Source organism: Hemiscyllium ocellatum, chromosome 3 (assembly GCF_020745735.1).
Source record: "Hemiscyllium ocellatum isolate sHemOce1 chromosome 3, sHemOce1.pat.X.cur, whole genome shotgun sequence".
NCBI lineage: Eukaryota > Metazoa > Chordata > Chondrichthyes > Orectolobiformes > Hemiscylliidae > Hemiscyllium > Hemiscyllium ocellatum.
The window spans coordinates 105,456,609-105,562,446 of record NC_083403.1 but is presented as its reverse complement, the minus strand read 5'-3'; the positions used below and the strand labels follow the sequence as shown (position 1 = coordinate 105,562,446).

Below are 105,838 nucleotides of genomic sequence, written 5' to 3'. Positions count from 1 at the left end.
AACAATAGAACCCAAAGAGAAAGAAGAGCAGTTGGACAAAGGAGTAGATAACAATCTGGCTAGGAGGGTAAATAGCTATTAATGGAGTTTGTTACTGGCTAACAATGTTAAAAATCACACAACACCAGGTTATAGTCCAACAAATTTAATTGGAAGCACTAGCTTTCAGAGCACCGCTTCTTCATAATCATGTTCAACATATTATCTGGCTGACACCAATTGTTACAGTTAACCTGAGAATGTAACTTTTGAAAAAATGTTTGGTGATTTACATATGAAAGAAGTGAAACTATTATGGTATTCTAACAGATGAAAGACTCAACAAAAAAATCAAGGTACTTTTCAATGTATAATTTCAGTTACATCACACCGTAAACTTTTGCTATAAATTCTGTGTCTTACAATTGTGTCCTCCACAACCACCTGATGAAGGAGCGGTGCTCCGAAAGCTAGTGCTTCCAATTAAACCTGTTGGACTATAACCTGGTGTTGTGTGATTTTTAACTTTGAACACCCCAGTCCAACACCAGCATCTCCAAATCATGGCTAACCAATGGGTTTTGTGTAATAACATATTATGTGATAGCAAGGGGAGGTTGGAGTAGGGACATGGGAGAGTTCAAGCCCCAAAGTTGCTGAACTCAATATTGAGTCTGGAAGGCTGCACGATGCCCAGCGGAAAATGAGGTGCTGTTATTCCAGCTCACGCTGAGCTTCGCTGAAGCACTGCAGCAAGCCTGAGACAGCCGCGCTGTTTTTGACTTGCTGCAGGAAAAAGGGGTATTGGCAAGGAAATTCAAGAAAACTGGAAAAGAGAACAAAAAATCCTCACAGTTGTAACTGCAAATAAATTTGTATGTGTTGATTTGATCTATTTTTAGAGCTGTATGGTAGGAACTAATGTACTATAGTGTATTTTCAGAGACCTTGATGCCCTGATCATATTTCCTGCCAGAAATACTCAAAATGAATCTCTACTTGTGGTTCACGGATATTGGGTGCAGCCATACACATATATCTGTAAAAAATTCTGTAAGTGCTTAACACTTGCGAAAATAGGAGATAGGATCTAAAACTTAGTTTGTTATATTGTGACAAATTGATGGATATTTTTGTTCTTTACTGCGTGGTGCCTAATAAGAATCGTGAAACTATTAAAATATGTTCAATTATCAAACGTGTTTGGTTTTTATTCCCTGCCTGTGAAAGAAAGCTCTTATACAGCACAAAATCTCAAAGCTTCGTGCTGTTGCAAAGTCCTTTACAGCAAAGGTGTCAGAAGTCAAACAACACTAGTGCTGGTGACTTCATCTGACAAAGGGACAACACTCTTAAAAACTTGTGATTTTAAATAAACCTGTTGGACAATAATCTGATGTCGTCTAACTTCTGACCTTGTCCACCCCAAACCAACACCAGCACCTTCACATTACAACAAATGAAGCATGTAAAATGCATATATGTCATAATATACAAAACGTGGCAGGACGTAACCACAACCAGTGAAGAGTTAACAACCTGATCATGTTTTTCCGGACGGTTGAGAGATGACTATCGAACACAATAGTAATAACATTAGCATAGGGGTTTGGATCCTTTATATATTACAAAAAAACATTCAAAAACACTGAGAATAGTGACAGCACACCATTAATGATGCATTTGAATGTCAATCTTTTGTGTTCAGACTACTGGAGTCGGGCTTGAACCGGCAACTTCTGACTTACTAGCAAGTTTCACTGTAAATTGGAGCTTCTATCTTTAACTTTCAGGCTCAAACCCAGCAACTTCCTAATTGGGGAGATAGTCTCTATTCACTCGCGTGTACTTCCACCCAAAACCAGACGTCATCACGCTTGACAAAAACATTAGACGTAAGGAGACCATTCCGCAACAGTTCAACTACAACTCCCAGAATGCACTGTGCATAGCACGTCTGCGCAGTAGAGACGATAGGTCGGCCCCACCCCCCTCCCGTGCACCATTCGGGGCGGGGGCCAACGGCAAAGAGGTGGAGGCGACGGATTGGCCGTTAACCGGCAGGTGGACCTGTTAGAAGCAACGCTTTCGTGACAATCAATGCGGAACGTGACTGTGCTGGCGGCGGCCTGCTTTTGTGTCCTCGCCATCATTATCCCTTTCGGATTGCAGCCTGGCCGCGATCCCGGTAGCCTGTTCCAGTTTCGAGGTACTGTAATGGTAAATTTAACCGTCAAATAACCGCCACGCTTGCTCGCGGCTCTGAGGCTTTTGACGTCACGGTAGAATGTACTGCGCGTGCGTGTTACCGTCGTGACGTCGAGCCAGCGGACGCTGTGCCCCATGTGGTACTGCGCCTGCGCATCTGCCTGACAACTTTTGACAAAGTAGAACAGCCGTCTGTAACTTTCAAAGCATGTGTTTATTAGCATTACGTTGTTACAAAGTCAGAGAGTCATAAAGTATGGATACAGAGCCTTTGGTCCAAACAGTCCATACTGATTGTAGGGCAGCATGGTGGCTCAGTAGTTAGCACTGCTGTCTCATTGTGCCAGGGACCTGGGTTTGATTCCAGTTGGGGTGACTGTGTGGGGTATGCGCTTTTCCCCATGTCTGCGTGGGTTTCCTCCGGGTGCTCTGGCTTCCTCCCACAGTCCAAAGATATGTAGGTCAGGTTCATGGCTTGGAAAGGGTGGACGCTAGGAAATTGTTTCCGTTAGGCGAGGAGACTAGGACCCATGGACACAGCCTTAGAATTAGAGGGGGTAAATTCAGAACAGAAATGCGGAGACATTTCTTCAGCCAGAGAGTGGTGGACCTGTGGAATTCATTGCCGCAGAGTGCAGTGGAGGCCAGGGATGCTAAATGTCTTCAAGACAGAGATTGATAAATTCTGGATGTCACAAGGAATTAATGCAGGTAATTGACGTTGAAATGCCCATCAGCCATGGCTGAATGGCAGAATGGACTCGATGGGCCGAATGGCCTTAATTCCACACCTAGGTCTTATGGTCTTATTAGTTAGGGGTAAATGTAGGGTAATGGGTATTGGTGGGAACTGGTTCAATGCTGTAGGGATTCTACTATTTTATAATCCTGAACTAAACTAGTTCCACCTACCTGTCCTTGGCCCATATCCCTCCAACCATTTCCTATTCATGTACTTATCCAAAAGTCTTCTCAACATTGTAACTGTACCCACATCTCCCACTTTCTCTGGAAGTTCATTCCAAACACAAATCATTATGTGTGAAAAAGAAATTGCCCCATATGTCTTTTTAAATCTTTCTCCTCTTACCTTAAAAATATGCACCCTCATCTTCCTGTGCTCCAGTGAATAAAGTCCAAGCCTATCCAGCCTCTCTCTCTCTCCAGTTTATAATATCCTCCCTATAATAGGACAACCAGAACTGGACACAGTACTCCAGAAGTAGCCTCACCAATGTCCTGTACAACTTGAACATTGATGCCCCGTATCCTATCCTCAAAGATCTGTGCAATGAAGGCAAGTATGCTAAATTTTTTAACCACTTTGTCTACGTGTGATGCAAGTTGCAAAGAATTATGTACCTGAAACCCTGGGTCTCTGTTCTATAACACTACCCAAAGACCTATTTTTGATTGTATGAGCCATACTCTTGTTTGTTTTACCAAAATGCAATACCTTACATTTATACAATTAAGCTCCATCTGCCACTTCTCAGCCTATTGACCAAATTGATCAAGATATCCTTGTAATCTTAAATAACCACCTTCACTGTTAACTATACCACCAATGTTTGTGTCATCAGCAAAGTCACTAATCATGCTTCCTGTATTCTCATCCAAATTGTTTATATCAATGACAAACAAAAGTGGACCCAGCACCATTCCCTGTGGAACACTGCTGGTCACAGGCCTCTAGTCCAAATAACAACCCTCCACCATCACTCTCTGTCTCCTGCTGTTAAGCCACCCTCAACAACTTCTCCTTTGAATTCTCCGATTTCTATCAGACCAGAGGGGTAGCCATGGGCACCTGCATGGGACCCAGCTATGCCTGCCTCTTCATAGGATAATGGAACAGTCTGTATTCCATAGTTACACTGGCAGCATCCCCCATCTTTTCCTCTCCTACATCGGTGACTGTATCGGCACCCTCTCATGCTCCCACGAGGAGGTTGAATGGTTCATCAACTTCACCAGCACCTTCCACCCTGACTTCAAATTCACATGGGCCATATCTGACATCTCCCTCCCCTTCCTGACCTCTCTGTGTTCATCTCCGGTGACTGACTCAACATCGATTTCAAACCCACCAACTCTCACAACTACTTTGGCTACATCTCCTCCCACTTAACCCTCCTGTAAAAACGTGATCCCTTACTCCCAATTCCTCTGCTTCCACTGTACCTGCTTCCAGGAAGAGCAATTCCACTCCAAGACATCCCAGATATCCTCCTATTTCAGGGACCGCAATTTATCGTCCCAGGTGGTCAACAATGCTCTCCAGCATATCTCCTCCACTTCCTGCATCTCTGCCCTTGAACCCCTCCCCTCCAACTGCAACAATAATAGAACCCCCTCTAGTCCTCACCTTTCACCCCACTAATCTCTGGAAACAGTGCATTATTCTCGACCATTTCTGCCACCTACAGAGAGACCCCACCACTAAGGATATAGTTCCCTCCCCAACACTATCTGCATTCTGCTGAGGTCATTCCCTCTGCGACTCCCTTTGTTAGGTCCATGCCCCCTACCAACCCACCCTATACACCCAGCACCTTCCCTTGCTGCCGCAAGAAGTGTAAAACCTGTGCCCACACCTCCCCCCTCATCTCCATCTAAGGTCCCAAAGGATCTTTTCATATCTGGCAGAGATTTTCCTGCACATCCATCCACCTCTTCTACTGCATCTGTTGCTCTCAATGTGGTCTCCTCTACATCAGTGAGACAGGACGCCAACTCATGGTGTGTTTCAGAGAACATCTCTGGGGGGCATGCACCAAGCAATCTACCACCCTGTGGCTGACCACTTCAACGCCACCTCCCACTTCCCCAAGGACACGCAAGTCCTGGGCCTCCTCCACTACCAAATCAAAGCCATCTGTCAACTGGAGGAAGAACTGAAGGACATCAACATTGACCACTATTTTCCAAATATCTCCTCCACCCACTTCATCCCAGATCCAACTCTCCAAATTGGCACTGCCCTCTTGACATGCCCTATCTGTTCATCTTACCACCCTCCCCACTGACCTATCATAATTGCTCCCCACATGCATCCACCTATCGCCTTTCCCAACCCCACCCCCACCCCCTATGAAGTTGTTTCTCCAATCAGCAGCCTTAAAATTGACTGACTGCTTTCAGTGAACAGCCAAATCAAACCTTCCCCCTCCACATTCCTGATGCAGGCTTATACTTGAAACATCAACTGTCCTACTCCTCAGATGCTGCCTGACCTGCTGTGCTTTTCCAGCACCACTGTTTCCAACTTATTGAGCCAATTTTGTATCCAACTGGCAAACTCTCCCTGAATCCCAATTGAACTCCTGTGGAATTTTTTCAAAGAGTTTAACAAAGTCCAAGTAAACAATATCTACTGCTCTGCCCTCATCAACCTTTTTAGTTACTTCCTCAAATATTTTCCTACAATTTTCTACCAAATGGATAATCGCCCATTGATTCACATTGTACTGTATCCTCCATCCCCTTTGTTCACTCTGTGATAATGCTGTTCCTTTAAGAAGGTAAGGTTGTCCTTGGTGCTTTTTAAGGTGATTGTAAAAATACAGACTTCAAAATGTCTGGGGTAGATCTACTTAAATGCTTTTAAGTTTAAAAAAAAACACTTGTACAATGAAAGGGGAGTGGCCAGTTCTCCCAGCTCAGCTTTTCTGTGGTTTGGTTTGGTTTTAGCAGTCTGGCTGTTCAGATTTTACCTTTTGTGCCAAGGGGGATTTGAAACGGTATCATTAAGTTGGGATAATCTGTTGGGTTTTCAGGTAGGTTAAGTTATTTGGTATTCTGGTTTTTTTGTATTTTATTTGGTAATCTTCTAAATGGGCGGCAAGTGGGCATAGTGGTTAGCACTGCTGCCTCACAGCGCCAGAGACCCGGGTTCAATTCCCGCCTCAGGCAACTGACTGTGTGGAGTTTGCACATTCTTCCCGTGTCTGTGTGGGTTTCCTTCGGGTGCTCCAGTTTCCTCCCACAGTCCAAAGATGTGCAGGTTAGGTAATTGGCCATGCTAAATTGCCCGTAGTGTTAGGTAAGGGGCAAATGTAGGGGTATGGGTGGGTTTCGCTTCAGCGGGTCGGTGTGGACTTGTTGGACCGAAGATCCTGTTTCCACACTGTAAGTAATCTAATCTAATCTAAATAAATCCTATTTTGGTTAAAACTTAGTGGTTTGACCAAGTGCATCTCTCCTGGGATATCCACCTGCTTAAAACAACTAGCAAAGTTAGGGTCTGGGCTACTTTCTTGAAGTATTTTGAGGGGATCTGGCCTGGTCCATAACAACTCACTCTGTGTGTGTCTCTGGGTCTAAATTGTATATGTGTGTTTCTGTTTTAATGTCTATGTGAGTGTGTCTCTATGTTTGGTATGTATATCTCTGGTGTCTGACTGTATATAGAACATAGAACAATACAGTGCCCTCGATGTTGCGCCGACCTGAGAACTATTCTCAGTTCGCCGCCCTACATTATCTCAAAATCATACATGCCTTTAATCTGTTTGCTAAAGACTACTCGTGTCCTCTCTTTGCTGTTCTTAACTCTCTTTAAATCCTTCCTAGCTGATCTGTAACTCTCTATCATCGCTTCATCTGAACCATCTTGCCACATAAGCCTCCTCCTCCTTCATGACAAGAGATGCAATTTCTGTAGTAAACCATGGTTCCCTTACCTTATCACTTCCTCCCTGCCCAACAGAGACAAACCTATCAAGGACACGCAATATCTGTTCCTTAAACCAGCTCCACATTTCCGTTGTCTGCATCCCCTGCATTTTGCTACCCCATTCTATGCATCCTGATTCTTGCCTAATCACATAATTGCCATTGCCCCTTCGATAACTCTTGACCTATGGCATGTACGTATCCCTTTCCATTGCTAGACTAAACGTAACTGAATTATGGTCACTTTCTCCAAAGTGCTCACCTACAACTAAATCAAACACCTGGCCTGGTTCATTACCAAGCACCAGGTTGAGTGTGGCCTCCCCTCTTGTCGGCCCTTCGATATGCTGTGTCAGGAAACCCTCCTGTACACATTGGACAAAAACTGATCCATCCGACGTACTAGAGTTATAGCATTTCCAGTCAATGTTGGGGAAGTTAAAGTCCCCTGTAATGACCACCCTGTTCCTTTCACTCCTACCCAGAATGATTTTGCTAATCCTTTCTTCCACCTCCCTGGAACTCTGCAGAGGTCTATTAAAAAACTCCAAGCAGTATGACCTCTCCTTTCTTGTTTCTTACCTCAGTAGTCGAGTCCTCATCAAAAGTTCTCTCAGCCACTGTTATACTATCCTTGACTAACAAGGCCACGCCTCCCCCTCTTTTACCACCTTGCCTGTTCTTAATGAAAGATCTAAACCCTGGAACCTGCAACATCCATTCCTCATCCTGCTCCATCCATGTCTCCAAAATGGCCACAACATCAAAGTCCCAGGTTTACACCTCCATCTCTGTCCGTCTGTTTGTGTTTAACCCCTTCTCCCTACAAATGTGAATTGCATCACTACATTATATTCTATCTGACAATGCTGTAAATATAATTCACACAATACAATAGATAATATGATTGGATATAGCGAACTCTGTTACAATCAGTACCTTCATGTTGGAGGGTTACAATATCCAGTTAGAAAACTGTCCTCCCTCTGGGACAAAACCTCACTGGGTCTGGAAGGATGGAGTGGGGATTTTAATGTGTCACTGAGTTAGTTTTAGAATTCTCTGCTGCACATGGACATTTCCCCACATTCCATTCCATCTGCCGATTACTTGCCCACTCAGTGAATCTGTCCATATCTGTTTACAGTCTTCTTAGTCACCTCTATAGCTTTCTCTCCCACCCAATGTGGGTCTTGTCAGTGAACCTGGAGACATTACATAGAAACATAGAAGATAGGAGTAGGCCATTCAGCCCCTCAAGCCTGTTCCCCCATTCAATATGATCAAGACCGACAATCGAGTTCAGTTCCCTAATTTCCCCCCCCCCCCCCAAAAACATCCTTGGTCCCTTTAGAGAGAAAAGCAATATCTAGATATTGTAGGGCAGAGAGAGAGAGAGAGAGAGAGATTGTGTATAAGAGAGGAACATTGAGATTGTTCATGATAAAGACTCATCTCCTCCTGACCCTGAGAGGCTCCTGTGTCACACACCAGATTGAAATCAGATTCTTGGGAGCAGGCATGTGAGGCTAGGACCACTGTTCGTGTGGATATGAAGAACCAGGAATCCATTGACAATTTGTTCACTTTTTTTCTCAGTAGACAATATTTTAAGTAGCTACAAACTACTTAAATGAAAACATTTGAATTGAAATTTAGATAGAAAGTGCTCATATGTTTTCATGTGAATTGATTGAAGGCAGATAATGTTGACTGCAATGTCGTTGTCACTAGTTAAGCTGGATATTTTTACTTAGAATCTCCACAGTATGAAAAGAGGCTGTTTGACCCATTGTATTGGCACCGATCCTCCTCAAAATATCCCACCCATATAAAGTCCCCTACTCAATCCCTGTAACCCTGCATTTACCACAGCTAACCCACCTAGCTGCACATCTCTGGACACTATGGGGCAATTTAGCGTGGTTAATCCACCTAACCTGTACATCTTTGGACTGTGCGTGGAAACCGGAGCACTGAGAGGAAACTCACACAGACACGTGGGAGAATGTGTAAACTCCACAAAAACAACCACCCAAGGTTGGAATCAAACCTGGATCCCTAACACTGTGAGGTAGCAGTGCTAACCACATTGGAAAAGCTGCAACAAGTGGGATTTGGGGGTCTTCGTGCATGAACCACAAAATACTGGCACGCAAACTAATTGAGTAACAGTGAAAACAGATGGACTCAACTTTTATTTCAAAGGGAATAGAGTATAAAAATAGAGGACAAATGCAGAGAGTACTGCAAAAACTCAGCAGATTTGGCAGCATCTATGGAGAGAGAAACAGAGTTAATATTTCAAGTCCAATAATTTTTCTTTTTCAGTTCTGAAGCAGTCATACGAGGACTTGAAACATTGACCGTATTTCTCACTCAACAGCTGTTGCCCAGACCTGATGAGTTTCTCCAGCATTCTCTGTTTGCTTCACATTTGCAGCACCTGCAGTATTTTGCTTTTGTAAAAGTGAGGAAGTCTAGGTAGACTGTATCTGGAATACTGGAGGCAGTTTTAGTTCTGTCATCTAAGGAAAGATGCACTGGCATTGGAAGTAGTCCGGAGAATGTTCACTATGTTGATTCTGGGCATGGAGGGATTTTTCTAATAAGGGACATTTAGGTTGGACTTGTGATTATTGAAGTTTAGAATAGTGAGTGGTGACCTTATTGAAATATGAAATGTACATGTAGGCATATATGCCTAGAGGATATTTCTTTTCCCTTGTGAGAAAGTCTCTGTGGGAGGGGTCGGCCATTTAAGGCAGAGATGAGAAGGAATTTCTTCTTTGAGGGTAGTGAATCTGTGACATTCTTTACAGCAGAGGCATGTTGAGGCTGGGTCAATAAGTATGTTCATGGCCAGGGTAGAAGAACTTTTAATCAGTAAGGGAATTGAGGATTTGAGGGTAAGGCAGAAAAAGGGAATTGAGGATTATTAGGTAAGGCATGATCTTGTTGACTAGCAGAAAGGACTGAATCAGCCAAAGGCCTATTTCTGCTTCTACATCTTATTGAGAGTCATATAGCACGAAAACGGACCCTTCTGTCCAACCATGCTGACCGTAGTCCCAAACTAAACTAGTCCCACCTGCCTGTGCTTGGCCCATATCCCTCCAAACATTTCTTACTCATGTCTTTATCCAAATGTCTTTAAATGCTATAACTGTACCTGCATCTACCACTTCCTCTGGAAGTTCATTCCACACATGAAGCATAGAGTCATAGAGATGTACAGCATGGAAACAGATCCTTCGGTCCAACCTGTCCATGCTGACCAGATATCCCAACCCAATCTAGTCCCACCTGCCAGCACCCAGCCCATATCCCTCCAAACCCTTCCTATTCCTATACCCATCCAAGTGCCTCTTAAATAATGCCACCACTTCCTCTGGCAGTATCACCCTCTATATGAAAACGTTGCCCCTTATGTCTCTTTTATTTTTTTCCCCTCTCACCCTAAACTATGCCCTCTAGTTCTGGACTCCCTGACTCCAGGTAAAATACTTTGTCTATTTACCCTATCCATGCCCCTCATAATTTTATAAACATCTATAAGGTCATCCCTCAGCCTCCGACGCTCCAGGGAAAACAGCCCCAGCCTGGTCAAATCCTCCAACCCTGGCAACATCGTTGTAAATCTTTTCTGAACCCTTTCAAGCTTCACAACATTTTTCCGATAGGAAGGAGACCAGAATTGCACGCAATATTCCAACAGTGGCCTAACCAATGACCTGTACAGCCACAACATGACCTCCCAACTTCTGTACTCAATACTCTGACCAATAAAGGAAAACATACTAAATGTTTTCTCACTATCATATCTACCTGCGACTCCACTTTCAAGGAGCTATGAACCTGCACTCCAAGTTCTTTGTTCAGCAACACTCCCTAGGACCTTACCATTAAGTGTATAAGTCCTGCTAAGATTTACGTTCCCAAAATTTAGCACCTCGCATTTATCTGAATTAAACTCAATTTGCCACTTCTCAGCCCATTGGCCCATCTGATCAAGATTCTTTTGTAATGTGAGGTAACCCTCTTCGCTGTCCACCTCACGTCCAATCTTGGTGTCATCTGCAAACTAACTAACCGTATCTCTTATGCTCACATCCAAATCATTTATATAAATGACAAAAGGACCCAGTACTGATCCTTGTGGCACTCCACTGGTCACAGGCCTTCAGTCTGAAAAACAACCCTCCACCGCCATCCTCTGTCTTCTACCTTTGAGTCAGTTCTGTATCCAAATGGCTAGTTCTCTCTGTATTCCGTGAGATCTAACCTTGCTTATCAGTCTCCCATGGGGAACCTTGTCGGACGCCTTACTGAAGTCCATATAGATCACATCTATCGCTCTGCCCTCATCAATCCTCTTTGTTACTTCTTCAAAAAACTCAATCAAGTTTGTGAGACATGATTTCCCATGCACAAAGCCATGTTGACTATCCCTAATCAGTCCTTGCCTTTCCAAATACATGTATATCCTGTCCCTCGGGATTCCCTCCAACAACTTGCCCACCACCGACGTCAGGCTCACTGGTCTGTAGTCCCTGGCTTGTCCTTACCACCCTTTTTAAACAGTGGCATCACGTTAGCCGACCTCCAGTCTCTGGCACCTCACCTGTCACCATCGATGACAGATATATCTCAGCAAGAGGCCCAGCAATCACTTCTCTAGCTTCCCACAGAGTTCTTGGGTACACCTGATCAGGTCCTGGGGATTTATCTACCTTTATGTGTTTAAAGACAACCGGCTTTTCCTTCTCTGTAATCTGGACATTTTGCAAGATGTCACCATCTATTTCCCTACAGTCTACCTTCCATATGCTTTTCCACAGTAAACACTGATGCAAAATACTCATTTAGTATCTCCCCCATTTTCTGTGCCTCCACACAAAGGTCACTTTGCTGATCTTTGAGTGGCCCTATTCTCTCCCTAGCTACCCTTTTGTCCTTAATGTATTTGTAAAAACCCTTTGGATTCTCCTTAATTCTATTTGCCAAAGCTATCTCATGACCCCTTTTTGCCCGCTTGATTTCCCTCTTAAGTATACTTCTACTGCCTTGTACTCTTCTCAGGATTCACTTGCTCTATCCTGTCTATACCTTCCTTCTTTTTCTTAACCAAGCCCTCAATTTCTTTAGTCATCCAGCATTCCCTAAACCTACCAGCCTTTCCTTTCACCCTAACAGGAGTATACTTTCTCATTATCTCAATAAAATGACGAAAGTTTGCAGAGGAAGAGAAACTCATAGACAGGTCTGCGTATGCTTGATTAATTAAGCAATGTGTACATCAAGATGGGAAACCTTGATCAAGCCAGGCTGAATGGTCAAATGCTTTGACTAGTATATCATAACGAGACTAGTCTAAAGTATGTGGTCATTGGGTCACCTCACTCAGCTAACATGTCCAGTATCAAAATGGCTGTTTCTTTTAAAATCATCTTAGATTCCCAAAATGCAACTTAAATTCAGAACATTCCCGGATCTCGAGCTCCAGGGAACAACACACACATTCAATCCAGGACGAGCCAGTGTTTACTCACATCAGACTAAAAAGAGTTAATCTTTCCACCAGCTTCCATCCTGTCTCTCTGTCTGTGTGTCTCTCTCTCTGTGTCCCTTGAACCCTTCAATCAGTGAATGTAATATACAGAAGAATGTTTTCTCTCTCTCACTCACACGTGAACATCTTCCAACTTTCAGCCTTTGTGTTCCCCAGACTGTAAGGGTAATGAGACATTTAATTCCCGGAACAGTCAAGATGGGGGAGCTGAGTTTCATAAATTAAAACCTGCTCAGTGTGGTATACATGAAAATGTATCAGGATTGTTCTATTACATGCATATTCCACTCACCTGATTAAATTACAAGTTCTTTTCCTATTGCCTATAAGTTTTGTTAAGTGTCTTTGACATAACCAGAATTTTTAGTTATCCGATATCCCGCTGTGAAAAGGAATAAGTACTATTACCTTATTACACTGATCCATTGACACTAAGAACAGATATCCTTAATTCTTCTAAACAAATGCTGCCACCACCACCACCACCACTACCATGGTCATGCACTTTCCCGCATCTTCTGTAACAGATGTGTGCAGTTTTGGTCACCATACTATAGGAAGGATGTGGAGTCACTGGAACGGGTGCAGAGGAGGTTTACCAGGATGTTGCCTGGTATGGTAGGAAGATCGTATGAGGAAAGGCTGAGGCATTTGGGGCTGTTTTCATTGGAGAAAAGAAGGTTTAGGGGTGACTTGATAGAGGTGTACAAGATGATTAGGGGTTTAGATAGGGTTGACCATGAGAACCTTTTTCCACGTATGGAGTCGGCTATTACAAGGGGGCATAGCTTTAAATTAAGGGGTGGTAGGTATAGGACAGATGTTAGGGGTAGATTCTTTACTCAGCGAGTCGTGAGTTCATGGAATGCCCTGCCAGTAGCAGTGGTGGACTCTCCCTCTTTATGGGCATTTAAACGGGCATTGGATAGACATATGGAGGATAGTGGGCTAGTGTAGGTTAGGTGGGCTTGGATCGGCGCAACATCGAGGGCCAAAGGGCCTGTACTGCACTGTATTTTTCTATGTTCCATCTAAAATTACAAGCTTTCTCAATATACATCACAGTGCATTCTAAAAATACTCAGGCCAAATCCACTATAGTCTCTCATTCATCAATTAATCTTTGTTTGTCAAGCATGTTGAACTTTATAGAATTTTAAAAATCGTCTGGAATTCAATAGATAATCTGTTCAGTGGAGCAAAATAAAATCTTTCAATGCCTGCCACAAGTCCAAAGGTTGATAGGTTAGTAACATAACGCTCAGGTCTTTCACACGGTCAGGAGATATTAACATATTACAACATATTTTTATCATATTGAAGTACAGTTAACATACAAGACCAGTTTATGGTGGTGTTTATACTCCACATAAGACTCCTCCCATCCCTCTATCTGGATCCGTCAGCGCATTCTTTTATTCCTTATCTGCTTGTCTAGCTTCCATCCATCCATACAACATGTCTAAACTATTCCAGTGGTAGGAAGTTCCACAACAGACTTCTCTGGATAAGGCTGTCTCTTGAACTCCCCAACAAGTGTGCCTCCCTTTTACATAAGGGACATATTTTACCTTTCTTGTGCTCATCCTTGAATGTATTCTAAGTATTTGAAGCTTGGATGTTTTATTAAATGTCACCCTTTTTGTCCCTTCTTGCAAACAAAGACCTTTACTGGCTCTGTGAAAGGTCTTTGCCATGTGCTTTCTCATCCCCCAAGTACTCTCCAGGGAGTTGCCCAGGTAATGGAACAACAAGGAACAATAGCTTTCTTAAAAATAACAGTTTCTTTAGACTTATTCCTGGCCACACATCATCTTAATATCCTCTTATATTGTTCCCACCTCTCTATCAGTAACCAGCCAGAACATTGAACCAGAATATTGGGGAAAATTGTCCCTTTCTGTGATTGGTGTAATAAAATATTTTATGTCCACCTGAGAATACAGACAATGCCTTGGTTTGATAATTCATTTGAAAAACAGTCCTTGCAATGCCGCAGCATTCTCTCATTCTGACACTGCGTGTCAGGCTGTCAGGATTATGGGACTCCATAATACCACACATATATTTACTTGGACTTTAGTAACGTTTTTGACAAGGATCCACAAAGTAGACTAATTAGTAACACTAGATCACATGGGATTCAGGGTGAGCTTGCAAATTGGATAGAAAATTGGCTTAATGGCAGAAGAGTGGTAGTGGAAGATTTGTGCACCTTGTGTCTTTCACTGTGTCCCACACCTGCACACACACAACATGGGTGCTGGGGGAAGAATAAGCACTACCGCAGTTAGGCGGTCGTGTGGGGGTTAAATAAAAAAAATTTTAAAAAAAGAACAGAACTGTCAAACATCCTGTCACTCTAAAAAATAAAAAGAGTGGTAGTGGAAAAAAAAATAGAAATTGCTGGAAAGTTTCTAGAATCCTACCGCACAAAAACAGACTCTTCAGTCCAACCAGTCCATGTCGAACATAATCCCAAACCATACTAGTCCCACCTGCCTGCTCCTGGTTTATATCCCTTCAAACCTTTTCTATTCAAGTGAACTTAACTAAGTGAATAAATGCGGATTGTTATAACATTTACAAAGCATTTGAACAGGTGCATGAAGAGGAGAGGTTTAAAGGGATATGGGCCAAACTCTGCTAAATGAGACTAGTTGAGTTTGGAAATGTGCTCAGCGTGGATGAATTGCACTGAAGAGTATGTTTCAATGCTCCATGACTCTATAAATCTTTAATTTCATTTTATACACATTCAGATTGTAATGCATCAAACAAAGCCAGATAATTTAGAGAAATCTAGAGATGGAATAGTTTAGAATTTTACTTTCTTCATCTTTCTGTCTCTCTTTGTATAATCATTAAGGAATGATGAAGAGTTGAACAACCTCATTGCCTTGCTCAAGTTGTGCTCTGTATTAAAGTTCAAGGGATGTTTCAGAAGTGGAGTGATTTATTTTAGAAAAGGCAGGAAGAGTAAGAGAGTATGAAGCCAGTTAGTTTCATGACTGACATCTTTCAAGTGACTAAGGAGTGCTGGAAGCTATCAGTACATAAATCTTTGTAAACTGTTTAGGAAGCTAGATAATAACATAAGAGAGGAAAGAATAGAAGGATGCATTCTTGAGATGAAGAAGTGGAAGAGGAGACTTGTGCAGAATGTGGAGTATAAGCACCAGCCCTTGAATTGGTTGGGTCAAATGATCTGTTTCATTGGACATTCATAGCTCCTAAAAATAAATAGCTTTACTTTCTTAGAACGGCAGCACATTTGTGAAATAGCAAACTGGCCAAGAGCCATTGTCTTTGGTTGTTTGCTTTGAATTTTCAATCTTGGCCACACTGCCATGTGGGAAATAAGCAGAAATGGAAACCCAGACTAAATTTCAGTATGATACCCTGAACCAATTGTTGGTTTCAGAACAACTTTTGCTAACACCTGAGAGACAACTCCATTTAGCTCAGGATAGCAGACAAAATAAATCTGTAGAGGTAGAAGGGAAGAAAATACTGTACAAGAGGGCTGGTAAACTCCTTTAGAGTCATAGAGATGTACAGCACAAAAACAGCCACTTCTGTCCAATTCATCCATGCCGACTAGATATCCTAACCTAATTTAGTCCCATTTGCCAGCACTTGCCCCTTGTCCCTCTGAACCCTTCCTAGTCACATACCCATCCAGATGTCTTTTAAATGTTATAATTGTACCAGCCCCCACCACTTCCTCTAGCAGCTCATTCCATACATGCACCACCCTGTGCGTGAAAACTATATCTCCTATGTTCACATCGTTATCATATGTATAAATTTAATTCGAAAAATTGAAGCACCTTTTCCCAACATAAATTACTTGTAACTCAGTCTTCAGAGAAGATGAGAAATCGTTCAGCATTTGTTTTAAAGTAGATAAATTGCCCAAAAATATTGAAGATTACCCATGGATTTACAAAAAGGTTTCGTATTGCAAACCTGTGTATTTGTTAACTCTTCTTTTGGATCATACATAAGGAGGCTAATTGTCCAATTGTTTTTGTGCCTGTTGTTTGGACGAGTTTCCCAATATGTCTCAATATCTTTTCCCTATTGTCCTGAGCTTTTATCACTCTCAAGTATTCATCAAATTTCCTTTAGAAAGTTACTTTTGAATCAGCTTCTGCCAACATTTCAGCGCATTCCAGATCATTCTTTTTTGTTTTGTGACTTTTATGCCCACATGTAATAGTTTGTTGACAGATTGGTGAGAGGACGGTAAGGTCAAGAATCATCTCCAAGCTCAGGTTTCTTTAGAGCTCGATTGCACTTTACATTTACTGTGTTTAATCATATTTAGTATTATTGTTACCATTATGAAAGACTATTCTCTACATGTTCTCTCTCCATTAATCTCTCACACTTTTCTCTAATTAATTCTGCCTACACTATGTCAGTTTTGCCCGTAAGGAGGATCTCTGTGGCATCATCGCAATTTTGCTTCAGGGTCCTAAAGACCTTTCACACCAATCACAGCAAGTCACTTGTCTAAGACGAATGAGTCCCATTTCCCCTTACTTTGATCCCTTTGCAAATTGACTTAAGTCTGTGTCCTTGGTTACTGGCTGTACTGCCATTGGAAACAGTTCTTCCTCACCTATTCCATCAAAACTACATAAGGTTTATTTAATCTTTCCTTACTCTTCTCCACTGTAATAAGAATAGCTCCCTCAGTTTTACCTAGGCATCCAGGGCAGTGAAAAGTTTGGATATTTATGCAAATGTTGTTGAAGTTCTGATCCTAATGGAAGAGAATCTCATTTTGGGGGTTCTACTTCAGATATAACTGTGATATGATTAGCCTCTAACTTTGTTGCTTGAAGAATATACTGATACACTTTGGTGAAGAATCACCTGCGTTTGCTGTGTTGTGGAGAGATTCTCTAATTAGACAATAAAATTGACTTTGTTTGCTGTTTGTTTGCTGTAAGCCCCCCTCTACCTCTGCCAACACAGTAGCTGGCAGAATAATGTCACTGGACACTCCATAGGTCCCAGGGCAAATCCTGCTACTTTGTGTGAGCCTTTGCTAACAGCCATAAAATGGATGCTTGGGAATGCAGCACACCCAGTTCACACAAGCATCATATAAAGGGCGATGAAAATTGTTTTGTCTTCTCAGTGTGTTTTATTCATATTTCTCTTCATGCATCCATTAAGTTTTTAGTCACTTATTCAAATATGACTTGGAGTAATATTTTGTTTGATTACATCTTTTGAACATGTTAAATCAGTGCAGTATGTGAACATGGGATCTTTGACCTTTCACTGTAGTTCAGTACATTCAGTTTTGCCCAGATGTAGCATCTGCTTTAAGATGGCTAAATTGTCCGAAAGTATTGTGAATTTTACAAGATTAACAAGATAATTGGTAATGCAAAGTTGTGGTGTTTTATTATCGTTATAATGAATTATACAGCTCCAGAAGGAGGCCATCTGCTCCGTTGTGGTTGTGTGAGGTCTCTGAATAAGTTATTCAATTAGATTCATTCTCTTGCCCTTACCCAATAGCCCTGAACAACATAAAGCATGATGTTGAGTAGTTCAGTGTGCCATATAACTTATAAAGAGGAATCCATAGAGTGCCTACAGTGTGGAAACAGGCCATTTGGCCCATCAACTTCCCCCCCCCCCCCCCCCCACCACCCACCAAACAGCATCCCACCCAGACCCCCCTATCCTTATAACCCTACATTCTCCATGGCTAATCCACCAAGCTTGCACATCCCTGAACACTATAGGTAATTTAGGAGGTCCAATCCACTCTAACTTACACATCTTTGGACTGTGGGAGGAAACTGGAGCACCCAGCAGAAACCCAGGCAGGCAGGGGAGGATGTCCACGCAGCCAGTTGCTGAAGGATGAAATTGAACTTGGGTCCCTAGCACTGTGAGGCAGCAGGGAAACTACCGAGCCACTGTACCTCCTACAATAACCTACAATGTGCATTAACATTTGTGACAGCTGCCACCAAAGCTCAATGTATAGCACTGTCCTGCCATAGGTACTGAGAGACTGGAAATAGGGGAATTCCTTTGCCTGTACATTTGAGTTGGAACTAAAATTTGTAAGTACAAAGGTTGCAGGGAAAAGACAGGAGAATGTGGTTGAGAAACACAGCCATGACTTAATGGGCTGAATGGCCTAATTCTGCTTCTGTATCTTACAATCTCATTTTAGGGGTGGTGAGGCACCTCATGGTGCTACATAATGTATTAAAAAAATCTGTCAGAGTTTTGTAATGTTAAGTTTGAATTGTTACATAATGTACCTTTTATAAATTTAATGAATATATTTTGCAGGAAGAAAATTATGACGTTCTCTTGATTTAAGGCCAACACAGAGAATATATATTCAAGATCATTTCAGAAATTCAAGGCTGTAATCAAGGCCGACTTTCCAGTGCAGTACTCGGGAAACTACTTTCAGATTAGACATTAAATTGAGTCTTCCTTCGCCCTCTCGGGGGGATGCAAAAATATTACCTAAAAAAACAACAAAATAACTCTCAAAAGTATTTCATTGGTTGTGAAACACTTTGGTTCTCCTATTGTCCTGAAAGGCACTATGTAAATTCAAGTTCTTTCTATTTCTTCTCTTGATGTTGACTTTACTTTGCCAGAGTGGACAACAGATCAGTTCGATATTGTGATCGGTATACTGTCAGCTCGCCACCACCATGGGTTACGTAATGCACTCCGAAATACCTGGCTGGGGCATTTACAGCATTTGAACCAGCGGTGAGTCACAAATTATTAAAGCATTGAAGTTATTTTTCTGTTTTTTTTTTGAACAATGTTTAGATTAGAAAATAACTGAGAAGAGTGTGCAGTTATATGAAAAATAGCTATTTGGTGTAAAAAAAAATATTCAGGGCTTCTGGAGAAGGAAGTAGAAGAAAGGTTGCAATGTTTAGAGATTCTAAAATCTTACAGCACAGCAGAAGCCTGTTCCCAACAATCCCACCCCCACACTGACTCTTTAAGAAAACCATCTCTTTTCTCTTTCCCCATGGCCAGGCAAGTTTTCCTTTTTTAAATATCGATGTCCAAAATTAGCAAATGAGTGTAAGTAACTGAGAAACAAAAACTTTCAAATAAAGCATTGTTTTTCTTTATTTGACAGACGTCAAAGAAGGTGATGAAGGTATCCAGTGATTTTTAAAAAGTTTTATAGTAGATGGAAGAATGGTAAATGCTTTGACCTAGCATGCACAACCTATGCTATGTAGGATCTCCAGGATGCTTTCTGTATCTTCTATAATCTTTTGTGTAGGAAATGTTGTCAGTGGCAACAGCTTTCAAGTTTGATTAGCAGCTGGTATTGCTGGGACTGTGAAATTAGTAGGTGGCATGTTTATAAATGTGGTTAATGTGTAAGCTTATGCAGGAAGAGAGGGAGTGAGTGAGTGAGTGACCACAAGACAGTCAGGAAGAAATAGGAAGGTGCTGCAGTAGTCTGTTGAATGCACTTCACTCTCCAGCCAGTATTCAATTCTAAATAGTGATGAAAACAATTGTTCATCTGGTTAGTGTAGCCAGAAACAAGTCCATGGAACACGATTATCTCAGCTGTGCAGAAGACAACAGATTACAAGAGTAATTGTGGTAGAAAATTCAATAGTACGAGGAATAATTTTTAAAATAATTTAACTTGTATTTCTAAACAACCAGTTCACCTCTGGCGCGGGTGGGACTTGAAACCTGGGCCTTCCAATCAGAGGTAGGGCCTTTACCACTGCACACGAGTGGGCTAGACTGAGCCTTCCATGCTCAGCCTGGCTCTCAGCTATAATACTCACACAATATCTGTCATAAGCAGACTTCATCTTAATCCCTGTATCATTTGTCATCCAGGGAACATTGAATCTGTTCACTCTAACTTTCCCTTGGGTGGGAATATTTCTTGTCTCAACACTCTTCTTTAAAGACAGCCCATTGTTTGGCTGCAGTTCTGCCTGAAAGTCTTTGATTCCTATTTATTGGGGTCAGACCCACTCTTACCTGACTGAAGTTGGCTTTCCCCCCAGTTAATGTGGGGCGGCATGGTGGCTCAGTGGTTAGCACTGCTGTCTCACAGTGCCAGGGACCCGGGTTTGGTTCCCACCTTGGGCGACTATCTGTGTGGAGTTTGCACATTCTCCCCGTGTCTGTGTGGGATTCCTCCGGGTGCTCCGGTTTCCTCCCACAATCCAAAGATGTGCAGGTCAGGTGAATTGGCCATGCCCAATTGCTCATAGTATTAGGTGCATTAGTCAGGGGTAAATATAGGGCAGGGTAGGGGAATGGGCTTGAGTGGGTTACTCTTCAGAGGGTTGGCGTGGACTTGTTTGTCTGAAGGGCCTGTTTCCATACTATAGGGAATCTACTCTAATCTAAAATTGGAGATGCCAGTGTTGGACTGGGGTGTACAAAGTTAAAAATCACACAACACTATGTTATAGTCCAACAGGTTTATTTGGAAGCACTAGCTTTGAGTGCAGCTCCTTCATCAGTTGGTTGTCCAGGAGTAGCGCTCTGAAAGCTAATGCTTCCAAATAAACCTGTTGGACTATATCCTGGTGTTGTGTGATTTTTAGCTTAATCTAGAATCCTTAATCTAGATTGTTACTTGACCTATTCCAGAGCCAGTCTAAACTTTATGGTACAATGACAACTGTTCTCTAAATCCGCCCCTATTGACACTTAATCCACGGTATATCTCATTTCACATAATCAGGTTTAGAAATGCCTCCTTTCTCATTCCACTGGAAACATACTGATGCAGAAAATTTCCAAATAATACAGGGATTAAAATGAAGAAGAAAAAGTCTGCTTATGACGGATGTTTTGTGAGCTGAGAGTCAGGCTGAGTGTGGAAAGCTCAGTCCTAGGTACTCCACTTGAGGAAGGATGTGAAAGCATTAGACAGAAGAGGTTCAGGGACAGAGGACTTCAATTACTCAATAAATTGAAAGAGTTGGGACCATTTTGTTTGGAGAAGAGAAGATTGAAAAATGATTTAATAGAAATATTAAAATCTTGAGCTGTCTAGACAGCAGATAAGGGAAACTGTTCCCACTGGTGGAAGGATCGAGAACAAGAGGTTGCAGTTTAAAGGTAATTTGCAAAATAAGCAATGGCAACATGAGGAATACCATTTCCATGTAGCCAGTGGTTAGGATCTGGAATGCACTGCTTCAGTGTCATTCAAGAGGGAATTAGATTATCAGAAAAGGCAGAAAATGCAGGGCCTTGGGGAGTGACACAAGGTGAACTGTTCCTTCAGTGAGCCAATACAGAGATGATAGACTAAATGGCCTCCTTTTGCACTGTAACCGTTCTGTGAAGAGTATAAAGTACATAACACGTGCTTAAGTGGTACGTTCATTACGTATACAGGTTGTCAACAGAACAACAGCAGAACTATTACCACTGTTCTTGTCCACAAATACAGGAACATTGGTAAGATCTGAAACATTTTATTCATTCATGGGATGTGAGCATTTCTGACTGGGCTAAGGTTTATTGCCCATCTGTAATTGTTCTTGAGAAGGCGATGATTGTTGTCCTCTTGAGCTGCTGCAGTTCCTTGGTGTGGAGGGAAGTTGTTGAATATGATGTTGATTCTAGCGTATATCTTTAGTAGATGGTGTGCAGACCTCTCATTGTCTTACGCTTTAATGGTGATCATTAAGGCAGGTTGAGGGAGTGGGGAATGTCGGGTTGCCTTGACTGAGTCCAAACATGGCCCAATTGGATAAATCAGGGATTTTTGTTCTTCCTTTCTTCCTGGATGCATTAGATTAGATTAGACTTACAGTGTGGAAACAGGCCCTTCGGCCCAACAAGTCCACACCGACCCGCCGAAGCGCAACCCACCCATACCCCTACATTTACCCCTTTACCTAACACTATGGGCAATTTAGCATGGCCAATTCACCTGACCCGCACATCTTTGTGACTGTGGGAGGAAACCGGAGCACCCGGAGGAAACCCACGCAGACACGGGGAGAACATGCAAACTCCACACAGTCAGTCGCCTGAGTCGGGAATTGAACCCGGGTCTACAGGCGCTGTGAGGCAGCAGTGCTAACCACTGTGCCACCGTGCCGCACTGAAAATATGTTCTCTCCATTCACTGGGTCTATATCCCTTCCCAATGCCAGGGTCTCTCTTCTCCACCCTCCACCTAGCTTCACTGGGTCTGTACAGGGTTTGTCTCCCCTCCTCTCTGTCAGCCTTGGTCTATTCCACTCTTCCCTTCCATATCATGGGACATAGTCCAAGGAATTATCCCTAATGTTTTGGTCAGTATTTATCCCTCAATCAACATCATTAAACTCGATTATCTGGTTATTGTCACCTTTCTGTTTATGGGCACTTTTCTGCACACAATTTGGCTGATGCATTAATTACAATGTCTACTCCAAAGGTACTTCATTGGTTATAAACCAAATGAGATCATGAAATGCACTGTAGATTTTTTTTTGTGTCTCTGGCAGTGTCTTTGCAAAGTTTATAATTGGGACTTATGGCTGCGACATTCCTGATGAGGACAGAGAGGATCCCTACTCCTGTCAATTACTCAACTTTACAAACCCAGGTCAGACTTGCTGGAAATTATTAAAATGCTATACTCTTGTATTTGAGAAGGGAGGACATAATGTACACAAACATACTGGAAATCTGAACATATGCACGTGGAATCTTGTGGCTGGAGCAGGTGGGAATTCAACAACCTCCTACCATTACCTTATATGGTCAAAGGTCCAGGTGCCATATTTAAAGGGCACTAAGACAGTCATTCACTCCTCACTAGACTGGAATGGCACTTAGGCTTCAGGAAGGGACAGCTGCAGTAAAACTTTCAAGCTCCTATTTTCTCGCAGTCACCTCCCCCTCTATCTCCAGACACCCTGCTGTTTTCCCTCCCAGGTTGGTCTGCACCCACCGTTCCCACCATAACAGAGTTTAAGCAAGTACAGGAGTCAGGCCAAGTAGGGATCTACCCCCTAGATTGTCATGGAGGCTCACTACAAACTGAGAAACATGGCAACATAGAAAATAGAAGCAGGAGTAGATCATTCGGCCGTTCAAGCCTGCTGCACTATTCAGTATGATAATATCTGATCGTCCAACGCAATACCCTGTCCCGGCTTTCTCCCCATACCATTTGATCCCTTTAGCAGTAAGAACTATATCTAACTCCTCCTTGACAATATTCAATGTTTTGGCCTCAACCGTTTTCTGTAGCAGAGTTCCACAGGCTCGCCGCTCTATGGCTGAAGAAATTCCTCCTCACCTGAGTCCTAAATGGCCTACCCCATATTCTTAGATCGGGTTCAGGAATTAATTTATTTCTCGCAATGAAATGTTATAATCTGCAGATCCCTGAAGGGATGGTAGAAGCAGTTTCAATAGTAGAAAAAGTCAATTTGTAATGTTAAAGGGAAAATATAAGATGAATGGGAGTAATTTAGTAGTTATGTCAGTGAGCTGGTGCAGTGTCCCAAGTGGCCTACTGTGCTGACTCTGTGACAAGCAGCATGTTTTAGCTTCATTATAAACTAACCTTAGCTAATAATTTAATGTAGATCATTAGCTTTTCCATGTGGTCAGTATTCCAATACAGAGAAACAATTATGAGTTAAGGGTGTGAATTTGTTACTGACCTATGCATGAGTCTTAATGTATCACTGTGTTTTGTCAGCCATGAATTAGTAAACAGCATTTGTACTGCTGAGTCAGAACATTGTGGTTCAAGTCTTAGTTGTGATGAGCACACAATCTCAGTAGACACTCGTCATGGAGGGAGCGCTGCACTGTTGGAGATGCTGTCCTCCAGATGAGATGTTAAACTGAGGCCTTATCCATCCTTTCACTCAGATGTGAAAATTTCTCCTTTGAAGATAAGTAATCTTCCCAATGTTTTCCCTCAGCTGGTATTTATCTCCCATCCAGTATCACTAAGGCTGATGATCCTTCGTTAATACTATATAGCTTGCTAAGTGAGAGTGATGTGACTCCTATATTGCAACAGTGACATCACTGCAAATGTACTTATTGGCTGTAAAGTATAATACAATGGAATGTCTAGAGGCTGTGAGAGATGCTATAGAAATGTAAATCTTCCTTTTCTTTCTTTTTGCAGTTATAGGCCAGGAAATTGAAGCTGTCAGTCTGTTCGGAACTCCTGCTTCAACACTGCTGGGAAGCAAGATTTCAAAGATTGACTTCCGCGTTCTCCATCCCATTATTATTACAAGAGTTGGGGTATTCCATGATCAGGGAGGAGCAGGTTTTCATCAGAATCTCACTGTCCGACTCTACCAAACCACGCTGGAGGTAAATCTCCCCACTTAGTCATGACATCCTATCAATCCCTGAGTTGAGCTTCCAACCTCCTAACCTTGTCCACCACCTAGGCTGCCTTTGTCTTCATTCTTAATTTCACGTTTCTCAGTTCTTGCCTCAGCACATCTATTGCTCAAAGTCTTATCAATTCATTAGTTACTTCTGTACTCTTGGCAACCCGACCATCCTGCACCCATCATAAACTTCAACACGTACATAACTCACACCAAATTTAATTTCTTCGTCATCATTGTGTTTGCTGAGTTAAGTTGGCTCCACAACTAGCAATGCCTCAAATATGAAATTCTCAATTTTCAAATAACTTTAAAAGCCTTACGTTATTGTTCACCTTGTAATCTGCACAGGCCCTATAATTTTCCCTGTTTCTGTAACTTCCTCTCGACCCTACAACCCTTCCTCCCTCTGTAGCCTCCTCCAAGTCCCTACAATGTTCCCCCTCTCTCTGTAACAGCTTCCACCATTGTGGTGCTCATTTTAGACTTGGGCTAAAATCAGAATGCGTCTCAAATATTAGATTAATTTTTTTTAAAGTCACTTTTATCTCATGGGTATTGCAGTCATTGATAACTTATCACTGCCCCTGGAGAAAGTTGTGATGGTTAAGGTAACCAAGTGATTAGCTGGCACATTACACGGGAAACGGATTGAACCAGCCAGCACTGTAACAGTTTGTTGGAACTCTAGCCTGTTATTCACAGAGTGGAAGTTGTTGCTGTATTATTGTGTGAATATTTTACCAGGAGGTGATTGCCAGTGCCCGCTTCAGTCCACTCAGCTCGGGAGTACAAGTGAACCAACTGTGGTATAAACCAGTGGAAAGATTCCTTTTACCTAAGGTACAAGCAAAGGTTTAATAGTTTTGTTCCTTTTCATTTGTTGATCGTGCTGAGTAACCTTTTAGAAAATCCAATCTGTATTGTGTGCTGCATCCTTTGTGATATTTCTTCTCCCCAGTCTATTCAGGTCTTGCGATGAAGTATTCTGCTTAGATGTCTGCAGAGCTACTGTTAACCGGCCCATTAAGCAATCTTGATGATAGCAATCTTGGGAGAAAGTGAGGACTGCACATGCTGGAGATCAGAGTCAAAAGTGTGGTGCTGGAAAAGCAGTCAGTCAGGCAGCATCCGAGCAGCAGGAGAGTCAACATTTCAAGCATAAGCTCTTCATCAGGAATGTGAGCTTATGCTAGAAATGCCGATTCTCCTGCTCCTCGGATGCTGTCTGACCGGCTGTGCTTTTCCAGCACCACACGTTTTGACTCTGATAGCAATTTTGGGTGACCCCCAATGTTTTCCTCCTCTTTCCCAAAGGAAAGTACCAGGTTCCTAGTTTGCTTCGCTCTGGTCCTCACACTTCACATCCAGAGGATTCGCATTCTGAGCCCATTTTATTAGCTGGTATTTGTCTTCTTTTGGGGATATCAATATGGCTGCATCAGCCATTCTAAGATATTGCTCACTACCCAGTGAGTTAAAAATATAATGTATATCAGCCTAATAGATTAAGGTTTATTTTGTTTTGTTACAAAGTCCAACTTAATTTATCCATTTTCTTCAATTATCCTCCGATTGCTTAACTTCCCTTTGCTTTTCAAGATTTTTAAACCTGTCATCATTTCCCTCAGTCTAGCTCCATGTCCATCTCTCCAGAAGATAATGTTTTGATCACTTCAGTCTGAAGTCCACCTTGCTCGCAGTGCCAAAACTAACCTAGCCAGAATCTCAAATGATGTTCCTTGTGGCAACGGCCACTGTATGTTAAACTTCAATCCCTCCATTAATGTTTCTTCAGTGTACATTGTGATATTTATTATACTTTCACCCTATTAAACTCTATCTCAAATATGACGTCTCCATAATTCACTTTGCAAAGATAGTTCCAGAACTATTTATTGGTTTAAATTGTATTGAATGCAATGATGAGTTTGAAGCCATGTGCCTAGAGTGTGAACTTCAATGGCAGTGTCCAGTGACACTATCACCAACCTTCACTTTCTCCCTCACACCGCTTCTACCTTCTACCCTTCTACCTTCTGTATGTGACTCTCTTCCTGATTCTCCAGATTGTCCATCAGCTATAAGACATGAGTCAAGAGTGTGATGGAATATCCTCCACTTGGCTGGATAAGTGCATCTTGAGAAACTCTACACCATCCAGGGTATATGATTGACATTCCACCCATCACATTTAAATATTCACTCCTTTCCCAAGACATGTGCAAAGGCAGCAGTACGTACTTTGTATAAGATACAAAACGCCCTTCACAGCACCTTTCAAACCCATGACTTCTACCACCTAGAAGGACAAGGATGGAAGATACATAGGAACACCACAACCTGCAAGTTTCCCTCCAAGCCAGTCACCATCCAGTCTTCAAACTATATTGCTGTTTCTGGACTATCGTCCGATTATCATCCTGGAACTCCCTTTTTAATGACATTGTGGACATAGCAAATGGACTACAGTGTTTAAGAAGGTAGTTACCCGTCCTTTACGAGGGCAGTTGGGAATGGGCAATTAACAATGATCCTCACATCTCATGAGTAAATTAACAAAAATGTATAAAATCTCAAATCATGAGATTTAAAACACCTGTTTTGACAGGGCTTTGAAGGCACCATTGCTTGGGAGAGCCAAGACTCTCAGTACCTCATTACCACAAACCTCACTGATGTCGTCCTTGACAGTGGAGGAGGTGTTCTTAGATTCTCTGCAGTAAGTCAATCTTCGTGTTACAGTAACGTAACTAGTCAGGACTACTATAGAAAAGTGATTAGGAGTAGAAGACATTGGGGAATGACTACTATTGGAGGTACAGTGCTGAGGATGTGTTGTGCAGTTGTGGGGATAGTGCTGAGGGAGCACTGCAAGAGGCAATATTGTGGGAATGTTGCACAGCTTTTTCAATTAAATGTGCAAGAATGTGACTGATTAGTGTTAAAGGCATGTTAACTGTGGTAAAAATATTATGCTGGGTATTGATTTTAAGTATGTGTGTTTATGTACATTATTTGTGTATATTTTCCCCTTCTAATTTTCCTCCTAATTTTCCACCGGTGGTTGTTGTATAGGCTCAGCTTCAGGCAGAGAAGCAGGTGATTCAGGATGGTTTTGGACAGAATGTGGCCGCTGTGGCTGGGGGTTTTACCTACACCATTCATGGTAAGTCAGTGAAAGACCAAGCTGCAACCCTGTAAACTGTTTAATCCCTTAAGTTTAAAAAAGATGTTGCTGAAACAGTCATGTAGGGAAATAACTAGAAAAGATATTGGCCTTAAAGATTCAATAGTCTGAGCACCTAAGAGGTAACATAAAAGCTCTTTAGTGTGACATAAGAAGTTAGGAAAATTATCATGATGCTGTCAAAATCTGACAGATGCATTGATATCCCAAATAGAAGGAAAACTTGCTATCTTACCTGGTCTGGGTCTATATGTGTGTCCAATCCTTCATTAATTTGGTTGATTCTTAATACTGTTTCAAGTGAGCTCAGAATTGCCTCAAACTGATGGCAACTAGGAATGGGCAGTACCCATATACGCTTGTGGAGAACAATTTTTTAAAAGTACTTTCTGCATAATTTACTGCCTTACTATATTATTGTCATTAAGTAACTTTAGCACGAATAGCATAGGATCAACATGGTTTTATAAAAATGACCACCTGTTCGGCAAAATTGTTAGAGCTTTTGAGAATGAAACTAGTAAGGTAGATAAAGGTGAACCAGTAGATGTAATATACTTGAATTTCCAAATGACATTTGATAAGGTGTCACAGGTAAAGTTAATACACAAGGTAAGGTCTTATGGAGATGAGGGGCTATATTAGCACAGGTATAGGATTGCTTAATAGTAAGGAAACAAAGAGTAGGGATTCGCAGGTAATTTTCAGACTGTGCCTAGTGGAATGCCGCAAGCCTTAGTTGTTTACCATCTTTACTGCTGTCTCTTCATCTGTCATTGATATTGTATCTAAGTTTGCTAGTGACACACGGCTAGGTGACAAGGGCACAAAGAGGCTGGAAATAGTCATAGACAGCTTAAGTAAGTGGACAGTAAGGTGGCAAATAGAGTGTAACATGGAGGAAGGGTGAAGTTATTCAGAAGGCAAAGCAGAATATCCTTTTGAAAGATGTGAAATGTGGAAATATTAATGTTCAGAGACTTTGGTGTACTCACGCAAGGACCATAAATTTAGCCTGCAAGTACAGTAAGCAATTAGTAAAGCAAATGGCATATTGGCTTTATTGCAAGTGGATTGAAGTAAAAGAATAAAGAAGTCTTGCTACAATTGTACAGGACTTAAGGAGACAACACCTGGAATATTTTGTGCAATTCTGGTCTCTATATTCCATTGAAGACAGAAGAGTGAAAGTTCGTTATATTGGTCCATGAAATGAGAGGATTATTCTACAATAAGCCGAGTAAATTGGCATTTATTCTTTGGAGCTTGGAAGAATCAGACATGATTCCATTGAAACATTGACAATGGGTTGTTTTACCTGATTGGGGAATCTAGAGGCTGGGGGACACAGTTTTAGGATAAGACATTGATAATTTCAGACAGGGATGAAAAAAAAATTCTTCGAGTTTTTTTTGGAATTCTCTACCAATCATTAAATATATTTAAGGCTGGGATATGCAGATTTGTGGCCTCGTGGAATCCAAGGATTTGGGGAAACAGGTGAAAAAATGGAGTTGAAACCCAAGAGGTCATTGATGATTGGATTGAATAGTGGCGCAGTCTCAATGGATCATATAGTATGCTTCTGTTTCTGTGTTGACTCTTTGCAGTTTTCTGACACAATAAGCACCCTATTACCCCCATGATAACTTGCCTGAAATTTAATGATGAGGATTCCTACAAGACCAGATTCAATTTGTCATTTTACTCATCTTTTTCAGATGGTGCTACACTCTTGGAAAGCCTCACCACTAGGCCCAAGCGGTTTGAAATCCACAAAAATAAGCTCAGGGAAGAAGATGCTGCCTTACAAAAAGAAAGCCAAACCTATCAAGATATTGTTTTTGTAGATGTAATAGACACATACAGAAATGTGCCACACAAGTTGCTTCAGTTTTATCAGTGGTAAGGGATATTCTTCATTTTCTTCACACTTCTGGTTCAGAAGATTGCACTCTCACCTCTGCATCTAAAAAAATGGCTTCAAATCCCATTCTGAAAGTTGAGCACAAAATTCAGCTTTACACTCCCAATGCCAGTACTGAGGGAGTGCAAGCTATTGGAAGTGCCAACATTTTGATGTGAGTTCAAACTGAGGTTTGGTGCCCTCTCTCAGACAGACAAATAACATCACACGGCACTTTATAGAATAAAAGCAGAGAATTTCTCTCCAGAAATGGGATCAATATTTACCCCTCAAACAACACCTACAAATAATATCTGATCAAATATTGAATGGCTGTTTGTGAATGCCCTGTATGCCAACTGTCTCCAGTGCTTCCAGTATTCTAGCAGAACCTACACCAAAGGAAGCATTTAATTTTTTTTAAGAGTTTTGGGGCGTCTTAATGTCATGACAGGCAGCATAGACATTCAAGTCTTTTCCTTTTAATTATATTACTGTGATGGTGCTTTTCTTTGGGTAACTTAAGCACTTGAAACTTAGGAGTTTTCCTTGAATGTACACACCGACACACGCACACACACTCTCTCTCTCTCTCTCTCTCTGTCTCTCTCTCTTACTGAAAGCTTGTTTGATAATATCATGAATTCTGAACCTGCTTTTACCTCACAAACAGGTCTGTGAAGACAACGAGTTTCAAGCTGCTACTAAAAACGGATGATGATTGTTATGTCGATGTGGAGGCAGTACTGGACAGAGCCGGAGAGAGACTGGGAGCTACGAATGTGTGGTGGGGAAAGTCAGTATCTGTGTATTCGTGACAGCTTTATAAGTCATTCAGTCATTCCGAGGTAGCGATTTGCAGGGCTATGTGGCACTCGTGTTGGAATCATTCACATCATTCTTTTGAACACAATAATGATAGCTGAGTGGTCTTTTGCACTACATACATTTGTTCCATAATTTGACTCTGTATAGCTGTTATTGAAGATCTGGCTGCCTGCTTGTTAAAGTCACTGCATTTTCTATTTGTTTGCCTGAATTACTGGATAACTTGCCTAATGAGTCACATTTTTTCTTACCAGATATTCCTGGGAATTAATTTGCATAAGTCTGTGTCATATTTATTTATCTCAGACGTTTTCTTAAATGTGATCTATCCTTTGTTCAATTCTCCCCAGCTTGTCAATAAATTATTTTTTAGCTGTGGATTAACCTCACATCTTTCATGTGCTGTTACTGCTTTCTTTTATTTGTCTTGCTATCCCTTCCTAGCTAAATGGTTTCATGTTCAAAGAAAGCTTGACAGATCTCAATATCAAATGCCCAGTGACCTCCACCACTCGATTTCAGTGGAATGTGTTTCCTGAGAATTTGATAAGTACCAAGTGGAAAACCAGTTGAAGCTGATGTGATATGTTACTCACCTTAACACAAAAGACGTGGAGCTTTGGAGTAATATGACCAAGGAAGTTAATTTCTGAATTAGAACATGAAATGCTGGAAGCACTCAGCAAGTGAGCCAACAGCTGGAGGGAAAGAAAAATAGATTTAATGCTTCAGGTCAGTTACTTTATCAGAACTGGAAGATATTACAAATGTAATAACTTTTAACCAAATACAGAGCAGAGAAGGGGGATGGTGGGGAAGAACAAAACGGGAGGACTGTGATATGGTGTAAGGCAGGAGGAATTAAAAGGCCAAAATGCTGGATGCAAGAGAAAAGTAGTTGATAATTACAGAGGTATCTGAGGGAAATGTTACAGAATGTCCAAGTGGAAGTGGACAAATAAGTTTTAATGTAATTAAATTTTACAGCAAGGCTGAAAGGCTTATATAAAAGTACCTAGCCTGTTGTTTCTCAAGTTTGTGTTAAACTTAGAAATTGTTAATCAGCAAAATCTTCCCAATTGCGAGGGTAGCTCATTGGACTGAAGCATTAACTGTTTTTCTCTCTATGGTTGTATTTTTCCAGCATTTTCTGTTTCCACTACAGATTTATAGCATCTGCAGTATTTTACAGATTTTTAAAAAAAATTTGTTCAGAAAGACCCGGCATTCATTTATTTTCACAAATGATTTCCTTAGTTTCAGGCAGAATTGGGCAGTGGATGGAAGTGGGAAGTGGATGGAGCTGGAATACCCAAGTCTGGTCTATCCGGATTTTGCCTGTGGTTCTGGTTACGTCGTCTCTCACAACTTAATTCAATGGCTGGCAGAGAACGCCAAGACACTAAAAGTCTATCAGGTGTTGGGCACTTTGTGGGTTTTAACTGGCTTGTGTATAACGTGGTTGAAAAGTATTTACTGGTTACTTGAATCCATTTTACTAATAGAGCCATTTTTTGTCTTAGCAATTCCTAAGGTCCGTATTGTTCCTCTTTTGGTTGCATAATATAATAAAAATTGTTAATTAATCGTAGCAATGAATCTCTATCAGGTGCTTTACAACTGACTCAGGCAGGAGAGCACTAGTTAAAAGCTATGGGAACCAGAGGTTCAGAGTCATATGGTCTTTTCAAACATGTCACATAAGAAATATGAGCTAAAGTGGACTATATTACCCCTTGGATCCCAATATGCAATAAAATAATGGCTGATCTTCTCCATAAACTCCATTTTCCAAAGGGTGTGAAACTAATTGTGTGTTGCTAACTACAGCTATGGACAGGGTAGATGGTAGAGTCTCTAATGCTTTTAGCAACAAATGACTGAACAGGAATATCTTCTGCTCTTGCCACCTGTCAGTAGTGTATTGGAAGGATTTGCAGAAGGATATTTAACCTAATTTGGCCACAACATAAACACATGTTCCTTGGCTATCATGCCATGGGTGGGGTCTCAAACCTGGAGATTATGGCCTCAGAAGTAGGGATGCTACTTGCTGTATTATTAAAACCTCCTTCCAGACCACATCTGACTGTCATAGTCAGTAAGAAAATGAAAGGTGCTAAAATGGTAAAGAACTTTGAATTGAGAGATTAAAGTCTGAAATGTTTTAGTAGTACAAGTAAAAACCTTGCTATAACTGCATTTCTTGCATGGTATATGGGAACGAGCAACATCCCTTGTATCTTACCTTTTCAGACCAATAATCTAAGGAACATGTTCTCTATGGACAGTTTTACTTCTAGTTAAGATCTAACTCAGGCTGTTGCATTTGTGGCATCTCAGGATATGGGCAAGGCCAACATATTACTGCCTATCTCTAGTTGCCCTTGAGAAGTAAGTAGTGATCCTTTTTGATCTGGGGAGGAATTACTGTCACGGTGCTTTTAGGTGAGAGTGCTTTTGCCACAATGTTTATGGAGGAAAAGGGATATATTTTCGAGTCAGAATGGGTGAGACTTAGAGGCAATGGTGTCATACGCAGCATCTGCCCTTGTCCTGGGAATGTCTCAAAGATTGTTTTGAAAGATCATCTTCACTGTTCATGTTTGTTGAAGCAGTCCCAAACCTTTTAGGAGTGAAATTGCGAAATGAGAAAACTTGTGCAATTCATATTGTAATCAATTACATGCAGAAAATATTGGATATGTGAAGGACTTTCTGATCTGTATTGTAACTGCAGGGTGAAGATGTCAGCATGGGTATTTGGATGGCTGCAGTTGGACCTCAGCGACATCAGGTGAATATTCAACATTTCTACTGTTGTTTAGTGTGAGTCTAGAGTTTTACAATGTGTAAAGTGATCAGTCCCTTTCCCAAAAAAGAACAAAATTAGGCATTTGAGGCAGATTTTCACAGTACCTGTACATGTTACTTTACAATATTGTAATGTACAACACAACATCATGCCAGAGTCCAATTGGTCTATACCAGTGTTAGTGCTTCTTCCACCCTGTCTTTATCTCAACCAGCTTTCTTCATGTGCTCAAGTATCCCCTTAAATCCATCAATTCTATTTGCCATAGTATTGCAATAGTAATAAGTTCCTTATTTCAGAGGGATTAGGATATGGAAGTGTCACTGAATTCCTGACTGGATTTATTAGTGACACGCTTATTTATGGCCCATCCTTTTAGATCTCCACGCAAGTGTAACTTTCACGTTCATAAAAGCCTTTAACAACTGCTGTAACTTTTCTATTCTTGGCTTTGAATCTATTGTAGCTTGTACTAAAACGTCCACTTATTCTTCCATCCTCCTGCTGACAAGGATCCTCGCTGGCTGTGTGAAAAGAAATGTCTGCACGGTGCTCTATCATCCCCACAGTACTCTCCAAAGGAGTTGCTTGAGTTGTGGAAGAACAAGGAAGAGTGTGGAAACCCCTGTCACTGTCAAAAGTGAGATTGTCAGTGAATTCTCAGCAAGACACAGCAAATGTCAAAGATCTTTTTGGCTCGGGTAACCTGGACTGTGAGTCAGAACACCATGCTTTGTTTCATCTGCGGTTCGTCTTTCATCAAAAGATGAGGTATCAGTCTTGACAAACCCGATAACAGTTGGATTGAAATGACTGTGTTCATAAAGGAACAACCTATCTTGTCTTCTAATTCCACTGGCCCTATGGACTTTTAACTGCTACTGAGCTTGCCCCCATTTTCATTTTGGTTCTGAGCTGGTACTGTTCCACCTGTGTCATTGGCTAGACACAGCCTTTATGGGTGTTGCAATTTAAGAAGTTGACAGAAGAAAAAATAGAAAAACCTTCATATTTTTGTAAGTGAGGAAAAAAGTGTTCCAAATCATTTTCTATTCTCCATATTCCACCATATTAATTAGATTCAAGAAAAGAAATAAACAATATGAGCAGGAAATAAATAATGATTCAGGAAGAAAGGAGTGGAAAATGTTTTAAGCAATCAATGTAGTAAAGTACAAAACACTGAATTTAGTGGGTATACACCTTAATTGGCAGTATTCCCCAGAGGCCTTATTTTTTGTATTGTGGTTACCAATGACTTAATGAAGAGAGTATTATATATTCAAACAAACATGCTGATAACACTAAATTAGGTGATAGAGGTGGGTAACATTGATGCACTCAGTTTGTAACTTTAAGACTGCAACTAGGAAAAACCGGCCAAATGGGAGCTCATGGTGGGCAAGTGATGAAAAAAGCAAATGGATGGTCAAGGTTTGGAACGTGCTGCAAAGAAGCTTTGAATTTCTACAGTGCAGCTTGTGGATTTTACCAATGCTGCTACTATGGTGAAGGGAGTGAATACTGGTGATGGATGAGGTGGCAATCAAATTGCTCCTTAGTACTGGATTGTGTCAATTTTCTTCGGTTTTTGGAGCTGCAATGATACTGGTAAGTAGGGAATATGCCATCATACTCCTGATATGTGCCTTTTAGGTGCTGGGCAGGTAATGGGGAGTCAAGATATGAATTAGTCACCACAAAATTTCTAGCTTTTGACCTCTTGTAACTGGTCCAGTTCAATCTTTCTTTGGTCAAACTTGATTGAATTTTCAGAGGACGTAACCAAATAGATTGATTGGGGGCAGATCGGTAGACATTGTCTACATCAACTTTAGTAAAGGCTTTGACAAGGTTCCACATGATGGATTAATTAGTAAAGTTAGATCACATGGGATTAATGGAAAACTTGCCAATTAGATGTAAATTTGGCTTGATGGTGGGAGACAGAGGGGGTTGTTTTTCAGTCTGAAGGCCTGAGACAGGACTGTTCTGCAGGGGTCAGTGCTGTGTCCAGTTTTGTTTGTCATTTTATATAAATGATTTGGATGAGAATTTAGGAGGCATGGTTAGTAAGTTTGTAGGTGACATGGTATAATCAACTGTGAAGGTGATTATCCAAGATTAGAAAGGGATCTTGATCAGTTGGGATAATAGGCTAAAAAGTGGCAGATGGAGTTTAAATTTATCTAAATGAACAAGGGCAGGATTTGTATAGTTAATGGGTAGTGTTGTAGAACTGAGACTTAGGGGTTCAGATAAATAGTTCTTTGAAGTTTTCATCACAGGTAGACAGGGTGGTTAAGAAGGTGTACGTAACATGTTTGCTTTCATGCTCAGACCATTGAGTAGAGGAGTTGGGATATCATGTTGTGGTGATACAGGATGTTAATGAGGCCACTTATGGAGTACAGTCCTGGTTGCTCTGCTGCAGGAAGGATATTAAATTGGAGAGGATTCAGAAAAGATTTGAGAATGTTGTTTGAGTTATAAGGAGAGACTGAGACCTTTTTTTTACTGGAATGTAGGATGTTGAGGGGTTACTTTGTAGAGGTTTATAAAATTGTGAGGGGCATAGATAAGGTGAATAGCAAAGGTGTTTCCCCTTAGGGTGGACGAGTTCAAAGCTAGAAGTCATACTTTTAAGATGAGAGGAGAAAGATTTAAAAGGGACATGATTTCTTTTTAAACACAGTGATTTGTGTGTGGAATGAACTGCCTGAGGATGTGTAAATGCAGGGACAGTTACAACATTTAAAAGACATTTGGATTGGTTTTATGAATAGGAAAGGTTTAGAGGGATATGGGTCATACAGTCAAGTGGGACAAGTTTCGTTTGGGAAACGTGGTCAGCGTGGATGAATTGGAGCGAAGGGTCTGTTTCTGTGCTGGATGACTGAGTTAGGATATTCAACTCAAAAAGCGAGCCAGGCTTCCTCAGGGTAGGTCTAGGCACCACGTTGAGAGGCAACTGAGATTAGGACAGCTAACCCCTGCTGCTAGGGTGAAGGGACTCAGGATATTTACATGGTACATGGAATGGTTCAGAAGTGATCTTATTGAAAGACTTATTATCTTCTCAGGAAATAGTAAAGTTCAATATTAGCACAAACCGATGAGAAAAACTTTAAGCTAAGACAAAAAGTGCCTACAAGTTTACCAGCTTCATACTGTGAGGGTGGTAATTTACAATAGCCTATCCAGCAATGAGGGGAAGAGCAGGATGCTGGTGGCAGAAGCTATTGTAAACAAAGTTTGTTGGGAAGTGTGCCCTTTGCAGATCAGTGAGTAGCAATTAGACTGGATATCAGTTTGCTTCAGTACAAATTCTTGGTTGGGTCTTACACTCAGGGCCAGTTTATTGGAAATGAAACAACCCAACATGAGATGGAACTTGTTGGCCCTGACAGTAGTTTATACTGTTGCACTGCTGGTGGATCCTGATTAAACAGAAAGCTGTGCTTCTGGTTGCATTCATACCACGTCACTAGTAGCTCCTTCTCTAAGGAGTCAGCTCCTTTCTTTGCCTTTGATAACGTGATGATATCTAACCAGACCAGATATAGATAACTTTCCTTCGAGGTGAAGGTCATTCACATTGCTACAGGTGTCATACAAAATGCAATAGAACTGTTTCACAATTATGCATATTGCCATTGTCCTATATAAGTTGGGCATTTAGTAAAATTTAGTCTTCAGTATGATGTAACCATATTGCAGTTTCAGAATGGTAACACTAAATAAAGGAATAAAAACATGCCTCCAGCAAAAACCTTTTATTATATTTGCATAGGTTCTTCATACAAATATGTATCAATGTCAAATGTAATTCGAACTCTTGGAATCCACAACTTTCTACATAAAACATCTTTAAATGTGTAGGAGACTATACTTCCCAGAGAGAAAGCTTTGAAGGAGAGTAATATTCTACACGTTCTGAGATGCTTTGAACCCTAGAGGTGATATACCTAAACTGGAGGAATCTGTGAAGAGACCTACCTTGGAGTTCAGGCAGCACATGATTAGTTTATAGGGTCTAAGGCTACAGGCAAACTACAAAAAGCAACAGGGGTAGGAAGATCAGTTTTTAACTGTTATTTTTACTGTTCCAAGTTTGGATTCCCCCCAAGATGCAAATATTTTCTTGGTTTTATTTTTCACTCTCTCAAATGTCTGTCTCTCACCATCACACAAGGAAATTGAGAAGCATAGGAGAGACCAGACTCCAGTGACACATTTAATGCTGAAATAGTCTAGTGCTAGGAAGTATTCTTAATAGCTCATGCAAAACTCTCACATTACCACAGCCCTCAGAAGTGAATTGTCCTAAAGTCTGTATTCAAGGACAAAGTCTAGAATTGGATTGTGTGGTCACATTATAGGTATAGGATGTACAGATGTTAACAAAAATTAATATCAGTCGACTTAATTAACTTTCAAAATGACGTAGGGATGTATACGATGTAAAAGTTTCAATTTATGGTCATTCCCACCATAAAATGTAAGTTATTCCTAACAGCTTCTGCAATTGCTCAAACTTTCTGACAGAGTGCTATTTTACACTGGATTTATAAATATATCTCTTCTCCAATAACACTTAGAACATTATTCTCCTTTTAAAGCTTTATCACTCCTTCAACAATTCTCTCTGCTCCATGCAATATAGCTGGGAGGACAAGATGCTTTTCAGCATGAGTCCACTCTGCAGTCACCACCAAGACAGTTCCACTTTAACCCAGTGTGATTTCATAATGTAGGGGCAAGGAGGGATTTTGAATTTGGGAGTGCATTCGGCCAAGAATTATCTAAACTAATCTGCAGAAGGTATCTGGAGTTGAAATGCTTGTTAAGCTATGAATCAGAGTCCAATCCATTAACATTAAGGCCAAATGCCAGAACCATCAAAAGACACAACACTGAACCTTTCAAATCATTTCAAGTTATTTGTGGTTCAGAACCATTACTGTAAAAACATGTTTGAGAATGAGGTTAAGGTTAACCACTGAAAATCTGCATTAGGACAATCAGTAAATATTTGGTGTAATCGTTAAATAAAACATGTTAATTTTCAAACTGTTATAAACTGCATCTTCCAGATTATTTATCCCGTAAAGATAAATTGAGCTTTGTATTTTTTCTTTACCAAAAACAATTAAATATAAAGTTGAGAGTTTTGATGCAGGTGCAAATTATAATGTGGACATTGTAAAATCTACATCACATTCTGTAGCTTCAAGGCTGGCATTAAATAAAACTGCTGTCCACTGACCGACAACTAGCCAGCATTGTTTTAAATGCAGATGTAAAGAAGTACTGCTTTTAAAGTTGCACGTATCGGATCACATTCATCTTGAATAGTGCTGGGATCCTGTTAAAAGATACCTTCGCTCAAGGCTCTGCGTTATGGTTCCTTTCCTTTATATATAATCAGCTAGCCACTGCAGCTACCATCGCACTAATATACAGTCTCCGCTTTCTATTGAGTAATATGAAAGAGGCTTTAGGTCGTTATCCATATCTATTTCCACATCCATCTAAGAAAAAAAAATTAAAAATCAGTCCTAGAATTACTAAGAGGATAGAATACCACATACTTGTGTAAAAGTCAATTCGTGAGACCAAATTTTAATTTGAAAAGTATAACATTGACTTTTAATACTTTCGAGGAATTAAAATCCAGCTTCTGCCATTGTCTCACTACCTCTTTATGACAGTACTTCAGCCAAACATTCTCAGGTCAAAGATGTACTCACCAATCCACCCTCAAAAGGAGCTAAACAGACATGAGGAGCTGAACAGCCAGCTTTGAATGAATAGCTTTGGCCAAGGGCAGGTTGGACTTCAATTAGCAAGTGGTGACTAGTAGAATTGCATTTTTCAGGGAGTGACTTTTCCACGAGTTCTTCAATGACTAAGGAAAATCAGTATACCGTATATACGCAAAAGAATTTTGTACCATCACTGAGTTCTCATCAGAAACTCAGTTCATTTCTTCAACAATAATCTTAAACGTTTTATTGCTATATCATTGCAAATATCCATAATGTTTAAAACTGAATTATAAAAAATACTTTCTAACACTATTGCAAAGTGTTGCTTCAGTCTTGCTACTGCCTAAATGAGCCATACTCAAACAATCATATTCCTGGTTCAGAATCTGGCTGCTACTTCTACATGCTGATACATAGGTAGAGATTCACTCACCTTTCCCTTAACAAACAGCTCTCCATGTCTTCATCTACAAACAATATAATCTAGTGGATAAGCCTGTGACATTAACTAAGTAGCAGTTTGCATAGTTTAGATTTTACAGACTGGAAATTGACAAGCACAAGTTTAACGTTAAACTGAGTGGTAGGACGGGTGGGAGTGATGCTGCTAATACTATTGACTGACTTTGCTCTGTCTCCCAAGTTGGCTTTTACTCCTGAGTCACAAGTTTATGTATCCTCTTGAACTCCTGCTCACTTCCAAATATAAACTTCAGGAATTGCAAAATGCTGAAAAGGAATAAAACCACCCTACTTGTGACACTGAGTGAAGACATGGACTGACCCTTTCCTAACCGAGTCTGTTTGAAATCAACTGTTTTGGTAAATCCTCAAAGATCAATTCCTGCTCCTGAATGGCTCAGCAAATCAAAGAGTGATGTCATTCTTTGAACAACCAATTTTTGTTGTTCATCTTATTCCATTAAGAGTTTAATTTTGATTTTCATTCTAAATCTGATTATGACTAAAATAACTGAGTGAAATATGCTGACACTTTAAGATGGAACATCTCACCTTTGAGCTGATGTATGTCAATTTTAGTTCTGCACCCGGAATTTTGAGCAATCGATGAAGCAGCCCCCTTACTTTCTGAATAGTCATGGAGTCTACGTTAGCCGGTAAAACACAAATTTCAGTTTATTAGCAAGTAGTCCCAATACTTAGAGTTAATAACAACATAGTCTTAAACAGGCTTACAATGCTGTAAAAGTTCTAAAGTGCTTCACAAAATGACAATCTGATAAATTCTGGTTTAAGAAATATTAGGGCAGAACTTGATCAAAGAGGTGAATTTTAGGTATGTATTAAGGGAGAAAAACAGAGATGTTGAAGGAGTAAACTCCAGAGCTTAAAATCTTAAACAGCTAGAGGCACAAACACCACTGATGGAACAATTAGAATTGTGAATGGAGAAGAGGTCGAATTTGAAGCAACTCAAATATCATTGGAGATGATAGGACTGGAGGAAGTTAGAGTGAGAGAGAGGGTTGTAGGGACTGGAGGAAGTTACAGAGAGAGGGAGGGTTATAGGTACCAGAGAGAGTTAGAGATGGAGGGTTTAAGGTCTGTCAGAGGTAAGAGAGGGAGGGAAGGCTGTAGGAGCTACAGGAGATTAGAGAAGGAGGAATGTAGGATCTCAAGGTGGTTAGAATGAGGGACGGTTGTAGGAGCTGAGAAGGTTACAGAGGAGGTTAGAGAGAGAGGGAAGGTTGTAGAAAGTTGCAGAGAAGTCTAATCTAAAAAAAAAGTCTAATCTAATCTAAAGAGTAAAAAGATGGTTTATGGTAAGGAGGTGAAATTAGTTTGCTTTTATTTTGTAGATTAGAAATTTCTTTCTTACCTGGCAGTTTCTTCTCCAAAAGTTTTTGGTCTGGGTTGTCTGGGCACCTAATGGTCAAAACTGTTGAGGTAAATTAGTAGACAATTTTGTCAAATCTGTCTTAGCACTCGCTTCATCTGTTTCCTCTCTGGGCTATGCTGAGCATGAGAAAGAAACAAGTTGCTACAATGCTTTCACTTAAGTAAGGTGCAACCCTTTCTTTCCAAAACAAAATAATCCTACAGATGTTCTGGATGTTTGTTAGTAGTGGACTCTCTCATGTCACTGTCCATTCCTCCAGTCTACATCATGGTAAAAGTGTTTGTTGCCACAGCAACTCAAGACCCCCTGAATGAACTAGAACACTGCACCACCACCATCCCAAGGACATTAGTTTTATATGTCCTTTCTGTTTTTCTGCACTAACCATAACAAAGTTCTTTATAATTTTGAAGACCTTTATTCAGTCACCCTTCAACCTTGTCCTCTTGGGAAAAATGCCCCAGAAGTTGAAGACTTTCCTGAAAGTTACAATCTCTCAGTTATGGTATTAGCTTTACCGGCAGTCCCTTGGTTGTGAGAGGGTTTTGTTCTGGAATCTGTTTGCATGTAAACAAAATGTATGTTGGGTCTTTAAAATTAAACCCCTGAATTGTGTCACATTTTTAAGTATGAGCGTTTGTTAAGTCACAAATTCATAAACTGGGGAACTCCTGATTTTTTTAGGAAATTCTGCAGTGTGTCTGTAATATGGAAACCAGAACTCTACATAGTACTCAAAGTGTCTTTTAATTTTTAGTTCAATACAAGGTTAACACAACTTCTCAAATCTTTGTTCTGTTCCTGAAGAAATGAACCATTGTGTCCCTTTTAACTGCCTTATAAACCTGTATCACGATTTTAATAACTTGTGCATCTATATTCCAGACATCTCCATCTTCTATCCCATTCAGAACTTTATTTTCTCAAGGAGTACACAGCTGCCTTATTAGCTTCCAAAGTCAGTTTCACAAAAGGAATCAATTGTTTAATGCCAAAGAAGCTTTCTGAAACAGCTTAAATCTCACTGCTGATGAATGTGCTCTCACCTAATAGCTGATCCTTTAGGGCAAACAACTTTTGTTGCTCCATTTCGAAAACTTCAGGAGGTCCAAACTCTGTCCAGGAAGAAGAAACAAGAAAATACTGTATGCTGATGCTCACTTCAACATGAAACAGTAATGATCTGCCCAATGTTTGACAACTGTTTAACATTTATTTGCTCTCTTCATGCTGAAACCAAAGTTTGGGTTAATTTGGCTGAGTCTGTTTTATTCCCTGGATGTTCAGTGAAGTGGGACCACTGTGAAATGGAGTGAGTATTGATGCCATCTTGTCAGCCATTCAGCTGGAGACTGGGTGTGACAAAGCAACATGACTTGCAGGACAAACTTTGTAAATAGATAGTTCGCTGGGTAAATGACTAAACCACCTCAATTACAATTTCAAGATCAGTCCCAGTGACTGATAGCAATGTGGGCTCTCAGTTTGATTGATACATGAATCACCCAATAAAATATTTATATATTCTTCCTGTAATTTTAAAATAACAGATGACAACAGCCCATGCTCATCCAGTTCGAATGACGCAAACTTCAGTAATCAGGTTTTAGATTTAAGTAACATAGGTTTTAGAGCTATTCAAGAGGGATACATTATTAGATGCTAAAATTTTGCCTAGATTCTCCCATTTTAGTTCTTCTTCATATTCCATTACTATTCTCAAATGATCAGAATTAAGCACACAACTCTATGGGTAGTGTCATTCACTCAGACTTAATCTAGAACATTTTAAAATGCATTAGCATCGCCTTGGCCACTGGAAAACGTTGTGCACATTTTCTTTATTCATTTTGGAGAATATATTTCTGGAACTCACCATCTATCTCAAGATGAGCAATAAAGGTGGTGGTGTAGGTGCTAATGCTAAGCAATCAACCAGGGAGTTCTAGATTTTTGACTGAGTGACGATGATGATACTACAATCTGTTCCCAAATCGGGAAGATGGGTGGCATGGTGGCACAGTGGTTAGCACAGCGACAGAGACCCGGGTTCAATTCCCGACTCAGGCGACTGACTGTGTGGAGTTTGCACATTCTCCCCGTGTCGCATGGGTTTCCTCCGGCTGCTCTGGTTTCCTCCCACAGTCCAAAGATGTGCAGGTTAGGTGAATTGGCCATGCTAAATTGCCCATAATGTTAGGTAAACGGGTAAATATAGGGGGTATGGGTGGGTTGCGCTTCGGCGGGTCGGTGTGGACTTGTTGGGCCAAAGGGCCTGTTTCCACACTGTAAGTAATCTAATCATGGGTGATTCGGAGACGAATCTCAAAGGATGGTGTTCTCATCTGCCTCCTTTCAGAATTTTCTAACACAAGAAGGAAGATTCAAACAAAAGAATGCTACCCTGAAAAGGACAGCCTTCACTTCAAACAACACAATATCACAATCATAGAGTCAAGAGTTGTACAACATGGAAACAGATCCTTCGGTCCAAGCTGTCCATGCCAAACGGATATCCTCAATTAATCTAGTCCAATTTGCCAGCATTTGGCGCAAATCCCTCTAAAGCCTTATTAGTCATATAACCCTCCAGATGCCTTTTAAATGTTGCAATCGTACCAGCCTCCACCACTTCCTCTGGCACCTCATTCCATACACGCGCCATCCTCTGCATGAAAAAGTTGCCCCTTAGGTCCCTTTTATACATTTCCCCTCTCACCTTGCCCTCTGGTCTTGGATTCCACCACCTTGTCTATTCACCCTATCCATGCCCCTAATGAGTCTATAAACCTCGATAAGGTCACCCCTCAGCCTCCGACTCTCCAGGGAAAACACCCCCAGCCTATAAAATTCTCTCTATAGTTGAAATCCTCCAATCCCGGAAACATCGTAGTAAAGTTTTTCTGAACCCTTTTCAAGTTTCACAGCATTCTTCCAATAGGATGGAAATCAGAATTGCACACAATGCATCAAAAGTGACTGAACCAATACTCTGTACAGCCAATTCTTATATTCAATGTACTGACCACGAAAAGCAAGCGTACCAAACACCACCTTCACTATCCTATCTACCAGATACTCCAATTATGAAACTGCACTCTTTGTTCAGCAACACTCCCCAGGAACTTCCCATTAAGTGTACCAGTCCTGCCCTGACTTGCCTTTCCAAAATGCAGCATCTCACATTTATCTAAATTAAACTCCATCTGCCATTAATTGGCCCATCTGATTAAGATCCCGTTGTAGTCTGAGGTAACCTTCTTCGCTGTCCACTACACCTCCAATTTTGGTGCCATCTGCAAACTTACTAACCATACCTCCTATGTTCACATCCAAATCATTTATATAAATGACAAAAAGCAGTGGACCCAGCACCGATCCTTCTGGCACACTGCTAGTCACAGGCAACCTTCCATTACCACCCTTTGGTCTTCAACCTTTGGGTCAGTTCTATATCTAAATAGCCATCATTCTAACCCTACTAACCATTCTGCCATGAGGAACCTTGTTTAATACCTTATTGAAGTCCATAAAGATCACATCTAACATTCTGTCCTCATCAATCTTCTTCATTACTTTTTTTAAAAAAACTCAATCATGTTAGTGAGACACTATTTCCTATACAGAAAGCCATGTTGACTATCCCTAATCAGTCCTTGCCTTTCCAAATACATATAAATCTTGTTCCTCAGGATTCCCTCCAACAACTCCCCCACCATCGATGTCAGGCTCACTGGTCTATAGTTCCCTGGCTTGTCCTTACCACCTTTCTTAAATAGTGGCACCATGTTAGCCAACTTCCAGTCTTCTGAGACCTCACCTGTGACTATCGATGTGCAGCACCACCTCCTCTGTAATATGGACATTTTTCAAGATGTTGCTATTTATTTCCCCATGTTCTAGATCTTCCATATTCTTCTCGACAGCAAACAGGATGCAAAATACTCGCTTAGTATCTCACCCATCTCCTGCACTTCCGCATGTAGGTGGCCTTGCTGATCTTTGAGGGGTCCTATTCTCTCCGTAGTTACCCTTTTGTCCTTAATGTATTTATAAAATCCCTGTGGATTCTCCTTAACGCTATTTGCCAAAGCTATCTCTTGTCCCCTTTTGCCCTCCTGAATTCCCTCATGTATACTCCTACTGCCCTTATACTTTTCTAGGGATTCTCTCAATCCCTGCTGTCTGTACCTGATATATATTTCCTTCTTATTCTTGACCAAAACCTCAATTTCTCTTGTCATCAAGCATTCCCTACACCCACCAGCCTTGCCGTTCATGCTAACAGGAATATACTGACTCTGGACTCTCATCATCTCACTTTGGAAGGCTTCCATTTTCTAGCTGTCCCCTGATCTGTGACGATCTGCCCCCAATCAACTTTTGAAAGTTCTGGTCTAATACTATCAAAATTGGCCTTTCTCCAATTTAGAACTTTAACTTTTCGATCCAGTCTATCCTTGTTCATCACTATTTTAAAACTAATAGAATTATGGCCACTGGCCCCAAAGTGCTCCCCCACTGACACCTCAGTTTAATTTCCTTGTCTTTTTGCCCTGCCTTATTTCCTAAGAGTAGGTCAAGTTTTGCAACTTCTCTAGTAGGTAAATCCACATATGAATCAGAAAATTTTCTTGTACACTCTTAAGTTCCTCTCCATCCAAGCTCTTAAAATTCTATGGCAGTCTCAGTTTATGTTAAAATCCCTTCCCACAATCACCCTATTATTCTCAGTAACTGAGATCTCCTTTCCAATTTGTTTCTCAATTTCCCACTGACTAATTGGGGGTCTATAGTACAATCCCAATAAGGTGATCATCCCTTTCTTATTTCTCAGTTCCACCCAAATAACTTCCCTGGATGTATCCCCAGGAATACCCTCCCTCAGTACAGCACAAATTGTATCCTTCATCAAAGCCTCCACTCCCTCTCTCGCTCCCCTTTCCATCCTTCCTATAGCATTTATACCCTGGAACATTAAGCAGCCAGTACTGTCCATCCCTGAGCCATGTCTCTGTAATTGCTACGATATCCCAGTCCCATGCTCTCAACCATGCCTCGAGTTCATTTGCCTTATCTGTTGGCATTTTGCATTGAAACAAATTCTAGTCATATTCCTACACTCATTAACTTGTGGTACCGAGAGTAATCCAGATATTATTATCTTTGACCTACTTTTTAAATTCCTGCCTAACTTCCTACATTCTCTCCTCAGAATCTTATCTTAAATTGTTTGGTCTCTCTCGCCTTTGAGAACATTCTGCAGTCTCACTGTTGGCTGCAGAAATGTCTGTCTGTGTTTCTGACTAGAGATACTCCTATCATAATCGATTGCTTGGAACTTGGCGTACCCCTCATTACATCAGAGCCAGGCTTGGTACCAGACACCTAGCTGTTGGTGCTACATTCCCCTGAGAGTCCATCACCCTCTAAATTTTTCAAAACAGCATACTTGTTTGAGATGGGAATAGCCACAGGAGACTCTCCTGCAGATAAACCAAACCTATCATCAGGTAGATGGGTTATCTCCCTCACTGCAAATGCCATCCATCACAGCCCTAGCTCCTGTAAGTTCCTCACTGCTTCTCCCATGTCTACAAGTACTTGAAAATCAAACAGCAGAGGCAGTAGCTGTGAAGGTTCACTGCTGGGTCGGAGAGCAGTGTAGGTTTCTTACTCGGTTGATTCACCTTCCATCATGTGGTCGCTACCTTTGTCTCCCATTCTTCTTTTTTACAGTGCCATTGTTTTGTTCTTTTTTCCTCCAAAGTTCCAAAACAATGCAACAGCTTATAAAACAGTAATCACTGCTCCTAGAATTCGAGGAAATCAGCTCCAACACTGAAAATACTTCAAAAAAGGAGCAACTCCTACTGTCACAATTTTTTCCTGTCTTCTATCTTGGATTACCCATCCTTATGAAAATGGGTAATTGAGGAATGTCTGGATAACTCACATAACAGTTGGAGATTGGGGAAAATCTGGACCTCAAACTATAGAGGGAGAGTGAATTTAATAAAACATAGAAGATAGAACAATACAGCACAGAACAGGCCCTTCGGCCCACGATGTTGTGCTGAACATCTATCCTAGATTAAGCACCCATCCATGTACCTATCCAATTGCCGCTTAAAGGTCGCCAATGATTCTGACTTTACCACTCCCACGGGCAGCGCATTTCATGCCCCCACCACTCTCTGGGTAAAGAACCCACCCCTGACATCTCCCCTATACCTTCCACCCTTCACCTTAAATTTATATCCCCTTGTAACACTCTGTTGTACCCAGGGAAAAAGTTTCTGACTGTCTACTCTATCTATTCCTCTGATCATCTTATAAACCTCTATCAAGTCACCCCTCATCCTTCGCCGTTCCAACGAGAAAAGGCCGAGAACTCTCAACCTATCCTCGTACGACCTATTCTCCATTCCAGGCAACATCCTGGTAAATCTCCTCTGCACCCTCTCCAAAGCTTCCACATCTTTCCTAAAGTGAGGCGACCAGAACTGCACACAGTACTCCAAATGTGGCCTAACCAAAGTCCTGTACAGCTGCAACATCACTTCACGACTCTTGAATTCAATCCCTCTGCTAATGAACGCTAATACACCATAGGCCTTCTTACAAGCTCTATCCACCTGAGTGGCAACTTTCAAAGATCTATGTACATAGACCCCAAGATCCCTCTGTTCCTCCACCTGACTAAGAACCCTACCGTTAACCCTGTATTCCGCATTCTTATTTGTTCTTCCAAAATGGACAACCTCACACTTGGCAGGGTTGAACTCCATCTGCCACTCCTCAGCCCAGCTCTGCATCATATCTAAGTCCCTTTGGAGCTGACAACAGCCCTCCTCACTGTCCACAACTCCACCAATCTTTGTATCATCTGCAAACTGACCCACCCTTCGACTCCCTCATCCAAGTCAGTTTGGTTTAATGAGCTGCACTTCCACTTCTGAGCACAAATTTGTAGAGCCATGTCCCACTCTAGACTACCCAAATATGTTATCTGGGCTGGCATTCCAGTGCAAAATGAAGTGAGATGAGATATTAAACCAAAGTCCCCAAGTAGGACAAGCAATTTATGAAATTGCTCCATTGCTTTAGGTCTTTTTACCCATAATACTTTGGACAAAATGTAGACTTTCAGCATCAGCAAAAAGTAAACGTACTTCACCGTTAAATATTTAATTAACAGGCCTTAGAGTGAAGTTAATACTCTACATCCCTAGAATAACTTTAGTTACAATTTCAGGTATCTTTAGAACAGAGACTGTACACCAGGCGGCATGGTGGCTCAGTGGTTAGCACTGCTGCCTCACAGCACCAGGGACCCAGGTTCAATTCCAGCCTCAGGCGACTGTCTGTGTGGAGTTTGCACATTCTCCCCGTGTCTGTGTGGGTTTCCTCCCACAGTCCAAAGATGTGCAGGTTAGGTGAATTGGCCATGCTAAATTGCCCATAGTGCTAGATGCATTAGTCAGAGGGAAATGGGTCTGTGTGGGTTACTCTTTGGAGGGTCGGTGTGGACTTGTTGGGCCGAAGGGCCTGATTCCACACTGTAGATAATCTAATCTAATCATAAATGAGAAAGCTGTCTTCAGTAAAATTTTAGTTCCACCTGGAGATGAGTTAAAACACAGTCTGATAGCAAGAATGAGATAAATGAAATGGGGACACACTCATCAACACTACAGTAAGGGTAAAGCACAGCTTACTGAATGTAAAACTTGTACAAATGGGCATTCCCAAAAAATGGGCACTGATTGGAAGATCCAAATAACTCACTGGTAAAATAAACCCAATGGTAAAATACACCAAAACCTCTCTGAAATCACAAACAGCCACAAATTATGAACTATGAACAGCCATCAATGCACCAAGCTTTTTTACAATTTAAAGCAGGTCAGTAAAAGCAAGAAGTTACATTGAGGAAGCTGCAAGGGGCATTCAGTATTATGCTACATAGTGTTGTATTGAATTCTCTCTTTTGGGGCAGTGATGGAAGAATGGGATTTCCCCTGGACCAGTAACCCAGAGAGCCAGGTAATGATCTGGGAACTAGGGTTCACATTTGACCAGGGCAGAATACAGTTAAAAAAATCTGGAATTAAAAGTCAAATGATAAGCATGGAATCAATGCAAATTGTTTTAAGAACCTCATCTGGTTTGAGAGATATTGTATAATAAGATATTATGTTACAGGCTCTCTTTATTAACCCACTCAACAGCTCACTATATTCATTAATATTCACGTTCATTTATTCATAACTCTTCACTACCCTCTTATTTGCTATAACACAGTTTCATTCATTCATTTCATTCATAAAACCACAGTTCTGTAGTATTCAAATTTAAAAACAATCCTTTCCAACCCATTACAGTATTTCCACACCTTATCAGCACTCAGAACAATGCCACCCCATCAAGTCTCCATGAAACATTATAATATTAATCAGCCTTTACCAACTATCTCCTGGACCTGAATAGATGAGTACCTGTTAAACACCTTTTAACTGGGGCATTACCCCTTTAAGAAACTAACTGACAAAAGAGCACGTACATGAAATTGCATGAATGAAAGAAACCCATCCTGGCGAATAGTAACTAAATCTCACCACACGGCTGCAGTAATCAGTTTGGTATCCTTTATTCTTTTTTATTATGATTTCTAACTTACTTAAAGCATATAGGCTAGTACTTTTACCAATATTTACTAATTTAAAGGACAAAAGGGCTTACACCACCTAATTATGCCAGCAGACCAGACACCCCATCAGAAGTAGCAGCCAGCATTTAGCATGTTTTAACCCATCTCCTGTCTCCCAGGATGGAAGGCCTTCAAAGATTTATGTACTATAGATAACAAATGTAACACCATAGCAATAAGATTTTAATATATGTAGGAACTGTGTAAAAAGGGGCACTTGTAAGAACTGTATTTTGGGATTCTATTGCCGCCTCGAACCTGTGCTGTGACTGCTGAATAAAGAGGCTATTTTCGCCACTCACTGATTTTGGTCGTTATTTGAACATAATCCCACAGGTTCAATAATGTCCTTATGGAAAGAAATCTACTATCCTACCTGGTCTGGCCTACATGTGGTTCCAGACACACAGTGATGATTCCTGACTGCCCTCTGAAATGGCTCATAATTGTATGAAACTGTGATAATGTAGTCTCAATGTTGTGAAACCGAATCGGTCTCTGCATTCTCCAAAGGCCCCTAACATCACAGGTGTTAGTCTTCAGTCAATTTGATTCTCACCAAAAATATCAGGTCAGAAGCAGGTGCCCAGTGGAGTTCCGTAGAGAACTGTTGGGCCCACAACTTTTCTTGTGCTACAATAACGATCTGGACAAAGGAACTAAAGGCATTGTTGCTGAGCTTGCAGATGACACAAAGACAGGTGGGAGAATAGGTAACGCTGAGGAAGCGGGAAGGCTGCAAAAGGATTTAGACAAAGTAGGAGAGTGGGCCAAGTAGCAGCAATTGGAATACAATGTGGAAAATGTGGGTTATGCATTTTAGTAGGAAGAATTGAGGCATAGACTATTTTCTAAGTAGGGAAAGGCCAAGGAAATCTTAAGTATGAAGGGACTTAACAGTCCTAGTTCAGGATTTTCCTAAGGTTAACGTGCAAGTTCAGTTGGCAGTTAAGAAAGCAAAGTTGAAAATGTGTTGCTGGTTAAAGCACAGCAGGTTAGGCAGCATCAAGGAACAGGAAATTCGACGTTTCGGGCCAGAGCCCTTCATCAGGAATTCCTGATGAAGGGCTCTGGCCCGAAACGTCGAATTTCCTGTTCCTTGGATGCTGCCTAACCTGCTGTGCTTTAACCAGCAACACATTTTCAACTGCGATCTCCAGCATCTTCAGACCTCACTTTTTACTTTTTAGTTAAGAAAGCAAATGCAATGTTGGCATTTATTTCGAGAACAGTAGAATACAAGAGCAGGGATGTACTGCTGGGACTATATAAAGCTCTGATCTGTCTGCATTTGAAATATTGGGAGCAGCTTTGGGCCATGTATCTAAGGAAGGATGTGCTGGCTAGGGTGCAGAGGAGGTTTACAAGAATAATCCTTGGAATGGAGGGCTTGTCATATGAGGAGCACTTGAGGAATCTGGGTCTGTACTCAATAATGTCTAGAAGGATTGCAGGGACTTCTGATTGAAACTTACAGCAACATAGCGAGGCCTGGATAGAGTGGACATGAACACGATGCTTCGACTCTTAGGAGCAACAAGGACCTGAGGACACAAAATACCGGAACCCCCTCCATATGAGCACTGTGGGTCTACCTACAACAAATGGACTGCAATGATTGAAGAAGGCAGCTCAGCATGACCTTTACAAAGATAACTGGGGTGGATAATAAATACTGGCCCAGCCACTGATACCTACATCCTGTTAGTGAAGAACAAAAATGTTGTATGATAGCACTCATTCCTCTGACCCATTCCAGAATGACACAATTCTGTGACTAAGCATTCCCTTGAGCAAAAGAATACATTTAATACATTTGTTCATCCTTATGTTCACTAAATAGTGTCTCAGTGGTAATCAAAACTAAACCTTGTCTAATTAAACAGGAAGATCAAATATCCACACATCTGCCTAATGCTAAATGACCTTCTGCTGTCTAAAGACAGGAATTCAGATTTCCTAACACCAAATTACCTATTCAAGTCTGTTCTGTCAATTAGCATCCCAAGATCGTTTTGCTTTATCATTTTTTAAAATCTCTTATCCAACAGAAATCAATTTCAACCTTGAAATTTTCTATTCAGTCATGCAACTTCTATCTTTGCAACCTTAATAGCTTTTTGGAGAAGTTATAATCAAAGGGGAAGCTGGTTGGTTAATGTAATCAGGAAAGGTCAGACAGCAATCTGATACATGAAAACACATTATCTAACTATTTACTCACTCTCAATGAGCGACTGATATCTAGGATGCTCAGCACAGAATTCCTTATTAGGCCTGTTTTTCTCTGGATCCTGGTGTCCTCCAGCCTTCAGCCAGTCCATCCCAAATTTCTTGCGATAGTCTAGCTCTGCTCCCTTCCTTTCATCAGCTGAAATCTACACCAACATTTCAATGTAAACAAAGAAACAGAGAATATTAATGTATAAGACACAACACTAAAACATGTAACAAATAGACCCATACGTCTTGAACAGTTAATTGGAAGCTTTACACATTCAAGATTGCAAGTCGATACAAGTTTTCTCAATTACTTTCAGTCATAAAGTTTCATTCAAATATTTTCTTAAAAAAAATAGAAGTTGTCTCATTTTGTAACCGAATGCTTCTCTGGTCACCGGCCTGGGAAAACTATGCCAACACTGACAGTGGGAAACATATGGCAGAGAGTTAATGGCCTCATGGGAGATAGAGTGTTCTCCAAGTGTGTCAAGGCAGGAGAGAGTCTGTACCAATTTAAAAGCAGAACATGGGATGGGGAGCAAGTTTTGTTTTGCAGTGAACCCTGTTTCATTAATTCCTCTCTGCCACATCTGGGATTAATTTTATGGAATCTCTTCCTCATGTACATGCTGGGAAAGTCACAATAAAAGAAGCTTTATTGGTTTCAACTGCGAAGATATGATACCAAATATTGTTTCTATATCCATATCCAGAGAACTCCAAAATAAAGTAGATTGGCTTAATTCACTCAGTGGCACTTAACAGTATGTGGCAACTATAAGACTGCCTGGTTGTACAGAACACTCACATTACAGCCTTTTTTCAGCTCAACTGACATAATCTAGTCTTCAGATACCTATCAATAAACAATTTGATTATTGTATATAATTATACAGCTGAGGTAGTAGCAGCCTGAAGAGATTTGAAAATACAGCCCTTGCAAGTTGCAAGGTATTTTCTTCAACCTCGCTAACGTAGAACATGCTTCCAAATAAACCTGTTGGACAATAATCTGGTATTGTGTGAGTTTTAACCGTAACGTAGAATAATATGACACAGGAAGAGGCGATCCAGTCCTCCTTGCCTATGAATTTTTTTGGGATAATCCAATAAAGTTCTGTTCTTTCCTCATTATCCTGTTAATTGCTCCGTTCAAGTATTTATCCAACTTTAAATGTTATGATCGTATCTGGTTTCATCCTTCTTCCAGACAACACACTCCAGATCACAGCACCTCAATATGTACAAAGAAATGTCACCTTAGGGTTCTTCTGCCATTCAAATTAATTCCATGTTCCCTGGTTACTGATCCTCCTAACACTGAAAACAATTTCTCTTTATTTGCTCTATCGAAGCCATTCAGAATTTTAAACACTTCCATTATAGGCCGCAGGATACTGTGAGGAACAAACACATCCTAGGCTACATAACGCAAGGTCATGACTCTGAGTTAGACTAATGATACATCTAATGACATCAGATATGCTAATTAATGAAATTTCCATAAGAATAATAAACACTAATGCTTTCAAACATGCAAATTCGTTCCAGGTGCACAGCAATAAACTGTCAACACCGCATATGCAAAATTAAACTTTCATTTTATTGATATTTAAACATAGCATACATGTTCCAAATATCATAACAAACTTCAATTTATGCTGGTTGGGACTATCAAGTCCCAAATTAATTGTCAAAACTTGCCTTGAAAAGGGAAGGCTTGTGATGATGTGTCAGGAGTTAAGGATTTGACAAGGTTGATGCAGAGAAAAATTTCTTCTGAATACCTTACTGGATTTATTAGTGACTATCCGCAATAGTCACTAATAAATCCAGTAAGGGATTCAGAAGAAATTTCTTTACCCAGAAAATAGTCAGAATGCAGAACCCGTTATGAATCAGGAGAAATTGAGTTGAATAGCCTGGGCATATATAAAGATGATCTGGATAAGCATACAAGGGAGAAAGGAGCAGAGGGATACACTGGGAGGTGGAAAGGAAAAAGGCTGGGAGTAGATTCTTGTGGAACATTAACATCTGCATAACACACAGTTGTTTGAAAAGGTCAGTTTCTATGCTCTTACAGTTCTATTTAATTTGGTATAAAGACACTTACCTCTGTTTTGTTTAATACACTCAGACGGCCTAGCTTTGCAATGATAAGCTGCCGCACTGTCTTCGCGTTCTTCTCACGCTCCACCATCGCGTAGTCACTAAATTTCAGCTGTTCCAGGCTCTGGAGCTTGTTTAACTCATTCACAGTTGAAAACTTGAGAACACAAAAAGACAGAGCTCCCTGTAAATTTTAAGCAATTACATTTTCCTCCAGCAAAACAGTGCACAATAATTCAGAACAGTGTAGCCTGCTGGGAAGAATAAGAACAGATTTCTCTGAGTCTGATTGCCAGCATTTGTGAAGAAATTGATTATTAGCAAATTTCTCAATTTAATTCTCATAGCTACTCAACGAATACGGTGTTACATAGAAGATAGGAGGAGGAGGCCATTCGGTCCTTCAAATCTGCTCTGCCATTCATCAAGATCATGGCTGATTGTCCAACTCAATAGCCTAATCCTGTTTTCTCTCCTTAATCTTTGGTCCCATTTGCCCCAAGTGCTATATCCAGCTGCCTCTTGAATACATTCAATGTTTCGGCATCAACTACTTCTGTGGTAATGAATTCCACAGGCTCATCACTCTTTGGGTGAAAAAATGTCTCCTCATTTCTGTCCTGAATGGTCTACCCTGAGTCCTCAGACTGTGACCCCTGGTTCTGGACACACCCATCAGCGGGAACATCCTCCCTGCATCTACCCTATCTAGTCCTATTAGAATTTTACAAATCTCTATGTCCCCCATTCGTCTGAACTCCAGCAAAACAATCCTAACCTCGTCAGTCAATCGCTCCTCAAAGGTCAGTCCCATCATCCCTGGAATCAGCCTGGTAACCACTCACTGCACTCCCTAAAGAGTGCGAGCATCCTTCCTCTGAAAAGGAGACCAAAACTGCACACAATATTCTAGGTGTGGTCTCACCAAGGCCTTGTACAACTGAAACAACATATCCCTGCTCCTGTACTCAAAATCTCTTGCGATGAAGGCCAACATACCATTTGCCTTCTTTACTGCCTGCTGCGCCTGCATGCTCACCTTCAGCGACTGATGCCAAAGGTTCATTAAAATATTCTCTGTAGTTAAAAAATATAAAACATAAATCAGTATTTTCCAATGACAGCAGAAAATGAATGACTTGTCATAATCAGTTAGAATACACCACCATCTGCAAGCTCCCCTCCAGCTACTCGCTATCCTGACCTGGAAATACATCACCGCTCCCTCAGTGTTACCAAGTGGAACTCCCTCCTTAAGGGCATTGTGGGTTTACCTATATTAAATAGAGGTTCAAGAAGGCAGCTCACCACCACATTCTCCATGGCAACAAGGGACAGGCAATAAATGCTGGCTAGCCAGTGACACCCACATCACATCGTGGGCAGAAATGTATATTGCCGTGACGGGGAAGGACGTTGAAGCGAATGGAATAGACATTGGTCAAAGTCAAGATCTGTGTGACATGGTGTAATTGAGTGTTCACGTATGAGAGAAAATCAGCAAGGATCGGTTGGATAATGTCACAAATGGTTCCAGTCCCTTCGGTTCTAAGTCCTCCCCATCCTTTCAAAATTGCTGCTCTCACTATACCCCTTAAAATAAAATCTCGATTCCTGTGTCCCAGCCTTTTCAGAAAGACTGGGACCTAAAACAAAAACATATAAATGAAGACATTTAACACGATAACAAAACAACCTAGAACAAGCCAAACAGAGACAAGCACGAGAATTCCTAGAAGCATAGCATTCCAACCGGAACTCTATCAACAAACACAATGACTTGGAGCTGAAAACGTGTTGCTGGAAAACACATTCTCAGCTCTGATCTCCAGCATCTGCAGTCCTCACTTTCTCCTACAATGACTTGGACCCCATTTACCACCCTCTGAGAAAAAGAACAGGAAATGACATCACCACAGGAACTGACCAACACAGAAAATAACATCACCAACAGAACAAAACCTAAACACACGAATAGAAAGCGGGTCACTAACACCAGTGCTTCACTGGAGGCTCACTGATAATGTTACCTAGTATGGTGATGAAACGTCTAAAAATGAACCTTCCAGCTCAGCGAACAAATCTACATCCAGAATCTCAACCTGAGCTATAAATCTTCTCAAAACTCGATAGTAAGGTGATGTCTTGAGCACTTTCAAGTATTTTTTCAGAAGATGATAACTATATGACAAGTAGAAAGCTGCTAATGTAGGTAAGGTGTTGTACTTGGCCAAGTATATCTATAGGCAAAAGTGACGACTGCAAATGCTAGAGATTAGAGTCGCGACCGTGGTGCTGGGAAAGCACAGCAGGTCAGGCAGCATCTGTGGAGCAGGAAAATCAACGTTTCATGCAAAAGCTCTTCATCAGAAATGAGGCTGAGAGTCTCGGGGGTGGAGAGGTAAATGTGGTGGGGGGGGGGCTGTTGGAGCCGGGAAGAAGGTAGCTGAGAGTGTAAAAGGTGGATGGAGGTGGGGGTAATGATGATAGGTCGGGGGGGGGGGGGGGGGGGGGGCGGATAGGTAGGAAGCAAGATGGACAGTTAGGATAGGTCACGAGAGTGGGGCTAAGCTGGAAGATTGGAACTGGGATAAGATGGGGGGGGGGGGGGGGGAAAAATGAGGAAACTGGTGAAATCCACACTGATGCAATGGGGTAGGAGGGTCCTGAGACAGAAGATGAGGTATTCTTCCTCCAGGTGTCATATGGTAAGGGTGTGGTGATGGAGGAGGCCCTGGACCTGCATGTCCTCAGCAGAGTGGCAGGGGGAGCTGAACAGTTTGGTCACGGCACGGTGAGGTTGGTTGGTGTGGGTGTCCCAGAGATGTTCTCTAAAGCACTCTGCGAGTAGGCGTAGAGGAGGCAGCATCAGGAGCAACGGAGACAGTAAATGACGCATGTGGAAGTGCAGGTGAAACTGTGGATGTGGAATGCTCCTTTGGAGCCTTGGACAATTGTGATGGGGGAGGTGTGGTCGCAGGTTTTGCAATTCCTGTGGTGGCAGGGGAAGGTGCCAGGAGGGGAGGGTAGGTTGTTAGGGGGTGTGGACGTGACGAGGTAGTCACAGAGGGAACGGTCTCTACAGAAAGTGGATAGGGATGGGGAGGGAAATATATCTGTTGGTGGAGTCCGTTTGTAGAAATGATGGAGGATGATGCGATGTATATGGAGATTGGTGGGGTGGAAGGTCAGGACCATGTGAGGTCTGTCCTTGTTGCAGTTGGAGGGGTGGGGTTTGAGGGCGAAGGTACGGGAAGTGGATGAGATGTGCTGGAGGGCATCAACCACCAATTGGGAGGGGAAACTGCGGTCTTTAAAGAAGGAGGCCATCTGGCGTGTTCTGTGGTGGAACCAGTCCTCCTGGGAGCAGATGCGGCGGAGACAGAGGAACTGAGAATAAAGGATAGCATTTTTGCAGGAGGCAGAGTAGGAGGAGGTGTAATCCAGGTAGCTGTGGGAGTTGATGGGTTTGTAGAAAATGTCAGTGTTGAGTCTATCACCATTGACGGAGATGAAGAGGTCTAGGAAGGGGATGGAGGTATCCGAGATTGTCCAGGAGAATTTAAGGTCGGGGTGGAATGTGTCGGTGAAGTTGATGAACTGCTCACCCTCCTCGTGGGAGCACGAAGTGATGCCGATCCAGTCATCAATGTAGCAGAGGAAAAAGGTGGGGAGTGGTATATTCAGGACATGATCAGCAGTATTTTCAAGTAAAATATCGACAATAAATTAAATTGGTGGCTGATTGCATACAGATGCTGTCAGTCAATAATGCAAAAAGGGATGTATGTGTTGCATTCTAAGTGGTCTAGCTTGGCTCAAGTCTTCCAAGATTGTGTCATCATTCTTATAATTGATGTGGAATTTGCAATTAACACTTTCATCAACATCTAAAGTGGTTATGCTACCAATGATGTAACCTTCATAGATTATCTTTCTCAGTGTTGATTATCTTAGAAATTTGAGCTGTTGAGCAATGTATAATGTGGGACTTGTGCCAAAGTTTTTTCTTTCTTTTGCTTTGTCCACTTGGAGGGCCTTGTAATTAAAAGCCACGATTAACTCCTAAGTGTTTTTGTTCAATTATCACATCTTCGTCTTATTGTTCTCTTTCGTAAAAAATATTTACTGCATAGGAACTAAGAGATAGTCATATTGCTTTGTCGTTGAATGTTTCAGATGTTAACTATCTAGTTTCAACTAGCTTGGACCAAAACTAACAATTCAGACTAACTTCAAAAACGTCTGAAATAGCCTATTTTTCAACCAAGTTTCTCGTCATTCTTCCTCATTCCCTTTAACTTGCTCTTTGTCCACTCATTTTGTTCCTGAACTTTACTAAGTAATGAAACAATTAGTCTTGCTATTGGTTAGTTATAAATATTTTGGTGCCAATTAACCACACCAGTAGGGTGTTCAGGACAGAAAATAGTCAAAACACAAGTTTCTGTCTGGTGGCTCAGTGGTTAGCACTGCTGCCTCACAGCACCAGGGTCCCAGGTTCAATTCCAGCCTTGGGTGACTGTCTATGTGGAGTTTGCACAATCAGACAGGGTCTGTGTGGCTTTCCTCCCACAGTCCAAAGATGTGCAGGTCAGGAATTGGCCATGCTAAATTACCCACAGTGTTAGGTGCATTAAGTCAGAGGGAAATGGGTCTGGGTGGGTTACTCTTCGGAGGGTCAGTCTGGACTGATTGGGCCGAAGGGCCTGTTTCCACACTGCAGGGAATCTAATCTATTCATTCTTGGATAGAATTAAAGCATTGTTATGCTGGTATTTGCAAAGGACTACAAGCTGTATTCATGCTAGAAAATTATCAGTTTGACAGACACTCCTTTTTTTTTCAAACTGCTCAAAGTTCTCGTCACAGTTGACTATCCTTTCCTTACATTGTTCTCCAGATGGTAGCCTTAGAGCTTCTGCTGTCCTACTGTCACATTCTGTTTATTGCATTTTGTTATTGGTGCACAGTGCAGAATTTCAAACCCTTTTTCCTCTCTGGATTGAACATAAACATAGAGTTGTTTTTATTATCAATATTGTGTGCTATGCAGGATGATGGTTTTTCTGGTGTAAATATCATGGGGAACATATTAATTCAAGATTGGACAGTTATCTAAGTTCTGTAAAGCTACCTTCTAGGATTATACAGTGAATATCAATGCATGGTTCTCTGGTTCTCTAATCTTTCAGCATATTACACAGATGTGCTTTGGTAGTATGGTTTTAAAGCTTTATTTGGATATGGATGCCATTAACAAGGTCACGATATCAACACACACTGTCAATTCCTAGTTGCCACTAACTGTGGTGATAAGATACCACCTTATCACGCACGTGTCTGCGTGAATTTCCTCCAGGTGCTCCAGTTTCCTCGCACAATCCAACGATGTGCAGGTTAGGGGAGTTGGCCATGCTAAATTGCCTGAAGTGTTCAGGGTATCTGTCGTTGAGGTGCATTAGTCACGGTAAATGTAGAGTAATAGAGTAGAGAAATGAGTGTGGGTGGGTTGCTTTTCGGATAGTTTGTGTGGACTTGTTGGGCTAGAGGGCCTGTTTCCACACTGTAGGGATTCTATGATCATTTCTATGAATTATATAATATTATGTAGCAATGAACGATTTTGGTCTTTATTTTGTGAGAAACTTTTGTCTTTTGATTAACTGGCAAGAAAGAAACATGGCAGATAAAAGATTTTTTTGAGAGAAGGTTTTTGAGGAAATTCAAGAGAAACTTCTCTACTGAGAGAGTGATGAGAATGTTGACCTCGCTACCATACATGGAGTAGCTGATGTGGATAGATTTAAGGAGACCTAGATAAGTACATTCAGCAGCAAGGGATAGAAGAGTGTGCTGAAAGGTGAAATGTAATAGGGTGGGAGGAGGTTCAATTAGAGCACAAATCCCAATATGCACCTATTGGTTGGAATGGTTTGTTATGGCACTGTAGTTTCTACATAATCTTATGTACTGAGTTGACTAGTTTTATTTGTTGAGTTGTCAGAGAGAAAAGTTTAGGTCAACAAAGCAGCCTCATACGAGGGTGGTCAGAGGAACTGAACTATCATAAGTATAGAAACTGACCCCATCACACTCTTCACCTCATCACTGATGGCCCCTGACACCGGTCAAGGGCTGAAGAAATGTAAAAGGAATGTGAAACCTATGATGCTGCTGCTAACCTGTACCTGTGTTCTCTATTTTAGGTCTACATACTGTTAATTGTATAGTATTCTTGAAATGAACGATGGAGTCAATTGCCAGTTAAGGTTATAGTTCAGAATGATAGGTATTAATTATCATACTGATGTTATGAATCAGACTTAACAAGAGAGATAATATACCAAATTTAATATAAAATAAATTATATAAGAAATATTATACAGTCAGCATAGTGTTAAGAACATACCTCCAGGTAACATAAGGTTGCATGAGGTCACCTTGATGATCAAATGTTAAACCATCTATTCTCTATAAATCATATTTAAAACACCAGATCTCTTGAACATTGCCTTTTAAACTCAGTGTTATAACGACAACAGCCAGATTGACATTTTCTGTACTTTTCAGCCTCTCTCTCTTTGTTTAAGATACACTCCTTAAAGCCTACTGACTATTTTAAAGTCTCGCTCTTTGGTTTAATATCAAAGATTTTTTATTCTCCTGTGAAGATCTAAAACATTTCAGTGTGTTCAAGATGCTCTTTCATAACAAGTTGTCATTATAGGTATACTGTAGACCTCAAACATCATCTCTAACTGATTGAATTCAAATTCTTAAGTCTGTCAATGAAATCATTAACATTCAGTCATGTTATAAGCAGGATTGCTAAAATCCAGCTTTGCATTGTAGTTGACAAATGGCCCTACAGCACTATTCAATGCTTTTTGCTGTATGCATACAGCTTCAGGCAGCTAAAAGTACGAGTTGATGAAACTGAAAAACAGATAGCAATCCCATCAGGAATGAAGCTGCAGTCTACTGCAGAGCCTTCTGGAAGATTTGATTGGCAGCTCTCAGATTAGCCCAGAATGTCCCGCTGAGCAGTACAATTGCAGCCTGGTACATTCTGTACAGACAAAGCCTGACTTAACCAAGTGGTGCAGAGAGGGAGAAGTCAACTTTAATAAATTAGTAGTACACCTTGAAGCTCTGATTAACAATCTACGCCCTTCCTGCTCATCACCCTATCAAATTTGTACATTCCCTGACCAACCATTTCTGTGAGGTGTTAGTAGTGCATATATAGCAATGACAGGTATCAAGTGCTTTGAGAAAGGCATCATTAAACCGACAAACAAGATCTCAAAGGAGTAAATCACTTCAACTAACTGAAGCAAGCTGCCAAGAATTCTGATTGATGTGTCTGCAGGGCTACAGAAACAAGCTGATAGCTCAATTATCAACTCCACAGATGAAGCACAATAAACTTCCAAACTTCAATTCTAAATATTCCAGATACTCAACATTAAGTTAGTTACAAGCAGAACTGCTGTAGGGCTGTCTATTTGCAGTGAACTAAGATGCTGTGCTGGAATAGTTGACTGTATGACTACCAGGAAAAGAACAGAAGGGCAAGCTTTCATTTATATGACATCGTTCAAAAGCAAGATATCCCTGAACTCTTGAGAAACAATGAATTTTTGTACTTTTAAAGTTTAGTGTTGCAAGTAGAAACTACAGCAGCCAATTTGTACCAAATGTGCTTCCACAAACAGCACTGCAGCAAGACAAGGTCCTTTTCTTTGCTTCAGTGATGCTGATTGAGGGAAAAGGAGACCCAGGAGAAATGACCTATGCATCTTCAAAATAGCAGCCAAAGAGTCTTTCACATTCACTCTAGAGGACAGACATGGCCTTGCATTAAAATCTCATCTGAAAGACAGCTGACAGTGTAGCATTCAAAACTTCTGACTGAGCGGGAAACACTTTTACCCACTGAACCACAGCTTGGCCAAATATGGAGACTTTGTATGTTTAGTCCTAGAGAAGTGAAATAAAACAAACACTATCCAATAAACACACACACACAAACTGATTTTAGGTTTGAAAAAATGGGTACTTAGGACTAATCCTTAAGGGGATTATACCACACAGGGAATTGTTACTTGCGGGAAAAAATGTGGAAAAGTTGAGAAAAAGATTTAACAAACATCATTAGTCATCATGCAGTTATGCTGATTCCTAACTATTTTTGAAAACATCTTTCAAGTGAACTGAACGAACACTGTAAAGAAAACTGACAGAAACTATCTGCATTAATGTGAATGCAAGCATATTGACTTCCACTCCTAATATTGTTTCATGGAATTAAATTCCTTGAAATAGATTTACCTCTGAGATTTGGTTCTTGTCAATTGCTAGGAATTTTAGTTTTGGAAACATTGCTGTTTTACCATCTGAAAGAGAATAAACAAAAAAAAAGTGAACACTCAGGAAAGGATATATTTCACATTTGTCAACTAAAAGGACTCCAATTAAATTAGAGCAAGTTTGATCCTCACTGCACTCTCCATGTACCTACATGGCACTGAGTTGCAGTTCATGAGAATCAATCCTGTTTTGGATTCCATGCCCACTCGATGAAGGATGAACATCTGGATTGTTCCCTGCTGGCATTCCTCAGATTTGAGGGCCGCACGGTGGCACAGTGGTCAGGGCCGCACGGTGGCACAGTGGTTAGCACTGCTGCCTCACAGCGCCAGGGACCTGGGTTCAATTCCCGCCTCAGGCGACTGACTGTGTGGAGTTTGCACGTTCTCCCCGTGTCTGCGTGGGTTTCCTCCGGGTGCTCCGGTTTCCTCCCACAGTCCAAAGATGTGCAGGTCAGGTGAATTGGCCATGCTAAATTGACCGTAGTGTTAGGTAAGGGGTAAATGTAGGGGTATGTGCTTCGGCGGGTCGGTGTGGACTTGTTGGGCCGAAGGGCCTGTTTCCATACTGTAAGTAATCTAATCTAATCTGTAAGATCGAGTGTTGCCAAACTATAGGAGGGGTTCTCACCATAGATTTGAAACTTCTGACACTGCTGTGTTAAAAGTCAAACCATTCCTCATCCCATCCCATGGCAGAGTGTAGGAAAAGGGATTCGTGCAAAGAAATAATTGGATGTGGGCATTCTATTTCTGATAATCCAGCAGCGATAGCTAGCATTGGAGCCTAATCTTTATAAACTGTGCTTCTTTCCAGAAAGATACACCACCATTGTGAAGCTCTATAAAATCATTCTGATAGAATTAACTAACCTAAATTTGGTATAAAGATGGCTACAGTTGTGAAAGGGTCATTTAAATTGTAGCCTGTCAGACTGTTCATTAGTCTCTGAATTCTTCCATTACTTCACAAGAGGAAATTTAAAACAACTACAAGATTAAAACAATCATATTTAAGAAAAACATACCCACAATACCCTTTGAACCAATTGTCTGCATAAATTTACAAATCCCTGCAATTATGTAATCATCAGTATACCTGCAAGAAGGCTACATCAAGATTTTGTCCAATTGAATTTTCAGTGTAATTCCACAGCAGGTTATAGCAGATCAATAAGAAACTGCTCTGCCAATGCAGAGGGCAAAGTAACTAGATAGGATGCACAGCATTGCAGAAGGTCATGCAGAGGAGAAAATTACCCAATGCATAAATTAACCTGAAGCTTCCCAGTGACTTGATTAAGAAATACTCTACAGTGTTTGATGATCTCCCACACAAGCTAAGATTTGACCAATGTTCTTGCTCTTAACCATTATCTGGTACCAAATAGATGAGTGTTGAAAAGCTGCACAACTGGGTAAGGCTAAAGTGTTGAGATTCACAGAGGAAAATCTGATAATGCTGAAAGGTCAAGGAGGCTGCTAGCATGAGATGTCATGGCCAGTGACAAAAGGGGATAAAAACATAGATATATTGTTTTCATTAATATTCATATACCTTGTTGAACATCATCGAAATGAAGTGAGGTTAACCCAGTGTTTGACAATATGAGCTGTTCCAACCTGGAATGGAAATGACAAAGAAGCCTGAGACTGATAAATTAACTTGTAGCATAAATACAGAAATCAAGATTGTGATTATTAAAATAAGATGAACAAGAATTGGACAGTACAGGTTCCAGGGTACGAGTGGGACTGTTACAGATAAGCATCACCAGTCCCCACACATTGAGGTGCAGGAGAAAGTGAGGACCGCTGGAGATCAGAGTCAAAACGTGTGGTGCTGGAAAAGTACAGCCAGTCAGGCAGCATCCGAGGGGCAGGAAAGTTGACGTTTCGAGCATAAACTCTTCATCTGACTGACTGACTGTGCTTTTCCAGCACAATACTTTTTGACCCCACCCCTGAAGGACAGTCACCTAGATAGGCGCAGTTGGTCAGGGTTAGCTTCCCAAGGTTTCCAGGAGCATTTTGCTTTTTGTCTTCAGGCAACAGCACTGTGCACAACTCCAAGCAACTCTAAGAGGTTTGAATATTTTCACATGCAGCTAGATATTAGCCTGAAGCATGGGAGTCTATATAGAATGGGGATCTACTGAGGTAATGGAAGGAAGGAAAGGTAGTAATGAACTGGGAAAAAGAAAATAAAAGAATTTACATTTCTACACTACCACTTTAGACCATAACATGTTGTAAATGAAGTGTTGTCAGCACTGTAGTGTAAAAGTCATACAACAGCCAATTTGCACAGACAGTATTCACACCTTTGAAAGTGCCAATGAAAATTGTCATGGAAATATAATCCAAATAATGTTTCTATTCATTCATGGCACGAGGGCATCAATGATGAGGCTAGCATTTAATGCTATCCATAATCATCTTTCACAAAGTCAGTTGACTTTTTAAACCACTGTAGTACTTCTAAGTAATTAGAAAAGCTAATTGAAAATTATCATTCATTTGTGAGGGCAATGGAATACAAAAGTGAGGGATTTATGTGTCAATTACACAGGGCAGCTGTGAGACCACATCTGGAGTATTGTGCATAGTATTGGTCACTTTATTTAAAGGAGGTTGTAAATGCACTGGAAGCAATTCAGAGAAGAGATACTATACTACTGCCTGTGGTGCCTTTTTAGGAAAGGTTGGACAGCCAGTCTTGACCGGCTCGAAGCTACAATTTAGTTTTTAGACAATGGTAACTCCCAAGATGTTTGTAGTGGAACAAAGCACAAACAGCAATGAGCAATACAGCACAGGAACAAGCTCTTTGGCTCTCCAACTCTGCACCGACACATTTTACACTTCCATACTAAAACTGTCTTCACTTACAGGATCCATATCCCTTTATTCCCTTCCTACTCATGTATTCATCCAGGTGCTTCTTGAATGCTACTACTATGTCTGCTTTCACCACCTCCTCTGACACACACCACCCTTTCTGAAAAATCTGCCTTGCACATCTCTTTTAAACACAACCCACTGCCGCACAGCACTTTGAACCTGTGCCCCTGGTAATTCACCCCTCCACCCTGGGAGAAAAGCCTCATACTTTCCACTCCATCCATGCCATTCATAATCTTATAAATTTCTATCAGGTCACTTTTCTGTAACCTCTCTTAAACATCCACATCCTCTGGGAGTGTAGTGACCAGACTGTCCGCAATATTCAAAGTGTGGTCTAACGAAAATTCTCTAAAGCTGCAGCATAACTTGCCTATCCTTATAGTCCATTCCCCTTCCAATGAAGGCAAGCATACTATGGGCCTTTTTTTGACTACCTTATCTACGTGTGCTGCCACCTTCAGTGATCTGTGGACCTGCGCAATCAGATCCCTCTACATATCAATACTCCTAAGGGTTCTGCTATTCACTGTATAATTTCCACCTGTTTAGACCTTCCAAACTGCATAACCCCCTCATTTGTCCAGATTAAACTCCATCTGCCATTTTTCTACACATGATCTATATCCTGCTGGATCCTCTGACAATCCTCCTCACTGTCTGCAACTGCACCAATCTCTGTATTGTCCAAGGATTCAGCAATGGTAATGCCATTAAATGTCGAGAGGCAATAGTTCTGCCTAACCTGCTGTGCTTTGACCAGCAACACATTTACAAATGTAATTTGCCACTTTTCCAGGTTTTTCTGCATATGGATACATATCACTTTAGCATTTGAAATGAGACACACTAGAGTGATACATAATGCTTTGGATTAATATTATCAAATGAAAATAGTTTATAAAATAAAAGAACCTCATATTCATTTCTGGCTTTAGCAATGCATAAAAGATTCAATGCAAGTAACACTGAAGTTGGATTATATGTTGCTATTTGAACTGTGAGTTTCAACACAAAGAACTGATGTGAACTAACCTTGGCAAATAAGCAATGTGCACCAATTGATTCTCATCAGCCAGCGGATTGGAGCTGAGATCGAGTAATGTCAAGGATTGAAGAACACCAACAGGCCTAAACAAGGCAAAATGTATGGAAAGAGATTAAATATGCAGACAATAAAAAGAAAATCTAAATATCAGTTACAGATAAAACTAGCAGCAATACACCGGTTTTCTACTGTGCATTCAATTCTTAGGTTCAATAGTTGAAACATTAAGATTTAGACACATGGTGATAAACATTCAAAAGAAAATTATGAACCAAAATCTAACGTTAACAGAGAAGAAAATAATTCAAAGTCCTGTCTAAACTGATTGGTTTGGTCAGAGTATCATATTCCTATTTGGTCCAATTACCTGTACTTTTACTGACACCCAGTCAATGTGGAGGAGGTAAAGTGGAAAAAAGCCAAAAGCTTTTGAGTAATTGATTGCTTGTACGTGGCTCACAGATATCACTGTGAGGCATTTCATGGTGTAATCTTGGTGAATACTGAAAGTGGACTAATAATTAGCTTTACCTTTCTAACTCAGAAATAGCATTAGATGCGAAGTGGGCCCTTTCAAGCACAGGCCACATTGGGGCACATTCCAGAACCTGCAAAGAGAACAGAGTCAGATATATGCCACATCACCTCATTTTGTTACAGAAAACAGAATGCCAGTGTTACCTGGGCCCACGTCAGTCCATTGTGTTGAATGGCTAATGCCTTCAGGTTGGCGAACGCATCGGACAGGGAGACTGGATTGGAAATAATAGCCAATTTGTTTTGACTGGTGAAACAAGACAGACAGAAAATTACATGAAAAGCAGCAGAATAAACATTAGAAGCTCCTTTGGGAATCCTAATAGCTTAAGAAAAGCTGGATCACTTAGCTGGCGAGAACAGTCATAAAACCAAGCACCTGTTTATTTAGTTGATAGAATGCCAGTTTCAGCCAAATCATCTTATCACTTTGCTGAGAGATTATCAAACCTGCACCCAAATCAGGAGAGATGGCAGTGAATGTAAGAGTAGCTTATTTCATCAAGCCTTGCCTCGCTCTACGATTGCAGTCCAATTCCATGTAAGAAAATGGTCAAAACCTGTGTGAGTGGAAGACCGGACTTGCAGCTTTATCCCTCAAGAAAACTGCACTTGTGAGGGACTGCACAAACTCATTCTGTCCATTATCTTGTTCCAGACAATGTCTGACACACAATATAAATCACAGACAAAGGGAATTTAGTTCAACTGGTCAACATTGACCTCCTCACAATCCTCTTTCCACCTCTCATCCCATCACCATAACCTTTTAAACATTTATGCCACAGAGATAGACTGGTAGTGGGCACAGAGGAGTTCTAGAGTCATATATGTGGAGGTGCTGGCACTTTGTACAGCATGGAAACTAGTCCACACCAATCACATTCCCAAACTGAACTAGTCCCACATGCCTGCATTTGGCCCCTATCCCTCCAAACTTTTCCTAATCATGAACTTATCCAAATGTCTTTTAAACATTGTAACTGTATGTGCATTCCACCACCTCCTCTGATAATTCATTCCATGCACTAGCCACTCTGTGTAAAAAAAAGATTGCCCTTGTGTCCTTTTTAAATCTTTCTTCTTTTGCCTTAAAAATATGTCCCCTAGTCTTGAAATCCCCCATCCTAGGGAAAAGACCTTTGCTATTCATCTTATCTATGCCCCTCATGATTTAATAAACCTCTACATATCAGAATTGGGAAAAAAGGTAGACCAAATGGCAGAGGACCCTGGCATGCAAAGTCAAACATGTATGAAATGAGTTTGAAAATCACAGGGCAGCTTGGATGACTGCTGCACCGACTCATCTGTCACTCTGAGCACTTATGTCACGGTAAAAGCATGTACCATTGCAGGTTACAATGCTGCAGATGTTACCCAGAGAAACAGAGGCATTTTTCCCTTTGCCAGCAGGCTGTTAGGTTAATAGTGTGGGGAGAAAGACTTTCTAAGCATGATATGAAACTCATTATCTAATCCAAAATTGGTTGCGAATCTGACTTAATGCTGGAAACAAAACCAAGCTCTTTTCCAAAAATTATGAAAATACATTGAGACAACATCAGATGTAACATTACAGAGCCTCAGGTGCTGAAACTGAGAATGAGTATCTTTTGAGCTACAATTACATAATCTGTTACAAACACAGAATTCATAAATTTATGATGTTCTAAAGTCTGGCTAATTTAAGGTGAAACTGTAAGCTAATAAAGTAATAATGTCCACTTGAGAGGAGAGATAGGACCACGATTTAAAGTCTCACCAGAAATACCTTCTTGAGTACTGCACAGGGGAGTGTCATCCCCAGATTATATACTCAGGATGTAACCTCACCACTTTGTGATTATCAAATAGATTAAAATGATAGCTCAAAGCTGACATCATTACACCCATAACCACAGAATTGTTTCATAAAATAGATTTCAATGCACATGTGTACATTAGCTTCATAAAATTTGAAAGTACCTTCATAGGAACAAAATAGATGTTGTTGATCATTTACGTTCAAGATTGAAAATGTTTACATTGCCACTGAGCAGAAGCACAACTGAACATATTAGTCAATCTAATGAGGTTGAGATGTCTTACACTGATGATGGACAAAAGTTTGGACAACACTGGATGGACAGCATTCAATTAATAATAACATCGGAACAGGAGTAGGGTTTTCAGGCCCTTACGCCTGCTCTACTATTCAATTAGATTATGGCCAATCCATATCTTAATTTCATTAATCCACCTGGACTCCAGAAACCTTCACAATCTTATCTTACAAAACAAATCGTACACTCCTCAACAGTTTCTGGGGGCAAGAGAGAGTGTATTAGATTTCCACAATCCTTTGTCTGAGGAAATGCTTCTTGATACCTTACTGGATGGTCAAGCTCTAGTTTTAAGGCTATTTATCCTTTCATGATCCATCATACAAGTAACCTTTGAGGACGACAGATCAGAATCCCAAAGTATTTGCAAACTTTAATTCCAAAATGTAATTTTTTAAATACAACTGCCCCAACCAAAAGATGTAAATTCAGTGACTATTTGGCAAAGTATCAGGAATATACAGTAAAATGGGGTTAAACGACTCCAAGCCCTGGTCTGTGTGTAGTGGCCTGATGTATTAGTTGTGGTAGTGTGTCGTGAAGGTCACAGTTTGAGAATATCTATCAAACACCCCTACATTGTGGGTGAAGAGGAAAAAGCTCATTTGCTCTAAGTATTGCCAGTCAGCTACCATTGAGAGGGGCCATGATCAAAGAACCTCAATCAACCTGAAAAGCCACAAACCTTAAATTAACTGCCCAACCACCAATGTCAACACTACTGGTACCATGCCGTGTAAATGCGGCAATGTTATACAATCTATTCTTATCGAACAACTCAGAATTGTCCATATGTCTTTTATTTTTGGACACACTACTTATTACTAACCTGTGTGTGGTGTTCTTAATCTTTCTCATATTTAGTAACTAAAAAACTCACTTTTGTTTATTCAAGAAAGCCTGGTTAAATGGGATCCTTTAAAAAATTTAAGTTCATTTGGTTCTGGGAGGAGGGATCCACAAGGGAAGGAATCCATTTTTAAATTAAGATCTATTAAAACTTGGAAGCCTAACAATTTGGGATATCCTGTCTGGAACCATAACAGAGGATTGTTGCTGCAGACAGTTATGACATCTTAATCAGAAAAATTTCAGTTGGAATCAAATAATGCTTTATTTTCCTGCTATTATTGCTTTGCTTTGATAACATTGTTTCTTCCCCACCCCCCACCCCCACCACTCAAAATAAAATCAGTTTTATGTTATAAGACTTCTGAAATTATTAGCTTTCATAAATTCCATACCTGAGATCAAGGTGTTCAAGTTTCCTCAACTGTCGAGTAATTTGCGCTACCTTATCCCAGGAAGCAAGCAGGTTCTTGGCCAAATCCAACTCTATAATATCTGAAAGAATATGGTGAAGGAAATGATTTGATAAACTACCCTAGCTGCAATCAAGGCATGATTCCCCAATCCTGCAATAGCAATACTGGAACCATCACCTGTGAAGCAATAATAAGTTGATCACCCAATCTCTTTAAGATAGGTATGAATGTACCGGGGGAGATAAAGAAATAAGGAAAAAGCTTACATTTTTGCAATGTCTTTTAGAAAATTAACCTCAGGGTATTCAAAACACAGATTCAGTAAACGACTTTTTGAAGTGCAGTCACTGTTGAAATGTAGGGAAACAAGGTATCCAATTTGCACACGGCAAGAGCCCACAATCAGCAACAAATTGTGAAACTGAATAGGCAATCTAACTTCACAAAATTATCAAAGCACTTAGATCAAAGATCTCAGATAGCTTCTGTTCTTGTGACAGTGATTAGCTGACGAGACCAGACCCCAGAGTAACAGCAGGCCTACTGCAGTTTTAGCAGAAAGTGCGCACTGCAGATGCTGAGGATCAGAGTCAGAGTGTGGTGCTGGAAAAGCACAGCCGGTCAGGCAGAATCCAAGGAGAAGGAGAATCGACATTTCGGGCATTAGTCCTTCCTGATGAAGGGCTTAGGCCTGAAACGTCGATTCGCCTTCTCCTTGGATGCTGCCTGACTGGCTATGCTTTTCTAGCACCACATCTTCGATTACTGCAGTTGTGTACTGCAGAACAAAAACAAACATCATATCCAATTGCTCCATCTGCTGGTTAAAACAATAATTTCTGGTCAACATGTGTATCACCCTTCTCTCTGCCTACCTTTCATTGTCTTTCTGTGAGCACTGTGCCACACAGAGCCTCACTAAGCAACTGCTGATTCCACTGAAGCTTGACAGTGAACCATTTGGATCAGTTCCCAGAAACCTGATGCAGCTTGGAGGTTAGGTGCAATTCCTGAGAATTGCCTGAGATGGAGCTCTAACCAGTGGTTGTATGTTACCAAAGGGAACGAAATGTCAAGTAGTCTCAACTTGGCTGAGTGAAGATTTTCCAATATCTTTAAAAATCTGTGAAGGTTTAATTAGAGGCAAATAAACCTTAAGCTGAACAAACTATGGCCATACCTTCAACTTCCTAGGTCTGAAACTCTGGAATTCCCTCGCTAAGCCTCTCTATCTTCCACTTCTCCTTGCAGGTATTCCATAAATCTAAAGATCTTATACCAAACTTTTAATCAGTTATCCAAATATTTTGATAGGCATCTCAATGGCAAATTTTGTCCAAGAATACTCCTGTAAAATACTTGGGCACATTTTATTATATTAAGGTCCAAATAAATGCAAGCTGTAACTGTTTAATGATAAAATTGGCTAAGTCAAGGTATAATAAAGGTTACAAACTTTTTCATAGCAATTTTAGTGCCTTTGGTGTCAATAAAGCTCTAGCTCTCCTCTCAATTGGGCATACATTCCATTCAAATGGACGGATGCAGCTCTCTCTCTCGTCCCATTCTTAGTTCAATGTTACTTTGAGACATTATTGATAATAGCCCACAAACATGTAAGCACAGAGTCTTAATGAAGAGAAATTCACAAAACTTTGATCCCCATTTATGCTCTATTGTCAGCAACACTTCACCTATAAAGGAAAGGTGGTAAGAAAAAAAAACAGAATGTAGACTGGTGAGCCTTACTTCAGTGGTGGGAAAATTGTTGGAGGGAATCCTGAGGGACAGGATTTGCATATATTTGGAAAGGCAAGGACTAATTAGGATCGTCAAGTGGCTTTATGTGTAGGAAATCATGGTTCATGAACTTTACTGAATTTTTTGAAGAAGTATCAGAAGATTGAAGGCAGAGCAGTGGATGTGCTCCATATGGACTTCAGTAAGGTGTTTAACAAGATTCCTCACGGTAGACTGGTTAGCAAGGTTAGATCACACGGAATACAGGAAGAACTAGCTACTTAGATACAGAATTGGCTCGAAGGTAGAAGTCAGAGGGTGGTGTTGGTGGAGGATTGCTTTTTAGACTGGAGGCCTGTTTACACAATTTATATAAATTTCATAATTTATATAAATGATTTGGATGTGAACATATGAGGTATGGTTAGTATGTTTGCAGGTGATACTAAAACTGGAGGAGTAGCGAACAGCAAAGGTTACCTCAGAATATAGTAGGATCTTGATCAAGATGGGCCAAGGAATGGCAGACTGAGTTTAATTAAAATAAATGTGAGGTGCTGCATTTTGGAAAGGCAAATCGAGCAGGACTTATACTCTTAATGGTAAGGTCCTGGGGACTGTTGCTGAACAGAGAGACCTTGGAGTGCAGGTTCACAGTTCTTTGAGAGTGGAGTCACAGGTAGGATAGTGAAGAAGGCAGTTGATGTGCCTGTTGTATTGGTCAGAGTATTGAGTACAGGAGTTGAGAGATCATGTTGCAGCTGTACAGGACATTGTTTAGGCTACTATTGGAATATTGCATGCAACAGAGGAAGGATGTTGTGAAACTTGAAAGGGTACAGAAATCTTTACAAAGATGTTGCCAGGGTCAGAAGGGTTGATCTACAGCAAGAGGCTGAATAGACTAGGAGTATTTTCTCTGGAGCAACAGAAACTGAGGGGTGACCTTATAAAGGTTTATAAAATCATGAAGGGCATGGATTGGGTAAACATGGTTGGGGTAAAAATGTCTTTTCTCCAGAGTGGGGAAGTTGAAAACTAGAGCGCATAGGTTAAGGTGCGGGTAGAAAGATATAAAAGGGCCTAAAAGGGAACTTTATCATACAGAAGGTGGTGTATGTATGAAATGAGCTACCAAAGGACATGGTGGAGGCTGATACAATTACTACACTTACGAGGCATCTGGATAGGTATATGAATAAGAAGGGTTTCGAAGGATATGACCCAAATGCTGGCAAATGGGACTAGATTTATTCAGGATACGTGGTCGGCATGGACAAGTTGGACCCCGAAGGGTCTGTTTCTTAGCTGTATTTCTCTATGACTCTATAACTCAGGCACGCAATAAGCTGAACCAAGCCTTCACATCAATTATCGGCAAGAGGTATTCCAGTCTACTTTAAGGCTTCATATACGCTATATATCAAGATGCTAATTTACAAGGGCTTGCAATAATTAAATTTTTTTTGTTTGAAAAGTTGCTGCATAGAGTGTACAGTGCAGAAATAGCCATTTGGTTGAATAGGGCTGAAAATGTGCTGCTGGTTAAAGCGCAGCAGGTTAGGCAGCATCCAAGGAAAAGGAAATTCGACGTTTTGGGCATAAGTCCTTCATCAGGAATGAGGAAAGTGTGTCCAGCTGGCTAAGATAAAAGGTAGGGAGGAGGGACTTGGGGGAGGGGCGATGGAGATGTGATAGGTGGAAGGAGGTCAAGGTGAGGGTGATAGGCCGGAGTGGGGTGGGGGCGGAGAGGTCAGGAAGAAGATTGCAGGTTAGGAGGGCGGTGCTGAGTTCAAGGGAATCGACTGAGACAAGGTGGGGGGAGGGGAAATGGGGGAAATGAGGGAACTGGAGAAATCTGAGTTCATCCCTTGTGGTTGGAGGGTTCCCAGGTGGAAGATGAGGCGCTCCTCCTCCAACCGTCGTGTTGTTATGTTCTGGCGATGGAGGAGTCCAAGGACCTGCATGTCCTTGGTGGAGTGGGAGGGAGAGTTAAAGTGTTGAGCCACGGGGTGGTTGGGTTGGTTGGTCCGGGCGTCCCAGAGGTGTTCCCTGAAGCGTTTCGCAAGTAGGCGGCCCGTCTCCCCAATATAGAGGAGGCCACATCGGGTGCAGCGGATGCAATAGATGATGTGTGTGGAGGTACAGGTGAACTTGTGGCGGATATGAAAGGATCCCTTGGGGCCTTGGAGGGAAGTAAGGGAGGAGGTGTGGGCGCAAGTTTTGCATTTCTTGCGGTTGCAGGGGGAGGTGCCAGGAGTGGAAGTTGGGTTGGTGGGGGGTGTGGACCTGACGAGGGAGTCACGAAGGGAGTGGTCTTTGCGGAACGCTGATAGGGGAGGGGAGGGAAATATATCCCTGGTGGTGGGGTCCGTTTGGAGGTGGCGGATGATACGCTGTATACGGAGGTTGGTGGGGTGGTAGGTGAGATCCTGTGGGGTTCTGTCCTGGTGGCGGTTGGAGGGGCGGGGCTCAAGGGCGGAGGAGCGGGAAGTGGAGGAGATGCGGTGGAGGGCATCGTCGATCATGTCTGGGGGGAATCTGCGGTCCTTGAAGAAGGAGGCCATCTGGGCTGTATGGTATTGGAACTGGTCCTCCTGGGAGCAGATGCGGCGGAGACGAAGGAATTGGGAATATGGGATGGCGTTTTTACAGAGGGCAGGGTGGGAGGAGGTGTAGTCCAGGTAGCTGTGGGAGTCAGTCGGTTTATAGTAGATGTCTGTGTTGATTCGGTCACCCGAGATAGAAATGGAAAGGTCTAGGAAGGGGAGGGAGGAGTCTGAGACAGTCCAGGTGAATTTGAGGTCGGGATGGAAGGTGTTGGTAAAGTTGATGAACTGTTCAACCTCCTCGTGGGAGCACGAGGCAGCGCCGATACAGTCATCGATGTAGTGGAGGAAAAGGTGGGGGGTGGTGCCAGTGTAGTTGCAGAAGATGGACTGTTCCACATATCCTACGAAGAGACAGGCATAGCTGGGGCCCATGCGGGTGCCCATGGCAACTCCTTTAGTTTGGAGGAAGTGGGAGGATTGGAAAGAGAAGTTATTCAGAGTGAGGGCCAGTTCAGTCAGTCGAAGGAGGGTGTCAGTCGAAGGGTACTGGTTGGTGCGACGGGAAAGGAAGAAGCGGAGGGCTTTGAGTCCTCCGTGATGGGGGATGGAGGTGTACAGGGTCTGGATGTCCCTCGTGAAGATAAGGCGTTGGGGACCGGGGAAGTGAAAATCATGGAGGAGGTGGAGGGCGTGGGCGGTGTCCCGAATGTAGGTAGGGAGTTCTTGGACTAAGGGGGACAGAACCGTGTTGAGGTACGCAGAGATGAGTTCGGTGGAGCAGGAGCAGGCTGAGACAATGGGTCGGCCGGGGCAGTCAGGTTTGTGGATTTTGGGCAGGAGGTAGAAATGGGCAGTGCGGGGTTGTGGGACTATGAGGTTGGAGGCGGTGGATGGGAGATCCCCTGAGGTGATGAGGTTATGGATGGTCTGGGAGATGATGGTTTGGTGGTGGGAGGTGGGGTCATGGTCAAGGGGGCAATAGGAGGAGGCGTCTGCGAGCTGGCGTTTGGCCTCAGCGGTATAAAGGTCGGTGCGCCAAACTAGTACCGCGCCTCCCTTGTCTGCCGGTTTGATGGTGAGGTTGGGGTTGGAGTAGAGGGAGTGGAGGGCTGCACGTTCTGAGGGTGAGGGGTTGGAGTGGGCAAGAGGGGTGGACAGGTTGAGTCGGTTAATGTCGCGGCGGCAGTTGGCTATAAATAGATCAAGGGCGGGTAAGAGGCCAGCACGGGGTGTCCAGGTGGATGGGGTGTGTTGGAGGCGGGAGAAGGGGTCGTCAGAGGGTGGGCAGGAGTCTTGGTTGTAAAAGTAGGCATGGAGGCGAAGGCGGCGGAAGAATTGTTCAATATCTCACCGCGTGTTGAACTCATTAATCCGAGGGCGTAGGGGAATGAAGGTGAGGCCTCTGCTGAGGACTGATCTTTCCTCCTCAGAGAGGGGGAGGTCTGGAGGGATGGTGAAGATCCGGCAAGGCTGGGAGCTGGGACCTGGTGTGGGACTGGAGCTGGGAGTGGGGGCGGGGTTAGGTGCAGGGGCTGTAAACTCATTAATCTGAGGGCGTAGGGGAATGAAGGTGGGGCCTCTGCTGAGGACTGATCTTTCCTCCTCAGAGAGGGGGAGGCTTGGAGGGTCCGAGGGCGTAGGGTAATGAAGGTGAGGCCTCTGCTGAGGACTGATCTTTCCTCCTCAGAGAGGGGGAGGTCTGGAGGGGATCCGAGGGCGTAGAGGAATGAAGGTGAGGCCTCTGCTGAGGACTGATCTTTCCTCCTCAGAGAGGGGGAGGTCTGGAGGTATGTAACATTTGGTTGAATAGGTCCAAATTACATACCTAGCGTAACCCCAACTCCTGCATCCAACACCATCAATACAATATTCTGTGTGGTTACCGTTCATGAGTTTATTCAGCTTCCCCATAAATATGTCTATGCTATTCACTCTGTGTGAACTCTACATTTCAATCACTCTCTAGGGAAAGAAGTTTCTCCTGAATTCTTCATTAACTGGATTTCCGATGACTGTTATACTTATTGCCCATGAGTTTGGAGTCCTATCCAAGCAAAAATCATCTTTTCTTCATCTATCCCATTAAACCCTTCCATAAAGACCTCTATCAAATCAAAATCAAAACCGAAGCAAAGCCACGTGCATCCAGTCATGAAACTCCAGCCATCATGATACAAGCTGAAGACCCCATAAGTAGCTCAGAAATATTGTTTTTGCACACTTCCTTTTCTAACAGACAATACGTAATGTTCCTTTAAATCAGCAGTGCTAAATGAATATTGTAAGGATACTTGGGCAGACTTCTGAGATCTCCTCCTCTTCTTTGACGTGGCTGACTTGACACCCACTGACTGAAACAACCAACAATGCATCAAACCACCTGTATGCAGACAGAAAATTGGATATTGTTAGAGCTGCCACTGACCTACAATAGGGAGCTCCTGTGAAAAACACTCAATTTCAATTCAATGACACTTTACTGTGTGAAAAACAGTTAAAAGATGAATAACCATATCCCATATTTCTTGTCACTTTGGTCTTCTGGTGTGGACACAGACGATTCATATTAAGAGTATACATGATGTGATTATAAAATTTAATTTTTACCTATGCACATTTATTTAATGGTTATCTCCTATCACCAGACTGGTCTGCATTTGGAGCAATTGGGTATTCCCAGTGACAGATTATTCTTAATATGACAGCAACTGGGATGGATCTAAACAGACAACATGACTGCAACTCTGTGGTTTAAAATACAGCTATCCTCATTCATTCTCTCACTCAGAATATAGTGCAGTGAAAACCATAGATATACAGTCAATAATGGATAGGAAATCCAGCCTGACCAACACATCTGCATAACAATACAATTGGCTGTCAGGAAGGGTGAAAATGCAGATTAAAAATCCAGGCCACTTAATGAAAAAGAAAATCTAATTGTGCATTTAGCATTCTTTCCAAAATTTGCAGCGCTTCAATCCCAGTTAGATGCTGGGCAACAGATTCTTTGACACCGACAGATTCAACAGCCTATTCCATGTGGATGAACCTATGATCAATGCCTATTTAGAACAGAAGGGAGAATAAAGCAATACCTTTGAGCCCTTATGGTTTAATGTAGGAGGAACCAACTCCATCTGATGCCCACCTGGTAACTCAATATGGGATAAGTACAAGTCTCAGGTAATACTTAACAGAGTGGAACAGTCGTCCGACTTTTGGCCATCCTCATGGCAAAGAGGGTGGGTGCCCAGCTCAGATAATCTGGTAGGGGTGAGAAGACCATCAGAAATAGGAACAGGAGTAGGCCATTTGGCCCCTTGAGTCTGCTCTACCATGGCTGAGGTAAAAAGTGAGGTCTGCAGATGCTGGAGATCACAGTTGAAAATGTGTTGCCGGTTAAAGCACAGCAGGTCAGGCAGCATCCAAGGAATAGGAAATTCAACGTTTCGGGCATAAGCCCTTCATCAGGAATGAGAAGAGGGTGCCAGGTAGGCTAAGATAAAAGGTAGGGAGGAGGGACTTGGGGGAGGGGCGATGGAGATGTGATAGGTGGAAGGAGGTCAAGGTGAGGGTGATAGGCCGGAGTAAGATTGCCTCCCCCCCACCTTGTCTCAGTCGGTTCCCTCAACTCAGCAATCCCCTCCCCCGACCTTGTCTCAGTCGGTTCCCTCAACTCAGCAATCCCCTCCCCCCACCTTGTCTCAGTCGGTTCCCTCAACTCAGCAATCCCCTCCCCCCACCTTGTCTCGGTCGGTTCCCTCAACTCAGCAGAACACCTCAGGGACGCCCGGACCAACCAACCCGTGGCTCAACACTTCAACTCTCCCTCCCACTCCACCGAGGACATGCAGGTCCTTGGACTCCTCCACCGGCAAAACATAACAACACGACGGTTGGAGGAAGAACGCCTCATCTTCCGCCTGGGAACCCTCCAACCACAAGGGATGAACTCAGATTTCTCCAGTTTCCTCATTTCCCTTCCCCCCACCTCGTCTCATTCGGTTCCCTCAACTCAGCACCGCCCTCCTAACCTGCAATCTTCTTCCTAACCTTTCCGCCCCCACCCCACTCCAGCCTATCACCCTCACCTTGACCTCCTTCCACCTATCACATCTCCATCGCCCCTCCCCCAAGTCCCTCCTCCCTACCTTTTATCTTAGCCTACCTGGCACCCTCTCCTCATTCCTGATGAAGGGCTTATGCCCGAAACGTCAAATTTCCTATTCCTTGGATGCTGCCTAACCTGCTGTGCTTTATCCAGCAACACATTTTCAACTCTACCATGGCTGATCCAACATTTCTTATCCCTACTTTCCTGCCTTTACCTCTAACCCTTAATTTCCCCAACCAAATCTTATAGAATCCCCACAGTGTGGAAACAGACCTTTGGCCCAACACACTGACCTTCCAAAGATTATCCCAGCCAATCATTCCCCATTACCCTACATTTATCCCTGACTAGTGCACCCAACCTACACATCCCGAACACTATGGGCAATCTAACACGGCCAATTCACCTAACCTGCACATCTTTGGATTGTGGGAGGAAACAGGAGCACCCAAAGGAAACCCACGCAGACACTGGGAGAACGTGCAAACTCTACAAAGGCAGTCGCCCGAGGCTGGAATCTAATCTGGGTCCCTGGCGCTGTGAGGCAGCAGTGCTGAGCAACCGTGCCACCCATTTTAGAATCCATGCCGTACCAATCAAAAATCTATCTACCTCAGCCTTGATCATAAACAAGGACTCTAACCCCACAGCTCTGTGTGGCAAGGTGTCCTAAAGACTCGTAACCTTTTGAGAGAATCCTCCTCATCTTGGTCTTTAATTGGCACCTCTTTATTCTGAGCCTGTGCCCTCTGGTCCTAGGCTCTCCCATGAGGAGAAACACCCTCTCAGTATTTACCCTGATTCTTAGTGCCTCTTAAGAATCCTATTTTTCAGTGAGATCTTCTCTCATTCTTCTAAACTCCAGTGAGTAGAGTCTTAACGTGTTCAGCCTTTGCCTGTAAGTCTATCCCAGGGAGCATCCCAGTGAACTTTCTCTGAATATCCTCCAATGGAATGATATCTTAATTAAGGGGCTCAAAACTGCTCTCAAAAATCCAGATGTGGTCTCACCAACACCTTGTATAGTTACAGCAAGACTCTTATACTTCAACCCCCTTGAAATAAGGACCAACGTTCCAGTAACTTTCCTGATTACCCACCGCACCTGCGAGCTAGCTTTCAATGTTTCATGTACAAGTACCCACAAGTTCCACTGTGGTTTTCTACAATTTTTCTTGATTTACAATTCTTGTATTCTCTTTCAAAATGAACAACTTCACATTTTCCCACATTTCTTTCCATTTGCCAACTGTTTGCCATTTATGAACATATCAAAATCTGGATGTTAAGTTAGCTAGCTGAGCTGGAAGGTTTATTTTCAGAAGTTTTGTCACCATAACTAGGTAACATCATCAGTGAGAGTCTCTCATGAAGTGCTGTTGGTATGTCCCGCCTCTCTATTTATAGGTCTTGGTTTCTTAAGGTGGGTGATGTCATTTCCAGTTCTTTTATCCCAAGGGAAGGTAGATCGATCTAGATCCTTTGTGTTTATTGATGGAATTCTGGTTAGAATGCCAGGCCTCCACTGTCAAAATCTCTTTCTGAAAACTTTGTATCCATTTTTCAACCTGCCTTTCCACCTATTTTTGTGTCACCTGCAATTTTGTCTCTCGTACATTCACTTTCTTCCTCTAGTCTTTAATATATATGACAAATAGTTCTGGTCCCAGCACTGATCCCTGTGGAAGTGTTATTTGTAATACTTATGGAAGGAGCATTTCCAACATGACTGTGCACCTCAGAATAGGCTGAGTTACCATCCCTCATCTGCTTCAACAATTCAAGACCTTAAGCTGCTCCATTCTGCCACAGCACAAGCTGAAATGGTCTGTTATTACGTTTGGTTCATTTGATCTTGGTTTCCAGATTCAATGCAACAGTAGCTACAGTAACACTCTAATGTATTAATCCCATTTGAAAACAATTCCACAAATTGCAACTCATTTTATAGTGAACAACCAATTTCAGAGCAATGCTTGCTTTAAAAAATATATCAAAGAGAGAGAATGGTTTATTACCTTGAGTTCAGCTGTCCCCCCCCATTACATTTTACTGTTTTATTGTGTTATTACTATTTTGCTCCAAAATTTTAATCAGTATCTTAAATATATAATGAATTTATTTGTAGCCATAATTAAGACGGTTTGTTTATTCTGCTAAAGTGTTTGTGGAATATTAGAGTTCTGTAGATGATTATATTTATAATTATGTCTAAATAACACAATCATCTGTACAGGGGGCAGGAGTGAGAAGTGTCTGAGGAGGATTCTGTGAGAAATCTACCTGCTCACTACAACTGAGAAGGGGATTGCAGAGGACACTGTGCCAAAGGATAGCTGACAGAGTAAATAGTGTAGTTATGGTACATTTAAACTTGTAAAGCAGGGGAGTGGGTCGACTAATGAGCCTAGTTTTGGAAATACTAGAGAGGGCAAAAGAGAGAAGATAGAAAATGGGGAAAAGGAAATGAAGCAAGGCTCATGTTTTGAAAATAAACAAAGAAATGATGAGCAAGAAAGAGATCAGGGCAGGATGAAATTGTACACCTGCAAATGCATGGAATATCATTAATTAAGTTGGCGAACTGGAAACAGAAATTGTTCTAGGGAGATATAACCTAGTAGTAGTGACAGAAACATGGCTTAAGCCAGAGCAGAACTGAATACTTAACATCTGGAGTTTTTGGCAGAAACAGGAAGAGTTAAACAAAAGGTGTAGTAATTTTGGTCAACGGTAGTATCATAGCCCTTCAATGAGAAGCAATTTCCGATTTAAAATCTGTATGACTGGATATGAGAAACAAGAAGGGAGTAGTGGCCTTGTTGGGTATTTATTATAGACCTCCAACTTATAGAGGGAGTAGAAGAGAGCATTTGCAGTCAAATTTTGGAAATCTGAGGTCCAATAGGGTTCTGATAGTTGATGATTCCAATTATCCTAGGGTAGACTAGGCAAAAGGTACTGTGTGGAGCACAGAGTAGGAGAAATTCCTGCAAGTCTTATGAGGGAGAAAGCTGTGTTGATTCTGGTCCTTGGAAATCAGGTAGGCCAAGTGGAGAATGTCACTATGGGGAGCATTTATGAAATAGAGATCATAACATAATAAAGTTCAATGTTAAATTGGAAAATGATAAAAATCAGTGAAGGATTAAAAATCCCAAACTGAAAAAGGGCATATTTTAGAGGACATAGATTTGAACTGGAGCTGGTTAATTGGAAATCCATTTAAATAGATAAAACAGTGGATGAAAAGTGGGAGACTTTCAAAACAGGGATGACTAGGTCTCAAACTAAGTACATACCCATGAGAAACAAATATGTGGTATCCAAAGCTGGAGTACCTGGATGCCTAAGAATATTGCTGAAAATGTGTTGCTGGTTAAAGCACAGGAGGTTAGGTAGCATCCAAGGAACAGGGAATTCGACGTTTCGGGCCAGAGCCCTTCATCAGGAATCATGCCCGAAACGTCGAATTCCCTGTTCCTTGGATGCTGCCTAACCTGCTGTGCTTTAACCAGCAACACATTTTCAGCTCTGATCTCCAGCATCTGCAGACCTCACTTTTTACTGCCTAAGAATATTGATGAGTAAATAAGGAAGAAAAAGGAGGCACATGATGAGTACTAGAATAATATTAACAATAGAAATCAGGACAAGTATATCAAATGCAGGACACAGGCAAAGGCTGGAAAAAGGAAGGCTAAGAGGAAGCATAAGGAAAGGATGGTAGATTGCACTAAAGCAAATTGTAAAATGTTCTTCAGACATACTAACGATAAAAGATTAGTTAAGGATAGAGCGATGGCCTATAAGGAACAAGCAAGGATAAGCTGCTCACTCAAGCAAAGGATATGGCAGAGGTACTAAATGATTACTTCACTTCTACCTTTAACAAATTAGAAAATAATGACAATGGCCAAATTGAAAATGTGGGTGTTGAGCAACTGAGCAGTATAGTGACAGATAAAGTAGAGGTGCTAAAAAACTGGCAGCAATTCATGTAGAGAAGTCACCAGGTCTGGACAGGAGGTATCCTGGAATGCTGAGAGGTAAGGGAGAAATATACAGAGCCATGGACAGAAATTTAACAGGCATCTTTGAAGGCAGGATTTGTGTTGAGCTTATTCATTCTAAAAATATTCAATATAAAGTTACTTGTAACACGAGGAGGACGCCATTTAGATCATCAAGTCCATGGTGGCTCTCCAGTCAGTCCCATCCCTCTGCTCGATCCTCATAGCCCAGAGGCTTTATAACCTTCAAGTGCACATCTAATTTCCTTTTGAAATCATTGTTTCTACTTCCACCACCTCCTATGAAGTAGCAGGTTCCTCCCAGTTACTGCATTAAAACAAATGCTCCTCACGTCCTCTCAGCATCTCTTGTCCAAGACCTTACATTTGAAACTCTTTATCCTCACTAATCAGCTAATTAGAACAGCTTTTCTTTCTCCGTCTTGTCATTATAATCTTGTACACCTGCATCAAATCTCTTTTGCTCCCCAAAGGAGAACAAACCCAGATTAAAATAAAAGCCATTTTGCTGGTAAGGGAGAGAGGATATGATTTGATACCAGGAGGTCTTGTTGTAGAACTCTGGCCATTTTAAATCAAAGTTGGCAATCCTAGTCTGCAAAGATGATGAAACAAAACAAGCTAAATTCATGTCTGGATAAAATAAAAAGGAAGCAAAGAATATGAATTGACATGACAGGAAAGGCAATGACAAGACCAATAGTAAAAGCAAATTTCATCATATATATTTGTGAATGTTGTTCCTTCCATTTATTTTGAAGAATGGTGAGTCTTTCAAAGAGCCATGATAAACCACAGGGCCTCCTCCTGCTCTGTGCCATTCTGCAATTACCTTTGTTTCACATCTTGGCTTCCCAAGAATTCGATAGGTTTCTTGCCCCAGAGAAGCGGATTGCCTCGACAGTCCTGTATTCCTTGATTGCCCTCTTGGCCATAGCGGTCCCTCACTGCCGTGAGAAAATCAACTCCAAAGTTTGCCTTTTGAGGGCGAATGAACGAGCCACCTGTGGGATGACTGGGACAAAAAGATGTACTTTTAGGCATTGCATTCCTTCCAAATCAGGATCCAGGGCTCACTCTGATTCTGAGCAATTCCCCATCTTCCCTCCTTCCCTTCCTTTCCCCTCAAAAATAAAGAGGGAAAGCAGTCAGGGCCTACAGCTTTTGGCCTGTAGCAGATCAGGAGATGACAGCACTGAAGGGTGGAAAACAAGATTACATAGAGGAGAAGGAAAGGAGAGGGGATCTTTGTTTTTATGTGAATACTAAAGGAAAAGGTTGTTATAAATAGTTTGTTGAGGAATGGTAATATCATTATGTTAATAGTAATCAAGAAAACAGAAGTTCAAACCCCACCATGGGCAGTATGTAAAATTGGCTTCACTTTAAGAATTGGAAATAAAAATGTGGTCTCACTAAGAGTTGTGAAGATGTTGAATTTTCATAAAACTCAACAGATTCATCAATGTCCCGGTGGTGGGATATACGTCTGGACCTATATCTGACTCCAATTCATTATTCACTTGCCCCTCCCCCCAGGTTTTAACTGATACAGATGAGAAAATAGAATTGGCTTGTTTTGAGGTGAATGCCAATGTTACTCACTGGTAAGTGTAGCAGTCTGCGCTAACACATCCTCTGAAAATCTTTCTCACCAGACAATCTCAGTCTCCAACTATCCAGAGTGCAATGAGTGATAGTGAGACATGTACCCTGTTAAAATGCAATCCACGAGCAGGATATGGATTGTGACTTCAACTGAGAAAAAATACACACACACACGATATTTGTGAAGTTAATTTATCAACTATTATTATTACCTGAGAGGGTTGGAACCTGATTGTTTATATCACAGTGCAAATTAATATCTTATGACATGAATGGAAGTGGCCCCTGTGGATCGATCCTATTAAGATCAGGAACTTTGGGCACTGACGGGTGGGGGTAAACCGTCGGTCTGTATCCCATCACCTCTGAGTATTAAGGGGGCTGGATCTAATCAATGTTCATATGTAAGCCAGTGCTTAGGTGCCGTAGAAAATGCTGAAATGTATAGATTTACACCCCAGTATGAATCAGAGGAACAGGTTTGGCAGTGGTCAGATTTCAAGTCATCTTTCCACTCTCTAGATGTTGGAACATGAGATCGAGATTGAAAATAGATGCAGTTCACATAATTGTGGAAGAGGTTGAGCAGAGAGAAGAAATTCAAATACCTGCACTGAAAATACTGCACTCCTTCATGTGTCCCATTGTGTTTTCCTCGTTCAGGATTGTCCCATTCTACTCCAAGCCAGATTCCTTGAAAACAAACGATGCACTTGTATCATTTGAACTTCATATTTCATCTGCCTGTCAAATCTTGTAACACACATTCTAATGGTTACTTGTCATGTCATCTAAAACTGTCACCTGTCCCAGAATTACTTCAGCAATCTCAGCAAGCACAATCAGTATGACTCTTCTTCAGAACTGAATGAGGCTGGAAATTGTGCTTTCTACCCTATTGATGGGGGAGTCGCTAACAGAACAGATGGTGAGGGTGTCCAGAGCAAAAGACAGAGGTGGTAATGATGGTAAAAGAGAAAAAGGAATGCAAAATAGGTGTAAAATGATAGGTGTCTAAAGGAAATAATGGGCCCACTTTTCCGCTGTAACCCCTTTTTCTTCATTGATCTTTTCCAGAGACAGTGAATTCCTTCTCTCTTGACCCCATTTTAACTTTTTCTTTCTGGTCTCCCAGAATTCTAGTGAAATTGAGCATAACCCTCAAGGTTTCCTCAGCTTTTAGCAAGATTGAAATACTACCTCAGCAACCTTTTTATGTGTCCAAATGATCTATCACAGGCATTGTGTTGGTGTCAACTGCATTAGGATGCTGGCTGGGTGAGCTGAAATGGTAAGCTACATGGGCTGAATGCTTTAAATTTTACCTCAACTTTCAATATTCACACTACCTCAGATTCCTTATGTTTTTATATATCATAGCCCCCCCTCCCCTCCAGTTTTAATTTCCAAAAATATATCTCTGTTTCATAAAATGTTTTTTTAAACTCATACTGAATTCTCCTCTGACTTTTCATTTTCTTTTCCAATAGTTTGTTGGATTCCCTCTTTCAGGCACTGTTTCTCTACTTTGTCCCATTCCACGGAACGCAATTATCCTTGAGGCTTCTTGGCTCTCAATTGCTCCTACCAGTTCATACTCTCTTGCTTTCTAATTCAATCCTCTTTGATCCCAAATTTCAGCAGCTGCTCATTCCTTCCTGAGTCCAACATCCAAGGTCCTACAACTGAAGTGACCATCTAACACGGCCCGGTGAACACTATCTCTCCTTGACTAATAGACTGTATGTCTTGTTGTTATCTATTTATGTAAACTCCATCTCCTGGTGTGTGCGCACGTGCACGTGCACACGTTTAAATAAACAATGTATCCAAAACATTTATGAAAAATATTGCCACCATTGTTCTCTACAGGAGAATGAAGATTCAAATCAAAACAGCTGTGCACATTAGAGCAATTTGTAAAGTCTATGGTACAGTTTTTGTTTACTCAGTTAATGATGGAAAATTGAAATAATATCAACTTACATTGGTCCAAAGTATAAAAAGAAAGCACATGTATCTCTACAGGTATACCAAGGTGCTTTAGAGTCAGTGAAATATCTTTTGTAGCATGGTCACTGTTGTAATGTAGAAGACATAGGGGCCAATTTGTACACAGCATTGTGATAACGAGCAACCAGTCTGTTTAAATTGGGTAGTTGAAGGATAAATATTGCACAGTACATGGTGAAAAACTCTTATACTCTTCTTCAAAGTACTGCTATGGGTTTCTAAACTTCTAAGGTAGATGAAATCTCCACTGAACATCTCTGCAATACAGCACTTTAGACAATGCAGCTTACTACTGCGCTGTGCGCGTCAGAATGGATCTCTTACTCACGTCTCTAAAGTTGAACTTGAACTCAATCTTGAGTCTTCAAAATGGGAGTGTTATTCCCCTGAGCTACAGCTAACAGAGATAAAGTACCAACTGCACACCAATCTAATATCAAATGGGAATGATATGGGGAGTATTGTCACCATATAGACTGCTGCGATTTCAGAAGGAGGTTTACCACCACCATCTTGGGGTAAGTAACAGACACTGGCCGTGCCAATGACACCTATATCCTACCAAAGAAGAAAGAAACCTCCACCAATTCTCAAACTTTTTGGGGTCAAGTCCAGGAACTCCTCCTTCCAGTGATTGAATAATACAAAGAGAACTTTTCTTCAATGTGAGAATTACCTCAACAAGCATGAATAGAATCAGAAAGATTATTATTTAACTATACCGGGTGCTGATGGGACCGTTCCTACAAAGCGTACAGTCCCGTATTCGTCCCGATAGATGATTCTTCTGCCCACAGCATCGCAAGGCACACTGTCACTCTGTGTCATCTCTGAGATATTTCAATCTCTGATGGCTCGTCCAAATCTGAACAGAAATTGAAAAGAGATAGATCAGATTATCCCCACAATATATGACTGTGTTGAGCTCAATCTGATAGAATTGGCAGGTTTCTGCACACATCATCCTCTCTCTAACTTCTGCAACTTCCCTTAGGCTCAAACAATGAACAACGTCATTCCATCCTTAAAACCTGTGGTAGCTCTTTGAAAGAATTATCCAAAGTGGAACATGGAAATTATAGTCCAATTAGTCCTTCATGCCTATTCCACCATTCGCAGAGATCAGGCTAAATTGTGACCCAACTGCGCTCATCTCTTTTCCTTTAATACATTTGGAAACAAGATATTCAATTTGAGATTTAAAATTAACTGAGCTGCCATCAATTGTTTTATGGAAGGGGACTCCTAACATTTACAATGCTTTGTGTGCAGAAATTTTCTTAATTTCACTTCTGAAAGGTCTGGCTCCAACTTGTAGACGATGTCCCTTGTCCTCAATATCCCAGCCAGCAGAAAGTCTCTGTCCATTTATCCAATTTACTCCCCTTAATATTTGAAAATTGATTAAATAGATTAGATTAGACTTACAGTGTGGAAACAGGCCCTTCGGCCCAACAAGTCCACACCGACCCGCCGAAGCGAAACCCACCCATATCCCTACATTTACCCCTTACCTAACACTACGGGCAATTTAGCATGGCCAATTCACCTGACCCGCGCATCTTTGGACTGTGGGAGGAAACCGGAGCACCCGGAGGAAACCCACGCAGACACGGGGAGAACGTGCAAACTCCACACAGTCAGTCGCCTGAGTCGGGAATTGAACCCGGGTCTCTTAAAGTTCTAAATTTCAGAGAGGACAGGAAAATGGGAACATTCAACCCCTTAGCCTTTTCTGCCGTTCAGTGAGATTACATCTGATCTTTGGCCAAACTCCATACATTGCCATTGGCCCATATCCCTTAAGACCTTTGCTTCACAAAAATATATCGGCCTCAAATTTAAAATTAACAACTGGTCCAGTATCCACCGCCATTTGTGGAAGAGAATTCTAAACATCTTTGATTTGATTTATTATTGTCACATGTACCTAGGTGCAATGAAAAGTTTTGTTTTGCGTGCAGTACAGGCAGATCATACCATACAAACTGCATTGGGGTAATAGAACAGAGAGAGAAACACAATGTTACAGCTACAGAGAAGGTGCACAGGGAGAGATCAACATTAAATTGAAAATTTAAGAGGTCCATTCAGAAGTCTAATCACAGGGGGGAAGAATCTGTTCTTGAATTTGTTGCTACCTGTGTTTAAAAGCTTTTGTATTTTCTGTTTGACGGAAGAAATTGGAAGAGATTATAACTGGGATAGGAGGGGTCTTTGATCATGTTGGCTGCCTTCCCAAGGTAGTAAGAAGTATAGATGGAGTCAATGCATGGAAGGTTGGCTTGTGAGATGCACTGGGCTGTATTCGCAACTCTCTGATTTCTTATGGGTCTGGGCAGAACAGGCTGTGATGCATCCGGGAGAATACTTTCTATGGTGCATCTATAAAAATCAGTAAGAGTCTTTGTGAACTCGCTGCCGTGTGTGCGTAGAAGAGCTTCCTAACGTCTCTCCTGAATGGTCTAGCCCTAATTCTCAGACTATGCCCCCTAGTATAGCATCTCCAACCAGTGGAAATAGTTTATCTTGCTGTACCCTGTCTTTTCCTGTAATATCTTGAAGACTTCAATCAGATCAACCCTTAGCCTTCTGAACTCGAGAAAACAGGCCTTATCTGTATAATCTCTCCTCAAACTTAACTCCTGAAGTCCAGATACCGTTCTTGTAAACCCATGTTGTACTCCCTCCAAGACTAATAATATCCTTCCTAAGAATACAACCATAGTTTATGTAGTTAGTCTTATTCCCCTGTTTTTCTCCCACAATTCTGTGATTTACCTCCCACCTTAACCAATTAGAGTCAGAGAGACAGATGTACCGCATGGAAACAGACCTTTCTGTCCAACCCGTCCATGCTGACCTGATATCCTAAATTAATCTAAATGCCATTTGCCAGCATTTGGGTCTAAACCCTTCCTATACATTTACCCATCCAGCTGCCTTTTAAATGTTGTATTTGTACCAGTCTTCACTACTTCCGCTGGCAATTCATTCCATAGACATACCATCACCTACGTGAAAATCCTGCCCCTTGGGTCCTTTTTAAAACTTTCCCCTCTCACCTTAACCTATGCCCTCTTGGTTTGGACTCTCCAACCTCTGGGAAAAGACCTTGGCTATTCACCCTATCCATGCCCCTCACAATTTTGTAAACCTCCATAAGGTCAATCCTCAGCCTCTGACACTCCGAGGAATGTAGCCCTAACCTATTCAACTTCCTCCTATGGCTCAAACCCACCAACTCTGGCAACAACTTTGTAAACTTTTCTGAACCCTTTCGTTTCGCAACATCTTTCCTATATTTGGGAGAACAGAGCTGAACACAGTATTCCATAAGTGGCCTAACCAATGTTAAGTACAGCCACAAAATGACCTCCCAACTCCTTTACTTAATGCATTAACCAATAAAACATACCAAAGACATTCTTCACTATTTTGTTTACCTACGATTCCACTTTTAAAGAACTATGAACCTGCACTCCAAGGTCGCTTTGTTCAGCAACACTCCCCAGGACCTGACCATTAAGTGTCTAAGTCCTGCTCTGATTTGTCTTTCTAAGGTGCAGCACCTCACATTTATCAAATTAAATTCCACCTGCCACTCCTTATCCAACCTGATCAAGGTCCCGTTGTACTGAGGTAACCTTTTCTGCTGTCCGCTACACCTCCAATTTTGGTGTCAACTGCAAACTTACTAACCATACCTATGTTCACATCCAAATCATTTATATAAATGACAGTGACCTAGCACTGATCCTTTGGGCACACCGCTGGTCACAGGCCTCCAGTCTGAAAAGCAACCCTCCACCACCACCCTCTTTCTTCCAACTTTGAGCCAGTTCTGGATCCATATGGCTAGTTCTCCCTATATTCCAATGTGATCTAACCTTGCTAAACAGTCTACCATGAGGAACTTTGTCGAACACCTTCGAATGACCTTTCGAAAGTTGTTTCGAATTTGCTTTCATTACCCTATATCAGGCACTGTATTCTAGATTGTAACAATTTACTGCCTTAGTAGGTTTGTCTTAATCTCCCTGCTGGCATTTTGTTAATATCTTTACTCCTTTGTTTCGTGATTACTGAATCTCCTGCCAGGGAAACACTCTCCCTATCTACTACTCATAATTTAGGGACAAAACATTTCTGCTTAATCTTCTTGTAAAACCATTATAATATTTGGCTCATTAAGTTCATGCCTTTTAAGGAGAACAACCTTGATTTCTCTGAATGTGGACAAAACAAAAGAGATGGTTGTTAACTTCAGGAGAGCGCGGAGTGACCACACTTCCTCGAATACAGATGGCTGCCCCATGGAGATTGTGAACAGCATCAAATTTCTTGATGTCCACCTGGCAGAGAGTCTCACCTGGTTCCTCAACACCAGCTGCTTTGCCAAGGAAGCCCAGCAGTGCCCCTGCTTTCTGGGTAGACTGAGGAAAGCCCACCTCCCTATCCTCACCACATTCTATAGAGGGTTCATTGAGAGTACTCTGAGCTGCTGCGTCACTGCCTGGTTGGGGAGTTGCACCGTCTCAGATTGCAAAAGCCTACAACGGATAGTGAGGACAGCAAGAAGATCATCGGGGTCTCTTTCCCTCCATTACAGACATTTACACCACACTCTGCACCAAAAAGGCTAACAGCATTGTGGAAGACCCCATACGCTCCTCGCTCAAACTCTTCTCCGTCCTGCCATTTGGCAGAAGATATCGGAGCATACAGTCTCTCATGGCCAGGCTGTCGAACAGTATCTTCCCCCAAGCCATCAGGCTCCTTAACACTGTATGATTGGACTGTTTTCCATCCCAAATTCTTTGCACTATTTTGAATTGCTGCTAGAACAATGTCTATTAATTATCATTCTTTCACTACACTGCAATTTGCGTGTTTTGCATTTCTTATGCATTTTATGTCACCCTTTGTATGATTGTGTAGTTTGTGCTGTCCACGTAGGTCTGGAGGAACGCTGTCTCTTTTTGTTTTACTGTGTCAGTTATATATGGTAGAAATGACTCTACTTGTCTGCATCTGCTCTAATACCTCAACATAGTCATAAAAACATCTTTCCTAAAGTGTGTTAACTAGAACTGAAGACAGTACACCAGCTAGGACATTAACTAAAAAAAAGTTAAAGATAGCATCAAACTTGAAGAAAAATGCATATAATGAAATTATGGGTGGCAGTTCAGAAAATTCTACAGATCAAAAACCACAAAGTTTGACAAACATAAGGAGGGAAAAATTAAAGAGTATGAGAGAACACTAGCTAGAAATACAGCTATCATAGGAAAGATTAGAAGCTTCTGTTGAAGATGTAATAGTAGGGAAACGGTGCAAAATCAACATGGTTTTGTGAAAGGAAAATCCTATTTAAACAACTTATTGAAATTCATCGAGTAAGATGGGCTGTGAATAAAAGGAACAAGTGGATGTACAAATTTAAAATGACATTTGATAAGGTATTGCAAACATTATTGTGGAAAATACAGAAAACAGTAGGCATAAATGACTCATTTTCTAATTAGCAAGATATATCAAATGGTGGGCCATTGCAGTCCTGAGGCCTCAACTTTTTAATTTATGCAAGTGGTTACCAAATTTGCTGTAGGAAATTAAGTTGTGAAGAGGAAATAAGGAGGTCATAAAGTGATTCAAATAGATTTAGAGTTGACATAGATTTGGCAAATGGAGTATAATATGGGAAAATACAGAATTGTCCATCTTGACAATTATCAAATTGGTTAAGAGATTGCACACCTCTGAAACACAGAACAATCTGATTTTTTAGTAAATGACTCAGTGGGGGGGGAAACAGTATGCAGATACAGCAACTAATTAGACTTAATATAAAGCTTATTGTTTATTACAAAATAAACGGAGTACAAAATTAGGGAAGTTATACTTCAGTTGTACATCACTGATATTAAATTTTGTTTTCATTCATTTGTGGGAAGTGAGCATCACCACTGGCCAGCATTTATTGCAGTCCCTCACTGCCCTTGTGGTAGTGAGCTCCCTTCTTGAACTGCTTCAGTTCATGTCGGTAGACCCAGGATGCCATTAAGGAGGGAATTGCAGGAGTCTGGCCCAGCAAAAATAAAGGAATTTGGAGTACTCTGTAAGGTACTGGTTACCTTATTAAAGGAAGAATGTAAAAGCATTGGGAATAGTTCAGAGAAGATTTATAAGACTAATAGCTGGAACAGGCAGATTATCTTATGAGGAAAGGTCGGACAGGCTAGGCTTATATCTTTGGAGTTTAGAAGATTAAGAAGAGATCGAGACATACAAGATGCTGAAGGATCTTGATGGCAGATGTAGAGAGAACATCTTCTGACAGAATCAGGAACTAGAGGTCACCTATGTAAGAAAGAGATGTGCAGAACTTTTTTTCCTCAGAGGATTCTGGGTCTTGAGCACTTCCTTTTTCAAAGGCAATGGAAGCAGAGTCCTTGAATATCTTTTAATGAAGATTCTTAAGCTAATGGGTGAAAGGCTTTGAGAGCAGATGGGGGTGTGGAATAATCGAATCAGCCTATAAAAGAAACAACATATTGGAGGCAACTTTGACTTGGTCTTGCTAAAGGTGGCCTAAGCAGCTAAGAGGCATGTGATTCCCTAAGTATGAGTTATAATTGGCACCAATGCAAAACACTTTATCTTCTGTTTTATCTTATCAACCTGAATTAATTAAATGATTGTGTTTGCTAGTCATTAAGATTAGAGATAAAACATGCATGGTAAAGAACAAAAGATGGCAATATCATAACTAAAACATTACAGTGGTATTCTCAGGTATGGCTGCACTGTGGGAGAAGTCTGTATTAGCAATGGTAGAGTAGCTAATAGGATGAAAGGTTCTGTTGTGGGTATAATGGGGTTGAATATGTTGACAAATATGACTGATATTGCACTAGAATGCTCTTGTAGCCTGGCAAATTCAGAATAAATCAATGAGTGAGGTCAAAGTGGAGAGGTGATGGATAACTGTGAATAGGGAATAGCACAAGGTGGACCGATGAGTTCCAGACATTAAGATCCAAATCTCTCACTGAGATTAGATGTTCTGAGTTTAGAGCCTGGAGATGAAAAATTTGAAATGTGAAGTCAATTTCTCACAGCCAATCAGTTCTAACAACTTCTCCAAACGAGTGACAGGAAAGGTACAGACCTTCATTCTAGTTCAAGTGGGTTGCTGGAAGCCCAGTAATTGGATGAGAATTAAATTAAGGAATTTATAGAGTCATACAGCACAGAAACTGACCCTTTGGTCCAACTAGTCCATGCCAACCATGTTTCCAAACTAAATTAGTTCCACCTGCCCGTGTTGGGCCCATATCCCTCCAAACCTTTCCCATTCATGTACTTATCCAAACATCTTTTCAATGCTGGAACTGCACCGCATTTACCACGTTCTCTGGCAGTTCATTCCACACACTAACCACTCTCAGTGTAAAGAAGTTGCCTCACAAGCCCTTTTTAAATCTTGGTCCTCTCACCTTAAAAATATACCCCTGAGTTTTGAACACCCCATCCTCAGGAAAAGCTATTAAGCTAAGAACATAGAACAATACAGCGCAGAACAGGCCCTTCGACCCTCGATGTTGCGCTGACCTGTGAACTATTTTCAGCTCGTCCCCCTACACTATCCCATCATCATCCATGTGCTTATTCAAGGACTGTTTAAATCTCCCTAACGTGGCTGAGTTGACTACATTGGCAGGCAGGACATTCCACGCCCTGACCACTCTCTGAGTAAAGAACCTGCCTCTGACATCTGTCTTAAATTTAACACCCCTCAATTTGTAGTTATACCCCCTCGTACAAACTGACGTCATCATCCTGGGAAAAAGACTTCCACTGTCCACCCTATCTAATCCTCTGATCATCTTATATGTCTCTATCAAATCTCCTCTTAGCCTTCGTCTTTCCAATCAGAACAGACCCCAGTCTCACAGCCTTTCCTCATAAGGCCTTCCCTCCAGAACAGGCAACATCCTGGTAAATCTCCTCTGCACCTTTTCCAATGCATCCACATCCTTCCCGAAATATGGCCACTGGAACTGTACACAATATTCCAAGTGTGGCAGCATTAGCGTCCTAACACACTGTATGCCTTCTTAACAGCACTTTCCATCTGGGTGGCAGCTTTCAGGGATCTATGCACGTGGACTCCAAGATCCCTCTGCACATCCACACTACCAAGAATATTAGATTAGATTAGATTACTTACAGTGTGGAAACAGGCCCTTCGGCGCAACAAGTCCACACCGACCCGCCGAAGCGCAACCCACCCATACCCCTACATTTACCCCTTAACTAACACTACGGGCAATTTAGCATGGCCAATTCACCTGACCCGCACATCTTTGGACTGTGGGAGGAAACCGGAGCACCCGGAGGAAACCCACGCAGACACGGGGAGAACGTGCAAACTCCACACAGTCAGTCGCCTGAGTTGGGAATTGAACCCGGATCTCAGGCACTGTGAGACAGCAGTACCAACCACTGTGCCCACCGTGCCGCCCACTAATCTTTCCATTGACTCAGTACTCTGCCTTACTGTTATTCTTCCCAAAGTGCATCATCTCACATTTAGCTGCACTGAACTCCATTTGCCACCTCTCACCCAATTTTGCAGTTTATCCAAGTCCCGCTGCAACCTGTAACATTCTTCCAAACTGTCCACTACTCCACCGACTTTAGTGTCATCTGCAAATTTACTAATCCATCCACCCATGCCTATGTCTAAGTCATTTATAAACATGACAAACAGCAGTGATCCCAAAACAGATCCTTGTGACACACCACTCGTAACCAGACTCCAAGCTGAATATTTTTCATCAACCACCACTTTCTTTCAGAAAGCCAGTTTCTAATCCAAACTGTTATCCAATCACCCTCAATCCCATATTGACTATCTGAAATCAAATTGTTGCTTGCGAGATGATTATAAATCTTATCTCTTATAATCCTACAACAAAAGTCAGGCTCACTGGTCTAAACTTCATCTCTACTGCCCTTCTTGAACAAGAGTACAACATTTGCAATCCTCCAGTCTTCTGGTACTAAACCTGTGGACAATGACGACTCAAAGATCAAAGCCAAAGGCTTTGCTATCTCCTCCCGAGCTTCCCAGAGAATCCTCGGTTAAATCCCATCTGGCCCAGAGGACTTGACTACTTTCACTCCTTCTAGAATTGATAACACCTGTGCGTAACTAACCTTGATCCTTTCCAGTCTAAAATCTTGTACCTCATTATTCTCCTCTACAATATTCTCCTTTTTTCTTAGATTAGATTAGACTTACAGTGTGGAAACAGGCCCTTCGGCCCAACAAGTCCACACCGACCCGCCGAAGCGCAACCCACCCATACCCCTACATTTACCCCCTACCTAACACTACGGGCAATTTAGCTTGGCCAATTCACCTGACCCGCACATCTTTGGACTGTGGGAGGAAACCGGAGCACCCGGAGGAAACCCACGCAGACACGGGGAGAACGTGCAAACTCCACACAGTCGCCTGAGTCGGGAATTGAACCCGGGTCTACAGGCGCTGTGAGGCAGTAGTGCTAACCACTGTGCCACCGTGCCACCCACTTTTCTTGAGTGAAAACCGATGAGAAATGTTCGCTTAGCACCTCTCCGAACTCCACAGGGTCCACATTCAACTTCCCACTTCTGTCTTTGACTGGCCCTATTCCTACTCTAGTCATCCTTTTATTCCTCACATACCTAATGAAAGCTTTAGGGTTCTCTTTTATTCTATTTGCTAAAGATTGTTCGTGTCCTCTCTTTGCTCTTCTCAACTCTCTTTAAATCCTTCCTAGCTTATCTGTAACTCCCCATTGCCTCATCTGAACCATCTTGCCTCATCAACACATAAGCCTCCTCCTCCTTCCTAACAAGAGATGCAATTTCTGTAGTAAACCACGATTCCCTTATCTTATCACTTCCTCCCTGCCCAACAGAGACAAACCTATCAAGGACACGCAATATCTGTTCCTTAAACCAGCTCCACATTTCCATTGTCTGCATCCCCTGCATTTTGCTACCCCATTCTATGTATCCTAATTATAGAGTCATAGAGATGTACAGCACGGAAACAGACCCTTCGATCCAACCCGTCCATGCCGACCAGATATCCCAACCCAATCTAGTCCCACCTGCCAGCACTTGGCCCATATCCCTCCAAACCCTTCCTATTCATATACCCATCCAAATGCCTCTTAAATGTTGCAATTGTACCAGCCTCCACCACTTCCTCTGGCAGCTCATTCCATACGCGTACCACCCTCTGCGTGAAAAAGTTGCCCCTTAGGTCTCTTTTATATCTTTCCCTTCTCACCCTAAACCTATGCCCTCTAGTTCTGGACTTCCCAACCCCAGGGAAAAGACTTTACCTATTTATCCTATCCATGCCCCTCATAATTTTGTAAATCTCTATAAGGTCACCCCTCAGCCTCCGACGCTCCCGGGAAAACAGCCCCAGCCTCTCCCTGTAGCTCAGATCCTCCAACCCTGGCAATATCCTTGTAAATCTTTTCTGAACCCTTTCAAGTTTCACAACATCTTTCCGATAGGAAGGACACCAGAATTGCATGTAATATTCCAACAGTGGCCTAACCAATGTCCTGTACAGCTGCAACATGATCTCCCAACTCCTGTACTCAATACTCTGACCAACAAAGGAAAGCATGCCAATCGCCTTCTTCACTGTCCTATCACCTCGCATTTATCCGAATTAAACTCCATCTGCCACTTCTCAGCCCATTGGCCCATCTAGTCCAGATTCTGTTGTAATCTGAGGTAACCCTCTTCGTTGTCCACTACACCTCCAATTTTGGTGTCATCTGCAAACTTACTAACTGTACCTCTTATGCTCGCATCCAAATCATTTATGTAAATGACAAAAAGTAGAGGGCCCAGCACCGATCCCTGTAGCACTCCACTGGTCACAGGCCTCCAGTCTGAAAAACAACCCTCCACCACCACCCTCTGTCTTTTACCTTTGAGCCAGTTCTGTATCCACATGGTTAGTTCTCCCTGTATTCCATGAGATCTAACCTTGCTAATCAGTCTCCCATGGGGAACCTTGTCGCACACCTTACTGAAGTCCATATCGATCACATCTACTGCTCTGCCCTCATCTATCCTCTTTGTTACTTCTTCAAAAAACTCAATCAAGTTTGTGAGACATGATTTCCCATGCACAAAGCCATGTTGACTATCCCGAATCAGTCCTTGCCTTTTCAAATACATGTACATCCTGTCCCTCAGGATTCCCTCCAACAACTTGCCCACCACTGACGTCAGACTCACTGGTCTATAGTTCCCTGGCTTGTCCTTACCGCCCTTCTTAAACGTGGCACCTCACCTGTGACTATCGACGATACACATATCTCAGCAAGAGGCCCAGCAATCACTTCTCTAGCTTCCCAAAGAGTTCTCGGGTACACCTGATCAGGTCCTGGGGATTTAACCAACCTTAACTGTTTCAAGACATCCAGCACTTCCTCCTCTGTAATCTGAACATTTTGCAAGATGTCACCATCTATTCTTGCCTAATCACATTATAATTGCCCTTGCCCCATCGATAACTCTTGACCTGTGGCACGTACCTATCCCTTTCCATTGCTAAACTAAACGTAACTGAATTATGGTCACTCTCTCCAAAGTGCACACCTACAACTCAATCAAACACCTGGCCTGGTTCATTACCAAGTACCAGATCCAGTGTGGCCTTTCTTCTCATCAGCCCTTCGACATACTGTGTCAGGAAAACCTCCTGTACACACTGGACAAAAACTGACCCATCTGACGTACTAGAGTTAAAGCATTTCCAGAGTCTAGATTAGAGTGGTGCTGGAAAAGCACAGCAAGTCAGGCAGCATCTAAGAAGCACGAAAATCGACGTTTTGGGCAAAAGCCCTTCATCAGGAATATAACATTTCCAGTCAATGCTGGGGACGTTAAAGTTCCCCGTAATGACCACCCTGTTCCTTTCACTCCTACCCAGAATAATTTTGCCAATCGTCTCTTCCACCTCCCTGGAACTCTGCAGAAGCCTCTAAAAAAACTCCAAGCAGTGTGACCTGCCCTCTCCTGTTTCTAATCTCAGCCCACACTACTTCAGTAAATGAATCATCGTCAAAAGTTCTTTCAACCACCGTTATACTGTCCTTGACTAACAAGGCCACACCTCCCCCTCTTTTACCACCTTGCCTGTTCTTAATGAAAGATCTAAACCCTGGAACCTGCAACATCCATTCCTCACCCTGCTCTATCCATGTCTCCGAAATGTGCACAACATCGAAGTCCCAGGTACCTACACATGCTGCAAGCTCACCTACCTTATTTTGGATACTTCTGGCGTTGAAGTAGACACACTTCAAACCAGCTTGCTGTCTGCCAGCACACTCCTGGGACCATGAATCCTGTCTCTGTCTTCCCTACTCTCATCCTCCTGTGCACTGCAACTACACCTCAGGTTCCCACCCCCTGCTGAGCTAGTTTAAACCCACCTGAATAGCACCAGCAAATTTCCCACCCAGGATATTGGTACCCCACTGTTTCAAGTGGAGACAGTTCTGTTTGTACAAGTCCCACCTTCCCCAGAATGAGCCCCAATTATCCAAGTACCTGAAACCCTCCCCCCTACACCATCCTTGCAGCCATGTGTTCAGCTGATATCTCTCCCTATTCCTTGCCTCGTTATCACGTGGCACGGGTAACAAACCAGAGATAACAACTCTATTTGTTCTAGCTCTCAGCTTCCACCCTAGCTCCCTGAAATCCTGCCTTACATCCCTATCCCTCTTTCTACCGATGTCATTGGTACCGACATGGACAACGACTTGAGGCTGGTCACCCTCTCCCTTCAGGATCCCAAAAATACGATCCGAGACATCACGGACCCTGGTACCTGGGAGGCAACACACCAACCGTGAGTCTCGGTCATTCCCAACAAACCTTCTATCTGACCCTCTAACTATTGAGTCCCCAATGACTAACCCTCTCCTCCTTTCCCTCCTTTCCTTCTGTGCAACAGGGACAGCTTATTTTCATCCTTCATGATTTTATAAAGGTCTATACAGCCCAGAGAAAAAAGTCCCAGCGTATCCAGCCTATTTTTATAACTCTAACCCTCCATTCCCAGCACCATGCTGGTAAGTGTTTCTGAACCCTCTCCAGTTTAATATTATCCTTTCTATAACAGGGCCACCAGAACTGCACACAGTATTCCAAAAATGGCCTCACCAACATCCTGTACAATCTCAACATGACATTCCAACTCCTATACTCAATGGGCTGAGCAACGAAGGCAAGAATGCTAAACACCTTCTTAACCCCCCTTTATACCCGTGATGCAAATTTCAAAGAATTATGTTCCTGAACCCCCCAGGTCTCTCTGTTCTACAACACCATTAATTTATCCAAATTAAACTCCATCTGCCCCTTCTCAGACCATTAACCCAACTGATCAAGATCCCTTTGTAATCTTAGATAACCTTCTTCACTGTCTACAACACCACCAATTTTTGTGTCATCCCCAAACTTACTAACCATATCTCCTATACTGTCATCCAAATCATTTAAATAAATGACAAACAAAAGGAAACCCAGTAGCAATCCCTGTGGAACACTGTTGGTCAGAGGCTCCAGTCCAAAAAAGCAACCTTCCTCCAACGCCCATTCTCATACCATGAAGACAATTCTGTATCCAGTTGGCAAACTCACCCTGAATAACGTGTTCTAATTTTACCAATTAGTCTACCATACAGAACCTTGTCAAAGGCATTATCAGAGTCCAAGTAATCAACAACTACCCCTCTGCCCTCATCAAGCTTTTTGATTACTTCCTCAAAAAACTCAGTCAAGTCTGAGACATGATTTGCCTTGTATAAAACCATGCTGACTATCCCCAATCATTCTTTGTCTCTTCAAAGCATGTAAACCCTATCTTTCAGAATCCCCTCCAACAATTTACCCACTGTCAAAATGTCAGACTCACAGGTCTATAATTCCCAGGCTTCCTCTTACAATTAAAAAGTACAACATTAGCCACCCTCCCGTCCTCAAGCACCTCATCTGTGTTCATAGATGATACAAACATTTCAGCTAGGGCACCTGCAATTTCCTCCCTAACTTCCCACAATGTCTTGGGGTACACTTATCTGCCTTTTTGTTTACTAAGACTTCCAGCATTTCCTCTTCTAAGATGTGAACTGTTTTCAAAACATCAATATTTATTTCTGAGTCTTCCAACCTCCATTTCCTTCATCACAGTAAAAAGTGACGTGGAATATTCATTTAATAGCTCTCCCATCTCCTGAGGTTCAACACAAAGATGATTTAATTAGTTTTTACGGGGCCCTAGTCTCTATAGTTGATCCTTTGTTCAATGTATTTGTAGAATCTCTTTGGATTATCCTTAACCTTATCTCATACCCCCTCTTTGCCTTCCTGATTTCCCTTTTAAGAATTCCATACACTCTTTCTATTCTTTCAGTGATTCATTTGATCAATTCTCTATCTAATATATGATTCTTTTTATTTTTGACTCAAACCTCAATACCTTTGTTCATCCATTGTTTCCTAATCTTATCAGCCTTATCTTTCACTCTAACAGGAACATAATGTCTCTGAACTCTCATTATCACACTTTTGAAAGCCTCCTACTTGTCAATTGTCCTTTTACCTGTGGACTTGAGAAAGTTCTTCTCTCATACCATTAAAATCTACCTTATTCAAATTAAGAACTTAAAAGAGTTATGGAAAAGGTCAAACGTTCCATAAAAATTAAAAACCTAAAGTGTTCGCCTATTATCACTTCAGTTACTTGCTCTGTCTTGTTACCCAAGAGGTTTTGCTCCTGGTTATTAGATTTGCTCCTTCTCTAGTAAGAACATTTACATATTGATAAATAAAATTTTCTTGAACACATTTAACAAATTCCTCACCATCCAAACCTTTAATACTATGGCAGCCCCATAATTAGAAAATAATTCTGGTAGGTTTTTTTTAGTAATTCATTTGATCATAGCATTTTTAAGTGATAGAAAAACCACTGTTAAATGACTGGTAAATGACTTTAATCAACATTTAAGTTTTGGGGCAAAGGTGAGTGTAAAGTAATTGAAGACAAAAGAATATCAGTGAAGAATTTCTTTTAAATTAAAAGAGATGACTTGCATTTATTTCATTCCTTTCCGAACCTTAGGACATCATAATGCATTTCAAAGCCATGAAGTAACTGAGGCATAGTGAATGTTGATATGCAGTGGATTATGGCAGTGATTTTGCCACTGAAAGTTCCCACAAATGCAGAGGAGTATGAGCCCTCTTGGGAAAAGCTCAGTTTGGAGCATCTGCAGAGCCCTGGTTTAAAGGACTGTAATGTTTGACTTTTTAAACTTTATTACTTTTATTTTTCTACTCCTGTAACTAAGATTTTGTACCGAGCTATTTTGTAGCTAAAGGTAGCACCATGTGTGGTGATGTTGTACACTTTACTCTTATTTTCACTGTACTCTTGCACGTGGAGAACAAAACCTAAATCTAAACTGCAAATAACCTGTTTAGAGATCGTGGCTGAAGCACTGATATTGTTCAGAATGTGGGAAGAACTCTTCCTTTAATACTTGCTTCTTAAGACCATTAGAAAGGGTGGTCAAAAACTTGAATTAACATGTCAACCGAAAGGTGGCACTCTCTCCATTGCAGAGCTTACAATCACAATCTTCTGATTCAGAGGCAAATGAAAGTGGGATTAGAACAGATTAGAAAAGAGCCTTAGATTTACTGTTAAAGGTACACTGGGGGAAGACAGAACTGAGAACTGAACAGAAGGAAGTGGCAAAATGCTGGCTTAAAAAAATCAAAAGAGCAATGGAGTAAAAGGCAATGTACAGCTCTTTGCATAAAGGAGCTTAATATAGAAAAGAATAGAGGTAGTCTCCAGGCTGTGAGAAGATAGATATAATTGTGTTTAAGATTCTGATCTCTGGAAAGGAAAACTACAGCAAGGTTAAAGAAGAGGGAAGATTCAATATTAATTTAAGCAGTATGATTTGGTGGTGTCTATTTGGAATTTTGCAGATCTTCAATGTCTTTGCCACTCTTATCCCAGTTTAGCAGTTTACAATTTCAGGCTGTCAACCTATGGAATGCCATTATTTACATGTTTATTAATTACCTAGATGAGGAAAATACATATGCTATACTGAGAATAGACAAAAAAAAGGTGTGAAGGCAAATGGTGAAAATGACAGTCAGCAGACAGAAATTGCTGAAAAGAGTGGGCAGAAACATGACAGAATGTGTTTGCTCATGCATCTTAACAGGAAGAATAAAGGACTGAATGTTGTTTAAATGGAGAAAGATGGCAAAAAGCCACAACACAGAGGAATTTGGGAGTCCTTGTGCATAAATCATAATAAGGCAACACACAAGTTCATCTGGCAATACGGATGGCAAACAGAAGGCTTGTCTTTATTTCAAAGGGAATGGATATTAGAACAGGAAAGTCTTGCTCATGTTATACAAGACATTAATGAGACCATTCCTGGAATATTGTGAACAGTTTTGGTCCCCGTATTTAGGGAAAAGTTTGTGTGTGTGTGTGTGTTGGGGCGGGGGGTTACTTAGGGGCTTACACTCTGAGGAAGGGAGTACAATAGGTTGGGTCTACACAGTGGAGTTTAGAAGACCAAGTGGTGACATTATTGAAACATACATAGAGGACTTGAGAGGTCGATTTGGAAAGGTCATTTCCCCTTTTGCGAGAATCTTGGATCATAGAGCATAATCTCAGAATAAGGGCTCACCTGCTGAAGACAGGGAGGGTAGTGAATTTGTGAAATTCTTTATCACAGAGGGCTGTAGAGGTTCAGACATTAAATAAATTCAAGGCTAAGACCAGGGAATTTTGAACCAGTAAGGGTTATGAAGAAACTGCAGCAAAGTGAGTTGAGGATGATCAGAGGTGTAGATTTGATGGAGTGAATGTCCAACCTTGCTGCCAAGCCTTGTGATCTTAAAGACAAGTGTAGGAATGATTCAAGGCTAGAGGGGGTGCTGTGGAACACATACCCATGGGATTTGACAAGATGATCCTGCAACTGTTATGGAACCAATGGGAACACATGGCCATTCAGCCCACTTCCACCACTAAAAGTGATCACAGTTCGTCTGTATCTTAACTGCATCGACTTTCCTTGGTTCTCCAATCTTTAATACTCATACCCAGGAAAACCTCAACAATACATATTTGAAACTGTTAATACAACACCCAGCCTTAACAACCAAACCGTGTGGGAGATAGGGTGCAGAAGAGATGTACCACAATGTCACTTGGGCTGGAATGATTTAGCTCTGAGATAGGCTGGGGTTGTTTTCCTTGAAAGAGAGAAGGCTGAGGTGATCTGACTGAAGTGGACAAAGTGATGAGGGGCACGAAGAAGAAGAGAAGTCTTCCAAAGCACAGGGGTCAAGAAGTAGGAATCACGTTTTTAAAGGCGAGGGACAGAGCTTTAGCCCGGATTTGAGGATTTTTATTTCCCCCTTTGCAGATGCTGGTGGTACAGAGAGCTCACTGCCTGAGAGGGTGGGAGCCCTGGTGACATGGAGCAGCTACTGAGATGAGCAGCTGAAGTGAGCCACAGGAAACCAGATTACACCAGTGCTGCAGAGTGGAATGGGGATGGATGGATGATCGGCGAGGACCCTGTGTGCCCCCACCCCCCGGTGAGCAGCCTCCCTCACGGTGAGGACACTGCCTCCCTGCTGCTGCTGCCCTGAGGGCTGACACTGTGGGGCATTCCCATCGCCTCTGCCCAGGGCCAGCGCCAGCGAACACTCAGGACATACCTCACTCAGGCCCTTCTGCCGCCTCCGTGTTTAAACCCCGCCCGTGACCGCGTTGGCGAGAGGAAGACCCCCCCCTCTCCTCTCCCTCTTTATCCGCTTCGGCGCCGACACAGAACCTTTTGTCGCCGTCTTCCAGCCCTGCTCGGTCACGGTCACTAGGGGCAACCCGCGGCCGGAACTGCTGTCAGAGCGCAGCGGTTTCCGCGTCGGAGACATTCCGTGAGGCAACCGAGTGACATCACTTCCGGGACGGAGAGGCCTGGTTCGGCGCCCTCTGCTGGCTGAAGGTGTGCGGTGCGGCCCCTGCTGGCGCCTGAGGCGCTTTATCCTTAAATACATTTAAAGTTTAGGCTCCTTTATTTTCCTCCAGCAGAGGAAACAAACTTTAAACACTTTTCAAAAGAACTAACAATAAACAAATGAAGTATTGTTGGTTAGTAGATGGGAAGTGAGTGGGCAGGACAGGAGCAGCACAGAGTGAGAGTCCCCTTCCTCCCAGGATTATTATAAAATAAAGTGTAGGTTTCACCCAAACTCCAGATTCACATCCAACCCCCCCCCCCCCCCCAAGCACCGCCTCAGGCAGGGGGTGACACAGGGGCCAACACAGGGGCCATCACATCCAAGCCCCCCCAGCACCGCCCCAGCCAGGGGCCGACCCACCCAACCCTCCCCCAGCACCGCCTCAGCCAGGGGTTAACACAGGGGCCATCACATCCAACCCTCCCAGCACCGCCCCAGGCAGGGGTCCACACAGGGGCCATCACATCCAACCCTCCCAGCACCGCCCCAGGCAGGGGTCCACACAGGGGCCATCACATCCAACCCTTCCAGCACCGCCCCAGGCAGGGGTCCACACAGGGGCCATCACATCCAACCCTTCCAGCACCGCCTCAGGCAGGGGGTGACACAAGGGCCATCACATCGAACCCTCCCAGCACCGCCTCAGTAAGGGGCTAACACTCCCTCGATGGTTTCAGGAATCCAAAAAAAAACAACAGGACCAACTGTTATCACATCAAAAACAAACCAAAAGTCGAATGGAAATTTATAGAAACAAAACAGAAACTTACTAAATCAAAACATTACCTTGGGGGTGGATGGAGAATGTCAGTCCCACGGCCCCTCCAGAGTCACCCGGGGGCAGTGAGGAAGGTCCAGCCCCTCCATGGCTCTCTCTCTGGGCTGGTTCATGTTCACCTTGTCCAGGTTAGAGATGGTACTACACACATCTGCAGTAGCTGGAATTTGAACCTCCTGGGTTAGAGGTAAGGACAGTATCACTGAGCCACCAGAGCCCTAATATTATGTTTAATACAACTACTCTAAAAACCAGCTGAGAACAAAATGCAAGTGTATTACAGGTCTTGTCTCAACCATTCCATTACACTCCAACGACCTACTCTATCACTTTTTGTTAAA

The 105,838-nt window shown here is 41.8% G+C and overlaps 2 protein-coding genes across 4 annotated transcripts; one reads left to right on the top strand and one right to left on the bottom strand.

Moving 5' to 3' along the window:
- The first annotated feature begins 1,961 nt into the window (after window positions 1-1,961).
- Window positions 1,962-37,339, top strand: b3galnt2 (beta-1,3-N-acetylgalactosaminyltransferase 2). 2 transcript variants are annotated; one of them, XM_060852650.1, is made up of 12 exons: window positions 1,962-2,188; window positions 19,093-19,210; window positions 22,954-23,054; window positions 24,603-24,796; window positions 25,567-25,662; window positions 27,431-27,541; window positions 27,898-27,988; window positions 29,731-29,914; window positions 30,589-30,711; window positions 32,001-32,160; window positions 33,484-33,540; window positions 34,071-37,339. In XM_060852650.1, the coding sequence occupies exons 1-12, from the start codon at window positions 2,080-2,082 to the stop codon at window positions 34,200-34,202; spliced, it is 1,476 nt and encodes a 491-aa protein (XP_060708633.1). In that variant the 5' UTR covers window positions 1,962-2,079; the 3' UTR covers window positions 34,203-37,339. The 2 variants fall into 2 exon arrangements, with proteins under 2 accessions (XP_060708633.1, XP_060708642.1); XM_060852659.1 differs by lacking the exon at window positions 1,962-2,188 and adding an exon at window positions 2,865-2,898.
- Window positions 37,320-104,606, bottom strand: tbce (tubulin folding cofactor E). Of its 2 annotated transcripts, none has more exons than XM_060852633.1 (17): window positions 104,417-104,606; window positions 87,259-87,401; window positions 85,132-85,216; window positions 83,748-83,930; window positions 77,056-77,144; window positions 70,452-70,551; window positions 67,247-67,349; window positions 67,097-67,173; window positions 66,553-66,648; window positions 64,172-64,236; window positions 62,576-62,640; window positions 54,243-54,395; window positions 52,128-52,281; window positions 42,237-42,305; window positions 41,170-41,229; window positions 40,344-40,435; window positions 37,320-39,092 (listed from the first exon to the last, which is right to left on the bottom strand). In XM_060852633.1, the coding sequence occupies exons 2-17, from the start codon at window positions 87,362-87,364 to the stop codon at window positions 39,003-39,005; spliced, it is 1,587 nt and encodes a 528-aa protein (XP_060708616.1). In that variant the 5' UTR covers window positions 87,365-87,401; window positions 104,417-104,606; the 3' UTR covers window positions 37,320-39,002. The 2 variants fall into 2 exon arrangements, with proteins under 2 accessions (XP_060708616.1, XP_060708625.1); XM_060852642.1 differs by having other exon boundaries at window positions 104,533-104,588.
- Between the last annotated feature and the right edge of the window lie 1,232 nt (window positions 104,607-105,838).

Bases quoted from the DNA above. Each gene is read 5' to 3' on its own strand.
- b3galnt2 (XM_060852650.1), top strand. From the start codon at position 2,080: ATGCGGAACGTGACTGTGCTGGCGGCGGCCTGCTTTTGTGTCCTCGCC. The intron at 23,055-24,602 runs GTCAGACTTGCT...TTCTTTTTGCAG, and splicing joins ACTCAACTTTACAAACCCAG to TTATAGGCCAGGAAATTGAA. The intron at 32,161-33,483 runs GTGTTGGGCACT...TTGTAACTGCAG, and splicing joins AGACACTAAAAGTCTATCAG to GGTGAAGATGTCAGCATGGG.
- tbce (XM_060852633.1), bottom strand. From the start codon at position 87,364: ATGACACAGAGTGACAGTGTGCCTTGCGATGCTGTGGGCAGAAGAATC. The intron at 52,282-54,242 runs GTAAGTGTCTTT...ATGTTGGTGTAG, and splicing joins GTGTATTAAACAAAACAGAG to ATTTCAGCTGATGAAAGGAA. The intron at 42,306-52,127 runs GTGAGTAAATAG...CTTCCTGGACAG, and splicing joins ATATCAGTCGCTCATTGAGA to AGTTTGGACCTCCTGAAGTT.